Source organism: Equus asinus, chromosome 1 (assembly GCF_041296235.1).
Source record: "Equus asinus isolate D_3611 breed Donkey chromosome 1, EquAss-T2T_v2, whole genome shotgun sequence".
NCBI classification, from domain to species: domain Eukaryota; kingdom Metazoa; phylum Chordata; class Mammalia; order Perissodactyla; family Equidae; genus Equus; species Equus asinus.
In genome coordinates this window covers 26,862,034-27,006,212 of record NC_091790.1, presented here as the reverse complement: position 1 = coordinate 27,006,212, position 144,179 = coordinate 26,862,034, and the positions used below count along the sequence as shown (strand labels likewise).

Sequence of the window (144,179 nt, the reverse complement as noted above, 5' to 3'; positions counted from 1 at the left end):
GTCTAGGCACAGAAAGTACAAAGGTAAAAGAATAACACTGAGTCTCTGATCTCCTAAAGCATCACAATTATTATCCCCATTTTATGGATGAGAAAACTGAGATGTAATAAGGTTAAATAACTTGCTGGAGATCATTAAACCAATAAGTGACAAAGATGGGACCAAACTCAGTTCTGCCTTACTTTAAAGTCCATACTTGTGGCCACTAGGCCATGAATGCATGTGTCATATCACAAAGCAGGAAGAGAAAGATCCAGAAGCCCCCAAATACAGCATCTAATTGCTAAGCAGCCTGCCATGGTGGCCTACTGGTTAAGATTTGGCGCTCTCATGTCAGCGAACCACACCACCCATCTGTCAGTTGTCATACTGTGGCAGCTATGTGTCGCTGTGATGCTGAAAGCTATGCCACCAGTATTGCAAATGCCAACAGCGTCACCCATGGTGGACAGGTTTCAGCAGAGCTTCCAGACCAAGGCAGACTAGGAAGAAGGACCTGGGCATCCACTTCCAAAAAGTTGGCCATGAAAATCATGTGAATTGCAGTGAACCATTATCTGATACAACACCAGAAAGTGCGAGGATAGTGCAGAAAGACTGGGGAAGGATCCACTCTGCTGTACACAGGGTCACTAGGAGCTAGGACTGACTCCACAACACTAACAAAAAATTGCTGAGTGAGAACTTTCAGCACCTGGCTTCCTTATTCAACAGAGGAATTGCCAAAATGTTTGCTTCCAGATTGCAGATGTTATTGGCTAATATTAATGATCAATATTCACAGGCGACTTTCCATTACAGGAAGCATAGCTATTACTATTTAGATTTAGGGGAGGGAGAATTTGAGGCTACAATAGAATGTGAAGCTAAAAATTCACACTCTCCCTCCCCTTGTGTCAAACTTTGTATTTTCCCCCATCTTCACTCATTGTAAGCTATTGCTTGATGAACATGGCCTGAAGTGATTCGGGCAACATACTGTAGTTTTGGGTGGTGCACTCTGCAGATTATTCCCTGGCCACTCAGGTGGGACAGCCTGCAGATTCAGATTTAGCACATGCATTTGAATCCACAGTGGAGTCCTGGAGGAAAATAGGAATTGCTTTGTGTGTCAGGGCAGCAATAGCTTAGAAGTGCTGGAAGTAATCCTAATTACACTTGCTTGTTCCCTAGAATCAGACATAGAAAGTGAAGGCAAACTTGGTGAGTAGACATTACTCTTTTCTGTTTTTTATAGCAAAAGATTTACACTGGAAATAATGATAGTCATCATTATTTTTTAGATAACCTTAATTTGTCCTCATTGGAAGCACTACAATTTATGAACAGTGCTAATGGAAAGCTTTTCAGTCGAACTATGTGGTTACTATCTCTTAACCTCTTACCCCCACCTCCATGAGGGAAAAATTCATCTTGCAAAGCTTTTAGAAGAAGCAGCGTATTTCATATGAATATTCTTTTCCCATTTTGTATCTCTTTCCCTCCATATCTTTACATTACTTCTTTGGACCACTGTTCCATGAATAGCATTATGATTTTTTACTTTCCTGATCTAAGGGCAGAAGAATTGGACCCCTTATATCTGGTAATTTATCAGACAGTTTCTCTCTCACAAAGGGACATTTTTTTCCTCTCTCTGGGTTTCTGGCAGCTCATCTCACTCTGCCAGGGGGAGATTGAACACTTTACGCTTTTGAAGAGTTCACATCTGAAGATTTCACCGCATGCCTCTAAGATTTCACCTCATGAGAAATTCCCTTCAAATCTGTGTTTTTGCCTCTTCCCAGGACCTTCTGAATTCCGTAATGGCGTCATGGGTTGGCTGTGGAGTTTACCCCCTTTGAAGCATTTACAGATGCTTTTACTAGTCTCTTTGAAAGAAAAAGGTTGGTGGCGATAGTGGGAGGAGGGGTTGGAAACCCTTCAACAGCCAGAAGATGATCTCTGAATAATTCAGGACTGCACCGTGGGGCATTGCTAATACCGGCCCTCCCGAGGCCAGAGTAAATATTAACACTCTGATTCCTGGTCCCTGGGGAGAGTAAATGTAGTAAACAAGTACAGTCTTCTCCCATCAGCAACACACAGCTTAGAGTGTGTTCAGTGTTCTCTAAACTCTGGCTGCACATTAGCATTACCTGGGGAAATTTAAAGAAATGCCAATGCCCAGGCCCCTCGTCAAATCAATTAAGTTGGAACTTCTGATGGGTGGGGCTAGGAATCACAGGCTTTCAGAGCTTCTTGGGCGATTCTAGTGTGCGTCTCATAGTCATCCTGGGTCATGTTGGGAGAAGAGAGTTCTGGAAGGAAGTGGAAGACTGAATCGGCACGTTCTGTCTACTCGCAACAGCCTCCCTTTTTCTTTTTCTCCTTTTTCATCTGAAATCTTTGGGAGGCAGCTGCCTAGAGAAAGGAAGAAGTGGGCGGCCAAGGGTAGCAACTTTCCCACGTGCAGCAAGAGCCACTCGGATGCCCAGACTCCCACCCAGGGCCAGGCAGGTCTCGAACCTGCATCAAAGCAGCCGGTGAGTGTGTTTTAAATGCATCACCTTTATGAGGAGCATCACGCATAAACGTTCTTGGAATTTTTCCTGCATTTCCAGCAGCAGCAGAAGTTCTGTGGCAGGTCTGCCTTCTCTTAGCATTCTAAAGAACATTCCAACCAGGCTCAGCACTGGGGGGCCCTTCTGTTTCAGCTGGAGCTGGGAGGACCTCTTCATGATGATATCAATCTCCACTGCCACAGGAATCTATTTGGCACTTGCTGTTTACCTTGGGAGAGCCCCAGTGTTCCAAATTTCCTGACAGAGGTGCAAAGAAAGCAGGTTCCAAAAAGAAAGAAAAGGCTTGGAGAAGAAAGGGAGAAAGGCCAGACTTTCAACTTTGCTGCTCTGGTGCTCATAAATGAAATAAAGACAATTCTCCTTTTTCTAATTCCATTGAGGTCACATTGGTTTATAACATTACATACATTTCAGGTGTATATCATTATATTTGACTTCTGTATAGATTGCATTGTGTTCACCAGCAAAAGTCCAGTTTAATAATTGAAAACTCAAGAAATTCGGTTACTTTGATTAGACTATTTATCTCATGTTTTGCTGATTGTTCCCTGGCTTTTGTGTAGGTTGTGTTTAGATTAGTGTAAAAGTTCAAGGGAGAAACTGAGGCAGGAGAAGTCTCCTGTATACTGTCCTTGCACATCTTCTGCTTTATCCTGGGCCTTCCTAACACAGTTGACTCTGTCCCAGCCATTCCTTTAGCAATTCCTCATTACCAAAAAAAAAAAGCATCAAACAACAAAACTATGTAGTTAAGCACAGGCACTGATGGAGAATGTAGATGTGCGTGTCTTTAAAAATTAACCCTTAATGTTTTAATATTACAAAAGAGATGTGGGTTTATTGTAGAAGAGTTAGCAGATATTGATAACCAACAACAACAAAATCCCACTATCCCACCATCCCACCATCCAGATAAAAGTCCCTGATTTTTCTCTCTTCCCCCTCCCCTTGCAACAAAAATGGGATTATGTCATGGCCCACTGCTTTGTAACCTACTTTTATTTTTTGGTAAAAATGTACACATATTTCTACGGTTTTATTTAATATTATTTTGCAGATTGTGTAATATTCCATAATATGAGCATACTGTAATTTACTTACCTGATGCCAAAATATGGGCATTTAGGTTGTGTCTCATTTTTTCTCTTCTTCATCTATAACATTCTGCAATGCATATACTTGAGCTAAACATTTGGGCCACTTAGTGGTGCACTGAAAATCCTTTCTGGAGCTCCAAGTGGGGAAAAGAAGCCCCAATTGCAGTTTTTACTGATTTTCTGAGGTTTATGTGTAATTGCAAGCTACCAGGGTGCTGGTCCTGAACCTGGAGTTGGGAGACATTCATGCAATTGCCTGCATGATCTAGTTCCAGCATACGACTGGAGCCACCCATGCTGATATCTTATGATAAATTCCTAAAAGGGGAATTTCTGGATCAAAGGGTATGAACACTGTAAAAGATTTTTATATGCTTTGTCTACTTGCCTTCCAGAAATATCAAAATTTACACTTCCATCAGGAACAGGTGAGCTGTTCTGAAGTTTCGAATTTCCCACGAGTCTTATGTGTCCTAGGATGGAGTGGACTGACTCTGCAGGCAATGAGATGTCTGTCTCTGGGGGTCTTCTCACATAAGCCAGACAACCAACCTCTTGGCAGCACATTCAAATATGAAAGGAGGAGTTGGGCCGAATCTACCAGGAGTCTCTTTCAACTCTGAGATTTTAGGAAAAGTTAAATAACAAAACAGCAAGAACGAATGAGAGGCTAGAAGACAATATACAGTAAACGCCAAACATCAAGTGATTTAAACATTCAGAGGGAGCAGAGTCCGTGTGTGGGAGCCTGGCTCGGACAGGCTTCACAGAAGAAGTGAAATGTTCCAAAAGAAAAGAGAAGGTATTACTTGGCGTTTGTGTTACTGTGTCTTTATCAATTCCCTTTCCATCACTGAAGCCTGTATTCTTGGCATCAACAACAGACTGGATGGAGGAAAGAGGCTCCGAGGAGGAATGAGAGGTGATGTTTGTCTGGAGGCAACTCATGGAAGGCTGGCTTTGCCCACCATCTGCAGCCATGCTCAGAGGTAATTCACCAGAATGGAATCCTCATCCATGTTTCTAGCCAGCTTTTCTCAGACGACCCGCACCTAATTCCCTTCCCTTCTGTCTCCCCCTTTCATTTTAGGAATACGAAAAAATCCAGATTGTAATTCATCTCTCTACTATTGCAATGAGAGCATGGCTGATGGACAGAAGTGTGTGGTACCAATTAGGTCTGCAGCTCTGATTCCTTGCCTGGGATCGGACTTTCTGCAATTCACTCAAGTTTGTACAACCCAAATATCAGATAACATTAAGGTTTACATTCTCCGTAGAAAGCTCTCCCAGGAATTTATTGATGTTTGCAGCATCCGATTACTCTATAGCCAGAGAAGGCCAAGAGGAGAATATTATATTTTTCCTGTTGACCTTTGAAAAGTAGCATTCTGTGACTTCTTCCAGAAAGCCCGTGACCTTCATGCATCTAAATCTTCAACTTTTCCACAAATTATGCCATTTTTTCCAGTGTTTTCTTTAACAGATATTAGAAGGGCATCAGTATTTGCTTTCGCCATGAGGAAAGGAGCTCTGGGAGGAAGAGCCGCTGTCTGTGCTTGCATGGCCCTCTCTTGACAACACCTTCACCCTGTGCATGCGGTAGCAGCCCACTGGGGATGCTTTCAAATGAGGCAGGAAATAGTTTAGGGTAAGAAATGGCTTTAAAAAACCATTCTCAGGCCAGATGAAATCTCAGGTCTTGCAATTTTGTTTGTTTTCTCCCTTCTCAGCTGTTTCCTTTGAAGGCGATGACTACTATTTCTTTGTGCAAGTGCAGCTGTGACTGGTCGATCATGGTTTATTTTAAGACGAGAAAGGAACCAGAGCAAAGACGTACCTATTGTTTGTCATCCATTAGCAAAATTCAGGCGTACACAGTCTTGTCCAAATACTCAGATGAAGATCCTATACCTGAAGACTCTCCAGCTGGGGGTCCCTGTGCCTCCCTGGATGGGGCGGCTTGGGGGCCTTCTTGTCAGTCCTTACTCAGGCACCCAACAACAATACAGGGTTGGATTCTTGCATTCTCTTTTCTTTCTCATTCCCATAGCCCCTGCCTTATTTCAGAGCTTTATTCTTTTGGGTCTGAAGGATTGCGTTTGCCTCCTAATTCATTTTCTTTAGAATCTGTATCTCTGACCAATCTTTTCTTCATACCATTACCAGAAAAATCCTGAAATGTCAAGTCAACCTTATTCCTTCCCTGCGTAAAATCTTCAGTGGCTCCCTATTTCCCATGGGATAAATTTGAGTTTTGTTGCTTATCATTTGCAGTGTTTCTTGGTTAACCACTATCTACCTTTCCAGCCTTGTCTCCCTGCTCTTTTTCTGGATCACTCACTGCCACCCAAGGTAAAGGACTCACCAGTGAACACCACATTGCCAAGACCTAGAGCAAAGCTTGCGCCTGCCAAGAAGTCTTTGTTGGAACGCCACCCCTGGGAACACTTCCTGCTCAGATTTAGATTTCTTCCCATTTGTTGCATTCATAGATTTTTAGGATCGATTGGGGCTTTAGCTACTTTTGTTCCATCTTTCAGCTTTATAGATGAGAGAACTAATGTTCAGGGATGAAGTGAATTACCCAAAACCACCAGTAATGATGAGAATAGCTGCCATTTATTGACTGCTTTTCTATATGCCAGGCAACGTGTTAAAAATATCTCACTGAATTATCTCAACATACTTACTCAGTTACAGGGAACTTGAGGCACAGAGAGGTTAAAATTAAGTAACTTGTTTAGTAACTAGTTAAGCCAGTTTACGCAAATGGTCCGCACTGGGGCCAATACTCACCTACCTGCCTGGCACCAGAGACCTCACTCACCACACCTTACCCATGACTCGTCTTATACTATTTTGTTATGTTTGTGGATGTATCTTATTTATCGGAGTCTATTGTAAGCTTCTGGGGGTAGGGTCCATAGCTTATGAGTCTTTGGAATCCACAGTATAGATTTCTAATAAATACATTAGTGCTACATCTGTAACTCAGAATCTGGAGATGTTGAGTAGCTTGATAATGCTCTAGAAATTGCCAGACATTCTCTCCTCTGCTTCGTTACGGGTTCCTCATTTCCCTCATAGACATAATTTTAGTCCCATCACCTGCCTCTACCTATATATGAAGATCCTCCCACACGCTATCCTTCTTACACTTAGCAGACATAGTGTTCTGCCGGAATTCTGCTTCCATTTGTACAAATATCAAACCTTATCCCTTAATAAGCACAAAAGTTCAACGACCTAAGTGTGCTGTGCCTTTTCTTCTGTCATCATCCTACCTATACGTCCTAATATTAACATGTCTACTCTTTTCCTGTCTCAGCCCTGGACCCCATCACTAGTCATTCCCAACTCAGTGAATTTTGAATAAATACATGAGTTTGAGCTTCATAATAAGAGATGAGATTGGTAGAACCAAGGAGAAACTACCTTTGCCCTCTAGGATTGTGCAATCTGTACAAGGTGCCGGGGTGAGGGGAAAACTGCCTTTTTTCGGTGCCTGCTATGTGCTAGCATTGTGTGCAGCCATGTGCACATATCGCATCATTTAGTGTTCATCATAACTCTGTGAGATAGGTATTTTTATCTTCGCCTAATTAAGACACTAATGCTTTAAAGATCCATAGCTCATGTTGGGTCATGTTTAGAGGTGGGACCAGGATTTTGAAACACTGCTGGCTCTAAAATCTGTGTTTCCCCCAACAAGTCTTTGCTGATACAAGTACCGTAAAGAGGGCAACATCATAAATCTCCCGAAGGTGTTGAATTATGTACTATTATCCTCCTGTGCTAATGGGTTTAGTGAACTGTGGCTGGGCATTTTGGGCAGCCTACTGATACTTACTGTGGAATGATCCCCAAGATTCCAGTTGACCAGAAAAGAAAGCAGAGTTCACCAGGATCCAGGATTGGGTCAATGAGAACAAGTCATGTCAAATTTGCCCCATTCATCTTGTGATAGGTGGTAGTGTTACTAGAAGCATAGGCTAGTCTGAGAAATGACAGAAACACCATGTGACTAGAACTTTTCAGGGAATTTAGCAAATTCCTGTGATCATCTTGTAGACATATAACAAAGTGGAGATTGGTGATGACTTCTAGAAGTTTCCATAATTGTACCCTAAATGATATTAACAGATTGAAAGAATGTTGATGAGAAGATTAAAAGATTTGGAGTAGGGTTTATTCTTAGCCTTTTGTTGTTCAACATTTTAATCAATATCTTGGAGGAAATATTGAAGGAATGCATGACTCACTGGATGTGTGTGTAGGGATTGGCACTTTTGATCCTCCCGCCTTGAAAATCTCTCATTTTGGGGGGCCCTTGACAAATTTCCTTATTTTTTTGATTACTAGCCTTTTGTCAGTGTCTTTTTTGGATTCTTTATCCTTTGACTACGCCTTAGATATAACCCAGTTCCTCAAGGTCTCTTCTGGGGCCATCCTCATCTCTCACTCCATGGTTGATGCCATCTGCTTTCATGGCTTCAGTTTGCATCTTTCAAAATGGCATGTTCTGACTTTCAGATCAGACTGATATTGGATGTCTCTGCTTTATTGTCCCACATATACTTCCTATTCAAGCAAACCCAAACTCAACTCTCTCTTCCCCCACAAACCTGGTTCTCCTCCCATAGTCAGTGAATGGGCCTCTTTTTTACCATTTGTCCTTACCAAAAATCCTGGCCATGATCTCTGATTTGACTCTTCTCCCACTCTCACTTACCAAGTCTGTCTTCTCTGACTTATAATACTTCCCAAATATGCCCCTCTTTCTTCATCTCCATTGCTATTCCTCTAATTCTTGCTAGCATCATGCTTCAGTAAGCTATGGAAAGTTTCCCAGTTTATTACCCTGCAACTGCTGTTCTGTATCTGTATTGCCCACTTCATAACACACTCATTGTTGAAGCCAGAGTTGTCTTTTAAAAATACAAAGCTGGTCAGGGCGCTGGCCTGATTAAGGTAATTCAGTTGTTTCTGTACCTCTTGCCGGCAAAGTCTGTGACAGAATTTACTCTGCTGTATGTTCTACATCTGTTTATTCTGAGGTCTCATGCCTCAGGACTCCAGTATTCCTGGACACAACACTCCAGGCACAATGAAATTTTTTTCCTACATCTCAAATAGGGCATGCTTTCTCTCATTTTCAGGATATTGTGCGCACAGTTCTCTTTGCCTGAAATATTCTTTCCTCCGCTGGCATGGGTAATTCCTGCTCTTTTTTTCCATCTCATCTTAGATTTCCTTTCCTTCAAAACCCTTCTCTGATGCCCCAAGCGTGAATTAGCTGTTCTTTTTATGTGCTCTCCCAGCTATCACTTATTTAGAGGTATAATGGCCAAAAAATGGGGTATCTCGAGACCAATGAAAAAATTACCCTTTGGACTCAAATGTTCAAGGTTTGCACTGAGTTTTGGCAATGTTTGATGTATCTTGTTAACAAACAAGATGAAGGACATTCATCTGGATGGGAAAGCCACCTGATGGAATCTGTCATGGGTGAATGTTATGGACTCCCAAGAGACCCTCATCACGTTCCTAGGCAACCTTCACATGGCCTTTTTGGCAGACTGTACATCTCCCACATTCTCCAGAGTTTTCCTTGCTTGATTGAACAGATTTCCACTAGAGCAAGTAGTACTCAACCCTAGCATTTAACTGCTCTGCTGTAGGTACTAATTTATTCTTTTGTGACATGCCTAGAACTTTGATTCCTTACTTTTTTCTAAGATATTTTATTGTTGTTGTTTAATTACATGAATCACAATGGATATGACCCTGAAATTTGGGAAGAAAATTAAAAATTAAAAGACAAATGATGGCGAATAGAGCTGACAGCTCATTTATCATGCCAATTCTATTGCCTACTATTGGCTGGTCGGTGAAAAGCTCCATGAATCAAATTCGTGACTATGGCCAGTGTTTGAAACAATGAGGTTTCATGTCTTTAATTTATGAAAATATTACTAGGCTATTGCCTATTTTATTCTTGGGATATTCTTTTGAATCTTGCCAGTGTTTTCATTAGTCTGCTGGGATAACATTTAAAAAGACATGTATATAAAACCACACTGTATTGAAATGGATATTGTTTGTAAAACATCTTAATTTAACTAAAATAACATAACACTGACATGTTGTAGGCTCTCAATACATGTTTCTTGAAGTGACTTGAATAATGTTAATATTTTTATTTCAGAGCACTCATTTTTCTTGGTTTTTTTTAACAGATATTTCTAATTGGCTTATTGTAGTTTAGACAATTTCATTTCAATGTATATTAACTGTTTTCTTTTATATTATGACAATATACATGATAGACATTGCCCTTAAAAATATAAAATCATATATTAGGAAAGAATGGTGCATAAAATTTAGAGAACAGTCATTTTAACTAATTCAGCTGGACAAATCTTGAGAGCAGAATCTTTAATTCTTTATTTTATTGTTCTTGTGCCTCACTGAGTCATAAATAATCATGGAGAAAACACACTATACAATTTTATTAAGAAATAAATAGCTATTTTCTAGGCAGGAGAAAACATCGTAAAATGTAATATTCCATTGTTCAGATAAAGAAGTTTATAGTACCACATAATGAAGCATGGAAATGCTACTTCTTATAGAATAGTACTCAAGTATAGCAGACCTTGGAAAGTCTGGAAGAGCTGGACCAGAAAAACACATGTCTGAATAGAGATACCCATATGTGGCAAAGTAGTTTGTGTGTATTGCATACTTTTTGCTCACTTATTTGAATAGATCCATTTTTTGATCAGAGGTGAAATGAGTAATTTAAAAAATTAAAAAGTAATTCTGACTTCAAATTAATAAAAAGAGATCAACTTCGAATTTAGGGCAAAACTAGTTATTTTGCCTCTAGAGTCCAAATGTCTCAAATATTTTGGGGCTTATGACAAGTACTAAAATCTTGATATTTGCCTTACTACAAGTACTTTATTAAATAGGCATGGGCCCTTTTGTTAAATTTTTTTAACAAATTTGGCAAGTTTTCAGTCATTATTTTTTCCATTATTTTCTTCTGCCCCATTTTCTCTTCTCTACTTCTAGGACTCCAATTGTCTGTGTTATGTGTATAAATGTTATTGTCCAATAGATCACTGAGATTCTGTCCATGTTTCTTCACTCATTTTTTCTTGCATTTCTTCAGAGTGAATAATTTCTATTTATCTATCTTCAAGTTCACTGAACGTTCTGCCATTTCTAGTCTGTTAAGTCAAACCCATAAAAATTTCCATTTAGTTGTATTTTTCAGCTCTAGAACTTGCATTTTTGTAGGACTTTGTTTTTTTTAGCAGTTTTAGGTTCAAAGAAAAATTGAGGGAAAGATAGAAAGATTTTTCATATACCCCTTTCTACTACACATGCATAGCCTCCCCCATGATCAACATCCCCCACCAGAGTGTTACATTTATTTATTGCCCAAAGTGTATAGGTTACATTAGGATTCACTCTTGGTGTTGTATATTCTGTGGGTTTGGACAAATGTATAATGACGTGAATCCATCACTCTGGTATCACACAGAGTATTGTCACTGCCCTGAAACTCCTCTGTGCTCCAGCAATTCATCCCTCCCCATCACCCCTCACCCCTGTTTTTGGTCATTCTTAGTGCATTAGTCTTTACAAACAATATTTTGTCTATATTTTCTCATTGTTTTCTGCAAGAGGGTAGTCTGACCATTCAACTCCACCATTACTCCCCTTTTACAAAGTTTTGATGACTCTCAATGCTTCCATAATTTGGATAGGATGTGTTGGGAAGTGGTCAATTTTAAAGATTTGTGTTATTTTATACACAGAACTAACAAAAGTCAAGAGCATTATAGTGGAGAGGAGCTGGGGTGCAAAATGACCTATCTAGTATTTTTTTAAATAGGTTTTCAAAATGGCAAATTCCAAGACATTTAAAGTCTTTATTCATTCAATGAGTTTTTAAAATTTATTAAGCAGATATTTATAGAAAACTTATGTACAATTTGCTTGGATGAATATTTAAGATGAGTCAGACATGGAAGACTATTCTCAAGTAACTCAAAACTCAGAAAAAAACAGGAAGATATGACCAGTTGTAAAGGTGAACAAAGCTGGAGAAAAGAAAGGGTGGGGTCCTAATTCTTTGCTTAAGAACATCCTTTACAACAGGAATAGCATGTGCCCTGTGGTCTGGTCTAATGGTCTAAATGAAAGTTGCCAACAGTTAAAGAGCAAAATCCCAAGTAGCCAAACTCTGGGGAATAATAGAAAGAGAGGTAGATAATTGTTTGAAACAAGAAATATTATAGGAATTATGAATTTTGCACAATATGGAACTCTTTATAAGGAGTACTCAATTAAGAAGACCTGTTCCACTTTATAAAGCACCAGAAGTTTGAGTACTGGTGGGTGAGGTGGGATAAATGTTTGGGATTGAAGAGAGGGCATTGTGGTCTCCAGAAAGCAAATATTCCAGGGAAGTGAGTCTCCTGAAATGTACAGATAAGGTGTGATCTTCAAGCAGTTATGGCCAGGAAGGCTGATAATTCGAAGAAGAAACCATGCATGATGATGAAGGTGATGTGGGCCCCGGCAGTGTCAGGCAGAGATAGTCAGAGAAGAAATGGAAAATTCAGACCTGCCTGGGTCAGAAACTTCCCTAGGACTCTATGGTACGGAGTTCAAGTCTCTGGTGAATGAGGATTTGACATGGCTACAAGAACTATGATAGATGTAAGATAGATAGATAGATAGATAGATAGATAGATAGATAGATGATAGATATGGATAGATGGTAGGTATTAGATAGATAGGGATAGATATAGATAATAAAGACCTAGATGAATGATAGATGGATAGATATAGTTACATATGCATATATATATCTAAAAGCAAACACACGTACTTACATATGAAATGAGGCTTCAGTTCACTGTCAGAATAACACATATAGTTCTCAATTCATCTGTCAGTTTAATTTTTCTCAGTTCTCTTGCTGTTTTTTTTACAAAGAAGCCTCTCTAAATTTTGTTACTGAATTAGACTGAACTCAAAGGAAAATTATTTCAAGATCTTGGCCCTATAATGAACAAGCCAGTTTGGCAGCATCCTGTACAGACTGCTGGCTAAATAAAATGTATTACACTAGTGTGCAAGAAGTCGTAATTGAGAGGAATGAACATAAAATGGAGAATGGAGAAATCGTTTTTAAAGAAATTCTATCAATTCAGTTGAAATCACAAAACAATATATTGAGTTTTGATAAGAGCTTTGTGTTTATTTGTGCTCCAGTGTACTAAGCACAGAAGGTGATGGATCTGTAATGAATTTAAAATGGCAATAAACCTTGATATCTTTGTGCAAGAGAGAACCTCAAGAAGTAAGATATCCTACATGGTTATGTAATGCAAATGCGTAACCTGAAGCTAAGTTGTGTACCCTCGTGCATTTAGCATGTACATGTACATTGGTGAGTTGAGTGTATGGGTGGAAATAATTTTGCCTGAAATTAACGACTTCTTGGAAGTCATACTAACAAATTTCCTCCCATCCAGTTACGAGTCAAGCATTAATGTCCTCTGGATCAGGGTTCCATGTTACCTTCATGGCTTCTATTGGAAGCCCACTCCAGTCCTAATGTCAGGCTTCCCTGGTTCTGGGATGCACCGGTTTCTTCCATACCATGACTTAATTTCCTCTCCTTTCCTAGAATTTACATGCAGTCAGTCTGAATTTTAGAATTATTTAGTATTGAATAAAGTAAAAATAATGTGAAGAAGTTAAGGGTTATAAGAATTTTTCAATCTAATAATCTATTTGAACAAACATGTATGGATGGACGACATGCAGAAAAGTGCATAAATCATAACTGCAAAGCTCAATGAGTTTTCATAGAGGGACTACATCTGTGTAACCACAGCCCAGGTCGAGAAATAAAATACTACCAGCACCACTGAAGCTTCCCTGTGCATCTCCCAATCGTTTTTGCCACTCCAAAGGTAAGTGCTCTCCTGAATTCTAAAATTGTAGATTAATTTTTCCTGTTATTGAGCTTTATATAAATGGAATCATACAGGATATACTATTTTTTTTTTAGGAAGATTAGCCCTGAGCTAACATCTGCCGCCAATCATCCTCTTTTTGCTGAGGAAGTTGGCCCTGAGCTAATATCTGTGCCCATTTTCCTCTATTTTATATGTGAGACATCTGACACAGAATGGCTTGATGAGCAATGTGTATGTCTGCACCCAGGATCTGAACCAGTGCACCCCAGGCCACCAAAGCAGAGTGCCTGAACTTAATTGCTACACCTCTGGGTAGGCTCCCAGAATACACCATATTTTGTTCATGTTTTTTTATTTAATATTAGGAGACTCAACCTCTTATTGCATGAAGTTGTAGTTCATCTTCCTTGCTGCATAGTACTTTATTGTATGGGCATACCAACTTCTTTATTCATTCTCTTTTGATGGGTATTTGGGCTGGATTCTCATTTTTGGCCATTGTAAATAGTACTGCTATGAACATTCTTGCAAGGTTTTTGGGGACACAAAAGTACACTTCTATACGTACCTAGGAGTATAATTTCTGGGTCACAGGGTATGCACGTGTTCAGTCTTAGTAGACACTGCTAGACAGTTTCCCAAAGCGATTGTACGCGTATGCGCTCACACCAACAATATATGAGAGTCCCATTTATTCCACATCCTTGCCAACTCTTTCTATTGGCAGTCTTTTTAATCTTAGGTTTTCTGGTGACTATACAGTGACAACTTGTTGTACTTTTAATCTGTATTTCTTTGATGACCAAGTAGTTAAGGACATTCTGTATATTTATGGACCAATTAGACATCCTCCTTTGAGAAGTCTTTTTGCCTAGTTTCCATTTGGTTGTCCATCTTTTTCTTATTGGTTTGTAAGAGTTCTTTATATGATGTTTAAATGGAGGTAAACAATGATAAGAGATTCAATGTAGTTCCAAATTAGAGCTTGCCCGAACCCTCAGGTGTTCCTGAGACTTCACTGTGTGTTCTAAAGGATGGCGGCGTAAGCATATTTCCACTACTTTTGGTGCGTTCCCCTGGCAGGCCCAGGCTTAGAATGAGGGAAGAAGGATAGTCTCCATGGGATGCTCACATCTTGCCTTCTCTACTTGACTTGAACAATGGGAAGAAGCTAGTGTTCACCTGGGTGCTTAGATAAGAATCTTTGTTCCAATGATTACACTGGGACAAATAACCCTCTGAGACTAGCCACTGGTTGGTAACAGTCACTAAATGTCCTGCAATAGGGCTGAAATAGTGGGAAAATGAAAAGCTCCCATGTTCCACACAGAGTTGGGAAGTCCCAGAAGTTAAAGGACACCGGATGCCAACTTGTCTCAATGAAAATTTCCCCTGACAGATGGTGTCCCAGCTCTGCCCATACACTTCTAGTAACAGAAAGCTCCAACACGCATATTTCAAGGCAAACTGACCCATTATTGGTCAGCTCTAATTATGAGAAACTTCTGATCCACATTCTTCTGGAATGTGGCTCCCTGTGGCTTCCACCCATTGATCTTCACTCTGCCCCCTGGAGTTACAGGGGTAAGAGCATGTACTCCCCTTTCTCATGAGCGTTTTCAAATGTTTCAAGACAGCCATCATGTCACTATGTCTTCTCAATTTTTCCTTTAGACTAAAAATAAAAACTAACCTCCTTGGAGTCAACATCTTCAGTAAGACGGAAGATGAGTAATTTATTGAGGACATTTTCTTGTTCTATAGCATCCATCATTTCTCTCTTTGTTTATTTTTCCTCTTATTAAACAGTGATTACCAAGTGGCTCCGGGCAGGCTCATTAAAATCCTTAACTTCCTTTATTACAGGTGATGCCCCTCGTTCTGTAGACCAGTTTTCTTCCTGCCTGCCTACACCTGCTGTTGCCCTTTTTGGATTATTATTAACAGAATGATTGTCAGTGAGGATCTTTTAAGTGTGTGACCCTAGTAGACAGCAAAGCCCAGCTCGAATTTTGCTTCTCCGCACATTGTTCATATTTCAAAGTAATTTGCAAAACCATTGTAATTTGGTTTCAGTGTTCATTTACATGAGGAAGTGTCATTCATAATTCTGTTTCCTGGAATTCAAGAATTTTCACAGGGCTCTTCTGAACATATACTGCACTGTATGTTTCTATCTTTAAGAGAAGAGAGGGGAAAAAGTAGAAAGATTAGTTGATTCATGGTCATAAAGGAACGCTCTGGCACTTTGGAGCAGTTCTTTTTTAGTCTTGAAATCGACCACTTGTAAGCACTTATTTATCCTATGGCCAATAAATATGTATGAAGTGCCTACTTTATGCCAGGCACCACACTAAAGTATCGAGGATACAGTGGTGCAATTTGCCCTCACTGAGCCTACCTGCTGGTTGGGGAGACTGGTAAATAATACAGTCTCTGATCTCTTATAATATGCCTAGTAGAAGATGCTCAAAAAATGGTACCCATTACCACTGCTGTGATTACTACTGCTACTTCTACTGCTATTACTACTACTACCACTATTACTGCCTTACTATTGCAATTACTACTGCTATTACTAATACTACTATTACTACTACCACCACTGCCATCAATATTACTACTGCTATTACTATTACCACTATTACTACTACCGCTTCTACTACTACCACTATTACTACTACCACCAATATTACTACTACCACCACCACCACTATTACTACTACTGCTGCAATTACTCTACTATTACTAAAACCACTGTTACTACTACCACCACCACAATTACAGCTACTACTATCAGTGTTACTACTACTATTACTGCCACCACTATTACTAGTGTATACTATTGCTACTGCTATTGATGTTAGTACTTCTATTGCTATTACTACTGTTGCTACTGCTCCTACTATTAGTACTCCACCACTATTTCAGTCTTGCCACACTATATGAGCTTTGACACATTGCTTAGTCTGCTAGGGATTTTTCCTCTCCTGTAAAATTAGAAGTAGATACTTGTTTCCATCTGTAAGGCGGCAATAAGCATGTTGCAAAAAAAAAGGAGATCAGTATAAACATATTTGAGGGAATGCTATTTTAAATAAAGTTTGCTTATGGAATAACTTCCCTTTAATGTGTCAATATGCCCTATGAGTCTCTAAGAGTATGCACCGAATTTATTTGGCTCCAAAATAGTTTTTTTTTTTAATGTTTCTCAGTATTAACAAAACTAATTTCTCAGAGTAACACCTCTTGGCCCAGGGAATGGAATTTTTTCCCTTGGTACCGAACTATATGATTTCCTAAGAACTTTCCAGCTTTAAGCTTCCATGACTCTATTGTGTCTTAAAATCTCCTAGGACTGGAGTGACTGTCAATCCCAGTGTGTGTGAGATAAGTTAATTATTAATAGTGCTCCTTTTTCTTTAAAATATTTCTCACTTTGAACAGTGAACGACATGGTCACCTCGCCTAATATGGCGCTCCTAACTCATTCTCATGGAGACGGCTTAGCACATAGCTTCAGCTGCCCGTGGAGTTTGTTGATGCAAAATACGCATTGGATATTGAATAATAGAGCATTTTCCTTCCCCTAACACCATCTCCTCTCAACTGATTACCTCACTCTCCTTTGTGCGATTCTCGGTGTAGATCGGGAGCACTGAGCTGGGTTCTGTTTCATTAGCTATGGGTGGAGCAGTAGGTATTTGCTGAACATCTTCTGGGCACTGAGGCCTGTGACAGTCATTATGACATATAACAAAATCTGAGACATGATCTTTGCCTTCGAGGAGCTCAAAATCTAGCATTGTTGAGGGTGTCATGTGTTTGGCAAAACATTTCATAATGTAATAAATTTATAAATTAACAAACAACTAATAAGACAAGCCAATTATATTTATCCTCTTTACTTTCAGGGTATATTGTTTTCAACACATGCAGCAATAATCTGACTAAGGGCAGATGAATTGAATCATAGCTACTTGGCTCCTAAGCTTCCATATTTAATTTGTCACATTGATTTGCTATTATTGGTTTTTCCATTCTTTTCACCTCCCATCTTTCCCCTTATTTCATGTGGCAAGGATATGCACCGATCTCAGAGGGTGACTAGAACAAAAAGGGACATTCAATATCTGGATGGATTTCTTCGAGACATAACAGAAACAATAGCCAGAAAGCCAAACTGACTTTGATTTATAAGAATCAGGCTTTACTAAGAAAATATTAAAAGATTTTTTTGTGTACTAAAGAGGTTGGGATTTGATGATCAAAAACTAAGCTTAGAACAGTATGCATAGAACATATGCTAAACCCTTCAAAGGAAAAAGGAAAATTAGATGATATCATAGTCATTTTTCCTCCCCCAGAGGAAATGTGAATTCAAAAGTAGACTGCAGTGGGCATCGTGGAGGGATGAACACCGAGACAGCAAACTAGCAATTCCCGAGGGAGCTTTCCAGCTGGGCGCGCTGGTAGCCTGGTGAAGTTCTGCCCTCCTGGCATGGTGCAAGGATTGCATCTGGAGGTTCTGAACATCCTTTTCCACAAAAGAGGAAGAAAACGATGCTGAGAAGCCCAGTGGATGGGAGTAACTTGGCCTCAGGACAACGACGGAGGGGTTGGAGAAACGCAGGGCCCTGGAAAGTCAAACTGAACCTCAGCAGGGGCCATAGGTCAGCATCAGCAGTGCCAGTGGCAACTATGGGAAGGGAGAGGGAAGCTGTGTGGAGAAGGGAGGCACAGGGACCAGGACGCCATGCCCTGATGCAGGAACCACATTTAAGCCTCTGGGAGACAAGATGACGGATTGCAAGGAATGACGGAGAGAAGCGGGGCAGAATTTCGAGTTGATTATTTATGCAAAAGAGATGTTGCATGGACAATTTTAAATAAAATTTTCCACTATCCCCCTGAAATAAGAGCTTGCAAAATAAACCACATCTGAGTTGTGACTGTAGATACAGGACCTGCTCATGGGTGTTAACTGAGGAGTTTGGGAAGGTTCCACACATGCCAGCAGTTTTCAAGGAGGAAATGAATTCTAAGTCCGAAGAAGAGGAAATTTGCCCTCTGTTAATTAGAATAAATGCTTTACTTGTCCTGAAGCAGCCCTTCGTTATGTACTGTCAATAATGGTTTGACCTGTCCTAGTCTATTGCTAAGGAAGGGGTTTTTTAAGGGCACATTTCTCTAGCATTTCTAGCCTAATAGGGTCTGTCCTTCTAAGCTGACAACATGTGACTTATTTCGAACCCTGTGGGTAAAATGAAATCCTCCCATATTTCCTATACTTTCCATTTCTGCTTTTCTACCTGTCAGTTTCAGTGCATACCTTTCCTGTTACCTGTTGCTGTGCTCATTCCCAGCTCGGGTCTACCTTTCTGCATCCTCATCCACCACCTGGACTTTGGAACTGGTCAAAATCATCATCTTTGGGCTGGCCCCGTGGCTGAGTGATAAGTTCGCGCGCTCTGCTTCGGCAGCCCAGGGTTTCGCCAGTTCGGATCCTGGGCGTGGACATGGCACCGCTCGTCAAGTCACGCTGAGGAAGCATCCCACATGCCACAACTAGAAGGACCCACAACTGAAAAAAATATACAACTATGTACCGGGGGGCTTTGAGGAGAAAAGGAAAAATGAAATCTTTAAAAAAAAAATCATCATCCTTCAGTTTATCATCCTGGTGTTGAGGGGTAATTAAGGCCCTGAGTTAGATGAATTTAAATGAACAGATAAACTTGAAATCATACCTAGTTTTAAGAACTAGGTCTTACCTTAAAAAGTAAGTGTACATTGGATTTTTTATAAATTAAAGCACTTAAATTATACTAACGTAGCCTGATGAAGAAATCTAATTGTGAGTTATTTTGAAAAAGTGACAAATTACTTTATGGATTGGTTAATTTCCATTTATTCCTTCAAGCACTTTTTTTTGAGCGTGCTGCCCCCTTTTCTAGGTGCTTAATTTTTCTTGGTTGTAAATCCATTTCATCAAATATGGAGTTTGCTTGCTTTTGTTGCTGTCCTCTATATGGTGACAGTGGGGTCCCTTCTAAAGGTTGAAAAAAGTACAAACACACATTTTAAAGATGATAGTTTTTCCTTTGAGTACTTTAAAATCCCCACTTCTTTATTTTTATATTTCACCTTTATTCCAAAGAGCCTTGACTTTCTGGAAGTAGTAAAAACTTAGTCAAGTTACTTCCATAACCAGGCAGCAAGCGTGCATTTAAGTGTCGGGTTCCACAGCCCAGTCTGCGTTCCCGGGTGGAGCACTTCTGCCTAGCATTCTTTCTTTAGCAAGAATTTCAAAGCTGAAAAGGAACGGTGACATTTTGGCCTCTCATAAATTTCAGCACAGCAAATTATTACTTATGAAGCCATTAGAATTTTGCTTTTTTAATTCAGTAACCATTTAAGGCACACCTACTCTGTGCCAAATGCTCTCAGATGCTGTAGATTTATAGACTTACTTGAGAATAAGACTGTTCTCAAAAAGTCCAAGGGCTGATGGTAGGAGACAAACACATGATTAGTTTAAATCCACCACTTAGTCATTCATTCAACAGCTCTTTATTAAAGCTTCGTACGGGTTTGAAAACATACACTTTAATAGAGGTTCCTTGCAAAATGCTTGGTGAGTAGCAACGAGAGACCCGTTCGCTGGGCCATGGGAGGTGGGCGGTGCTGCACTGTGCTATTAGCAAGAGCTTTTCTAGAAGAAAATATTTGAATTGAGCCTTGAAATCAGAGGGAAGAGGTATGATGAGCCTCAGAATTGAGGCTCGGAGGATAAATATTGATGACGATGGAAAATAATGTGCACCAAAGCTTAGGATAAAACTGAGTTTCTGTCCAGAAATTTTAAGCATAAGCAAACAAATAGGGGAGGTTTTTTTTTTTTCCCTGTACGGGCTGCCTTGAAAGAACTATTGAATACTACCTGCAGCAAAGTAAGCTTTATCAGTCATTCATTACTTGGTGTATGCCTCTTCTACTCACTTGAGAGAGGTATCCATCTGTTTGGAGTGTCATTTTGCACAGATTCTGTTAGTTGCCTGCTTAACACTGGGCACCGGGTACTTAGAATGAAGACTACATTTCCCAGACTCCTTTGCCACTATGGGTGGTTATGTGACTAAGCTCTAGCCAATCATCTTCCAGGAAGGTGCATAATGAGAACTCAGCAGGGAGGTCCTTTCCTGCCCTCTTTCTTGTCTGGAACACAGCTGTGATTGCTGGAGCCAGGATTGACATCCATTAGGCACAGTACCTGCAGTGCCTAGTGTCCACAATGTTTTAGGGGTCCATGAAAAAGTTTTAAGTCCTTTTAAAAAGAGAAGGAAAAAACCCAAACTTTTAAGTTGAAGAAAACATTTTCATATAATTTTTATATATCTGTCTTTACAGCAATGTAGTCATAAAATATAATTTTTTATGGTTTTTGGAAGGCCCCATGAAGGCAAAAGTGCCCAGGGACAGCAGAAGTCATAATGCACTTTTGGTTGGAGCCACACCTTGGGAAGGACAGAGAGCAAGAAAGAGAGAGAGAGAGAGGTCCCAGAGAGTTGGTGAGGCTGCCACACAGCACGAGCTACCCACTCGTGGGCGTCTAGTGTGTGAAGAGTGAACCCCCACTGTATTTGGGTTTCTGTTATATGCAGCCATTCCTCCCCATCATCTCCTGCCTGGCTTCTAAGTAACTAATTGGAAACAAGAGAAGTGGTAGCTGCCAAGCTTTCAACTGGCCGTGCGTACATGCCAACACCCCTCATATGATCTGGTAACGAGCTTTGTTCTAGAAAATTGGGTTAACGGGATATTGAAGAACTTAAGAAACAAATACTCCCATACAGCTCCCAGTATCAAAAAAAAAAAAAAAAGTTGTTTCACTACATCTCTCTACCTCTCAAAAGTGAGTTCCGTGGCATTGTATCTGTGTAAACCAATTCCAACCAGCATTTTGGAGGTTTTAGACTGTTTTCTCACTTCAAAATCACCCAGTACAGGAAACTGCCTGTGTGTTTATTGACAAGTTTCTTATGGAACAGGAAGTGTCTTTCTCCTGAACGTGCCCTACTGCCTTCTCATTATCTTCCCCTTCATTCCAAAGCCAACGCTGGGTTCCCATTCTGCCCGATGCCTTCACATCCCCCTGCTTCTGGCTCCAGTGGAAAAAGTCCCTGGTGTGACTGGTAACAAATAACAAAACTCATTCAAACCAGCTTCTTCGGAAACCGATGACTTCCAGCTCATTTTAAGCTCATTCAAACGCACTGCGTGGTTTGTGTTAATAAATACGCTGACTCCCTCATTTCAGGATCTCTTCAGTTCCTTGGTTTGGATCTGAATGAGGTGACAAGTCAAAGACCTGGTGGTTCATAAGAGAGACCATTGAGATTTCAGACCCGCTGAAACATTTACATGTTTTAGTTGAAGTAAAACACGACGTTCTTTCCGACAAGAGTATTGTGTTCCTGGGCATCTTGTAATTTATCTAAATAATCCTAAAAAGGGTTGAGCAAAGGCTCAGTAGATAATAACAAATCAGTTGGAACATTAGGAATAACAGAACACTGCTCTCTCTGTGTCTCTCCCTCTCTCTCTCTCCACTTTCTTCTATGTGTAGCTTACATGCAAGGAGGCCAGTTTGAGCCTGTCTTGCATTCATTTACAAGAGTGATTTTTGTGCTGCATTGATTTTCAGCATCTCAGTAAAAGCTGGCTAAAATATTATCTTGTACATTAGATGCAACATTTTGGCTTCCAGCCTTGATCACAACAAGTCTGGGAGAAAAGAAATTCGGGTTGCTTAGATAAAAGAGGTGTGCTTGAGCGAGGGGAGTCTGATTGCTGTCAGGAAAGTGAGAGGAAAAAGGAATAAAGTAGGTTGTAAATGGAACTGGAGCGAAGCAGAAATGATCCTTCATTTGGGAAGGAAAATGAAGAAACAGAATTAGAGTTATCTAAAGGTGTAAACTGTGAGACCAAATGGCAGAAGCACAGAAATATTCAAATGGATGTGCAGAGAGGGGAGGGTGGCCTGTGGGACAGTGTGGAGGGAGCAGAATGTGGGGATGGCGCCCCACAAGCTCGCATTATGCCTGCAGTATAGCAAATAGGGTTTCTTTCTTTTTCTCTTCCTCCTTCTCCTCTTCTCCCTCCTTCTCCTCCAATCTCCTCCTCGTCCTTACTTTCTTTTCCATGCTTATCAGTGGCATTACGCTGAAAAAGACCTTGAAACTTACCTGTTCTGGTGCCGCTCTATCAGCTTTATTGATATATATTTAAGTCTCGCTTTTATTATATCCTAGGGTGGGAGAAGATACTAAATTATATATGTTATGTCTATGCAGCTGTTACATAATTGTCACATGCTCCATCACGCTTTATTGCCAGGCAATTGACTTCTTTGAGAGTTGTACCTGTAAGGTATTAAGAACAAAAGAAATAATATTATTAATAGTTGGATGGGAAGAGGCTCAACATTGTTGCAAAACAAACTTTGTAACACTGTTTTATTTTTTTCAACAGAGCTTAAGCATCTCTGAGACTTGAACAGCTGGATAATTTTATGCATTTATAGTGAAGGTTCTTTGAATGCTTCATTATGGCACTTCTTTCCCACTGGTGAATTATGTACATTTATGTGACAGTTAAAGCTCTCAGCGGCCCTGTGGAGGGTGGATAAAAGGGAGTTAGGCTGCCTGCAAGTGCCTTTCAGGTGGCCTCAGCCAACCCATTGGGTGAGCTGTGTTTCTTTCCCTTTCCAAAACACAAAGCAAAGTAAAACCAAAATGCCAATAACAACAACAAAAACACAACAGCCTTCCCAGGGATGTGCTGATGTGTTTCTGACAGCAACAGCCAGATTACTTTTAAGATATATATTAATTCACGCCTCCTTTGTGCTTTCACAGTGCTTTCTGTGGAGTTCTATCATTAACCTTATAATAATCACTTTATTTACTGAAAAATATCTTTCTGTTCCCATTTCTCTATGCTCTTTGTGAGTTTTGGGGGTGGAGAGTGAGGTTTGAAAGCCATCGTGTTTAAGAGCAGGAACAGCCCAGGCTCTGAAAGACCAGGAAGCAAACCCCAGCTGGTTCACACAGGGCTGTGTGACTTTGGGCAACTTATTAGCCTCTCTGAGCCTCTGTCCTTTTATGTGCAATATCAGGCCGGTGCCCATCACCTTTGTCTACGGAAGATTAGATAACAGATGTAAACTGCCTATTCAGTAACCTGAGATAAAGTAAGTGCCCAACGATTGTTTGCTGAGTTGAATTGAATTAAATGCTTAACTGACTCTTTTTGAACACAGGCCATTGCGAATTAAATGATTCTAACAGTAGCAAAATGAAATGTGGAAAACTAAAAGTCTTTTCCCTAGAAATAAGGCTTCCTAGTGCATTTTAGAAATCTCTCTTATTTTATTCCTATAGGAAATTCTTTTGGAAACCTCATTGATCTGCAAGGTCAAGTACCTAGCTTAATTTCTGGAAGCGTAGTTTCATTTTGCCATAATTATAAGCCTTTACGAAACCTTTTATGAATTGCCCTTCTAGCCCAAATATCAGTTTTTGTTAGCTCTGGAAATTGCAAATAGGGGTTACTTTACTTTCTGAAATGGGATTTGATACTGTGAGCCATGAAGATTCGACATGCTGGGTTGTCTTTCAAGAGAAAATTGACTCTCTACTGTGCTTCCAGGCCAAGAACGAAACCACAGGGCACAGCCTCTTAGCTTCAGCCAGATTGTGGAGGGGGTGGGTGTAGGGGTTATGGAAGGTCCGCCATACTGCAGGAGTGTTCTCTTGAGAATGGGGCTGGAATATCTTTAGAAATAAGGAGGAAACTTTGGGCCTGTTGAGTCTTTGTCCAGGCTCAGTAGGTCACTGTGGGCTGGAAGGACACACGGCTTTAGAGCCTGTCTACTTGGCGGTTCTCACCACTGTGCGTCACCTGGCACCGAGGACAGCTGCCTTTGCTTAGCAAGGAAGAGTTTTTCCCACCACACATTAAACGCAGCCCAGGAGGACAGGGGCCGGATCTGGCTCTGTGGGGTCACAGAATGATTCTGCCTAGGCTCCATTTTTCAAAAAGAACCCTTGGTAAGTTCTAGAAGGTGACCCTTACTTTGTTTATCCTCAGTTTGGAAGAATTTTAAAACTATTCCCTGGCTTATATACCAAAACAGTACAGAATCTTCTATAGTGGGACTTGAGTGGCAAGGAGGTAGGGATTTTCTTCTGTGATCCTTTTCTCTCCGTTATGGTTTATTTAGCAGTGAGTGGCTTCTTGGTCTGCTTTTGGAATTAGGTATACATCAGGATCAATTATATACATTAGGATCAGCTGTATACATTAGGATCAACTATATATATTAGGATCAATTGTATACATTAAGATCAGCCATATACATTAAGATCAGTTGTATACACTAGGATCAGCTAGATACACCAGCATCATTAAATACATTAGGGCCAGTGATCTACATTGCTCCCGTCTTCCCTCTGGCACCCTTTCCTCAACCAATGCTCTCCTATCAACTACAAGAAAAGGGATGTTCCTGAATGGTGGAATTTAAGTTCCTGCCAGCTTTCTCTCCAGTGTTCAAAATAGAAGCACACGTGAGACTCATTTGCAAGAAATAGGTAACGTATATGGCCCAACTTTGGGAATCCTTCCCCTCTTAAAAAGTCCTAAATTCACATCTATCATGCACTCACTTGCTATGAGTATATAATTAAATACCAAATTCTATGTGATGTTCAAGTTTATTCTTTCAGAAGTCCCAGAAATGCTTTAAAACCAGACACTAACAAAGCCAATGAAGAGAAAAGAAAATTTTATAATAAACCAGGGACAAAACATAAAAGAGAAAATGTAAAAGAAAAAAGAAAATAGGTAAACAGCCTGTTGAAAAGACAGGAAGGCTTTCCAGAAAAGACAGTTAATGAATAAAAAGAATTCATTCAGGAAAGTTTGACTAAAGAGAAACAGCAGCTAAAGAATTAAATTGACGAAAAGTTAATTAAAAAAGAAAACTTGCAACAGTCAATGTACAAAGTTGTTTTATACCATACATAATGCAGCACTGAAACTTTTCCGTTGATAAGCAGGCCTCCTTTGAACCAAAGATCAACCCAATACCAAGGCCAGGACTTCCTCCACTCCCAGCTTGTCAAGTGCTCCCTGGAAATGTGGTCATGAAAAGTGGGTTCTAAAAGTGAAGAGCCTTAGGGCTTATCTGATCTACTCAAAATGTAGAAATATAGCTAAGTAAATGAGAGAAAAGAAAAAGAGCCTTTTTTTTTTTTTGCTGAGGAAAATTAGCCCTGAGCTAACATCTGTGTCCATCTTCCTATATTTTATTTGTGGGGTGCCTGCCACAGCATGACTTGATAAACAGTGCTAGGTCCGCCCCTGGGATTCCGAGTGGTGAACCCCTGGCTGCTGAAGTAGTGCGTGTGAACTTAATCAGTACGCCACCGGGCCGGCCCTTAAGGAGGTTGCTTTTTGAAGGCAATTCCCGTTCTTTCATCCTCAGCTCCCTAGACAGAGCCCAGGTTGGATCTCAAGGGCCCCCTGTCTGGAGTTAAGAACTCCATGGAGAGTCTAGTCTCCCAGTTTTTCACAGAGCCTTGTGGAGCTGCTGTTTCCAAGAGCTTCAGCTCTCTCCAAGCAAACTACTATAGTCCCATCAGCTCCCATTCTTCTGAACCGCGGTTTCCTGAGCCAGGCTACCAGAAGCTTACAGCCAGGTCTCCACAGGCAATGGAGGCAGGATAAGGATCCTACAGCAATCTATTCTCATCCTTCCTTCCTTCCTGGTCGCTGTCAATATGGCAGTGGGCACTGTTAAGTCATCTTTGGACCTTTTGACATTGCTGTAGTTTATAAAAAGGTGATGATAGCGGGAGAAGAAAAATGTTACAGGGAAGCTGAAAAGGAAAGAAGAAAATTAGGGAAACTTTGTCCTTTCACTTCTTTTTAATGTTTTTACCCTTTCCTGCACTCTGTGCTTACTGATGTTGGCAGAGGGGATTGGCTGAGTTGTGGAAAATGGCCTGCATTTCTCTTCTTACTTCTGGAAAGATTCCCTAGGTTCTGAATTTGTAATATGAGTTTTTGATTTATCATCAGTATTTGAGGGATGAATCTAAGAACTGAATATGTGAACTTATTAGGGTTGAATAATATTTGATTTTCAAAGTTGTTCATTTAGTCAGCAAATGCTCGTTAAGTACCTACTCTACTCCTGCCTCAGGTAGTGGGGCTAGAGCAGAGAATAAGACAGACAAGGGCCCAGTGGGGAAAGATCAACAATAAAGAAATAAGCCAATGTCATATAAGAGTTAGGTCATCAGAAGAGCTGTAGGTGAGGGCAAGGTGCTGTGATGCAGTAGTCCATGCCTGGTGGCCACATCAGTCCTCAGGGAAATGGGAAACCTCACAGAGAGGATGCATGAATTTCAAGACCTAAAGAACAAGAAGGAGGCAGCAATGGGAAGAGGGCAGAGCTGTAGCTAAGACCTCTGGTGGGAATGGGTTTGTTGTGCTTGTGTTGGAGCTAAGGCCGGCCAGATTGCCTGGAGTGTTTGGGGCAAGGCTGAGGGAGGAATCGAATGCACTCAAGAGCTGGGCAGAAGCTGTTCCTGTAGGGCTTGCTCGTAAAAATAGATCTGAACTATGATAAGAGCTTTACGTAGCGCTATCAATATTGAGCAATGACTGCCATGCACAATGCTGGGTCCTTTATGTTCCTCATTTCTAATCTCTAAGACAGACTGGTAGACCTTATAATCCTTGTACAGGTGAAAATGCTGATACTGAGACATTTAGTACCATGTGGTAGACCACACAGCTATTAGGTGGCAGAGCTGGGATTCAAATACAGACCTGCCTGACCTCCACAGAGGGGGCTCTCCAGTCACCTGTGGAGCTGGTTTAATGCTGATGCCAGTTTCCTCCCCTGGGGATGCTGGTTCAGCAGGTATGGGGTGGGGGTCAGAGACATGCACTTTTTGGAATCTCCCCAGGGCATCCCAAAGCCAGCTGAGATTTATGGCAGAACTATAGTTCACTCTGCTGATTTCCAGAAAATTTTAATCAATCAATTAAGCAAGCAGACAGACAGCAATGAACACACCTCCTCAGGTCTGAGAGGAGCTGGGGTGCACTGCTTGAATGCAGAGTCAGCTGCAACAGGCAGGTACCCCCTCTCCACTGAACTCTCACAGTCATAAGATGCTCAATCCAGGAACACTTGTCTCTTGCACATTCAAAACTCTTTTTTTCTTTCCTGAGAGTATCAGGCACTAGAAAGACTCAAAGGAGTTTAGAAAGGGAAGGCCAGGTTTTTCACTAATGAAATGCTTTTCTGCAGAAACATGGACATGGCACATTTCTAGCAAGATGTTGGACTGAAGGTTTTCTGCATGGGGTGCCCAGTTTTTCCCTGGACCCATCACATAGTTATATGTTGTCGGAATGGCCAAGCTCATATCTCTGCAGTAATTTTTTTTCCCCAATTCACTCTCTTATCTTTAATTGTTTGGTAAACATGTTATCTCCATTATATGAAGGAAGGGCAGCCATAGGTTCCTATTAATCGGTACTTAGCACTAAGTTTGGAAACGGATTGCTTCCTTATAGCCGTCTAGAATCACAGAATCTTATATGAGATAATGGAAAATGCTAAGCACGTTTAGAAGAGCTCTCTTTAGAAGGAAGTTTTAAGAGTCTGACTGACAAGAGGCTCTGTCTGTTGCTGGGATGACAGAAGTCGGAAAGGGTGACTTTTCTCACTGGTTTGAAGAGCTTTGTTGATATTCACAATATAAAATAAAATGAACAGTTCCATATACATTTTCATTCTCATTCAGAAAACGTTTTGAGCTTCTACCGTGTGTGGCATAGTCTCTTACATGTTGGGGCACAGACAGAGGTGATTCAGACAGGAGCCCTCTTATTAGCAAGGTTGATGTGTAGGAGGAGAAAAGAGACAGACGCTCTGCTGCAAGGTAGAGAGCAGCGTCCAGAGGAAAGCAGAGGTGGGCACCACTGTAAAGGTGGAATTTGTGACAGCTACCCAAAGGAGATCATATCTGAGCTGTGTCTTGAAGAACGTGTATCAACAGACATCCCGAGGTCACATGTCCAAAAGGGACTCAATCTTGCTTCCTCCTCCTCCCCCGCAATCCTCCTCTTGTCGCTCAGTGGTGACCTCGCTCTCCCTGTGGCTCAGGCTATACACTTTGGCATTATTTTTGACTCGTCTTTTTCTCTTACACCCCATTTTCAATCCTCCAGCAAACTGTACCCGCTGTGTCTTCAAAATATGTCTGATGAGGCTGAGATAGAAAAATTACTTCGTCCAAATTGTGTGTCATGGTGATGCCAGAATGTGAATCCAAACTCGTACTCCAGAGTCCATCCTCTGTTCTCCTCCCCAAGGGTAGGATGGATGTTGAAAATTTATTGTGCTTGTAGAGTCTGATACCACGAGAAGGGAAGGATTAGGAAGTTAGACTCAGAAGTAGGTTGGGATCAGATCATGGAGGCCTTTAAGTTCTAGGTTAAAGAGTTTGGATTTTGTTCCACAGATGTTTAATATTTTTAGGCTAGGAGAAGGGCAGAATCTAAACTTCACTTCAGGACGATTCATCTGGCCATGGAGTGTGAGATGGCTTGAAGAACAGGGCCGTCGTGAAGTGGAGCCCATTTCAATGGTCTGGACAGAAACACTGAGAGATTCAGTGAGGGTCATGGCCTTGGAGCTGGAAAGGAAGCAACAGAATTGGGCATTTCAGGAGTTGACTAAACATAAATTGGAAATTTATTGGCTTTGGAGGCAAGGAAAGAAGACATAAAGATAATGATTGTATTTCCACTTCCTTGAAGTATAATTTACATACAAGAAATGCACTGAGATTGATATTTTCAATCTATGTGTATGAGAAAAACAGTGACATCATTAACAGAGCTTTATTTTGGAAGGAAAATGAAAAGTTCTATTGATTTTGAGCTGCTCATGGGTCATCGTGCTAAAGTTAGATGATATGACAATATCCTACCAAAGTTATAGATGTGAGAATAAAGAGGTTGTGGTTCAAGTTACAGATTTAGTAGCAAGTCACTTAACTTTCATATCGGCATTATTTTGGCTAAATAATCTGAAATTCCTCCGCCAGTAAACACCCAGACAATCATATGTAAAATTTCATATATGAACTCTAGATTTTCTGGGTGTTTACCGAGACTAGGTATGTATATATATGCATATATATATATATATATATACACACACTTTTGTATCTATGTATATGTGTGTATATATATGTATACACTAGGTGTTTATATACATATACATATGTATATATGTACATATATATGCATATATATACACATGGTATACATATGTATATAAGTGTATAGATGCATATATATATTAAAAACTATTTTAATTGCAAAGTTAGACTCCCAAATTAATAGGATCCAGAAACTATGAAGTAGAACCATGCGCATAAAACTGAGATCCTCAAATGGCTATGCCAAACCTGGTAGTTTCAATTCGAAAATTGTGCCCATAAGAGATGGAAACTACTAGGGAGCTTATGTTTCTTGTTGTTATTTCTGCATAGAAAAAAGTCTCCTCAAAGGTTTTATAACCACAGTAGTGGCCTCATACTACTTTGGGGTTGAAATGTATACCACCTATATGGTCCAGGATCCACAAGCCAAAAATTACTTAAAAAGTGAACCTAGGTTGGTTATACTTCTGGGACATCTAGTAGAATTAAACACATGAGAACCATAGTTATACACCCTCACCCAAGGTTACACCAGACTCCCTCAGATAAAGTCCTGCTGAAGATGTGCTCGTACAAGGAAAGACTCCAATATGAGCAATAGTCACTGAGAGAGTGCGTTGTTGATAGAAGGGGGGAGCAACAGCAGAATGGAGTAGAGTGAAGAGCATGGAATTGGACATGCACACAGGCAAAACCTCAGAAACAACATTGTCAATCAGTGCATAAATGGATGCAATTCACTAATCATGAACAACTGATTGTTATTACTACATTCAAAAATCTAGATTATGTTTGTACCTCCCACTGTACACTAAAATCAATTAAAGGTGGTGAATTAAAGACCTATAACTGAGCAGCAAAACTTTTAGAAGATACTACGAGAATGTATTGCTGATCTTATCGTAGAAAGCAATTTCCTAAATATGATATCCAAAGCACAAACCTAAAGGAAAAGATTGATAAAGTTGACAAGATTCAAATGAAGATTTCTCTATAATGAGAGATGGCTTTAAAAATTGAAAAGACTGAAAGAATATATTTGCAAACCCGCAGATCCTACAGAGGATTATTATCCAGAATATATGATGAAGTTCAACAACTCAACAGAAAAGACAAACAAACTAATTAGAAATTAAGCAAACTATATAAACAGAAAATTTAAGAAGAGAAAACCTAAATGGTCAGTAAAATATGGAAGGATGTTCGCCCATTTGATTTAATGCAGATTAAAATGGCAGTGAGATGTAGTTTGACACCTCCCACCCTGACCGCGGTTAGTGTGGAGTACAAATGGAGAGGTGAGGTGCCCTTGTACACTGCTGATGAGAATGTTAATTGTTGCATCACTTTGGAGGGCAATTCAGCTGATGTAGTGATACTGAATGCATTCATACCCTATGATCCCAATGCCCCTCCTGGGCACATACCCAAGACACTAGAACCTAGAGAGACTTTTGCACAGGTACTCGACAAGTCATAGAAGTGAAAGGGTGCAGAGAGATTCAAGAAAAGCATCAAAGATGGGTCATTGCAGAAACTCTACATGAAGAAGAGAGGAAGGAGTGGGAGAAGAGCATCTGCAAAGATTGGAGGAGAGCTCAGAGAATATAGGTCAGTGCCGTCAAAGAGAATTTCAATGAAGAGCGTTGGTCACTTGTATCCAATACTACTAAATTGAAGGAGAATGATATCTTCAAAAGGGCTGTGGAATTTGTTCATTGGGAAATCATCAAGGAAAATTTTGAAATAGCTTTAAATGAAGTGATGAGGGCAGTACCACAAGGGAATAACCCAAGTGTATTGAGATAGGATAGGAGTCTAACTAGGATGGTAGTTTCAATGAGGTGACAGGCTTAAGAAAGCTAGATAGATTATTCAATAAGTTTGGTTGTAAGAGAAAGAAGGAAAATAAGTTATTCTCCTGTGGATAGGGCAGGATCAAGGGAAAGATTGTTTTTTTCTGGAGATGTGAGACTTGAGCTGTTTGTAAAGAAGCGGAGAGAATAAAGATGCAGTAGGGACAGAAGAATGTGATGGAGTGGGGTCCATATCTGTAAGATTTCATTTCTACTGCAGAAAAGATAAAAAGGGTGTCCTTGTGTACTTTCAATGGGATTTTTTTCGTGTACATTCCAAAGTAAGAAGGCTTTGAGGAAAAGAAACACTAAAGGGTATACAAATGCTTAACAATTATGATTTGAGGACCAGATTACACTTAAAAATATTAGAATATATATTATATATATATATATATATGATATATATATTGCTTTTAATTTCACTCATTTCAAGACTGTTTCTTTTGTTTCCTTTTGGTTTTCTGTTTGTTTGTTTTTAGTCAGGCAAGGAAATGGTTTCACTATAAGAACTTGGAAACTGATGGGTGGAACGTTTTCTGACTTTTCTTCATAAAAGTTTGGCAACAGTTCAGATTTACCTTGTGGAATGTATTCTATGAAACCATGATGTACTTTTATTCAGAACAAGGGTTTTGTTTGTTTTAAAAATCTCTTTTCTCTTCCACTGTTGGGAGAAAGTCTGGGAAAAAATTCTATTTGTATTTTCTTCCCATGACATTTAAAAATTATAAATACACTCCAGTGGTCTTTCTTTTGACACAGACAGAGCTGGTTTACTCAGCCTCAACTTGGCTTCCTGCATCTCAGCTACTTCCTTCCCACAGCCCAACTTGTGCCCCCCAGACATCATTGTGGGGTCACCTAGCTCAGCCTTGGCTGGCCACACATCATATCTACTGACTCTCAACTCAGCACTCAAAACATAAAGGAGCTAAGAGTAACCCCAGAGAGCTTAACTTCAAGGCTTCCCTCTGAAATCATATTGTAGCAACAACTTCAGACTGATATGCAGAAGTCTGGAAAAAATCCTCTTTCTAGAATCCCAAGGGGGATGTTAGGACCTGGAAGTGGCAGTATGAGCATCCTCCTGCTCTCTGTGTTACCCACAGATTTCTGAAGCTCCTCCTTCTTTCAGCCTGAAAATTTATGCCTTTGACTCTTTACTCTCCTCCTTCCCTCTCTATGTCCTTCTCACCATATCCTAGTAGAAGTATCAGTCTTTTCCTTTTCTTGTCGTATATCATTTTCTACTAGTCATAGAAGAACAACTTCCATCCTCTTAACTGAAAGGAAGCCCCTCTATTCTAGGAGAGAAGAGTTTGATGTGAGTCCTCCAGGATTATTTCTGGATATGCTAATGGGGGAGGTAAAGTATTATATCCTTTCTCTCTCAACAATATGTAATTGTCAAGCTCATTGTCTCACTGCAAAATCTTATTTTGCTGCCAGAAGTGAAAAAGCTAAAAAGGAAAAAAAAATCATACAGATTGCTAGTTCTACTCCCTAAATTCAATCTCCCTATCTTGCATTAGCAATAGAATTTTTAGCCAGGCACATTGCTGCTTAGCTAGACCACATTTCCAAGATTCCTTTGCGGCTAATTTTGGCCACAAGGTTAAGTCCTGGCCAAAGGAGCGTGCAGAGTGATGTGTAAAACTTCCAGATGGTGACCTTAAAGGAATGGATGAAATTCGCCTCTCTTTGGCCCTTCTTCCATTCTGCTTCCCCAAAGATGGATGCAACGTAAGCCACCTTTGAATGTGGCTAAGCATAACACCTTCATAAGGACCAAGAAACAAGATAAAAGGAGAAGGCTGCCCTTCTGGCCTTGTTCTCTTCATCCCACAGTTATATGAGAGAGAAATAAATTTCCATCTTACTTAAGATACTGTCATTTTTGGTTTGATTATAGGTTCTGCTATAGTAGCTAAACCTATATCCTAAAAAATATGTACATTGATAACTTTCAAAACATTCACCTCAATTAAATTAAGATGGAGTAATAATATTTGAAATCTACAAGGGTTCTCAAAATATAAGTCATGCAGCCCAGCTGAATAAATGAGTTGTGAATCAAATGAAGTAACTGGATATAAATAGAAATATTCTTGAAACTTTAAATTACTTAAAAATTAAAGTAACTGTACAAGCTCATTTAACTTGATAACCTGGAAGCCAGACTCATCAAAAATCCTTTTTTGTTACATTATTTTTAGTAAGCATGAATTTGAATGCCTATTCTTACATTGCTAATTCGGGTTGATTCAATGATGAAGAACCTATCTGGGGACAATCAAACAAAAAAAGTGATAATAGAAATAGAAGAAGCTTTTGCTGGTATGACTAATGGGTGAGATTGCCTTTGATTATTAAGAGCCGAGTATTAGAATAGCAGTTTCTGTGCTTTAGATGTTTATAAAAACAAATTAACCTCAAATTACTTCAGTGAAAAGTTCGAAATAAAATCTCGCCCTCTTGTATTTATTACTTTATAGATGGTGGTGCAGAAGTTAGGCATACAGGAGAGCTATTGTTTCGTTTGTAAAATTATATCCATTTTTGAGATCATGGTCACAAATAAATGGAAGAAAAATGGTGTCTGCGTTCCAAAGCGTTCTCAGGCTCATCCCCGGAGAGTTAACTGGATGCAATGTATTGTCAGAAAGCTCTGGGGGCTACTTGTTCAAGTTGTGCTGCCGTACTGATTAGAAGATGTTTACAGAGTTTTAAGAAGCTCTCCCTTGAAAGGACCATTTCCCCAGATCCTACAGGAAAAGATTCTTTCAAGGCTGAGGTCATCCTGTCCCACTACATGCCTGAAGCTTTAGAGCTGAACGTTTCCAAAGACAGATGACCTTGTCATCTTTGGCTATTTATGTCTGGTCATGTGGTGGTGTGTGGAATACTCGCCCTCTCCGCCTTCTCTCTCGGCACTGCATGATCCTTGAGGATGGTGATTCTAACTTGTCCTGTCAACAGTATGCCTCTCCATCTACGAGAAGGTAAAATGTTTTCTTATTCCAACCACTTCCATTCCAAACTTCTATCCTTAATATTACCTAGACTTATTCTAGAGATTTTAAACTTGTGGTAACAAGTATAGAGATGTTTTGTGACTTGCCCAAAAGCTAGGGAAAGAAGATGTAAAAGCACCATATGTACTTTCCATCTAATGGCTTCCCTTTATTCTGGATAAAGCCCAACATGCTCACTGTGTATGACATGGCCCTGAATGACCTACGTCCTTTCCGGTCTTGCATCACCGCTTCACTTTCTCATTACACTTCTGCCTTACCAACCATCTTTCAATTCCCTGCTTCCCATCCTTACATGTGCTGCTCCAATGCTCCTGTCCACCCCATCTTCCCTTACGTCCATTCAGGACCCATCTCAGGTCCCATCTTAAGGGCAGTTTTTTGTGCTCCCCCATCCCAGGTGGGCACTACTGTTATTCATTTTCACAGCATTCTGTGCTTTTCCCTTGTATTTTAATTATAATTAATTATTTTAATGATTATTGGCTCAACTTCTTTGCCTCCACTAGACTGGAAGTTCCGGAAATGCAGAGACCCCCATGTGTGTATTTTGCTACTGTATCTCTGCTGTATAGTAGTGATGTGGTGGATGTTTTGAATGAATGAATGAATGAATGTCTTCTAGGGTTCACTAAACCTAGGATTTCTATAGATTTCTTATGGATCTATGATGTGCTGGAAATTCAGAGTTGAGAAGGATAGTCCAATGCCCAAGGACCATATATTTTTTTCAGTTTTTAACTCAATATCTTACTTTGAACCCAACTGAAGTTTTGGATTTAGAATTCACCTGTTGGGAGGTCATTTTAGTAATCCATGTATGGGGGGGGGGGGACACGTGCCTGATATACAGAAGCAGCCATTGGCATGTAATGGAAGGCAAGTTGTTGATGTTTAAGAAAAGACAAGATTTGTTAACTGATTTGCAATGGGAGTTGAAATTACATGAGGGGAGATAAGGGTGGAGGCAAGATCAGGAATAAGAAGGAAGAGGATCTGGATTTAGAAAAGGAAAGGAGAAGCAACAGAAAACTTAGCCGCATGGAAAACAGAGATCAATCGATGAATATGCTAAAGCAACTCCGTCTGCCTGTGGAGAACTTCAGGAAAGTGGATTTGGTACATTAGTGGGCATGGGAGCGAGACCACAGAGACTGAAGACAGAAAAGAAGGAATAGTCAGAGAAACTGCAGGCCACCCATTGGAGATTTCACCGTGAACGGAAGGGGAGAGAAACGACTAGGTGCCTTCCACATAGAGACCCCATGACTCTGTGAAATTATGTGGTGACTATGACCTTTCGTTGGGATCATTTTTATGGTGTGTGACTAGCGAAAGGAAATAATAAACCCTGGTGAAAGTCTTTTCAGGATTTTTCAGAGACCTACCCATGTTTCAAGGCAGAGGGAACGGAGCCAGTGCAAAGAAAAAGAGAAGGGAGCTAGGGAACCGGCCTTGAAGAAGAGAGGGATGGTACTTGAGAGGTAAGAAGGAGAGGCGACCCAGAGCACTAGGGTCATCTAATCTGGAGAGGCTTTCTCCTTGAGTGGGGAGGGAAGAGGGGGCCGTCTTCCCCAGGCCACTGTGTAAAAACACTGACTTACCACACCTGTGCTTTAACAAATATTCACATAATTCTGTGCTAATTTGCCTTCCCCTATTAGAATGGAGTCCCCATTCAGGTCCCCAGGCCATGCCTACCTCACTCACCAGTCAGAGTCTCTAGGAACAAAGTGGAGGGGAGCATGATGTAGGAGAAACAGGTGAGTGACGTCCCACCTTCATGACAGGGGACATGAAAAATACTTGAGCTTAGAGAGCAATGGAAATGATCGTTAATTTCCCATGGGTGTGGGAGAAGAGCAGAAGGTTTTGCTAATTATTGACGAAGCACTCTCTGGTCTTCAGGGCACCCTGACTCTGAATGCTTCATTCTGGGAAGGTTCTTAGAGAGAAGAGAAGAGATGAACAGAGCAGAGCAGAGAAGAGAAAGGAGGAGAAGAGCTGAACAGAGCAGAGCAGAGCAGAGCAGAGAAGAGCAGAGCATACTACTTAACTGTGACCCTGAAAGTAAATCAGCATGCTGAGGATGTTCAGTCTGCTTGACATTTTGAGAAATAATGTTTTAAGAGAATCCTTCGCAATTTTGTGAAAGAGGACAGAAGAGGCAAGTTGTGAGAATGTAAAAATCTGTACAGATTGCAAATGTCCTAACATCTTTGTGATAAAGAGACATTATATTCATGAGGAAGGTGAGTGAGGGAAAAGATGGATTTAAAGATGATTTCTGGCTTTTGTGAACAAATCATATTTCTTATTCACTAAGGCTTGAAATGGCTCTCAATCGTTAATAACTCCTTTCATGCCATATAGCCCAAGATACTTTTCAAAACTGTAAGATTGCCACTCGGTTATACACAAATAGGTTAAACTTTTTTTTTTACAAGTTTGAATCTAAATGATGAAAATTGACGTTTCATCTTGCAAAGGAAAATGAATTACAGATCTCCTAAATAAAAACTTACAAACAAAATGCAAACGTCTTTGAATCTGAAAGTCTACCAGTGAATAACATTGGGGCTTTGCCAGGGGTAGACTTTGAAGTATTCTGTAAAGCTTTAATAGAAAAGAGTGTCTTTGAAAGCTAAGGAAGTTGTAGCACTAAATATTTTAGTGGTGATTTATGGACAATGTTAAGAAATATGCCTTTCCTTTAATAAAAAAAAAGTCCTGACACTTAGTAAAATGATGAGGATTTATGTGCTAAAAGGTTTTGCATGGCAGCTTCTGGGTAATAGATTCATAAATATTTCCCTTTTTTAATTTAAAAGTCAAAATGAATTAGAAAAAAGAGCCAAATTAAAGGTACCCAGTCAAATAGAGAAGATGAACTTTGGGTTTTTCCTGACCTCACAGTCTTGGAGCCCTGTACCTAGTTGCCTCATCAAAGGTAGCCAGAGATGACCTTGTAGAAGTTTCTCTCTCGCTCACACACATGCATGTATGCACCCGTGAGCTTGCACACAAACAGAATACACCAACATTAAAAACGTTTACTGTGTGAAGTTTACTTTAAACCCTGCTTCTCTGACCACTTTCCATTTAGGTTATCACTATTATTAGTCTTGTACAATATGATGTGCCCACAGTAAGAACTTAATTTAAAACTGATACATAAAGTGTGGATTATGCATGAAAAAAGTTAAGAAATAGTAGCCGTGACCTGCTTGAAGAAATGACAAAAAACAACAGGATGGCCATGGTCCTTTGGTCAGAATGCTGGCTCCCAGTCGCTTGGACACTTTTGTGTTTCCTGATTCAATTCAGCCCAGATGCTCTAAGTTCTTCTTTCCTTTTTACTTCTGTGGCGGTGGGTGTTGCTGGGGACCGACGAGGGCAAGGAGAGTGAATGAAACAGAAGAAGAGTTGGCCACACAAATACAATACCAGGGACAGGGCACTAGCACATTGGGCAGAGGGAATGAGAAGTTGCTCAAGCCACACAAAGCAATTCTTGTTCCCATAGAAACCAGTGTTTAGTTGAATGAGTAGCTTGACTCTGCTAGCCCCTTCCTCTTTCTTTTTAAATCTCTGTTGGAGATGCATTGTCTTCCGGTTACTTTTGTTTTAATAAACACAGAGACTCTGAAAAGAAAATGCTCCCCACCACAAAGCAGCTTGCTTTACAAGCTAATGACATATATTCCGGGTGGGTTTGAAATCTGGCTGGATCTTCCCGGATCTGAGATCTGGTACCTTTTCTTCAAGCAGTGTACTGACGGGCCACCAAGAACTGTGCCAGGCTGCGATTGGCAGACTAATTTGAATACCAATGCTACTCTGGGCTGGCTTCCAGTTCCAGGGCGGGAGGCAGGCAGGGCTGTGATGGCGCTCAAGATGCAATAGTGGTTTCTGAGGAGAGGGAGGGAGTTCTCCTACAGTGAGGAGCTTCCTTCCTTCTCTTACTCCCAGGCCCCTTCTTTGCTGGGTTATTGGCAAGTCTACTTTCTATTCTTCAAGGATTAATGCCTCAGTGCAAGGGGAAAATTGGCAATTAAAAAACCCCCACAACTCAAAGCCTGGGATTTCTGTAGCTTTATCATTTTCCAGTTAGATTTCATTAAGATGCTGCTGAAGAGAGAGGTTTGGGGCTTCCGTTGTGTTGTTAGAGTTTAAAACGAGTAACAGGATGTTTTTACCTTTACTAGAAAAAAAGACAGGCAACCTTTTGTGCTAATGGAGCTTAGCAACCATCTATAAACAGGGGAACTTTCTAATGGGAAAGTAAATTACTGTAATAGCCTCTAACAAAATAATCTGCCCGTAAAAAATAAGATTTTAGGTTCCTGTGAGAACTGCTGAATTTAAGCTATTTTCTCATATTTGAAATATTTAAAAATCAGAGATTATATGCACTCAGAAAGTTTCTTTGATACCCTCTCCCCTTAAAAAATGTTTTAAACATAAGATGCTAAAGATTTGCATCTTTGCATTGTGAAATATCTTGTTTGAGTAATTTCCTTGCCTCTGAGATTCTCATTAATAGATTGAAGTGTGGATTTATCTGGTACAAAAGTGACTGGGAAGTATTCTGTCTCTTCATCACTAGCAAGCAAAGGCAGTTTTGGGAAGAGCCAGCCCCAGGCATGATTTCCCTCCAGTGGCCTCACACATACTCATTTTGTTGCTCCCCAAACCCACCTGCTGCTTGCATTTGTGATTTGGGTGGCACGATGCCAGTGATACCAGACAGGCAAGGATATTGTCACAGTCTCCAGGGTAGATATAAATTGTCATCATCAGTGAATATTTATTAGGTGTTCGTGGGTATAGGGTATCCTGATGGGAGCAATTGGGGTGAGACGAGGAAACAGAGATAAAGCAAATTCATTCTTGAGGGACAAGATGTCGCCTGCTAGTGATCACCAGCATGTCAGTTTTCTTTCTTGGTAAGTGTAAAAACTGTGGCCCCAAGTTTTCTTTCCAATATTCTGACACATTGACAAAAGGCCTGCGTTTTTGTTACAGAGCAAGAGTTCTTTTCTTTATAGAATATTTTTGATGTTTATATATGGAAAGAGTATTTTGGTCATTATACTTTAAACCCAGTGCATTATAAACTCAAAATCTCAGGGAAGATTTCTCGTTCAGAACTAACCACAAAAAAAGTATTGTCAGAACGAATCAAATTGCACAGCTGAGTTTTTTATTTCTATAATAGTCATAAAAAGTGACCTTAGCAAGTTTTGAAAACATTTCTGGAAAGAAGAAAGCTAAAAGGAAACGCTAGGTATCTGATGACACCGTTTGAATGTGGCCATCTGAGGAACTATTTATGTTCGTTTCTTTCAGGCGTGCCTGTAGATTTTCTCTTTATCCAGCCTGTAAAATTAATGGCTTATTAGAGAGGGAAAAGTTCACGCTCAGAATTTAAATCTTTAGCCCAATTAATAGACACACTGGGGGCACCAGATCAACTTGCATTTACATTTAAGCAGTAGGTCCTTACACATCCTCATCTCAGCACAGACGAGGCTCCTCAGGGCTGGAAGAGGCATGTGAGTTATTGGATGAACTGAAATTAGCAAGACAAGTCAAACTAGTCTTTTCCAACCCCAATTATCCAGTGGCCCAGAGTACTAAGTAAATACAGAGGAAGGAGCTAAGGGAGGCAGGGACTTGCTGAAGAGGGTTCAGAAAGAGGAAAGGGCTCGTGGAGGTACAATTCTGGTTGCCATCTGGGCTGTGGATGGGAATGCTATCACTAACTGATCGTCTGTATATCACAAGTTCACCTTCCACACATCTCCACTAACATGCCTTTACCATGCAAGCCTTCTACAGATGGAGCCAAAACTTGCTGTTTTGCATACGTTTATTTTCTTCGTCCAATGATTGCAGTGCCTGAGGTGCAGGGTTCGATAACGTTTGCTAAGTAAAACAAAGATTCCCACTTTCAGTTTTTTGGTAGAATACTAAGATTAGGCTCTCCATTTAGTTTCACTTTTTCTGATTTGACTTTTAATAAAGCCTTGTCCGGGTAGAGTCATACTCTCTGTGTGTTTTGAGGCTGGGTCTTGGGGTTTGAGCGAACCGAGAATAAATAAGAAGTGAGTCCTGTAGAGCCTGTAAGCACAGGCAGTGGAACTGGAGTTTCACTCCAAGGTGCGTGGCCAGGCTGGAGTTGTTGCTTAATCTCTCAGCTTCCTGAGGCCTTGGGATTGTGCAAACCTTTGGATCCAACTTGCTCTCATTCGGCAGCTTTATTTCCAGCTGCCGCTCAGCGAAGGCAGCCTTCCCGGGGGCTTTGTTCACGAACATAGTTTTACAGCCACAAAAGATGCTATGAGAACCAAAAGTTCTAGAGGGGAAACGGCACTTTCTTTTCTTCCCAGTCGAGTTCTTAAAGTCGCAACTGTTTTCTCCAGCAGACACATAATTCACAGGGGTCCTGCTTCAGAGAGTGCCTCCTTCTTTCAGTGGGAGGTTTTGAATTTCCCACCTATCGAGACATTTGCTGAAGTTTAAGAGCTCAAAATCCTCATTTAGGATTCTTTCCAGCAGCAATATCACACACCCTTCCTTTGTGCGTTATCCAATTCAGAAGTACACATGGTGCTTTTAAATTGTGTCACGATATCATGGTGTGAAACCAAGAAATATTACTCTGGCCTTGAAAGATAGGCTTACTTAAATTATGAAGTGTTGGAAATATGAGCCTGTTGTCCCAGGTCTGTTTTCTCTTTAACTTTTGCTCCTGTTTCCTCCTTTCAGTTTTAAACATCCCTTCATATGACGCAAAGGCTGCCTTTCTATGAACACGAAGATCACGTAATTGTAGTACAATTCCAGCGCCTTTTTTCCTCTGGGAATTCTGCTCCCTCAATTAACCGGACTTCAGTGAGTATGGATAATGGGTTGGTTTGTTACGTGGGTAAATAGATATTCATTTGGACGCAGTTAGCTGCTCAGAATCTGTCAGTGGAAGTTTCCATTGGCAAACAGGATATGTAAGATGAGAAGATGTAACACACCAAAAATCTTCATAATTCCAGTTGCCACATCCACAAGAGGGAGCAGATCCTCCTAATTCTACCTTTCCTCCACCAGCGCGTGGCATTGTTGACCATTTCACCACCTACCCCTAAATTTCTAACATGGCTCTGACACACCTCCTCCTTTGAGGACTTCCCTGCTCATGACCGGGTTTGGTTGGTGGATGACGTATGTACATTTCAGTGAATGAGAGGCACCAGTGGACTCAGTCTAAGTCACTGATTATATACTGATTCATTTGCTGATCAGTTTCAGCATATGAAACATTCATTTATCCTCTGAAAAGGGAAATAAGATAGGTTCGGGCTTGCAAATTGCTTATAGTCCACCAAGGCTCATAAAAGGGTAATTGATGTTAATATCATAATTGCAGTAATGGATATATATGTTCAAAGTGCTACGGAAACACAGAAATGTTAGCTATGGATGTGGCTGTTGAGAAAACCTGGAAAAAGGAGGAAGGAGCTTTCACTATCAAAATAAAAGGAAAGTATTGGTAAGTTTCAGTGGAGGGAGAAGATAGGGTTGCATGATGACTTTTGTGGGTCCTTTATTCCATAAAAAGAAGATACATATTGGGGCTGTCCCAGCAGCTGAGTGGTTAAGTTCACATGCTTCACTTTGGCGGCTCGAGGTTCTCAGGTTTAGATCCCAGGCGCGGACCTACACACCACTCACCAACCCATGATGTGGCAGCATCCCACACACAGAATAGAGGAAGATTGGCACAGATGTTAGCTCAGGGACAATCTTCCTCACCAAAATATATATATATATATATATATAAACAATTATATCTTATGAGCCTGTTGGTATAAAGATGAATATGTTAATATTGTTTATTAACACATTTTATTTGACCTAAAAATTCAATTTTTCTTCTGATTTTAAAAGAACTTAAAACCTTTCACAAGGCCCTAAAAGTATTAAGTCCTTGGCACAATGTTCACATTGTCCTGGGAGAAGAAAAAGGGAGGGGGAAAAAGAGAAAGAGAAGAACCAAGCTGTAGGGCAAGGACAAGGAAAAATATTCTAGATGCAGGAAAGTAGCTGTGAGAGAAGTGGAGGTCAGAAAGGAAATGATAAAATAAGTTCAACAAAAAAATAGAATAGAGGCTGGCCCGGTTGCATAGTGGTTAAGTTCATGCACTCTGCTTTGGCAGCCCGGGGTTTGTGGGTTTAGATCCTGGGCACGGACCTAAGCACACAACTCATTGGGCCATACTGTGGCGGTGTCCCTCATACAAAATAGAGGAAGGTTGGCATGGATGTTAGCTCAGGGCCAATCTTCCTCACACACACACAAAAAAAAACAAGAATAAAACTAAGAAAGTGAGATTAGACAGAGAATGGTCCTGGAGAAAAACAAAATGGAAAAGTCTTCCAGAAGCTCTTTCCTTGAGTGCTACAGTTTGTCTTTCCCCGTATGGGTAGCTAATGGCTCCAGTTGTGACAGGCACTGGTAGGGGTGAGGCCTTGCAGGACAGGTAGGTATGGGTTGGTTGGAGACCCAAGGGGAGTTCACCAGATGAGACAGATATCAAGAAACCAGGCCTGCCGGAAGAGGCTTTTTCTGTGTATAAATAAAAATAATCTAGTTTTTCTTCTACAAATGGAGTCCTGATACAAGAAAGAAAATGATAGAACCGTGTTAGAAAAGCATTACACTTAAGATGGGTCATTTACGCCTTTATATTTATCTACATCTCATTAGATTTTCACATTGGACTTCATTACTTGTATTTTGATGCTACTTCTATTGCTTATCTAAAAAAGCCTTTCATAGTTATAACAGATTTCATGTACTTATTTATTTTAAATTCACAATAATCCCATGAGGAAGACATCACCATTCTCATTTTGTACATTAGGAGCCAGGCTCAGAGTTTGTGACTTTCCCAAGGTCACATAGTTACATCATTTCAGAGGGGTTACATCACTAGAGGTGTGTGTGTGTGTGTGTGTGTGTGTGTTTACTTGGCACTGTCGTTTTATGGAACATTAAACATAAAGGAGAACTGATGTCACACTGATTCAGATATCCTTTTACACTTTTTCCCATTTTTTCTCCTGTAGTTATTTACACATTCCCAAATCTGCCTACCATTTTCATCCTTCTCTTTAATGAAAACATCGTACCCATCACTGATTTGACCTTGTTGACATCATAAGTACAGAACCATGAGTATGCTGTTATTCCTTGAGTACCTAGGCATAAAATTTGGCATAGCAAATGTTTGTGTTTATAAAGTTTTTCTAACACAGCTTGGGATTTTCATGTTTCTGTTGATGACATGCAAATTGTTTCCCTTAGCATGCAGAAAATCCAAATGTAATTTAGGAAGCATTTCTTAGAAACATCCAAATGTACTGAAGGTTGTCACATTCAATGCATAACTTGGCAAGTTTTATTTTTTTCTCCTGTAAAATATAATCTTCAAGGCATTGAGTGCTCAGGAAAGATTCTTATGCCTTGGAGCTGAGGAGTTTTGCAAAGAGATTAGACCTCAACGGGTGGAAAGCTATTGCCCTTGGCTTCTCTCTGCTTCATGCCCAAGGAGAGTCCCATGAGTAGTTGTCATGCACTTGCTTCGAATCAGTGAGAGATCAGAGGGAGACGTGAAATGGTTATTGTTGACTCATTACCCTACAGGAAAGCAGTAGATTCCAACCACACCCAACTGTCAGCGGCTAGTAACAGAAACAGGGCTATGTCAACCCTGACCCTCTTCCTTAGGTCTAGCTTGACGGAGCCCCAGAAAGGTTCAACGGACTAAGATTAACTTGGAATTTCAGTAAATCTTAGCTTCTGTGTGCTAATGTTTTCTTATGTAAAAAAATGAGCCCGACAACAACGTCTATGCTATGAATTTTGCAAATAAACATTTCTGTAATGCAAGTCTTGTTGATATATCCTCCTGCTTACGGAAAGGAAGTTGAGAGTTCAGGGCCCTTTGAAAAAATATACAACATCTCTGGGTCTGTCATTTAATAGAATGGCTGCTAACTCACTGGGTGATTCTAAACTTGCATCTGTATTTTCAAGTCTGCAAAATGGAAAGTCACTAAATTTAAATAACCCAATTTGCAAAGCTCCATTTATTCAACTAACAATTACTGACTGGATCCTCACTGTCAGTGTGATGCTGGATACAGAAAGCAATAAGAACTTGCCCCACCCTCAAAAGCCCTCAGTCTAACTGGAGACAAATAAATGATAGCAATAATAAAAATATAATATATTCTAAACTTTAATACAATATGATACCTTATAAACTCTGTGTACCCTTTCCATATAAGTAAAATGCTCTTGAAGCAAGGAAGAAAGAGAATTAATCCTACCCAAAGCACCAAATTGAGGAGGTGACATTTGGAAGTAATCAATAGACAGGTGATTTGTACAGAAGGTGGAAGAGAGCTTTCCAAGGAAATGGAATGGGCAGGGACAAGGGTAGGGGCATGGCATCTTTGGGGGACTTCTAGGACTCTAGTGAGCGTGGAGCAAAACACGGAGTGTAGTTCGTGAGAGTGGAATGGTAGATTGGGGCCAGCTGGTAAAATACTTTCACCGTTGTATTTCCATCTGTGGACTGGATGCTGGAGCCATCTGAGGTGTTTAAGTAAGAAAGTAGAATGATCAGAGTGGCCATTTCGGAAATATATCCATGGCAGCACAATGGAACAGGGTTGGAAAGGAATAATGTTGAGTCTGGGAGGCTGGTTTGGAGGCTATTGTATTCGTGACACATTTTCACCGTGACAACCAGAAAACTTTTTATATAGTACCAAATCGACTCCATGAGATCAGATCCTCGTAGTCTAGCCACATACTCTGCCAAACCGGCCACCCCCTCCAGTCCACTGTACGTTCCCTCCCACTAGCACATAAAACAAAGTCCATGGTCCTTTGCCATTTCTGTAATTCCCCAAGGAGCTGGGTTGGAAGAATCATATCTAGACCTTATTCTGAGGTCATATGTGTTCACGTTAATGCTAGAAATCATGCAGACCCTTCTGGTTTTGCTGACTTCCTTGCTGTGGTCTGGGACACACATTCACTCTTATGAAAGTTTTAGCCTACATCAAGTGAACCTATGCTAAATTTTACAGCGGTCACTGATTTCTCAACCTGTCCGTCAACTCCCAACGCACATTCTCCACACACACCAAAAAGAGGTTATTACCAGTGATCTTTTAATTCTGTTTTTGGTTTATTTGAATATTCAGGATTTTGTGGTTGGTTTGTAGTGTTAAACAGCAACAAAGCATCATCAGCCATGAGTTGACAGTTTGGGTATTTTTTCCCCTTTCGAATTGTGTTCAACAAATTACATTTACATAAAATTGTCAGGCATTCAGAAATGTTTAACCAAAAAGAAAGCTACTACGGCAGCATCCAGCTTCTTGTCAACACATATGGTCAGTGATATTCCATTTGTTGAGATGTTTTCATCTCCTAATGAGTCTTTAAGGATGTGCAATTTGCTTTATTTGCTTAAGAAAGAGGGAGAGAAAAGGCCCACATGGGCAAAGCTCCTTGTGTTGGATTTATTTTTTACCAGGTAAATACCGAGGGGAACAATGTCCTTACAGCTGATTCCAGCACGAATTATCTCTAGCACTTGCTGCCCCTTTCCATTGGTGATTGCTTAGACGTGAAGCAACTCAATAGTTGCTTGTCTCTTGATATTTCTTTTTCATTTGTTCTTTCTTTAATATTTTTGCAGGCTATTGGAAAATTCTTTAGCTAAGTTGGTATGACTGGACTCCTTGGATCTCCTTCCCTTCGTATTTTTACTGTTGTTTCAAATTTTAGATAAATTCACAGTGAACAGAACAATGATGTTTCTCAAAAACCCCTCACCCAATTATCTAATCGTAATGTTCGTCTTTAAATGTGTGTCTAGTTTTTTCAGTCCCTGATTTCTTTTGTTTCCGTTGAAAATGTTCTTCATATTTAATTACCTTCACTAATTCCTCAGTGCTTAGGTTGTTACATGCTTTATTTTGGATTTTTATAGAGTTCAACTTGCCCTTTTTTATGACTGATTTTCCATTTTCTGGGAGTTATCGAGTACTGCACGTCGATTATGCAAAATCTTTTGAGTGCTATCACATTTATATTTTATTCTAAATGACATTGTTAAAATTAGCAAAATTGGTCTATATCTGTAACTTACAGTCAAATTGAAAAAAGAGCATAGCACTTTGGCATGTTCAGAATATTTACAGCCCTAGAGATTTCTTCCAAGCACAAAATGTGTTCGAGAGCACAGGACAGCCTCAGAGGCACAAAGATAAAAATAACTGAATTATTTCCATTCACTCTTCTGTTTGAAGTATAATGAAATAAACCCAGAAATAAAATGAATAGTAAAATGATGAATCGGGAATTGAAATTTTTTCAGTTTTCCTCCTTAAGATGCTCATCATTTGGAGGCGGTTTATTGTTAAATTTCCATGTCAGCAATAACTCTTGATTAAAACTAAAAAAGAAAATATAATGTACAGATTTTACCAGCCAAACGAATTGTTTGATATTGTACTTTAGAACCACTATGAATATCTTTCTTAGTAGTGCATCTTTTTTTACCCTCATCTTTGATTTTCAGCAGGCTACACATAAAATCACACAAAATCCATAAGAAACATAAATGCTTTGAAGTTCATTGGGCCAAACATCAAAATGCCGTTTAGATATCTGTTTTAAACAAATTTTAACTTATAATAAAGAGAAGCAATTCCAGCATGGGGCCACAGATTCCTAAACCAAATAATTTTTGTGTTTTAACTAAATTCCCTGGACTTGGAGCCTGGAGCCTTCTTGGAAACCTCCATCTGCCTTAACCTACCTGCTCTGGACCACTCTGAGCCCGTGGTTCAGGTCCAGGGCTGTGCGAGAGCTGCTCCTAGGAGCCAATTGTACATATTTCTTCCCAACTCTGCATCCAATGGTCTCATATTGATGGCTTGAAATTGGCCATGGTATTTATACCACAGATACAGGTAAATTCTACATATCAGAGTTTTATTCCCTGAAAGAGATGGTTTGTTAAGTATTTGTCAGCATACCTCTGTTTCTAGCTGGTATTTAGGGCACTATGTGTTTGAAAACCCTGTGATGGTCTGATTCTATGGAATGATTTGTTCTCAGCTCTTCCTTGCCGCTAACTCTGTGGCAAACTCTGGAGAATCACGTTTGGTCTCTGAGTCCTCCAAGACGATTGGCTATGGGACTGGGGAGTGGCAGGCATGTGCCTTGAGGAGCTCTGTGGCTCTGTGTCCTCTCTTTCATTGGGGCTATCATTCCACCCAGATCCTCACTACCAGCTGCTACAAATAGCCCATGTGACCTGCAGAGGCTTGCTTGGGCTAGAAATGCCCAGAGACATGGAACTCTCTCCCCTCTAGTCACATTTCCCAATGAAAAAGACAGGACTGAGAATCAGTCGAAGTGAATGCTCCCCGTGTAGGAAAATACTTGGTATTATTGACTTACATTGCATTGTATTTTCCTCAAATCTGCCCCCGCACCTGTATACCTTGAACGCATTTCAGCAGTCACTTTTCCAGGGCAAAACAAAAGGTAAATGAAAGCACAAAGTATGCGGGAATAGCATCTTTGTGTAACACGGATTTTTAACGAGATCAAAATGTAGGATAAAAGTAATCATATTCCCAGAATCATCTACACGTGATTATGGGAAAACTAGAGTGTAGTCCACTTGCTTTACTTGTAGAGATAGTTTTGGCATTTCACTGAAAGAGTGGCAAGGGTTCGACTGACTGGGGAGATGTTTCATGTGTATGTGTGTGCACATGTGTTACACACAAACTCTCCTAACGCTTGGGAGGGAATGGTTGCACTTTCTTGTAAATGCCGTCATTTATTAGCCACTTGCACCTGTCACGCTGCACATTTCTTTCCCAGTGGGAATACGTGCCCCTCCAAACAGTCACCACCTCCTGCCACTGAAGCAAGAGAACACTGTTGCATGCGTCCATTAAATCTATTTTGCATCTTTGATCTTCCCGTCTGGTGCCTTTATTTGTCATCTTTCCAACTCTTCTGGCTAAAGTGGTGCTGTTTTCACTTTGAACCAAATATTTTTCTCTCTTTACAACCCAATTTTTAAATATTTTAAAACATTTTCTTTTGTTTTGCCTTGATTCCTTTTGGGGGAGGTATCTATGAAGGGGTTCCGGGAGACGGGGTTTAATAAAAAATAACCCAGATCACGGATGTGAACTTCACTAACACACAACTGTGCCAAAACAATGCGCTTCTTTTATTTGGGGATATTATTTTTGAAGAGTTGTATTTGTCTTTCATCTCAATGGAAGTAATTTCTTCCCATTTATTTTCAACTTCATTTTCACATTTTTGTTTTTCTGCCCTGTTTTTGATAGAAAATTGGCATACTTGAGTTGGCAACCACGTAGGGAAAATTTTAAATCCTTTTAATTTTTTCAATGTGTTATAATTTGATAATTATTTTATAAAAATACTTAGTTTCTAAATGTTTTTTTCCTTTGGGTTCTCTTAGCTATATTTGAAAATGTACCCATGATAAAACCTAATAAAATTCTGAGCACAGATTTCTCTCATAGCAATATTCTTGAACCATGATTATACTTTTTTAATGCTGTGTCCTAATGGGCCAGATGATATTTCTGGCTTGTTATTTGTTGAGCCATCTTAACCTTGAACGGGCTTCAAGTCCTTCACAGTCAGACTAGGGAACAGCGCCCCCTGCTGGAGGTTCTGGGGAGCAGGTTTCCAATGGAAAAGGGAAGGTCCCTCCCAAGAGCTGGGAGGCTGGGAGGCTGGAATATAACCACTGACGTGAAAAAAATGGATGGCATGCTTTTGACTGACAGTATGAGCCAAAATAATCTCAAAGTATTTTTTTAATAACATTTCTTTTCCTTTTGAAAATTTGAGTAATAATGGCAGAGACCTTGATCTATTTACATCATCTACTGTTTCTCATATTAATATTTCCTGAGAGATTATTCTTTAGGTTGTTGATCGGTGTGCAGGAAGAAAAGGACTCGTATCCTTAAGTGAGTTTTGAAAACGGTGGATTAAATCCAATTAAATATGATCCTCTTTTGCAGAACTCAGAGCCTTTAGTGCAAAAAGAGCATTTCAAACAACACAGAGTTTTCCCTAAACTTGGTTGACTTTTATTTTGTGATACATTTTTAAGTGTTTTTGGAAGTGTGTCATAGAACATGAGTGTAGGTAGTCCATTGATCTTCATCTCTCATTTTTTTGCTAAGAGCTCTGTTTTGAAGAATATTTCACTTCAATTTTATTCTAATATTATGATAGTATGTAAAATGGAGGGCTATTTCTCATCAACATTTTTTATTGCTGTTTTTAATGCTGAGGGACACAGTATTTTGCACTTAGTCAGCAGTTTTGTTTTTTTTTAAAATTTGTCTTGAGCCTCTGACTTTCTTCAATGTTTGTGCTGGTCTTATCAATATCTTTGTTTAGATCTAAGTTCATCCATATTTCATGAAGATTATTTTTCCTTAGTTTTGATGGACTGCTTTGTTTTAATAATTTGCAGTTTTTGAAAACAAGACAAGAATTGTTTGCATCTCAGATTTGTAGACAAATGAAATACTCTATATAGAAAAAAATACACTGGTCTCATAGAGGTACTGTGCGACCAAAACCTTCTTATAAAATCAAAGAGTGTTTGAAAAGGAAAGTATCTTATTTGTATAACTACTACAATGCTTTTCTCTTAAAACATCCCATTTTAAAAAGATTCTCCTGGGACCATAGATAGATGCATATCGTTTTGTGAGTGTCACTGAGCAAGGGGGATATTTCCTAGAAAACAGATAAACTATCTCATGAGAGAATTTTACTCTTGCAGGATTTCCAGTTTGAAATATTTACAAGGCTCTAACTGTTTCAATTTCGTTTTAATAAACAAGCGTTCTTGTCGATCTTCTGATGGCTCTGTAGCCGGTTACTAGTTATAGTATCACCTAAAACACTTTAACCCAAAAAACAGTTTTGAGTTCAGAATCCAAGTTTTCCCCCAGGGAATAGGTTCTGTTGGCAAAGCTTCAGCTTTGTTCTCATGAGCACCGGGTCACGTGGATCCTCTTCTGTTTAATTTAGGCCACTGCAAAATGTGGCGCAAATGGTCAGAATTATTAGGGTCATGCAGTGCTTACTGGATTGTTTCCCTTTGGTACATTCATTCAGGAAAGATTCTCAGCTTTAGGAAAAGAGCTGCTTTATGCAGGAGGAAGAGAAAATTAATTCTCCAGTCTTAAATCTCCCCTCTCAGTGATGCGTCCTGAAGTTGTAAATTCTACTCCAACCCTGCTGATTCCAGGTCAGGAGACGCCGGATTCAGCTTCCTCCTCAGAATATTCAGGTGGGAGAGAAACCTGCCGTCTGTCCTTCTGAGCCCAAGAGGATTCCACCCAAAGCTTCCAGACGGGCCTTCAGGACTTCCCAATCTCCTCGTGTAATCTCTTTCAGGGCTTCGCAGCTTACTCTTCAAAAAGCTTTTCTTTGGTGTGTTTCTCCTTTAAGAAAATGCAAGATACAAATATTTGATTTAAATCAGATCCACAAATGTTAGATAATTGTTTCTCCTCTTCACTCTGAAAATGTATTGGATTCCTTCAAACAGAATGCTTCTGGATGCTCTCAATACGATGGATATTAAATAGAACGGAAAATTCTTGTTAAGCCCACACTGTTCAGGCCGCCGAGGCACCGTATGCCTTTCTATGCTCTGCTGTCTTGTTAATGAAAGGCTGCTAATCCCACCAGAGCTAGAAGGACGCCTGAATTTCCCCTCCTGCTTCCAAGGAGGGCTCCCAGACCAAACCAGAAAGTCCTGGCAATACCTGGGACACACTTCTACTGACAAAATTATTCACTTTCTATCTGAATTTGAAATTAACTGGGCATCCCCTCTTTTTATTTGCTAACTCTAGCCACCGTAATTCCAAATGACTTGGGCTCTGACAACACAGTGCTCTGGACTTTTGAAAAATGACTTTTATTCCGAGGCCAGGAAAAGGAATGCAAAGGCTGTTCTTTTTGTAATCAGCCAACTTCATTCATTTTATTTTAACGCCACAGATGCTTCTCACACCCGGCAGACACCTGGGACTCTGTCTGGAGAATTGTATTGAAGCCGTCACGGGTGGCTCTCCAGGACTTTTCCCTAAAGGGTAACAGTTAAGCTGTCACGTGAGGGTCTAAGTACTGGGCCACACCCAACCCAGGAACAGGACATCTTGTTCTGGAAGACCAGGCGTCCTCACCCCGGGGGCTCCCTCCTCTTTCCCAGCCCAGCTCCTGCTGGAAACCCCTCAAACCTGGCGCTCACAGGCACCTCCCTCTCTTGCCTTCTCAGAATCCAGAGCTCAGCTTACGTTTGTATTCAGTGGCACCTACTCTGTGCTGAGACTCACTCCTTCTCTGCCTCTTCCCTTTCCAACACTGCAAAACCCTCGCAGGCTGGGTTCTGAGTTTTTCTGGCCTTCCCCCCCGAGTTCTTAGCAAGTGTTTAATAAATGCATTCTGAATGAATAAAAATGTCATTCCGACAGAAGTTCTAGTCACACACTCAAGAGATTTAGCCCTACAATCTGACTAACATGTTCAAAAACCTGTTTTTCTGTAAAATAACAGATCTTACCAGTGGCTCTTGTAATAATCCTTATGGAGGGGTAGGTGTGGGGGGGATTTATCAGCTTCTTTTAATACCCAAAAGATAATCCCCACGGCCTAAGCTTCATCGTGGCAATTATGTCAGTTTTTTGTTGTTCTGATTCAGATTTCTATTTCCTAAATTCTCCGTGAATGCCGGGAACTGAACTGCGTCTTCTATATTTTTTGGATCTAAATTCCCACACCCCCCCATCCCCCCTCAATATTGAAGACTTTGCCTCAGGATGGCCCTGGGTTTCTACTGTTTCTCTTAGTACTTAATCATAATGATTTATAGTTCCTCTCTCTGACTAGTGTGGAAGAGCAGAAAGAATTCTGACTCTGGAGTCAGAAAGGCTGAGTTCAAACCCTGACTCATCGTCATTCCTCAGCTGAAATCAAATCCCAGTGTCTCTCTCAGGGCCACCTGTGATGTGCTGGGGCACATAGTAGGCCCTTAAACAGACTCCAGGCTTTCTCTCCCCTTTCCTTCTTTCTGGGGTCCCCATGGCTCTTTGGAATACAGAGTAGAGGGCCTGTGGGGGTGAGTAATGGGGCAGAGCATGCCCCCATCATACCCTCCAGAGCTCGGTGCATCTATAAACGAGTCAGCCATTAAACCGAGTGTTTCTCTTCCTGGATTTTCTATCGACCTAAACAGGGCCCACTTCCTGTGCCCCTTCAGCGTTGTTCATTCATTAGTTCGCAGGGGTTTTCTGCTGGTTACCCTTCCAGCACCTCCTTTCCCACTACCTCCCTGCAAGCTTTATCTGAAGACCATCACCTCAGAATACGCATTTGGTTCCCCAACTCCCTCAGGGCTGGGAAGTGGGTACCAAAAGTGAGCTGCTGGTGGTAGTCTCCTCTTCTGTGTGTTTGAGGAGAGTTTGCATGTTAGGGCAAGCAGATCCACCAACAAATGACATCAGGCTTTCTTACAGTGGATTTCAGTTCGGGGGCTGCACACAACTTGCCCAAAGGGCCCCCCTTGGATGCCCTTAAGTCATTTTGTTGTCACCAGAGATGAGAGGATAGAAGAAATGATGCTGAAACTTCTCCCCGCCATTTCTTTCGTTGCTCTGACAAGTTTTTTAAATGTTATAGTTTGCATTCCTTAAGAGCCAAACACTTGTTTGTAGAAATTTAGGAAAAGGGTCAGTTACACTTGGCTTTTGAAACTGGAATGGGTACAAGGCACGTTATCAGGATGAGCAGGCACCTCAGCGTGCCTGGCATCAGCATGTTGCACGGTACCTCCCTTGACCCACACAACCGCCTGCTGGGGCAAGGACTTTCCCGGTCCCCATTTTAGGGATGAAGACAGTGAGGCTTAGGAAATGTGTCTGTTGTCAGCTGCTGTATAGCAAACCTCCCCAGAATGTAGTGGCTTCGAACAGTGACCCTTGATTCAGCCCACGATTCTGTGGTCCAGTTGGGCAGCTCTGGGTGAGGTTGAGCTGAGCTGCACTCTGCAATCTGGCCAAGATGGCCTCCTGCACTTGTCCAGAGTGTGGATGGGGGACAAGGGCAACAGCGCCTCATCCCACATCTTCCAGAAGGGCGGCAGGAGGATTACCAGGGCAGCAATAGAGGACACAGCCCAATGAGCAAGTGCTTTTCAAGTCTCAGCTGTGTCACACTTGCTATTGTCCCCTGGGCCAAAACCATCCCATGTCCAAATGCAAAGTGGGGGGGAGAGGGCATTATCCAGTGAGGTGGAAAAAGGAAGACATGGACTGACTTGGGGGTGGGGGGCAGGACTACAATCACCTGCCACAGAGAGGTTAAGTAACTTGACCAAAGTAGCACAGCTCATGTGAGGAGGACCTGGGATTTGAACTCAGACACCTCCCGTAATGACTGAGGCCTGTGGACCCAAGTCAAAAGGTGGCAGAGCTCAGACTGAGCGTTTGACTTGGGCAGCTCAAGTCAGACTTCCTGTTAACTTTACTCAATTCCTCTTCTCCTTGCTCTTAGAAAAGGAGGTTAAAAGCTAGCCTCTTGGAAAGTCAAATCCTTGGGTGGAACATGCTGAAACAGTTCTAGAGCCTTGCTCGATCGTAGTTCATCTTGGCCAAATCTCCTTCCAGAAACCCTGTGTCGTCCATTGGTTTGATTATTTAATCAAAAACCCCCAGCCCAAGTTTTAAAGCGAATTTTTCTTTCCATATAAATTCCCTGTAGCCCTCCATCCTGAAGACAGGATTTTCAAATGCAGGGTTCAAATTGCTAAGTGCCCTGCCTTTCTCCATCCTGGAGTTGCCAGCACATCCTCTCCAGATGCGCACTCTCAGCTAACAACCTCGCCGGATTGATTGTGGTGTGAAAAACAAGCTCCCTTAAAGAAGGATGCTGTGGGAGCAGCTTTGGAGTTCTTGCAATTACTGTGCCTGACACCGCTGTCCTTGAAGATCAGAGTGCGGAACCTGGGGGTGCCCATTCAGGCTCCTTCCTAAAGGATGAGGATGAGGTTGGGTATCTGATAGGTTACCTTCATGACACCATTTCCTTCTCCCTGTACGCATTTCCAAAGTCTAATTACAGCGCATGTGACACCCTGTGACCAGCCAGAAGCCAGAGATTAATATAAAGTCACAGCAGGACAGTTAGCTCCTTGGAGCAGTTTACATGACACTGCAAATATAGTCCTCGAGGATTTGATGCTAATATTTTGATACACTCATCATTGCTGTAGCATGTGGCCCAGGCCGCCTCTCTGCCATCTGATTTAGCTCCCACGGGAGGAACAGCTCCAGTCTATTCCCATTGGCCCCGTGCAGTTCTCCTTCTGCAATTTGACATTTGCGGCTTTGGGGTTCAACCTCTCTTTGGAGGGTTCCCCCCCTTTAGTAATGCCCCACTTAATTCTGTAGCCCCCTCCTCTGGAAGGATGTGCCGGGGAGCCTGCTATGCATCGTTGGTCCATGAGGGTGTGCTTGGCCGCTCTCCTGGCTGTATTATCTCTGCCCAGATAAGAGATATTGTGTGTGGGCATCTGGGCATGTGAAGAGCACTTGCTTTTCTCTCCTGCGGCAGCTTTTCTTCAGCTGGAACTCCACACCAGGCCCTCATGTGAGGGCAGCCCCACGGCAGGCACCTGGAGCGTGCATCTGAGGGAAGAGGCAAGTGGGGTGGGGAGTGGCCAGTGGCAACAGAGCAGTTTTCCTGCTCAAGTTTGGAGGGAGGTCTTGTTATAGATCCAAAGAGCTTTGAAGACCAGCCTCTAGACTATAAAATTTCTTCAGTGACTAGAATCTCAGCATGTAAACCATCCTCTCCGCCCCCCCCCCCCCCAGCTGGGTCTTCACTTCCTCACTCAGGAATGGCTTTGGTTTATAGGGAAAAATGTGAGAGAGAAAATTCAGGAGGCAGGGCAATTTCAGTTAAAAAACAAACCTCAAGTCACAATTGTGTAAAAGTTTACGGTAGGTGACATCCAACAGAACAAGGAGTGGGCACGTGTCACGAAGCCTCTTGTTGGCGAGGGGAATGAACTTGGATTATAAATGCAAGGATTTGGCTTTGAAGAGCAGAACAGCCTATACCAAGTTTTAACAAACTACAGGAGACCTCTATAAGCCAAGCTGTTTAGTGTAAGCCGGTCTCGTTGGGTCTTTCTTCCCATGAGATGATTCTCGGGTGCTTAAAGCTGCGGGGTGGTGTTCCACATGGCCTCGAAGGTCTCTTGGGTGGAGCCTGACGTGTGAGCTGAGCAGGGAAGCTAAGTTCGGAGCTGATGGAAACTTGCTCAAGGTTTTGCGGAGCCGTCAGTGCATCAGGTGGAGTACGGACAGTAACTGACTAAGTGGGCGGGAACAGTAACTGAGCACACAGCACCTTGGGGCCGGGAGTCACGCCGCTGCCAGAAGCTCCACTCATGCCCTGGGAAGGTGCTGCTCTGGGGTCGGCTGCAGGAGCCCCGTGTCTCCCCATCTGCAAGTCTCTCTTCACATAGGGCAGAGGGTCAGGGTTGCTCCCACAGAAAGGATCGCAGCCTCCTGAGACCCCATAATGAATTGCAGCCCCTGAAAAACAGATGTGCTGTTTCTCACCGATGCTCTAACTTGGGGACCTGGAGAGGGGGCCATGCAGGCAAAGGAGAGCTCACGTCCAAAGAGCACATCACTAGGACTGTCGTTTCCCCATAGGGCACCCAGGGACATGCTGGCCTTGTCCTTCCCTAGCCCGAGCTTTCTGTGGAGACCAGCAGACGATGGGGCAGAGGGAGGATCAGCTCTCTCCTTAGTTTGTTCTCTCAAGTTTAGAGGCAACATTATAGTTTCCTACGTGGAAAGTGACTATTCTCAAGGCTCAATCCATGAGAAGGCTATATGGTTACAGTAGACCATGTAAATTAATGCTAATGTAACAGGAAAGGGCATAATCAAGGCGACTTCTTGCCTGGGTCTGAGATGTGGGATGGCAGCAATGTCATGATGGTAGGATACTTATTCTGGGTGACAGTGTCAGAACCAGAAAGAAAACAGCTTGATTTCCAGGTTCCAGGTTGAGCCCGCCAGGCTGGCAGGGAACTTTGTCAACGAAGCACATTTGATTCCAATGTTGCCGAGAGAGAAAAAATCCAGGTCTTTTTGTGTCACTTTTCATATAACGATACTTTAGTAACTCTGACGTCTCTTTATATCATCCCAGTATTCTAAGACTTCACGTCAATCTGGGGTCACTGGACCACATTTGGATCTTCCGGGAAAAAAAGTCTCTTTAAAATTAACATTTAGAGTTTGTGTGTACGTGTGTGTGTTTGTATGTGTGTGTATACGTGTGTGTTCATATGCACATGAATACACGTGTGTGTGTGCATGTGTGTGTGTGTTCACTACTTAGTATTGTACGACTTTCAAATTGGCTGTTTGTGTTTTATAAACACTGCGGCAGCCACGAGTGGTTAATGTTTTTTATACCCAAATTACGACTTCCCTTCAGAAATCTTAGTATGAACTCAGATCATTTTTCAGAACTGACTTAAAGACAACCGAATTGTTTTCAATGGAAAAGGCATCCAAGATTTTAAAATAACCCTTAACCCCCGAAGGACCCAGTGCGCGAATTGGAAGGATGGGGTCACTGAGCGGGGCTGGAAGTTCTCCAAAGGGATGGATGAAGTAAACATCTTTTGAATCGCTGGATGCCGGAGGGGGCCTTGGTGACATCTCTGGATGGCTTCAGTGAGGCACACGACTGATTAGATATTAAGGTCAGGTGCTAAGAAATCAAGGTCATGCCATACTGCATTTTTCTCAAACAGCTGGGCCCAGATAAGTGAAGCAGCGAATGATAGCACCAAACAGATAAGGTGGCAATTTTTAACCATCTTAAAATATTGTTACAGCAAGGAAGGGCCAGATAAGATCAAAGCCTTTGGAATTATTTAACTGGTGCTGAGATTTCTTTTGTGTTCCCCTGGCCCATGTGTTCCCCTTCCTTTCACCTCTGCTCACCACACACACACACACACACACACACACACACACACACACAGGCACCCACAGGTCCTCGACGTTTTCCGGAATATGCCATTACACAGATAAGCTTTTGAATATGAATGCAGGAAGCACGCATGATTTTTTTTTCCATCCTCAGAGCGGGTTGATTTATGGCCTGGATTACTGGAAACAGTAATTCTTTGCTCTTTATGATGTTTTGGTGGAAGGTGCAATAGCCTGCAGTCAGAACAGCGTGATTTCAACCAGGTTTTTACAGAAAGGTCTCTGCAGTGAGGGTGGCTATGAATTGGACAGCTTCTGTAACAGAGCAGTTAATAAGACACCAGCACATTAATCATGTGACAGCTATTGGGTTTAGCAGGAAAAGGCGCTGGCTTTTGGAAACAGCAATTTAGGTTACCACTGTGTCGAAAGAGGTTGGCTGAACACACTGTTTTTAACCCATAGTTAACAATTAAATTGTGTTGGTCATTTCTGCAGACATCTTTTTGTGTATCGTGAATGCTCAATAAACCTAATGAAATCATTGATCTCTTCTGTTATCTCCCACCCTAATGTCACTTTCCAGGGCCAGAAACAAGTTGAGGATTTAAGCAAGTTATCTAGTTATTCTGGAAAAACTGCCAAGAAGTTATTCTGAAATGATTTGGACAATGCATAAGCTCGTCCACTGTAGGATATAGACCTGGCAACTCCGTAACTAGCTTCTCGGTAGGGGAAGAAGCAAACCAAAGGCATCGTTTGCTGGTGAAATTGGTAACTCTTCTTAACCGAGTTGAAGAAATTGGTCCTACATAGAAGTTGACATCTAGAAATGTATCAGAATTTCTGTTCTTTGGACCCATAAAGATTCACCGTGTAAAGCTTAAAAGAGAAAATGAAAGTGATCTCATGGATGTGGTTATACATAACAACAGTTATCACTGTGAATATTGTAAGAAACAAAACACTACATTTTGAAATCAAGCAGCAATTAACTTGTGTTTTCACTCGTTTGTATTGCATTTCATTAGTGATTAGAAATACAATATAAATGAAGTTGCATTTATTGGGCAATTACAATCTATGAGAGGCTACAAAAGTACAGTGGGAATAAACCACGCCTTTGGTTGTGAAGGAGAATAAAGTTGTATAATTAATTACTTTAAAAAGTCAGTATTTTGGAAGTATTAAAATCATGGATGCCAGAATAAAAAACTGCCTAAGTTCAAATTTTGGCTCCAAACCTTACTAGCTGATTAGTCTTAGGCAAATTGTTACACAATCTCCCTGTGTCCTGGTTTCCTTGTTGTTAAAATGTGCATAATAACCGACTCCAATTTATAGGATTGCAGTGAAGATTAAGGAACATTATGACATAATGAATTGGTTAAAAAAAATCAAAACAATGCCTTTGACATAGTTAACTCTCAAGAAGTAAATTTTGGCACTTCCATATATAGATTATAATGCATTAATTAAAGATGATGGCATAATTATGGATTCAGGGACACAGGAAAATATTTGTGATATTTTGTTAAGGGAAAAATGCTATGGAACAGTTTTTAAAAAACAATTGTGCATTTGTGCAAATTTTTAACAAAGTATAATTTTAAAAGGAGTTATAAGACAATGTGTTAGCTGTCCATCAGGGTGTCAAAGATTAAAAAATAAAGTCAATAATTAACGTTGGCCATGGGATGAGAACTAGACAATGAACAAATTGTAGTTACATACAATAACACAGATGAATCTCAAAATCATAAAATTTGGTGAGAGAAGGCTGCAAAAGAATCCACAATCTATATAATTAAAATGTACTATAATTAAATATGATCCTATGAAAATAATTAACATAATTAAAGTATATTAATTATTATGTTTTATATAATATTACTATAATAATTTAAAAATCACTGCATGATTTCATAAAGTTCAAAGCAGTCAAAATTAATTCAAATTCTTAAAAGTCAGGATAGTAGTTATTTTTGGAGATGAGGTACGTGATAATAACAGAGAAAGGATAGGAGGAGGATCTGGAATCTGGAAATATTCTCTTTCTTGATGGAAGTAATGGTTATGAAGGCAACATTGTTTATACAAAAAAGGAAACATTGTAAGTGTTCATTAATTGTGGTCTAACTAAATTTTTGTTTTTTGGAGAGGAAGATTAGCCCTGAGCTAGCATCCATACTAATCTTCCTCTATTTTGTATGTGGAATACCGCCACAGTGTGGTTTGATGAGCAGTGTGTAGGTCCGTGCCTGGGATCCGAACCTGTGAACCCTGGGCCACCAAAGTGGAGAATACGAAGTTAACCACTACACCACTAGGCAGGCCCCTGATTAAGTAAATTTTTATATCCATATTTTTTGTTACTATATATTAATAAATTAATAAACTTAGCAACATGGAAAATTCTAGATTCATTAATTCTATATTTATCAATATGGAAAAATATTAGTGATATAGTGAGGAGAAAACAGTATATATTATGATCTCATTTATTATAAAAACAATAAGCAATTTATACTTATGTGTAAACATAGGCATAACAAACTCTAGAAAGCTGTGCAAAGATATCTTAACGTGCATTTTCTTCAGGCAGTGGAAGCATAGGTGATTTCTGAGTTTCTTTTTATTTTCAGTATTTTCTGATGTTTTGCAAAGATCACATAATATGCACACAAAACATGTTCGTTCCTCTTGTCCCACTCTAGTCCAAGCCATCTCCACCTCTCACACAGGTCACTGCCACCACTTCTTAACTGCTCTGTTGTGTCACTCTTGTCCCTGCCCCACATGGATGCCAAAGTGATGTTTCCAGCCCTGACTCATACTGTCACCCTCTTAGGTAAACTCTTCTGGGCTCCCCCACTGCACCCACAGGAATCTCGCAGCTCCCCTGAAGGGATGGGCTGGGCTCCCTTCTTCCGTGCACTTGTCCTTCAGGCATCAGGTCTTCTGTTCCACACTTACACAAAGCTCCTTCTCTTCCTTTTTTTTTTTTTTTTTGAGGAAGATTAGACCTGAGTTAACATCTGCTGCCAATCCTCCTCTTTTTTGCTGAGGAAGACTGGCCCTGAGCTAACATCTATGCCCATCTTCCTCTATTTCATATGTGGGACACCTGCCATAGCATGGCTTGATGAGCAGTGTGTAGGTCTGTGCCCTGGATCCAGACTGGCGAAACCTGGGCCGCCAAAGCAGAATGCGTGAACTTAACTGCTGCGCCACCAGGCGGGCCCAAGCTCCTTCTCATCTTAAGAGTCTTCAAATACGCTATCTCCTGCATGCCTGGCCCCTCCTCATTGGTGCTGTCGCTTCCTTGAGGCCTCCAGTCAAATACCATTATTCTCACTCATTGCCTGCTCTTCTTTCTCTCCAAGACACTTACTAGCATTTATCATTTGCTCTTTAGTTTGGAGTAAATTTTGTAAACGCGTCCTTCAGACTCTATGCTTCATTAGAGTGGGCTGTGCCTGCTCTGTTCACCAAGTATCTCTAGAGCCAGACTCATACCAGTTACCTAGTAAATACACTGAATGAACAAAATCAAAAAAGGTATTTGAGGGGCCGTCCAAGTGGCTGAGTGGTGAAGTTCCCACCCTCCACTTCGGTGGCCCAGGCTTCATTGGTTGGGATCCTGGGCACGGACCTACACACTGTTCATCAAGCCATGCTGAGGCAGCATCCCACACAGGAGAACCAGAATGACGTACAACTAGGATGTACAACTGTGTACTGGTGCTTTGGGGAGGAAAAAAACCCAAAATATCTATTTGAGAGAGTAACCAGCAGTTTATTGAACTTAAAAACTAAACTTGACCTTGTAAAAGAAGAAGAAGGAAATAAAACAACACTATCATGAAATAATAGCAAAACAATGTATTGTTGAAATGATATTTCATGAGAATATTTAATGGATGGAAATGGGTTTATGACATATTTTTTAGTGCAGAGAGAGTTAAAAAGAAATGTGACCAGATGAGTCTATTTTTGTGAAAAATAGATGAATATATCTAGGCAGAAGGCAGTTTGGAAATAAATGCATGCAATGGATTCACAGTAGCTATGTGTGCACGATGAGATAATGGATGCTTTTTAATTTTTTAAAGAAATTTTGCTTATCTTTATTTTGTCAAGCACGCATTGCTATAGTAATGAAAGAACAATGAATGTTAATTTTAATTAAAAATACTAAAGCAAACTACTTTGAATGCATTTAAACGGCATGAAGCTATAATCCACTCAGAGGGGTGTTTCTTTCACAGCTCCTGTTGGGGCTGAGGTATGTCAGGTAACGGGGAACTCACTCCCAGTGGGTCCTGTCAAAGTTGCATTCCTAGACTCTCACTTAGCTCCTGAGAACCTTCCAGCCACCCTTCCTCTGCCTTTGATGAGCCTGACTTGAGACATCCTCCTGGCTCCTTGGGGTGGGACTACTAGCCCAGTTTCTGAGGAGATGCTCCATGGAATTCCATTACTGGAATGTTCTGGTGATGTTCGCATCGCTGGATGTCGCTGAGATTTAAAAAACTGTGAGCATTTATCAAACCCCGCTAGTTACAAAGCTGGAATACACACAGAGATAGGAGCAAAAGGACACGCTAACACATATTCACCTCCTGACGCCCAGATGTGCCTGGCAGGTCCCCTTGGGCATAAGGCACCAAGGGCAATGATGTCCAACAGTCTGAGTCTCGTGCCAACTTCCAAAAGGAGCACACGCCAGAGACTGGACTGCCTGATGTGCATTGCACATTTAGTTCATTTTTATTCATTAAGAAAGAGAAAGTTAAGAGGCAGAACAGAGATGCCACAGAGCACAGTGGGCCGCATGAGGGATGTGTTTTCATTGCTGGAGGGTGCTGTAACTGTACAAATTTGGGGTCCCCACAGCAATTTATTTCTTCACATAGTGTCAATCTTCACCTTCAAAGGAATTTTACGACGTTGGAACAACCTGCCTGACAAATTGACATTGTGAAATATGGAGCACTTGTGTCACTTTTAACCAATTATAATTTTATGTAGCTAAATCTTCATAAGTAATTTTCTTAGAGTTTGAAAAAAAAAGTCACATCCGTTTAATGGGCCTTCCTATATGCCGTTTTTCTCTTGCTGTCTTTGAAATCACTGTCATAATTCTGTCTTCTAATGATCTTAGAATTCATTTAATTGTGGGGGCCTTGGCGGCAAGTTGCCATAGTTCGCACATTCCAGGAATCCTCATTAGCTGGGAAAGACGGGACGATGTTTGTCTTCCACATTCCAGGCTCCGAGAGAACGGTCTTTTTCAGAGAGAGAGAGGCTGGCATGTTTGCACTGCTGTAGCATCACCCCAGGCCATTCAATAAAACAAACAAGCAGCCGCAGTCCACAAGGGTCAAGGCTGATCAGAAGTGGCCTCAGCAGGCCTGTAAGGGAGAAACAGGCCTGTCTCCCAATGCTTTGGTGTGGTCAACGTGTTCCAGCCTCCTGAGTACAAAAGGTATTTAGGAATTTTGTTGATTGCTGACCTGCTTCTTACCAACTGGGCAATGGATTTGTGGATATACCGAGGAATGCCGATGAAGAGATAAACCCATAACTTGTCTCTGCTGGGTTCCCACAAATGCCTGCTCTTAGAGACAATGCAACTTAGGGAGTTACGAGAACCTTAAAACAAGTCTTTTTTCTTTTTCGTTTCATTTATGAAATAGGAAAATTTATTGCACAGATCCAATATACTAATTTATAGTACTCCCTGGAGTTTCTTTAGAAAACCGTTTGATGTTGACACATTCGCTGATCAGTATTAGTACTTTTCTTCTGGGTCAGTTTCCATTCTGCTGTTGTTGGAGTATATTTCAACGACGTGGTTTTGAAGCCACTTCCTGACGCATTCATGATCATGATGTCATCTGGCACAAAAAGGCCTTGTCTGTGTGTATCAATGCAGGGACTGTGGGTGTCTGCAGAGATTAGGGGTAGGTGGGAGCATTGGCACGAGAGAGCAACACAGAAAGGGCAGCTTCTCCTTAGTCAGCAACCGCACAGGGCTGTCAGAGGAAAAGCAGGACCTGGCATAGACCTATGGCCAAACCAAGCATCTCACAGTCTCTTTATGCATGACTTCAACACTGCAAGTTGATAAACTGATCATCAAGAGCAAATCCATTAACAACTCCCCCTGTTAAAACTCCAGATGCAGAGATTCTAAACCAAAAATTGGCAACCAAATTCCAACAATGTGTCCCCCAGATTATATGTATTTAAATGGACGTTATTTTAGAAATGTGGGAATGGTTCACCATCACGACATCTCTTTAGACAATTCACTGCACCAGCCTGTCGGAGGAGAAAAAAAACCACATCAACTCATTCTAAAAAGATATTTTATAAACTTTGGCAGGTATTCTTAATAAAATATGTAAGCAAATCTGAATTAGGAGGAAATAATTTAAATTTGAAAGAAACAATTTGTGAAAAGGCAACAGCGGGTATTATTCTAAATGGTGAAATGCTAAACTGATTTCCACTAAAACTGGGAACAAGACAGCAATATTTACTATCATTATTATTATTGATATTTTTGAGTTTCTAGGAAATCTAATAGGATAAGAAAAGGAAATAGTCTTTAGAATACTTGCAGAGAAAATATAAAGTTATTCTTCTTGCTCATCTGAGTGCATATCCACAAACTCCAAGATTCTCACATTTTAACAAGTGGAACAATATTGAAATCCCAGAAATAGACCCCAGTATATTACGGAAACCTGACAAAGAGGTAAATTCAGTGAGAAAGGGAGAGACTGTTACTACAGGGGCTGGTGGAACTGGCTTTCTGTCTAAAATAAATTTAGCCTGGATTCTCTCTCATGATATACAAAACATGAGATGCATTGACTACTTGAAGGCAGAAATTTAAAGGTAAAAATTGTAAAACAAAATTAGACAGGTGATATGTTAAACTCGAAGATGACAGAATCTTTATAAGCAAGATAGTAAATCCAGAAGCCATAAAACAATAAATAAGTAAAAATGTTCACCTACTTAAAAATAAAACAATTTTTGTAAGGCAAAGATACCACACACATAGTCAACTGATGAATGAAAGATGGAGGAAAAACATTACAATCCAGGGGAGTTAAAAGAGAGATAAAAGGTTAAAATTTACAAATATGTAAAGAATGTTTACAAACTGATAACATTAATGCAAATAATCCAGGAGAAAATATGCAAAGGTTACCCATAAACAATAGATCAGTAAATCCATACATCCTATAAACACACAATAGGGTGCTCAACCTCTCTCATAGTCAAAGAAATTCAATCCAAAGTCATAGTTCTCACATTATACACACCAGATTGGAAAATTTTAAAAAAGGTGGCAGGATGTGGGAAAACTGTACTCTCACAAATTTTTGGTGGAAATGTGAATTATTTCATCTTTCTTGAAAAGCAATCTGGAAACTTCTATTAACATTAAAATGAGTCATATAGATTCTTAACATAGTAATCCCATGTGTAGGACTTATTCCATAGAAATACAATATCGGACTATAAGACTATATTTACAAGACTGTTCAGTGTAGTGCTGTTCATACTTAAAATCAAACCCAAAATAAGTGCCAATTAATGAAAATCATTAAATAAAATATGGTACACTTGTACAATGAAATATTATGGAGTTACCTAAAATAAAGAGATTGATCTTTATCCAGCAACTTGGAAGAAATCTCACTATGTACCATTAAGTGAGAAAATCAAGACTCGGAGAAGTTTAATAACACACAATACAATATTTTTGAAGGAAACTATAGTGGGTGGAGTTATGTATGGCCCCCAAAAGAGATGCCCAATTCTTAACCCTTGTACCTGTGAATGTGACCTTATTTGGAAATAGGGTCTTTGCAGATGTAATTATGTTCAGGATCCAAAGATGTGATTATCCTGGATTTAGATGGGCCCCAAATCCAATTACTAGTGTCCTATTGTCCCAAGATTTGGGACACAGATATACAGAGAGAGAAAGGCATGTAAAAAAAAGATGGAGGCAGAGATTGGAGTGATGCATCTACAAGCAGCAATGGCCTGGAACCACCAGAATCTAGGAGAGAAGTGTAGAGTAGATTCTCCCTCAGAGCCGCCAGGAGGAACCAACCCCACCAACATCCTGATTTCAGACTCCTGGCCTTCTGAACTGTGAGAGAGCAAACTTCTGTCTTAAGCTACCTAGTTTTGGGTGATCTGTTACAACAACCCTAGGACACTAAAACAGAAACCAAGACTAATATCCTACTTATATATACTATTATCTATGCATATATACATAGGCTATAAAGACGGAAAGACACCTACCAGGTTGTTAACATTGGTGTCTATGGGAGTGTGGGACAAAGGATGCTCAAGGAGAGGAGGCCTTGGCCAAGGGAAGAGCAAAGCTGGACAAGGGTGCACATTAATACACAAACCAGGAGCTGAGTGTAAGGACCCTGAGGCCCAAGGTGTGGGATGTAGACAAGATCTAGAACTGTACCAGGAGTGTGTCCTTGAACCCAGTGGCTAAGAGGGACATGGCCAGCTCTTTGGAGTGAAGGAGATGGAGGTTGGCACAACAACCTCTGTATATTCTTTCTTTTGGTAGTATATTGATATGTAGACTAAAATGTATAATATTCTCATTTTTAAAATGCAAATTAGAGGGGCCAAGTCAATGGTGAAGTGATTAAGTTCACATGCCCTGTTTTGGTGACCTGGCTTCGAGGGTTTGGATCCTGGGCACAGACTTACATAATGCTCATCAAGTGTCAAGTCATGCTGTGGCTGTGACCCACACACAAAATGGAGGAGGATTGGCAAGAGATGTTAGCTCAGGGTCAATCTTCCTCACCAAAAAAAAAAAAGAAGAAGCAAATTAGAGATAAAAATAAACATAGTAAAGTATTATATAATGGTGAGTCTAATAGACCTTTGTATTCATTAAGATATATACTTATATCTATAGGTTTCCAAAAATAAAGATATATATATAGATATATATGTGTATGTATGTCTGAATGTGTATATATATTTACGTGTGTATGTGTATATATCTGTGTGAGAATGTGTGCATATATATTTATGTATGGGGTGTGTGTGAGTGTGTTATATGTTTGTGTGCGTGCATATGTGTGTGTTTATATACATTTATGTGTAGCAGTGTGTATATACGTGTACACATGCACATATATATGCCTCCCTAATTTCCAGGAAACACCTGAGATTAAAATGTCTTTGACCATTTTCCCATTTGCAGAGACATGTCTGTTGATCTGGCCTCAATTCTCTCAATTCTTAAAAAAGGAGGATGGAGAGTGGAGGGTACATGAAGAGTCATCTACAAACAAATCACAAACCAAGAAGAAACCTTATACCGTTTTTTTGCCCTGCTTCTCGAGATAACCTTGCCTCCAAAATATTAGGCTGAGTTCTATTAACAATGTCCAGCTTTCAAGGGCAGTCCAGGCCAGGTGACAGGTGAGCACCACTTGGCCATTTCTTTGCCTTTCTCCTTCCTCTCAGTCCCTTACTCCCATCATACCCAGCGCTCTTTGCTTTCCCTCTGTACATCCTCCAGACTCTCAGCCAGGGCTTTCCAAAGGGGCTGAGCAGAGTGGAAAGGAGAGGAGCTGGAGAGTTTAAGCAGCACGTTGTTGCACACGTGAAAATGAATGTCGATCTCACTTGGTCTCCGGGAGAAAACAGGAAGCTGGGACGGGATGGCCACTTCTTGCTCAATTGTTGCCGTTAGGGAACAGGGCACCATGTTGCCAGAGTTTTCAAAAAAAAGCCAGGAATTAGCTTTTTCTGTGAAGTCTCTCAATTCATAATGACTGACAATGATTTCAAAATTTGAAATGCCCTGTGTGGGTTCCAGCCAAAAGATGTCTGAGGACAGAGTTTGCTCTAAGGTCATCAATTTGTCATCTCTGAATTCTGAAAGTATTTTCTTCTAGTTTTGCCAAATGACGAACTTTTAAAAATCTCTTGGAAGCTAATTCACACCATGGTATCAATTGTTTAAAGGATGACCACTCGCAGTTTCCTTGCATCTTGGCTAATCCCCTTAGTTCTGAGATGTCTCAACTTTTTCACAGCGAGGATAATTCCTCTTAGAAGTAACGTTTATTGTTTAGTTTTTGTCTTACAAAAGTGAAAACCATTTGTCAACTTCAGAAAAAATTTCAGATTCCGAAATGTTGATAGTTATTCTCCAAGTATCATTTGAGTGAAAAAATGCATCCTACCAAAAGTCTGCTAAAAATTCAACTTAAAATACTTTGAAACAAATTTGTATTTTGGTAACCTCAATCTTATACTTGTTTTAGCATACATAAAACTTTAGTTTCCATGTAATAAAGAATGGATTTACCCTGTCATCAGAAACAACCAATAAAACCAGAAAAAATATATGTAACGATAGTTTTCAAAACCCTGGATACCAGGCAACAAGGGACAGGAATCCCTGAGAGATGCAAACAAATGAAGTGAGCCCCATGACTGATCTTCAAAAGACTCTGTAGATAGACAAGCCACAGACTGGGGGAAATTATTTGCAAGGCTTATACCTGGTGAAAGGTTTATATCTAGAATATATTAACAACACTCAAAACTCAAAAATAAGAAAACAAACAGCCCAATTTTAAAAATGGGCAAAAGATTTGAATAGATACTTCATCAAAGAAAATGTAGAGATGGCAAATAAGCACATGAAAGGATGCTTAACATCATTAGTAGTTAGAGAAGAACAAATTAAAACCACAGTGAGGTACCACTATCCATCTACTGAAGTTGGCTAAAATTAAAAAAACAGACATTATCAAGTTTTGTCAAGAATGTGGAGGAGTTGGACCTCTCCAGTCAATTGGTAGGAATGCAAAATGCTACAACTACTTTGGACACAATTTGGTAGTTTCTTAAAAAGTTAAACATACATTTACCATATGATCCATCCATTTTACTCCTAGGTATTTATCCAAGGAAGTAAAAACTTATACGCGTACAAAGACCTGTATACAAATGTTCGCAACAGTTTTATTTGTAACAGTATAAAACAGAAACCAAACTGTGGTACATCCATTCAATGGAATACTACTCAGCAATAAGAAGGAATGAACTATTGATGCACAAGGTAATATGGATGAATCTCAAAATAATTTTGAGCAAAATAAGTCAACAAAAAAAACCGTGGTTCTATTTACGTATAAAATTCTAGAAAATACAAACTAATCTATAGGGACAGAAAGCAGATCAGTCATCTGGAGATAGCATGAAGAGAAAGGAGGGGCATGAGGAAGAGATTACAAAAGGGCACAAGACATCCACTGATGAATGGAGAAGTTAAACGTGGTGTAGCCATACAATGGAGGGTCGTGCAGTCTTAGAAAGGAAGGAAATTCTGACACACGCTACACCATGGATAAAGCTTGAGGACATTATCCTAAGTGCAATGGACCAGTCGCAAAAGGACAAATACTATGATTCTATTTACAGGAGGAACTAGAGTAGTCAAACTCATAGAGACAGAAAGGAGAAGGGTGGTCGCCAGAAGCTAGAGGGGAAATGAGGAGTTGTTTAATGGGGGCTGCGTTTCTGTTTGGGAAGATGAGAAAGATCTTTGGACGGATGGTGGTGATGGTTGCCTAACAATGTGGATGTATTTAATGCACACTGAACTGTACACTTAAAAATGATTAAAACTATATATTTTATGTTACGTGAATTTTACCACAATAAAAATAAAGGGGCTTGAGGCAGCATTCGTGGGTGATGGTAGGACTGACTACATAATTTATGGGGCAAAATGAGAATGTGGAAACTCTTGTTCAAAAATTAAGAATTTCAAGATGCTGGCAGCAGAGCACTAAAGCAAGTGTAGTGCCCTTGTAAGTGTGGGGCCCTGTGCAAGTGCGCAGTTACACGTCCAGTCACACACCTGGGTACGGATAAGTTCACCACCTTGACTGCAGGACGGTTTCATGAGTATACACATAAATCAAAACTTGAAATATGCACAGTTTATTGTTTATCAATTATACCTCAACTTAAACCCCAAACTGTTTAAAAAGGAGTAACAAGAAGTAGGTCTTCGAAAAAGAGCCGTACCAATAGGAGTAAGAAAGCATTTTTTCAGACTAGAGAGTGCTTTTCCAAGACATGAATAGATCCATCCAACTTTTGCTAATTGGTCTCTCATCCATGAGTTGGGACTCTTCACTTTAATCCAAAAGAAAATAATTTGGGAAGGAATTCTGATTAGAAACATGGGCTTGGAGTCAGGGGACTTGGGTGTGAATTCTTCCCCATCAATGTCTAAGTCTGTGACCTTGAACAGAGCCAGGATCCTCTTCTCCTTGACTGGCTTCACTGGGCTGTTGGGAAGATTAAATGAGATAGTGATAGATAAGGTGCTTAGCATAGTGGCTGGCCGTTTGTGTTTAGTGAGCAATTTGCATGAACGCATGTGTGCATCTTTCTCTCCCATGTCCCATGACAACCTTTGAGATACACCCTGTAAATCTCAACTGTAGGAGTTGCTCTTCAGCATGGCACAGTGCTCGCATCAGATTCTGGTTGCACCACTTAAGTTAATCCTATTAACTCCCGGAGCTTCAGTTTCTCCATCTGTATGACAACCGTAATCATAGTGCTGACTTGATATGATTGTGAGAATTAAATGAAATAGTAGATGCGAACACCTAGAACAGAGATGACACATAACAAGTGCTAAGTGCTAGTGATTATCCTGTTGTCTGTGAGTAAAATAAACCTTGTCCTGCACAGCATATACTTGGATATTTAGCATAATTTACCAAACACACTACTAGTGATTCAGAGTGGATCTCCATTTTCTTGACTTCTTTCACTTTTTTAAAATTAAGTTTATAAAAGAGATCAGACCAAGATAGTTAAATAATACGATGTTCTATTTATTTGAATTTCAACAGAAACAATGGCGGGCTTCAAAAAAAATGGGTGAATGTTGGACGTTTGGTGTTTAATCAATAGCAAAGTGTTTATAGAGAGAGCACTGATCCTAACATCGCTTGAAAATCCCAACTAATTATTCTAAAGGATTTGCAGAAGTAGAGACAGCCAGATATTTTACGCTTTTTTATTTTTTTGGTGTCATTCCTGTAATTCTGACAAAAGTTCTTTTAAAAACTTATTTGAATGTCTCTGTAACGGAGCGGGAGTTGCAGACACTCTGATAATTTTTTACCACTTTCATATTCAAAAATAATATGCCCTCTAAACATTTACATTCAAGATTTGTTTTTCCTCAGATGTGTAAATAACACATAGTAATTTGCATCTCATGCATAAATCTCACTCTGCTGAATCAAATATTAGAGAAATTTCCTTGTTTCTCTTCTCTGTTTTCCCTGCTCACGGTAGTTTAGTTGACTAATATTGCCAGAAGGATGGGGAGGGGGCATTAGTGGTCAGAAAACTACTCTCTTATTACTGCTTTCTTACAATCAAGGGGTAGGGACTTCGGAACTGAATAAGTAGCCCAATCTTTTACAATACCAATAAAAATACTTCAAACTTCGTATTTTCCCAGATGAATGCAGTAAATGTGTCTTTTGTTGGTGACATGTGTAGATGTTGCCTGTGTGGGGATTTATCCAGAATGTATTTGCCCCTTACGCTCCTTGCAGAACAATATTGGCATGACTTACATCAATTCTGGTTCCCTGGTGCCCTGGAGGAAGGCATTCATCCACGGAGCAGCCTGGTAGACTGAGGCTGCTTCCTGGAATGGCCTGTTATCATCCCTTCGAGTGGCTGGGACACTGAGTTACAAGAAGCTTGCCTCAGCTCTGCATCGATCCTGTTGTCTGGTTAAACGCTAAGGCTGGTTTTAGCCTCCGAATTTCCCGCACCGCTGATTTCTTGCCTACTGATCATTTGCTGGGTCTCAGCCTGGCAAAAAGACATCTCGGGAGGGCCTCGCCCCCATTACACAATGTGACTAAAATATTTCATTGAGTAGTCTGTCCTTGGTGCAACTAACTCTTTCCAGCAAATGTCTCCTAATGCTTTGAATAAAAGATGCGACATGAAAATAAATTGCAATGTTCTCTGCTTCTGCTGCTGTTTATGTGCACCCTCCTTCTACCATTCGGAATTCATCTTTTTGCCATTTAGTGGGGTTTTTTTTTCATATGACATGTGCAAAGTCTGGTTTTCTAAAATTATTTACTTATTCACTGCTTTTTCTCACTCATTGTCTAAACAATTTAATAGGTATCTATTGAGCGCCTGCTCTAACCAGCACTTCATTAGGAGGTGAGAAGCACGATGCAGGGTCCTGGGGTCGTGCTCTTCAGGAGAACACAGGCTTGGGAAGACACAGCTTACAGGTGTGACACTGCTGGATAACAATGCCAGGCAGCGCACAATGGAATCAAAGTAGGGAAGAGCTCTAAGGCTCTGGGAACGGAGAAGTGCGCGGAAAAGGCAATAGCGAGAGAATAATATTGGACACTATTATGAGATAATATTGCTAATAGAGAGAGAATAATATCAATACCAGTTATCACTGAGCAGTTCTAGAGCGCCAGACACGCTGCTTGCTGTATATTACCTTGGTGCCTGCCCACAGCAATTTTATGAAAAAGGCGTTGTTACTACTCTACACTTGAGAAGTGTCTTCACGGAGGAGATGAAATTGGGCAGAATATTGAAGAAGCAGAATGGGGAGAAGCGGTGAGGAGGAAGAAGGCAATTCCTGGGCAAAGAGTGAAGACTTGGTGCTGAGATTCAGGGAGATGTGACTGAGGAAACTGAGTCCAGCTTGGCCAAACAGAAAAGCATAATTTTGGGGGAGAGATGGGAGATGAGGTTAGTTAGGCGGGAGTGGAGTCAGATCAAGGAAGGCCTCACACAGCAGGCTTAGGAATTTGGACTTTGTCTTGTAAGCATGGAGCTCCTTGGGAGGTATTTGGGTGGTAATGACAGGATATAAGGTTACATGCAGCCATCAAATGGTTCAACAGTGTAGTAAGTGAACTGAAACTTCATCCTTATCATTGAATTAATTTTTATTAGGTTCCCGTCAGGGTCTGAGTGTTTTGTAGAAATAATACGCACACTAAAATTTACCCCAGTTTGGTGTCCCAATCCACGATCGTTTTTCTTAGAGTTCTGATGCTAGTGGCCCCGTCTACCCCCTGCACTCATACACACACACATATATGTGCACACAAAGTACAAGTAAACACACATATGCACACACAACACATATGCACATGTGCTCGCGCGCACACACACACACACACACTCCTTACTCAAAAAAGTAACCTGTCAGTAGCCTCTAATCCCAGCCTCTAACTATTGGATGAAAGTTGTGCCAATAAGATCCTCTCTCCCAGGTATTTGGAATTCGGGAATTTGGATGAGATGATTCAACACTGTTGAAAGTTTTCTCTTAAACTGAGATAGACGATCTTCAAGAGAGGCAAGGAGTGGGGAGAGGGAGAGAAGAAAAATTATGTATAATGCACCTTATAAAACTACCATTTTTAAAGGTGAAAAATGACTGAATATTGGCAATCATTCATCACAGCATCATATGTGCATATGCATGAGTGTTTATGTGATATGTATACATCTGTGTTTGTGTGTGTGTGTGTGTGTGTCTATGTGTATGTGTGTAGATAGAAAGAGAGAGAGAGAGAGAGAGAAGCAGTCTTCTTTTAGGTCCTGAGGAATATTACGGATCACTTCTAATAAATTCCTCTTATATCTTAAACCAATCTGAAGTGAATTTCTGTTCGCTTGCAACCAGAAGCTGCGTTATGTCACTAGATCCCCTCTCAAGGCAGGTTAGACAGATGTGAGCAGCCCCCACTGGCCCCATGAAGAACCCAGGGTGACCTCCTATTTGGGAAATGCTTGGATAGCTTGCTGGACATAGTCACTATCTTTCTCTGCTCTTCCTTTTCCTGGGGGGTCAAGGGGACTTGAAGTTCCTTCTTTAATTCAAGAGCCCTTCCAGTGCAGCTCATCCACTCAGTGTGGCCCCCAGGGGTCCCCGCAGTTACCCCGCTCATCTCCACCTGTTGTGGAGTCTCTGAGATTTGGCCTCTCTCCCAGAGCCACCTGCTCCAAGTACAGTTGGTCTTTCTTCTTTTCATTGTGACATGTCTAGTCTTTCTCTCTACTACCTCTTAGAATCATGCTCTGTGCTTATCTTAATAAACCACAACCAGATCTTAAGCAACCAGAAGATTGCTATCTTCTTAGATTTTTGTATTTTCACATTAAGAAATGTTTTTAAGTGACTAATGATGAGGAAGTCAAGTCAGCCACAGCCTTAGTCCCAGGTTCCCAGAGGAAATATTTTGGTGGTGCAATGTCCTTAACATTCTACCTCAAAGGTGAGTGTCTACCTTTGGCGACCTCAAAAATCTGGATATTTAATTAACAATGGTATGAATTTGTGTATGACAATTTCAAGCTGATGTTACCTATGCCATTCCTTCCCTCCACCCAACCATCGTCCCTCTATCTTAGTAGTGTGACAACCCTACTAAAAGTCTCCCATACCATGACAGGAGTAATAAAGAGCATGGATGTTTCTTCATATAAAACATTGTGGCAACTGGTGTTTTTCTTGCTGGGGTGAGGATACAGGTTCCTATCAAGTTGAAGAAGCATTGAAAGGTTGTTTGATTAAAGCAAGAATAATGCAGAGAAATGATAGAAGTCATTTTGACTGGAGAGTTGTAACAGCCATGCTCTCATGTAGGAAGAACAAAAAAAGATTTTGCCATCAATAAGACAAGTGAGAACGATAATCTTAGGAGGAAGTAAAAGATTGAGGAAGATGGAGCGAAATGAAGAGAAGTTTGTACCACTTTGGCTGTGGTATGACCAAATTTGGGTTTGCAGTTGCCTAAATTCAAGGGTTTATGGATATTCCGGAAAGACCTATTAAGGCCTATGATGCTTTCCTCTGGAAAATAGCTAAAAGGGGTGGAATCGGAGCAGTGACAGAGGGGACTAACCTTCACCTGGAAAGTTGTCTTCATTTTGAAGGACAGGCCATGTGAACCTATTACTATTTTTTTTTATTATTTTTTTTATTATTATTTTTTTTTTGAGGAAGATTATCCCTGAGCTAACATCTGCTGCCAATCCTCCTCTTTTTGCTGAGGAAGACTGGCCCTGAATTAACATCTGTGCTCATCCTCCTCCACTTCACATATGGGACACCTACCACAGCGTGGCTTGCCAAACAGTGCCATGTCCTCACCCGAGATTCGAACCGGCAAACCCCGGGCCACTGACGGGGAACATGCGAACTTAACCACTGTGCCACAGGGCTGGCCCCTAATTTATTTTTTAAAGCACACCTATAGGAGAAAAGGTCTAAAAGTTAATAAAGCAATGTAATATTTATTAATTAAATTGGTGGGAACTTGGGTGACTGTTACTATGTTTGTAATTTCTCAAAAAATTATTATTATTAAAGGGATTTGGTGCCATTAAGGAAGCACTTGCATTTGTTTAATCCAGGCCTCCACTCAAACTTAGAGCTAGCAATGTTCTTGGTGGAAGGAGAGAGGCTGGGAGTGAATCTGATTAAGTTTTTGTGTATTTGGAAGAAGACTGTCTCAGAGTGCATTCAATCAGAGGTCACTGTAAATATTTACTCTAGTATTTTAAAAAGGAGTTATGTGTTTGTAGGAGAGAAAATGGTTGGCTGGTTGAGATAAGTACACATTCTGTTTCTCTTGGGGCATCACACTCTGGGGGCACATCGCTCTGAGACAGTATGCCAATTAATAGGAACCACTGTTCGTTGATTGACACCAGACTGCTTCCAGGCAAATGGCCAAGGCTTAATTAACTGGCCTGTGTAGTTTTGTCAGACAAACCCACACGGATCAGCTCGTGCGCCTGCTTGGCTCCATTCGCGGTGCAGGCATAAACAAGCTGCTGATGCGGGTTTCGATGCTACTTTGCCCCAGCTAATTAGGGGAGAGCAGGCCAGCAGCACTCCCGGCCTCTCTGCTTCCCAGTAGGTTTTACGGTGAGTGGACTTGGCCTTAAGCTTGCCTGTGGATGCTTTAGAGACTTGAGACACCCCTCTAGTCTTTTCTACATCCGTGGTGGCCAAATGCTGGCCACACCTTTCCGCCTGAATCCTATGACTGCCCAGGGTTTCTCTACCCCCATTCAGGGCCCTGACCCCATGGCACAGACCTGACTGTTACCCCACTGGAATGGGATTCTACTTCTTGCCGTATTTCTGCCTGTCCATCCCTGGGTAACTGGGAAACTTCTGCTCTTCCGTCTGTGGCTCAAATGGACTTTTGGGCATGACTCAGCTTAGGTTGGGGAATCCCATTCTGTCCACTTTGCACTATCAGAACTGGGCTCCATCCCGTGCATTGCTCTCCCTGGACTCCTGAGGTTTGGCTTAGACATGGATGACTCTGCTGTGTCCCTGTTGGGACTTTTGATCCCTCTGTTCATTTTCTTTTGTGGTGCTCACCGTCCTCCTCATGCTCCTGCCCAGCAGGTAACACAACCGGATCCCATTCTCTCCCTCCCTAAGAGGTAGTCGTGACAAAACCTGGCCACCGACTACAGTCATCACAGGCTTTATCACTTAACTCTGCAGATAATACAGGGAGCAGAAGGAGTTAGAAGTTACTTCTCCACCAGGAGAACCTGGAAACTGGTTCTCCTATTGCCGAGGGCTGATGACCTCCACGGGGGTTTAGGGCCATGACACAATAATAAATCATTTACTTTTCTTGCTAAAATTAAAAATAATGCCTACAAAGAGGGAAGACAAATGTGTATTTATTTTTGATTTCTAGATGATCTTAAAACTGGTTTTCTGGGCGCTTTGTATTGTGAGTGCTATATCTTGCACAATGTATAAGTATGTAGGTAAATATATGTAGTTATGTATTACTTAATATATGTGTTATATTTTACAGGGAATATTCATTTTTTCGGGGAAGTTTTGGTGCATGATAATTTTTGGTTTGGAGGTAACTTGTTGGGGTTTCTAACTTAGAGTGTGTCATCATAATAAACGTTCCATTTTTTCCAAGGTTTTCCAGGGTTTTATTCTTAGGACTCTTGTGACCTTCTGTGGTAAGAGACTAGGTTTTCCAGTTCTGAAGAAGATTCGATTTATAGTTATTTATTAAGCATTTGGCAAATTAAAATATTCCTAACTTCAGGAGACTATCCCTCTTGAGAACATCACAAACAGTTCCCTCATCACTCCAGACAGGCATGGTCTGTGGTCTATATCTTCCGTTCCTAAGGACGAATTCTCAGTCTTCTTTCCACTCATGTTTGATTGATGTGGCAAATCCCCACTGTGGATTTATAGAGGGTCCCTGTGAAAGACATTTATTTAAATTATGTTTGGTTTAGTTTTTTAAAATATGCTATTTTTAAATTGCAGTACTTCACGTGAATTATGTACAAGTGATTTCTTTGCAAAAACACAATGGTTACAACACGTTACATATTATCGTTGAGATGCTGCAAGACATGGTTTTGTTAATACAACTTAAAGTTAAGGATCCACGTTTGATCTGTGTGTTTTTAGAGTAACAACAGCAGGACCTGAGCTTCCAAGCAGTGATGGAAATTTTGATGTTTTGTTAAGCAAACTCCATCAAACATTAGCTCTCTATTTTCTAGAAAAGCACCTTTCTAGGGAATGGATACAACGTCCCTTTTCTCCATCTACCATTGCCACTTATTCTGCGGACAACACTATCACAACGTGTATTCAACAGGTAGAGCTGCCATTTTTATATTATTTAATTGCAACTCATGCTTATGAATTTTTGCTTGCTTTTCCAGAATTATAGCCCCAAGTTATAAGCAGATTTGGTTGAGGTTCTAAATCTTCTGCAGATAACGTTTCTTTGAGAGAATTTGGCTCTAAGAGAGAGGCTCAAAGGCCCTATTTGCTAATGGTTTCAGTGCTTGCTGCTCCCTTAGCCTCACAGTAAATGTTTTCTCTGTTCTAAATATTATTAATCAATGGGAAGTACCATAGAACTAAGTTCAATGCTGTACAAATTCTCAGCCGTGTTAATTCAGCAAAGTTAGACTTTTTTACCCTAGAGGAACCTGGATCCCATCATTGCTATGTCTCTCTCTTATTGGGGAAGGTGGTAGACATCTGCAAACTCCATAATTAATCTCTCTCTGTGCTCAGTGATGGGTAGGAATTGCGTTTTTGTGGAATGGTGAGAGATAACCTGTGAGAACACAGGTTAATTATTTCTTTTCTGCTGTCTTCTAGAATCACACTAGTGTTTTAATAACTACAACTTTTTTCTGTGAGAGGTCCTTTGGGACTTGATATTGACAATAAAATAACCTAGCTTCTTTTCAACAATAATTGTGGAGATAATTGTACAGCAAAGAGGTGCCATAAAAAGGTTGCCTGGTCATCACCATAATCCCACCCATTGCTGTCTTGTTCCCAGAGTCTCCAGTTTGGCATTAATAACATTGATAACATGACTTCACTCTGTTCCCTTTCCTTATGATAATCTGGAAGTCTTGATCCTAAAACCAAGCCTAATGGATTGTCAAGAAGCCAGAATAATGACATTTTATTCCCTTATTATAATTTGTTTTCAGGAATCATATTTTTAATTATTTGCACGAATAATGCCATTATGTATTCATGCCAATACAATTCTGATAATTAATTTACATGATGGAAATTTCTTAATGATTTTGATGTCAATGTTAATAGCAACATCTGAGAGTTGATCTGGGGATGTTGACATAAATTTAACTTTTAATACATTATTGCCAACACCACCAGCAGTATAAAATTACTTTGCAAGAAAAGAAAAAAATCCACTGGGGAAGAATTTCAAGGAAAAAGAAAGTGAACCTTCCTCAGTGTCCAGAACAAAATACATGCACTCAGATGTGAAAACTGACTTACTTGGACACAGGCTGGGGAAAATGAGGCTGTTGAAAGCTTGTAGTTTCCTTCAGAAGAGCTTGCTGTGAAAATAACGTACGTGCTGGAAGAAATGGCTCATCAAGCCAATTTTTGTGTTTTGTTTTCATAATATTTTTTCCTTAAAAATCTTTCAAAAAATTTTGGAAGCCCTTGTTGGCTACTTCTGTGTTTTTTTTTTTTTTTTGTGGATTGCTAATTTGAATATTACTTGAAAATTTTAACGGGTTAAATGATAGGCCATTGTTATTTTAACGCAAAGAACAAAAAAACATTGTGTTTGTGGATGACAAGGTCTATTTTCGTCCATTTCAGCCAGTTAAATGGCTGAGGGGCTAAAATCCATACTAAGAGAGTGGACCCTGTTGGTTATGCTATCTTCTCCTCAGGTAACGCAGAAGAATCCACAGAAAAGACACTCTTCAGTTTACAGAGTGGGAGGGAATTATACAGCCTCAGAGAGTTCATCTTAGAGTTGAGAGTTGTAAATGGCAAATAGGACCCCTCCCACTCAGATTCATATGAATATTCACACACACACGTAGTATGTATATGCAGCTGTTCCTCCAGGCTCACACTTCATCTACAAAACAAGCCACCATCTTGCCTAATGTGGCGCTGACACTGTACAAAATGCTCAGGGCTACATAATATATGATGTCCAGCTCTTTTCTGTTCGTCTCATATCACTACCATGGCTCTTAAGTTCTTTAGAGAAATTAGTTTTCAAATATTCAGACCCTTGAATAAGGTAAGCCTTGGGAACTAATGAAAAATTTCAAGGCCACTGGTAATTTTAATTTGCTTTTGGCTTTTGAAATGTATTACGGTTGCCTATGCAGATGGAAAAAACCATCACGCCACGTTCTGTTCAGGAGTTTGGTTATTTCAGGTCATCTGGAATGAGGAAAGGGAGGAAGGGAAGTAGCTGACCAGCAAATAACAGATATTTTTGTCTGCTCAAACAGTTTCCACATCCCCGACATCGACAACAGCGATAGTGTCCCCCATTAGCCTTGAGCTAACTGATCTTAGCTGTTTGTGTGTGAAAAGTGGTTTTCCTAGGGCAGTAATTAGTATGGAGCAGATATGAAATACAGTTTATTTCACGTCTCTCCTGGCTGGATACAGTCTGACTGCTTATCAAAAGCAGAAAGCATTCACTGTCACTATCTTCACCTCTTTATCCTTCTCCACTTTCACTTCTAGAAAAAAACTAGAAAAAAGAAAGAGTGGAAAGAGATTGGAATATGTAGAAGAAGGACAAGCTAATCCATATAAGCTGCACAACCGAGCTGGCTCTGCAAACTTGACCTTAACAGATAGTTTGAGAGTGCATATTTTGATTGGTTGGTTAAAAAACTTCACAGCTACTGAGAACTGAAACAAGATTTTGGATGTTTCTGAACAAAAACTATGCATTATGTGATTTGTCAGAATTTACTAAAAAAGTGTGAAATCACTTCCTATGGGCTTTCTTGCAATAGAAATGATCCTAATGATTTAAAAATATATTCCTCTGGGCGTTATGCACTACGTAATTAAAGGAAAAGAACTTATAATTGACGCTTGGTCAAACTGATAACTTTTCAACATTGTCATGCTACATTTTAACTCCTTCATGTTATTGATTTCTAATTGCTTTGAAAATCTATTATGCTTATGAATATGGTATATAGTTCTTTATTGCATAAAAACTTAGAAATATGCTTTGGCTAAATTATGAATCACATATTACAAGTAACAGTGGACATTTTTACTTTGGATTTTCACACATACGCTATTTGCAGTTGTTTACATATGTTAGAATCCCTTGCATTTAAATAGCTCATTATGTAAATATTTAGGAAATACTTGGATATTTATTTTCATGGAAATTTCCACTCAATCACTGAACTAAGACGATACCTTAGTGTTGGCTGCTATATTGCATGTTCAGGAAACACATAATACAAAAAACTAAACCAAATTGCTCTTAACTTTTGAAACTAAAGAAATAATGTTCATCTTTCAAATACATAGAATTAGCAGGTCCTATGGACTCAAAGAATTATGGTGATGGGTCCCTAGGTAACCAGCCTCTGCTTTGCTTATCTTCTGGCTAGGAAAGCTCCCATTTTCCATGGGGCAGTGGAATCTTGGCAGCAGAGGAGTTAATTTTTGTGAGTTTATGGGCTGTGCAATGTGTTCGTGTCTCAGGTGGTCTTAGTACTGAATCTACTCTTGGATTTCCTTACCTGAGCTCCCCAAAGCCAGTAATAGCCCTGATAAACTGGGGCCAATGACTTGGTTTGCAGATCGTTACTAATCCCATACCTAGGCAAGTGAAGTTGATCTCACTCACTCTTTGAGAATTGCCTACTGGCCTTTTGAATTTATTCATGTACTCAGGCCAGCTGCAGAGTGACATCAGCTTTGGGAAATCCAGCCACTGACTCAGAAAGGGGCCCGGGGAAGCGGCAGATCAAGTGGATTTAGAACCGCTCTGGAGAATTGAACAGTTCATGAGTCAAGGGCTAGGACTTGGATCCAGGAAACTGGAGTTCTTGTCCAGGAATTAGCCCGTAAGCTTCACAATTCACTCAGCCTCTATGAGCCTTGATTCTCTTATCAACAGAACCAGGGGAGCAATAAAGGCCTCCTGAGTTCTTTTGCATTCTAATGTTCTCTGATTTTGTCTTTTAGCTAAACTGTGATTATACCAAAAAATTAAAAATGAAAACCACTGGGAGTGGTGAAAATCAAAACACCCCATTCTAAGTCAATTCTAGAAAAGATATTTTGAAAAGAAAGGCAAGATGGGACAAAGAGGGACAGTATAAATGTGCCAGTGTCCAAAAGAGAGCAGCATTTTGCTCTGAGGACTCAAAAATATTAATAGTTTATCTGAAAGGTAAACTATTGAGCGAGGTGATCTATGGAAAGTGCCCACAGAGCAAATGCTCCCAAATGGTAGTTCTGGTTATCATCTTCATCATGGAGAAGACGAGGCAAGAGTTTCACTTTAAAAATGATTAAGTTCCCTCTCTAAACACACACACACACACACACTCTTTTTTCCCCCAGTCTGGCTGCTCAGGTTGACTTCCCTGTTAATAATTGAAACCTTCTGCAGGAAACTGTCATGCCTTGTTAAACTGGCGCATTTGGTATTATATTTAGTAAAAAATATTTAACTTTGTTTTAAGTCTCCTGTGCTTTTGATTAGCGTATTCCAGTTGCCCCAAAACTCAGACATAGTGGAAAGCAACAACCTTGAGTCACCCTAATGACCCTTGACACCTCCTTTGTGTACCCACATCGTGTAAGGGTCAGGAGAAAGACCACTCTGAGATCCAGCCAGGAAATAGGTGGGAGCCGGTAGCTGAAAGAATATGAACAACGTACTACAGTGGCCCAGGATAATAGAATCAGGAGAATTTTCAGCCCCAAGAAAATAGAAAATGACAGTTAATTTTTGATTGGAGTTTTGATTACTTTGAAAAGCCAGCCAAATCTTCAGCCCTTGTTAGTTAGAAGTAAATTGGTGAAAGGATGGGATTGCATGTGGGGAGAGGGCAAGGAGACACAAGAAAAGTACTAAAATGCTTCTGCCCAATCGCCACACTTCAACAGTTTACTAAAGAATCTTCTTCAAATGCAAAGATTCCATCGGAGAATAATGGAATTATTTTAATTGTGCAAACATTTGAAAGCTTCCTCTGATTACTGCTTTCTGCCTTTCTTTTTCTCCAGGTCCCTCACCGGCTGTCTTCTTGCCTTATTATCAAGTTTCTTGGGAGCATGGTCTGAATTTTCCCTCTGTTCCTACTTAACCCTTGTTATCTGGCTTTCTCCTTCATTTGAGTACAAAGTCTCTCTAAAACACTCATGACTTCCTACTTTTCATATCTTGTCTTTTCTCTAGATCTCGCCTTCTTCCTATTACTCGATCACATTTGACACATGGAACCACTCCATTTCTAGATTTCTCTTGACCCTTAGGGTCTTGACATCCTACAGTCCTGCCTCTCCATCTTCTCTGAATGAATCCCATACTTTACTGGCTCTTCCTCCAGGCAGCTCCAAAATGTAGGGATGCTCTCCCTTGAGTTTCTGATTTTCTTATTCCATTACTTACTTATCCCCTTGGCGATCTCAACTAGTTCCTATAACTTCAATTCTCCCAAATCTATATAGACCACTCTATTATCTGTCTCTCTAGCTTTTGTAGCTCTCAAAGCTACGACACTCCAAATCTATATTTTAAGCCTCCCATGAGGCATGAGATGTGCTACTATCATATCAAACTCTAATGTGGCAGTGGAGATGAAAATTAGAGAAAACATTTGATGGACAGTCAGAGTGTTTAGAACTTTGAAAGTGATTGGATGTGAAAGATGAAGGAGAAGGAACGGTAGGAGACAACCTGCTGTGTGGAATCTAAGTGAGTGGTGGGCCTTGACTTTGGGCCTCTCCTCTCTTTTTTTTTTTAAGACTGATATCTTTCTTGAAGATCTCGTTCACTCCTTCAGTGCAACCCCTATGCAGATGATTAATAGACTTCTCTCTCAATATGACTCTTATCTGAGTTCCAGCTCTATGGCAGCAGCTGCCGGCTTGACATTGATGCTATGTTCTCTTGACAGTTTAAATGCAATACATCCACAATGTAATTCATTATGTTCCTTCTCAAATTTTATTTCTTTTTAACACTTATGACAGTGGCCTCATAATCATCGTAACTGCCCAGGTTTGAAACGTGAAATTCTTATCTGTTTACTTGGTCATTTAATCCTATACTTTATGTGAAATGATGGTTGACTTTTCAGGTTTTGCCTCTATAAGATTCCTCACATCTGTTTCTTCTTCACGATTTCCAGTGTCACTGCCTTGGCTTGACCCCTTTATAGCAGGTTGGATTATTGATTGGACTGTTCACTCTTTCCTGCTTGTTTTCATGGGAGAGGTAGACATCCCTACTCTGTTAACCCTGGGCTTGAACGAGTGACCTGTTTAACCAATGGGATGTTAGAAGATTGGACTCCATAGAGCTTGAAATGTGCTTACACAATTGTGCTTGTGCTCTTGTGCACCTGTCCTTGTGCTTCTGGTCTTAAGTGTCTGCCCTCGCCAGGAAAAGACTGGCGTGAGTTAGCCCACTGGTCCTGGGAGAGGGGTGTTGGCCCCACAGAAGCCCTGATCAGCTGACCCCAGGCAACCTGCAGGTTTGTGACCTAAATAAAGGTTTATTGTTATTCACTGCTGTTAATTTTGCTGTTGTTTGTTACACAGCATTATTGTGGCCATAGTTAACTGGCATACCTCTGTTTCTATTCTAATATTCCCTGCTTCTAATTCTGTCTTCTCTCTGTCTCAACTCCAACCTCTATTTCATACTTGGTAGACTGCTATTCTGAAGCATATTCGTAGTCATAGTCTTCAGAAGAAGCTCAACAACTTTCAGGGGCTCCCTATTTCTTATTGTGTGATCCACCTTCCACAGCTTGGCAGTGAGGGCCCTGCACAGTACGGCTTATCCTCCATTTCAGGGTTCAATTCACTCTCTTTATCTGTACGTAGTCTATAGTCAAACCGAAGTGCTTACACACTCAAAATACACCCAAGGTTTTTGCTTGATGTGTCTCTCCTCTATTTGTTTCATTAGCTCAGATTGTCTGTCTCATTTTTTGTCAAACTTGGGAATCCTAAACATCTTTCAAGATAAATCCTTGGCACCATCTCTCCACAAATTCTTTGCCATTCTTTCAACTCCGTGCGTGTTGTAATCTTTTCCTCTTTTCAATACTATTCTAATTTTCTCTTTTATTTATGACACTCACTTTTTTTGCATGCTTGCCTTCTTCCTGTTTCTCCATCACTCCCACTTTACCCCACCCAAACCCTCTTCTAAGCTTGAGTGTAAGCCCCCTCCTTTTTTGTCTTTTCTGTGGTTTGAAAGTCAGTGCTTTACAAAGTAGGGTCTCAACTTTTATTTGAATTGAGTTGAAAAAAAATAGTTTGTATTTTCCCCAGTCCCTAAAAAAAATCACCTGCAGTAATAGAATGACATTTTAAATTGGTTTGTGGTTGTGGGGAAGATACCATATGCTGTGAGTAAGTAATTCCATGTCTGGGATGATTCACTTTAGGAGGGAGCTTAGCATAGTCATGGGTCTGTATCAAGTGTTGGGGAACCTCAGAGTTGGGCAGAGAGAATGCCAGGACTTGGTGTGGTATAGAAAGACAAGCCTCTGTCTATCTGCCATGTCCTTCTGGATCAATGTTTACCCCAGGAATGGAAGCAGCAGTTTCTATAAAACTGGAAACTATCTCCAGATCAAATTCGATTCTTTAGAAAACTGCGTCCATTCATTTGATTAATCATTTTTTGCTTATTGTTACTTTGCCACATTCAGTCTAAAAGTAGAGATGCGTTGTAATTTTAATCTAAATATTCTGAGATACCAGGAATCTTATGAAAACTTTAAGCATGGCAATATGTACTGCCTTGCTACATTCCTTGGGACATCTAAAGGAGAAAGTTTTACCCAGAACTAGGGATCAAGGGTATATAAATAGAGGTCCCAGTAAAGGTAATGGTCAGAGCAGCTAAGATTCAACCACTTGTCTCTAGAAAATCCAAACCACTCTTTTTGTCTTCCACAAAGTGGGAAATGGCTGTTGTATGATTTGGTGAAATCATTTGGGCTCTTAGTAATGCCTGGAACACTTTTTCTGGATTAGTTATGTCAGTCCGTCATTACCTTTGTTCCTTACCAATGATTAACCAAACATTTCATCAGGCATTATTTTGCTACATGAGGACTTAAAACTTTCACCATGCTTTAGGAGACTGCTTGAGTCTTAGAAAATTGGAGCAAATGATTCACTCTCTATGAGAGGAGATTGAGATCAGGTTGGCATCGAAAGCAGCTGAAATCCTTGACCGGAAGCCATCCACAGCCCCATCCCCTCACCTTACTCACCGCAGCCGACAAACTGTCATCCCGATCTCGAGTCCAGGTTCCTTCCTCACTGGAGGTTAATTTCATGCAACGCTTAAAGCAGATGCAGACATTTTGAAATCCAAAGCGGGCTAACCCAATCACTGTGGCTGATTCTTATACTCTTTGGAAAGGCACAGGTTTATAAATGAACAGTTTTATAACTGCTCACTTATTATTCTGGCCACCATGTCAATTTTGATTATTGTGCAAAAAATAAAAATGCCTGCTTCTGTTTTGTAGATTTACCAGCCATGCTCAATAGCAGAAAATTGTCAAGTGGTTGGATAGGTGTGTTTCTATATAGAAGTGGTTGGCTTATTAAATTATGTATTTCTGTAATATATTGTGACTTTAAGTGACTCTCCTTAAAAATATATATATATACACATATATGTAAATATATACACACACACACACATATATATATTTATATATATATTTTTATATATATATATTTTTTGCTTATTGTTACATGCACACATCACACGCTCAGGAATGCATAAATACTTAACTTTATATTTTTATCACTATTATTTGTAAATAGGAAATGAAGTTACAATCCTTGAAATTATAATGGCAAGCACACAAAGACACAGTTGCTGGCACAGAATTCAATTAACAGATAGCAATCACCCTTGGGTGACTGTGTGAGGTAGAAATATACAGGCATGCTAATAAGTAATATCTTAAAGCCACAACGTTTATCAGCCAGCAGCCAGACATGGGCACAAGTGTGGGCAGACAGCGTTGCTCTAGGATATTTAATAAAAATCAGCTCTCTCCATTTAAGGATTTGTGTTTAATCATTCAGCAACATTTTAAAACATCCCGGTTGGCAAGCTTTTCAAATGGAACTGCTTCGGTCAGAAAATGCAAGGAGTTATTTTGCTTTTGATTGAGAGACGATTGAGAGGGATGGGAGGGTCGGGAATAAGGAGTTTAGGAATAATCAATCTGTGTTTGTATTTTAAAATGTTTTTCCTTGTCATTTTCTGACCTTTGAGCTACGTTAGTGAGCATCTGCTCCGTGAATCATAGCTTTATCTAAGGAAACATACAGAAGGCATTCATTAATGCAGAATAGCCAGATGACTGACTCTCTGCAAAATAACATTTTCCCTAGGCAGCTTAGGATGGCTTATAGCTACTATATTGTTCTTGAATTTTAGTTAAAGATGAACACAGGGAGTGCTCAGAAACTGGAAGCTGTTTTATTTTATTTTATATGTATGTGGAGATATTTCTATACTAGGTCAAGGAAATTCTTTAAGTGCCTTTCAAGATATTTTGTAATGCACACAAGCAAAGAGCAAGAAAAGGTTGTGATAAGATGGGGAATAGTGTAGCTTTCTAGAAGGAGAGTGTGCCTTTATCAAAAGAATGTGACCCCTAGTATCGGACAAAAAGGAAAATTGTCTTATATTGGAATAAATCAGAAGCCATGTTTATGATTGCCAAGATTGAAATCTTCACCACACAGAAACGATTCAAGAACAGCAAATCTATTGGCATCTGGGTCATGCAATTTGCCTGGAGGTGTTATGTCGTATTTGCTACAAGCAGATGCCTGGGGGAATCTGACTGCTTAGCAGATGGCTCTGCTGGGACAGCATCTCCCACATTTGGTTCCTTGAATCAATCAAATTTTCTGTAAAGCTCTTAGTTCTTCAAAGCAGAGGTAAGGAAGGAGAGGAAAGATGAGAATAAAGAATAACATCCCTACAGGTACAGCTAAGGAAAGTACGAATAGATTCTGCCTAAATCGTACTTCTCAAGGACTGAGATCTTTTTGACTATTTCTCCTTTTAGATTCAAGCTTTTATTTTTTCAAAGTGAAAAAATAAAAACAAAAAAACGAGCAGAAGTGGTTGTGAAGTCCAGACACTTAATACTTTCTGAGCGAGTGGAATTTTAAGCATGCAGATTTGGTAGCAATATGAAAATGGCACTATTCATTTAAGACTGAACAATTCTTTGTGATTTCCGCCCTTAGCTGACCAAGAACCAACTTCTGAGAGCCGAGACTCTGCTATTAGCCCTGTGGTGCTCAGTGGCTGCTTCCTCACTGTAAGGACTAAGTTTTTGTCCCGAGAGATTCCCCTGTCTACAAATAACCTCAAAATTATGCCTGAAAAAGAGAATCTATCTCTGAAGGAAGTGGGTCAGCACTGGAGAGAAACCATCAATGCAGGGCCAACATCTTATTCCAACTTCAGTGGTTTTCTCTTCTGTCATGTAAATATGGTTGCATGAACTCAGAATTTACTCCCCTGATGTCTAGAAAGACACATTCTCACCAAATTTGATGACAGTGGATTGTGCTTAATCCCAAATTTTAACAGAATCTCTTAAACTTGCCATTTACAATTCAACAAAAAATAATGCTGTTGGTAGATTGAAAGTACTATAAAGGCTCAAGTATTTATGTGTAAGAGAAGTATTTCTGTGTAAGAGAAGTGTTTATAAATTTTATAGAAAATGGACTAGAGTCCCTGCAGATTCTTTTCCATTTCCTCAACATGCCTAAGTTTTAATTACATCAAGAAATACTCATTTCCTACAAGTCTTCCTACATGAACGTTGCAATGGAGTATTTATAAATATTATATAATCCTTGAAAAAATAACAACTGATGTGGGCCTCTAAGTACTTACAAATTATGGGTTAGGTTATAAAAAATGCATACTATAGAAAAAATAAGTGAATACTTATTAAAGAATTAGGATCTGTTTTAGAGGAAATAATATTTTCATATTTAATGTTGCACATCATAGTGTAAGCTTAATATTAAAAATAATTACCAAAGACTTGTCTTGGTTGTGTTAGGAAATTTTAAGCATAATTTTTATCTGTCTCTATATGTCCTTGGCTTGAACTGTTAATATATAGCTCTAAAATGATCAATTCTGGGAGAAAGAATTATAGTTTACCCCCACACACATACAAGAAATACTGTAATTGGTCAGATCAACAATCCATGTGCTGCCTTGCTCTGCCTAGGAAGTGGTACCAACATTCTTTTGCTTTTTTTAATTGTGGTGATAGCAGTGGAGACTGTGAGAAGTGTATTTTTTTAACCAATATTTTTTTTGCTAGGAAAGAGTGGCCTTGAGCTAACATCTGTTGCCAGTCTTCCCCTCTCTTCTTTTTTCCTCCCTAAAGGCCCGAGTACATAGTTGTGTATTCTAGTGGTAGGTCCTTCTAGTTCTTCTATGTAAGCTGTCACCACAGCATGGCTACTGACAGATGAATGGTGTGGTTCTTTACCTGGGAACCGAACCTGGGCTGCTGAAGCGGAGCACACTGAATTTAACCACTAGGCCATCAGAGCTGACTCCCAGCATTCTGTTAAATGTAAAAAATGTGATTGACTAAGATGACAAAAATCTCAAATTTTTGAAGATTAATTGCAATTATTTATTAAAAAATGTTTGCATGGTTATTAAAATAGAATTTGTGGGGATGTATAAAAAAAGCATATGTGGCTCTGAACTCTAGGAGTTTATAATCTAGCTGAAGTCATAGAATGAACATCCATGATACATCAAAAATTTTGAGACAGTGTATAATTAAGTGGTAACTTGTCTGCACTGAACTCTTAGTGCTGTGGGAACTCAGAACAAGGAGCTTGAAGAAGAGTGGGCCATGGCTAGGCCATGTGGGAAACATAGAGTTTAGATGTTCATCACACCCACTACTCCATCAGAAATTTAGGTTATGCATTTATGCAAATTTTTCTTGACCCTTTTAAAAACATCTCAAAATTTCTCATTCATAGGCTATCAAGTTTGCAAAAGCAACGTTTAATTGACCTCATTTGCCCTTTTAAGTTTCAAAGAGTGTCCTATAATTCTGTTATGTTGGGACAGATTGCTAGATGCATGAATGACTCGCCCCATCCATATATTTTAAGATTTTCTAGACTTCAAACATATCCTCATGTTCTTAATGAGTCTGGGAGGAGTAAACAGCACTGCACAACCACCCAACTAATGGGCCACTTCAATGGGATCTTGTGCAACAAGACTTCCAACTGGGCTTTGCCTGTGGTGCTCCCTTACTTGAACTCTGGGGTCAGGATAGAGAGGAAGAAAGGATGCTCTAAATTGAAGTTTAGTGCTGGGAGCTCTTTGAAGATGGGATAATTAGGCATCAAGAAGGAAAAGAGGGATTAAGAAGGCATGAGCAGAAAAATAGCACCATCTCTGCTGGGATTTATAGAGGAAATGGATGTAACTGCAAAGACAAGTGAAAAATTGTTTTTATAATCCTGGTGAAAAATAATAAGAACCTACAACAATGACAGTGTGACGTGGGAAGGAAATACAGAGTTAAATGCAAGAAAAATTATGAAAGTAAACTTTAAAGAACGTTATAACTGATACGGGGGGTGAGGGAACAGAGGAGTTCAGAGTGAATGTGCTTAGAGAAGTAGAAGAGAATGAACCAAAAAAACAAATTGAGGATTTGCAGTGATTTCTGAGAGTCATTTCAGCAATGTGTTGAGGAGGAAGCAAGCAGGTGGTAAGAAAGTGGGGGCGGGAGTTTTCTCTCACTTTTCAAAGAAGTTTGACCTTGAAAGAAAAAAGAAAAGAGGAGAAGCAGGATCCAAGGAAGTTTTGTTTTTGTTTTTTTTCCAGTAGAATTAAGCCTATTTGTGGGTGGAGGGAAAAGTGGCATAGGTAGTGAAGAGACTGAAGATGAAAGAGCATATATAATTAATGAAGCAAGGTCCCGGAGATAACAGCTGGACTGGGAGTTGAGCCCTTCTTCCTCAGAATCAACACTTGCTCTATTGATAACTAGACAGGCTGGTAATGTAGCCAGCCTGAGCCCCCGCTTCCTGCTATGTACAAATGCCTACTCAGCAAAATCATAAATAAAGTTAAATACAAAAGTCTACGCAATGTGCTTAACAAGAGTCTGAATAACAGACTCATGGTAAGTGATGAAAATGAGGACAATGACAATAATGATGAAGATCTTTATGCAAAAGGGTGTAAGAGAATGCCTAAAACACAGCGTGCACTCAAGGTCATACATTGATTCCCACGAAATTAGAGACAGAAAAGAAATTATGAGACACAGGAAAGAGCTCAGTTAAGATATTATCTGGTATCACTTTTATCTTCCTGTTCTACTTATAGTTATCACAGTGTATTAACATTCTTGATTCTGGACCACCTTCTAAGAAGTTTGTGGAGTCAGGACCTGGACCTTGAGTGGCAAATGTGGCCCAGGTTGAGGGCAGGAGTCATGGTGCACCCTACTGTGTAGGATCCACAAATGGAAGAAGAGGTGGGAACCAAAAGTGGGCTCTGAGCAAAATTTCCAATCCAAATGGACCAGCCTGAGAGAAGAGGGAGACCAAGGGACTGCATTAGAGATCACTCTAGGGAAATGAGGATGGGTAGAGTCACCCTTTCATAGGGCATCTGTGGATGGACCCTCAGGTAAGGGGGGAGCTGTTCCAGGTGCTGAACTAGTCTGAACAGATGTCCTAGGGTGAGCACAAGGAATCCTGGACCCATTGTCACCAGCAGCTGCTTGGCTTTTACTCATCCGTGTTTTGCATCAGCATTCGAAAATGCTGAAATAAACATTCGAGATAAAAGGTCCTTGCAAAAGAATTGATGCAGAAAGACACACTTACCACAAGACCAATAAGATATAAATTTAAAAAGAAAAGAAAAATCCAATTATTAGAGAAAAATTTCACAGGCTCTTGGGTCACATGTGATCACTCATGCTGTCTTACTGTCATTGAGAACGTGAGCTTTCTTCACAAGTGTGTGTGAGGAAAGCAAGGTGTGGTGTGGATGCCAATCAGTGGGAACTTGCTCGAAATATGGAATCTTTGTTCTCTGAGTTGGTCACTTCTGGAGGTCATGTGCACGTGGCCTTGTAATTAAACTGGACTCTCAAAAGAAATGGCCTCATAAATTTCTTTATTTTTATGAAGACCTGAAACTTTTCCTAGGAGAAAATTTCCATTTCTTCAATGTGTCCCCTAGGTCAGATGCTCATCAAGGAGAGTTAATCTATTTAAATAAAAAGAAGCATTTGCTCCACTTAAACCATAGATTCTATCAATTTTGCTCCCTTTCCTTTGAACACACATATTATGCTCGGGAAAATTTCCTCTCAATATTTCTGCTTAGACTCCTTTGTTGCACAGTGGAGAAAAGGTTTCTCAACTGAAACACACACTCTTATTTCCTAGCCATTGCTAGACGTAAAAGTCAGATTTAATTTACATCTCCTCTCCCAGATTAATATTTACCTAGTTACATTTTGGTGGGGGTGGGGGGCGAAGCAAATGTCAGTCTCGTTCTGACTGTAGCACAGTTTCTAGTCAATCATGGCAAAAAGACTATTGCAAGGATCCAAGTCCAAAACTAAACTAAAGGATTGGAAGATAGCAACTGGAAAATCTATCCCTTATCGTCCTAACCTTAGACACATCAGGTGACTTCCTTCACTGAGCAAACTCCTAGCCATCCTTTCCTACCCAGCTCAGGTGCTGGTTCTTGGGTCAGACTTACCTGCTTTCCCCAGAAGTCTAGTTCTCCCTCTCTTATGCCCTCACAGCTCTCTGCTCAGATCTCTGAAAGCGTTTCTCAGATGAAATTAGCTGTTAGCCTCTCTGTCTCCATCACTGGACTATCCCTATGAAGATAAGCATTGTCACTAATCAATATATTCACAGGTCCTACTATATACAGTCAATCTGGAACAGTACTATATTAGTATAAGAAATATGTTTAAGTGTTCACTTTATTGCCAGATTATGTATTGAATTCTAGAAAGTTTAAAACTCTTGTCTACAGCTAATAACTGGTGATGTCAGATGTGTACTTACAAGGGTCATGTATTTCTCTTAAAACCAGATATTTTTCACTTTCATACAGAAGTTCTTTAATTGTACCATTAGAAATTCTTAACTAAATTATCCCTTAATATTACCTCCCAAATCTTGGTTAAACATTGGCTTAGCAGAGAAATAATGAATAGACATATTTACTGCCATCAAGCCAAGGTCCAGTCTTGCTGTTATGGCTTCACCATTTCTGGTGGGCACCTGCCTCCCTATCGTTGTCTCTGGAAGAGGGTTGAGGTCCTGAAAAGTGTCCCTGGCTTAAGATGGCCAAAGGCTGTACCTGGCTCACTGAGTCCTGGAAAGAGAGAGAACACCCTGCTGCTGTCTAAAGAGTAGAAACTCCTAGAAGCCACCATGGCCTCTCCAGTTTTCCTTCCTGTCTGGACCAAGAGGATAAACCCCAGGGTGAGGACCAGCTCCTGGGCAGTTTGGGCAAATATCAGTGGAGTCTCCTGCCTAGCAAAGCTGCTGGGGATGCAGAGATACCCCAGAACATCTACGGCACCTGCAGAGAGCGTTCAGAACTTCTTGCACATATTGACCCTCAAAGACGACCCCAAAATAGCTCACTATTGGGCATGATTCCAAAATCAGAGTGTTTTAATGGAAAGTTTAGGTATAAGAGTGATGGCTTGATCAATTGTGCTGTAAGTCCCATGGCCAGTTTTTATTTCCTGATCAGTTTCTTCTCTATGGAGTTCCTTAAATGGGTCCAGTTTGCCCCAGTGAAATTTCTACCACACCTGGGCTCAAGCCCAGTGGACAGGGCAGGGTTGCTGAACACCAATGCAGCCATCACACGTCAATCTTGCTCTTGGTCCCTTTGGCAGCAGGGCCCTTGCAGTTCCTCAGAAGTGAAGGAGATTGTTTGTGGCACGTGAAGTTCTATCCTGACCACATTTTATCCTTTCCGTGACACTCTCAGTGTTGAGAAGCATACTTGCAGGGTCCTCCTGGGCTCATCAGAAAATGCCAGCATCTCTTCTTTCTCCAGCTTTTACCAAGTCTGGATATCCAACCCTTTGGCTAGGCATTCAGTTATAAACTCATCCTTACCTCAATGACATTGACATTGAATCTTGCCATCACACACATTCCTTGTCAGCCTCATGCTGGCTCAGAGCTGTATGTCTTCCACTGGCCATCTGTCTCTGCCACTGTTGCCCTCCTTGAACTGTAAGCATTTACAGGGCAGGGGCTGGGGCCCTGCAGTGCTCTGGTCAATCACCTTGAGCTGGGGCTGTCTGTTTTTTGTCACAATTATGAAAATGCAAGCAAAGCATAACTAGTAGGGAGCACAGACCTACAAGTGGCTCTTCTTCCCAGATTGTAGACATGCATTCTCAACATCCAGCATTTCAGTGTTTATTTGCACTCCACGTTGTTCCAACTGGATTGAAGGCACCATCTTGGTACACGGATTGCAACAATAATGAGGGCGAGTAACCCTTCTACATAGCTTTTTACAAAGCAGAACGACTAGTCGGTGAAAAACCCTTTGGTAATTGAGCATTTTCATTTATTTCCATGCTTTAGCTCATTCATCACTTTTCCTCTTCTTGTTGACTTTCCCAGGCTTTTTATTCTTGTCTCATGAGTCTCCAAATAATAGCTATTCTAACATTTTTTTCTGTGCAAGTTTCTCTGGTAAATTCTTGACAAACATGATCTTTTTTAAGCCTCAAAATGACCCTGTGATATGAGTTGTGAGTTCTGTTGTATCCATTTTCAAGATGAGAAACTGAAAATCAGAGAGATGAATGCTCTTTCCTGAGGTCACATAGACAGTAAGAGGAGGAGAAGGAACTGTTCTTGACGATCTTTTGTCATATTGCATACCATACTGTCCAGAGTTCGTATCCTACAGGTGAGGGACATTTGAATGGAGGTTTCACGAATAGTTTATAGGGACCAAAATAACTGAAGACCATTTCAGTCGGGAGCTTCAGGACTTGCTCAGTGAGCTGGACAAAACAAATGCTTCAGCATCTCTACTAGGGACAACAGTGAATCATGATTCCAATTGAGTCCCATAGATGGTCTTCAGGGGAAGCTGCAGACATCTCTGTAGGGGACTTCCCACCTTGAAGTAGCCCCAAGAGGAGACTTTATAAAAGTTGCAACTTAAGGGCATGCTTAGAAAAGCATGTGGGCTATGCTAGTTGAGCGAGGAGAAAACCGACCAACTTGTTTATCAAGAACTTTGTTTCAAACGAGCAAAGGGAAATTTGGGGATTCTACTGTCCGTTTTTTAGACTTTGTTAATATTGTTCATAAGTCAAATACTCTGCCACGGTTATTGGATTTAAGTGAAATTCCAAAACGCCCACTGCTTTTCAAAGACCATAATTAAATTGGACTTTCAAAAGAAATGGCCTTTTGTTGAGTATTGCTGTCAGAGAGAAAAAGCGTTTCTATAATTTGCTTTCATCCTGTGGGAAAGATGCATGCAATTCTTCATTATTGAACAATCATAATTGAATAGCCCAAGTTTTAGTTACTGCAATATTGTTATATAACAGTTCCATTACCTGGTAACAACATGTAATGTACAGTAACAATAATGTAAGACTGAAGAGCATTAAGTCTCCAAAGATCTTTGTTTTAGATATTAGGGAGGCAGATTTTGTTATATTCTCTTGGTTTAATGATTTAAATAATATAATGGTTTATTGATCATTGAGGACTTCTTGGTCCATTTACCAATAATGTGGATGAAGTAAATTGTTTTTTAAAAGTTTCTTGATTTTTTGATCACGGGGTTCATTCACCCTTCCTAAACAGTTTTTGTTTTGGGAGGAAAGCATGTGGTAAGTCTATAAAACACTATTGTAACAACATTACTGTCATTGAAAAATACAATGTTTTGTGTCTCAAGGATATGTCACCCAGAGAGTAAACTCAGTTTTTCATTAGATAAAATGCATATTTGCCTCCTAGTTTACTTTGCCCATAAAAGCAGCAAATATGGTGGGTGACCCACCAAATTAAGCTTTATATTCCTTGATAAAATCCCATTTCTGTGTTTTACAGAATTTCTACAACGTATAATGGTGTGGCTTATTCGATAATGCTGACAGGAAGGTTAGAGAAGAGAAGAATGAAAGAGAACAGAGCTAAGTAGTTTCGCTGATTATAGTTTTTTCAGTGGAAAATGGGTCCGGCCTCGCTTGGCCCTTTGTTTCAAATATATTCATGCCATCTTCTCTTCTTGAAGCAGTGACTGCCCTCTGCCAACTCTCTGGGGCTGTGGGTCTTTCCTGGGGAACGTACTGTAGCTTCCCAGTTCCTGTGTTTGCAATATCTCAGAGCTTTGCTTCGGCAAAGCCCTGAATGGTGTCTTTGTAACAGCCTGTGAGATATTTAAGATGCTAAGAGGACCACATTACTAAAGAATGTCTTTAAAGAGAGGAAAATTAAATGACCAATAAAAAAAGAATCTTCACAAGTTCCTATTGTATCTTTTAAAAAGAAGTGCTGATGTATTTAGGTCTAACTCCTCAAGGCCTGAGGGAAGTTGCCAAGCTTCCACCCCTGACCCCTCCCCTTGCATGGGAGCCAAGGCTGGAATCTAAGTCTAAATTAATGAATCTGCTTCTAAGTTGAGGACGGAGCAAGTAAACCACAGCTGTGAGTCTCAAGTCACTGGGGATTTCTGTTTCAAATTCAGCCAGTACAGAGTCTCCGAAATTATTTGATTTGGGAACGGAATAAAAAATTGATAATATCTGATTTGTAGATTAGCCCTGGAGGGGAAAATACTAATTTCAAATGTCATTCATCTTCCTTTTTATCTAGTCTCTTCAAGCTGTAATGAAATTAACTGAGGACTGAGTCCAGCTTGAGGAAACCTCAAAGGAATTTGCACATTGAACTGGCAAAGTAATCTGTGAGCAGCCCACAGTTCAGCATTTATTTAGTCAATATTCAGTGAATAATAAAGGTTGAAAGCACGTTTTTTAAACTTGTCCATTTATTCACTGAGATATTTTCAATCAAGGCTAACACCTTGAGATTTATTTCTCGTTTCCAAAATCATGAATTTTCAACCTAATTGCAATTTTTTTTTTCCCTGACTAAAACCTGAACTATTCAAGTAAGTGTATTTACAAGTTAAACTTAGCAGATTGATGTGGAAGGAGAATTAGAAGAGGGCTCAGGAGATGAGAAATATGTTCAGTTCAGTGGAGGAGTTTACCATGGAATGCTCCCAAAGAGTTATGTAATTAATATAATATGAGATATTACACAGTAAATAGAGATATAAGCTATTAAAATTATGCATAAAAATAGGATTTCCGAATCTGATGATCATTACAAAATTCCTGCTCTTTGGGTATACTACATATTGGATTTAATTGCTGCATTTTATGTCATCCCAGCATTCTCGTGAGGCCAAGGGGTATTATTACTTCTTCAATTTGTTCAATGAATGATGAAGCCACATAGTGGAAGATTTATTGCCTGAAACTAGGAATCAGTCTACTGGCTTGAATCCCAGCTCTATCGCTTATCTTCTGTGGGAACTTGGGCAAATTTCTTGAACTCTTTGAGCCTCAGTTTTTAATCTGAATAGTGGGGATGATAACAATAAATAAATGGTAGGGTAACTCCCAGGTTTACATGACTTAGTATGTGTGAATTGGCTACAACAGTGTGTGTAAGTTAGAAAGCACTCTATAAGGAACTGCTCTTGCTGTTGTAATGGACACTCGCTGTGCACCGTGCTCTGTTCTCGGCATTCGAAGTGGGTAAGACCCAGATTCCCACTCTCAAGGAGCTCACATGATAGTCAGGGAGGGAGGTGTGTAAACAATGAAAAATAACACAGCATTACAAATCTCACAACGCAAGTCCAAATGAAACACAAAGTTGGGAAATCTTTGCGAGGGAAGGTAAATGAAGACTTTACAGAGGGGAAGAGAAAGGCTTGTGTGCGCAGAAAACAGCAATTGCTTTTCCATTCTCCCCTGTGGGCAAAAACAGGTGATAATTATTCAATATTTGATAAATGAGAAATGATTGACTGGGTGAATAAACAAATGAATGAAAAAATAGGTAAGTGAAATCACAACCAGACACACACTAGTATAAGCAAAGAGGAGTGGAGGAGATCATTGGCTACATTCTGGGAGAATTCCTGTGACTACAGTTAAAGAAAATATATTTACGTCTGATCCATCCTAGATCATATGTTTAGAGCCGGAAGAGATACTAGAGAGAATTTCAGCAGAAATTGATGCCTCCAAAAAGTCTAAGATAAAAGAATTCATTGTTAGGACCGGATCAATATCTCTTTACCACATCATGTGGTCTCTCTGTAAGTTTCTCTACCATAAATGCTTCCAATTGGAGAAATAAGGTGCCATGAGTCAGGAAGGTTAAAAAAGAAAAGAAAAGGGAAAGAAGGAGCTGGAGTGGCTGAAGGGAAAGATGTTCTAAAAGATTGCAGAGAAAGTATGCTTGAAAAGAGATTTCCAGAGAGAGCAACTCTTTAGGAGACCATTTTCTGAAATGACACTAATCATGAGTCACACATAATGCCCTGCTTTTAGGAGTAACGAGCAGAATGTATCTTCTGTGTTCTGTTCTTAGAACTGTATCTTGGGATGACTTACAGTCTGGGAAGGATGAAGGGGAGAAACTTGACCCTGACCTTTAGGTTTTCATTCTAATTAGGGATGCTGGAGCTCTCCACTGATGGCAGAGCTTGTGGGATATCCTGTGGTACGTTTTGAGAAGTCCTTTGAATTCTGCTGATTTATAAAACGCCTTCAGGATGGGAGGTTCAAGAGAGGGTCCAGGACACATGCTCACTTTCACAGCAGAGCAAGTTGCGCAACAGAACTTCCTTCCAGTCTCCTGGGTTTTGTCTGGATGCCGCAATAATTTCTGCTGAAAGTTTTAAATGCAAGAGTCAAGACTGCTCTCTGGAGCAGCTTCTTTTCTGCTCCTCTGGGAGAGTGGTCTCCAGCTGAGAAGAAAACCTCCAAAGAAAGTAGACGTCTGGCAGTGTTGCCTACCCCATATTGTGCTAACGAGGACATTGTAAGTCATGCCAAATGGGTACAATTTTTACCTCATATATATCACCGTAATCACAGAGGAAAAAAGACATTTTAACACCAAAAAAAGGGGAGAGGTTAATTTTAAACAATAAGACAAGATCTTACGATTATATTTAATTTTACAGAAAACTTGCCACGTTGCCCCTATTTTTCTCATTTCACCAGAAACCAATAAAAATTTTGGCAAGGATCAATAGTGGTTTCCAAAACAGTTTTTGTGTCTGATCTTAGGACCCAAAATTTAGATGCTAGAAGGATCTTATGTTTCCTCAGCCTGACTGTCAATAGTAACTATTTGTAGCCAACAGCAACTATTCGTAGCCAATGGCAACTATTCAGGACCGAAGGACATCATTCCCGGGGACAAATGAATCTCTTTTTCTTCTCCTCCCTCTTCCCTCAAAACACTTCTGTGTGTTCACATTATTGTCAAATCTTGGATGTAGAGAGTCCTGCTCTCCCACTGGCGTGTTCTGTTGGCCTTGGGTCCCCAGCTGAGGCAGGATAAGTCATGGAGGTAATCCATGGAAGACCCCCTATCTGGGAATGCTAAGCCAGTGCTGAACCTGAGCTATTCTACACACTCTTCCCACATTAGCTGCCAAATGTACGGTTGGCACAAGAATCTCACCAGCCAGTGCGACTGACTTTCATCAGTGGGTTCGTGGCTGTGGGGTTTTTGCTGCCATCTGCACGAGGTTTGGGAGAGTGACATGAGGCGACACACACATACAGTCAGGCTCTCTGTTGTCTCCTTATGATGGCAATGAGAGTATGAAACGAAACTTCCTCTTTTGGCTTGGTCACATGCAACTATTTTTTTCTTAACCTTTTGTGATTTACTTAAATTGAATCCTCAGCTTCTTACTTAATTCCTGATTTGAGGGATAGTTGTGAGGACAGAAGTGCCTTTTGACAATCAAGTTATTACCTATGGAGACCAGGTAATGTGTCCCCTCCGAGGACTACTTGGTTCCATGCATATGGCCTTTGTACACCTTCAGCGCACAGAATGCTCTTGTTTGCATAGGTTCAGTATAAGGTGACAGTGATTAGAGAGAAATGCATCTGTGAGGGGCAATTGTGGTATGAACAGGGCTTTGATCAGTGGTACTATTTCGGTACTCTAGCTTCATTGATACGATTAGGTGCTCTTTTGTTTGGTTTCTGAAGAAACTATTCAAGAACATACTTGAAATGTGTGAGTAAGTGAATTCATTGAAACATACTTATTTTTCAGCCTTTGATTCTTTGAGGTAGACATAGTGTGGAGGCCACAAACTACTTAATGAATGAACAAATGTCTGTTAATTGTATGCGTTATGTCAGGGCCTAGTCATGAAATGGATGGAAACTCCCAGGATCCCCCCGACTTGGAAAAGGACAGCCCAGTATTGACGATCCTGTCACAACCATGAACCCCGCTGCAACCATTTCCACAACCTCCACCAGTTAGCTTGGCTTACGGGGTGAATAAGAAGGCAAAGGTGGTTGGCCCCACTTAGAATGAGGGCAAACTCTACACTTGTCGCGTATGTCTGGAGTCATGAAAACAAAATGATGTCTCCTACTACCTGATGTGTCTCAGGGCATTCTTTTATTTATTCTTTTATATCCAATAAGCATTTCTCAAGCACCTACCACTTACTGAGTTATGGGGACACAAAGATAAAAAGACAGCTCCTATCTTCAAATCTGGTAAGAAGAACAGAGAAAAATTACACAATCCTGTACGTGCTTAATAGGAATGGGCATGGAGCCTTCCAAGAGGGCATAAGAGTGGGGATTCAATGAGGTTTGAATGATAAACATCAATGAGGCAGGAGGAGAATGTGTGTGCATGTGTGTGCATGTGTGCTCACAGTCCAGGAAGGGCTAGTATCAACATTTTTGGGTCTTAGAATTTCTCTTTCTAAAAATTCATTTTTCTGTTTTATACTCCAAGAATAGTTTGATGTTATGGATTCTTAGATTTGGAAAGAATATCCGAGTGCACCTAGCCCCAAGCTTTAGGAATTAAAGCTAAAAGGGCACACCCCTCTGGGACTTTGGACATTTCCTAAGAGAGCATACTGCAATATCTCTATGTGACGACCCTCTGACCTTTGATTCCAATACAGGGAAGCTTCAGGGTAGGGCTGGTTAAACAGAGACAGCCTGCCGAGTTAGTCCAGTTTCAACCTTCACATATATCCCCTGAGAGGAAATGGGGACCAAATGATCCTCAGGACCTTGACAATCAGCTGTACCTACTCATGAGGCTGTGATAGGAAGAGCCGACCGCTTCCCACAGGCCTCTGTCCCACCCTCCAAACCAAAGATGCTTTCCATATGTTCAAGTCTGAAGAGTGTTCCAGCTGTTGGCCTCCAGCTGTGTTCACAGTTTGCCTTTCTTTCTCTTTTTACTACATTTCTGCCAAACTTTGTTTTCTTCATGAGGAGTCTTATTGTTACTGATGTTCTGTTACTGATACCTTCCTGCTCTGCCACAGACCTAACTCCCTTCTGAAGCCACAATTTCACCTGCGAGCCACTCAGATGATGGCTACCTCTCACGTGACACACTCCACAGGGCCCGGAGGTGGGGTGGTGTCCTTCTTGCTCTTTCTGGACCACTATCTGTCTCTCTTCTATAAAATAAATAAGCTAAACCAAGCAGATGCTTCCACCAGCATCCTTGAAGCCCATGCCATCGGATTATTCCAAACTCTGCCTCTCCTAGTTGGAAGCATCTACCATTCTCCTGGGCAGTGCCAGAGTTGAGCATCCACATCTCTCTCTCCATCAACACACTGACCATTGCTCCTGGAGACTTTCATATCCAAGAAAAGGATCGTCAAACACCTTGCCCCACTCTTCCTTAATTCTCTCACCTCCAATGTAAATTTTCCGCCTCCCACATATGCCATCCACTTCCATGACTATTTCCTTGTATTTATTACTACCAAAAACATACTCCCTACAAAACCTTTAATTAAAGCATCCTCTGACCCAATCTCTGATCTTTCCAGCTCACTTCCTCTGGTACATCTACACCAATATGACTTCATCTGAACTGAGACCTCTCATTCACATATCTACCCCTTCTTCAATGTCTATCATACTTTATCTCATGCTCCCCTGGTCGCCTGCTCAGATTTCATGGTCCATTGCTATGGTGGCTCCCTTGATACATCCACTAACCCTCTATTTGTACTCTCTAAGTAAAAGGACTATTTTGGTTAAATCCAGCTCTATTAGCTATGTGTTCGTACCTGACTAGTTGAATGTAGCTCGGGAAAAATTATCTAACGGTTCTGCTGGTGGTGGAGAGATTCATCTTACTTTAAATTTCTTATCGCAAATGTTAAGTGAAATTTCAGGGCTGGCTGGCAATGTAAGTACATCTCAAAGCTCAATTTACTCACCTCCTCTTCCAAATATCCATTCTACACATTTTCTTCTCCCCTTAAGTGTTCAACGGCCCCTCTATCATTCTCATTCTCAGCTGAGAAACTTACTTCTTTTCACTGAAGAAATAGAAATAGAAGTAATTTATAGGGAAGTTTCTTATGTTTTCATCACAAATCTGCCCCCTTGTAATCATACACTAAGAGCTGGTTTTACATTCCATGCTTACAATCCAACCAGTAACTCAGGCCAAAATCCTGGGAGCCATCCTTGGTTCCTCTCTTTCTTTCATCATCCACATTCATCCAGAAGATTCAGATCAGTAAACACTCACAATTCTACCTTCAAAATATATTTTTATATCATCTATTCCCACCTTTCTATACTATACCCAATCCAAGCATTTGTGTGTCTTATTGAGCCATTGTTGTATAGCAAATTAGTCAGAATTAGATTTGCCTAACATAAATCCCAGAATACCAGTGGCTTAAACAAAATAGAATTTATTCTTTCACACAGAAGCATTCCAGAGTCAGGGAATTCTTCTACCTTCCCACTCTGCCATCCTAGAGTCACCCCATGGTCCAAGCTGCGTGCATCAGTGGCAGGTCATCATGTTCACATCGCTGACCACAGCCAGGGGGAAGGGCAAACAAGACACATGCCACACAACTGTCTCCCTCTCCAGAAAATCCACAACTTCTGATTACACCCCCCTGGCAACTCCCAACCTGAATGAGGGCAAGTGAATATAGCTGTCTAGGTAGTCATAAGACTGTCCAGAAAAGATGCTGAATTGTTTTACTAAGTAAGAAAGGAGAAGAGCCATGGGTGGATATTAGCAATGCTTCACACATCTTTGTATTTACCTCACTGCTTATTTTCATGCCCTCATGGATCCATTCTACATACAGTAGCCAGTGTGATATCTTATATGATAAATCAGAACATGGTACTCCCCTATTTAAACTATTAAATAGCTTCCCACTGCACTTAAAACAAAAGGTCTTTACTATGTCCTTTATGGTTCTTTTTGATCTGGTCCCCAAATAAATCTCTATTTCATCTTCCCTCCTATTCTTTTCTTTACTCTTTCCTCTCTAGCCATATTGTTTCTAAGGCATAACAAACTCATCCTACATTTGGTCTTCACCCTTGTTGATTTTTCTACCTAGAACACTCTTCCTGCACATTTTCACACTTTCCTCTCCTCTTTGGTCATATTGCTAATAATCTCTTACCTCTTCTAAGAGAACCACCATAACCTCCTACCATCTGGTAATCCCTAACCTCTCCTCCATCTTTCTATAACCCCACCATGCATTATTTTCTCCATCTCATCTGAATTCATGTGTATCTATTTGTCAGCTCATATTGTCTGTCATCTTCACTAGCTCATTGGCTCCATAAAGGCGCAGATCCCATCAGAATGTTTATCATCATATCTCCAGTTCCTAGAACAGTGCCAGGCTATAGTATGAACTAAAAAGACTTTACTGAATGAAAAAAATTAATAAATTCTAATGTTGAGGTGTTGGTTTTCCTTTACACGTAAAATCTAAAAGTATGTTAAAAGAACATCTGTATAATGTAGAGAGAAAACTTCAAAGATGTCCTTGTTAATATCCTCCTAATATAGGATAGAGTTTACAATGTCATACATGCGGCAATTGAAAATTTTCCAAACGTCAGCTCTATTAATGTTTTCCCTTGCAGAAGTGAGGTTTACAATACTAACAGGTAGGAGGTTGCCCATGACTTTGCTTGTGTATATTGATTTTCTGGAAGTCAACAGAAACAATACAACTAGTAATTTGAATATACTGCTGAATGCATATTCCACATTTTAATTATCAACCATGCGTTCCATTTTATTTAGAGATGTGGATAGTTTTCTTCTGTGATGATATTTAATGATGTATTTTACATTTGTACCAAAGATTTCTGAAAACTTAAAAACAACTGAAATAAATGCTGTTATTTAAGTGGGTTGTTTTTTAAAGACCTCAGTTGACCATGTAGTCAGGGAGATTAAGGAAAATACAACACAAGGAAAATAAAACTTTACCAACAAAAGGCCAGCTCTTACATTCCTTAGATTATTGAAATCTAACAAATTGAATAGCCTACAAGAATTCAAACACTAATACTCAGTCTGAGTCCCTAGTAAGTTTATGTAAAATCATTGACCCTGATCCAAGGATAAACCTCTTTAACAGAATCAATACAGGTGCAATCAGACAAGAGCATTCTACTGTTTTACTAAAGTGCGTCTAATTCAAAATTCAATAACCCTCACACATCCTTAATCAGGGAAGACATCCTGGGAGGTATGTACGTGAGTGATCTTACAACTCTGCCTTTTGGCTTATTAGCAAGACTTTCTACATAGAGATATTTCAGGATCCTGTTCATTCTCCTCTTAACAGAATTCTTTTCAGCCTCTTCCCTAATTTTGACTACTGTAAAGATGCTAAAGTTGTCCTCCCTCCCTTCCTAAAATGGAAAATAATTCTCCAGGGTTTTCATGCTGGAGAATTCCCCAGGGGTGGACGTTGACAAGCTGATCTATATTCCCCAGGAGTTGGGGAGACCCAGGGGAGGTTGTGAAGGGTCGGTACAATCTAGAGCTGCTAATGGCATTCCCGCTGCCTCCAGCTCTCCCAGCAGCAGCGCCCTGGGAGAATTCCGGGGAATTATGTAGCCAGGAGACAATTATCTTGTTTCCAGAAATAATGTGAATTAAAACAGTACGTACCAAACAAGGCAGAATGACCCCAAAGCGCAGGCTTGGGCGGGCTCTATTTATTCTGCGGGGGCACAATCTTTGGATTCCACTGCAATGAGCAAGGAATTGTAATTAAGACCAGGTGAATGGAGCCTTGACTTATCTTCATTTCGCTAACCTGAAGTTTAATGAAAACAAGCTAATAATATTTAAGGGTGATATTTTTTTACTAAACACTTCTTTCAGAGGTGCCTGTCATTTGCTAATTCCTAACAGCGACCACCAGCGCTGGTGAAGAGGGCCAGTCAGAGGTTCAAGTCGCAGACCCCTCGGGAGGTGTTGCAGTCAGAGGTTTTCTCTCTGCAAGTCAAGGACAGAGCCTTCCTAAGAGAAGGCCTCAGAGAGACTCATTCGACCTTTTCCAGGGTAAAGAGCAGTAATGCCGACATTTCCCCCCAAAGCACAGGAGATGTCCTTTTTGGCTGTTTATCTCCCTGCTTGCTTTGCTTTACCCACACTCTATCCACGCAGCTGGGTAGACCCCCTAACACTTGATCTGAATCACATATGGTGGTTAGGACACTTTCTTTAGGGTTTACTCAGTTTTATTACACGTATTATTTTCCTGCGTTTTTATTTGAACATTCTCTCTCTCTCCCCCCTTCTCTCTCTCTCTCTCTGTGTCCCTCTCTCTCTTTGACTAATGTATGTAGAGCAATTGGTCAAAAATCTTCATGAAGTTAGCAGTGTGTTTGAGGAGAACGTGACGAGTTTACAAGCCATTTGGAATCAACCAATCAATTAGCTCACACTTATTTACAGAGAGCCACTTGTGCCTGGAACTAGGCTAGATGTTGGACAGACTCAAAGACAACATGTTCCTTGCTCCTCAGAGGCACAGAGTTCAGTAGGGGAAAGGCAAGCAGGAAGAAAAAAATTACACAAAAATAGGAAAGTGCTTTGTTGAGGAAGAACAAAAGAAGGAGTATTAGGTCATACAGGTTACACCCTGCAGTATTCATATAGATTCCAATGTGAATGGCTATGAGGATGGCGCCCACTGGAGCTGTGCAGTGAACGACCCGGGCAACTGTATGTTGTGATCCAGAGAGGAGTAAAGATTTCCCTAGAGGAGCTCTGGAGAGGGGCTCACATTGAATGGAAGGAAGATGGCAGAATGAATAGGAATTAACTATGTGATAAAGAGGGAGAGAGAGTTTCCAGACAGAACCAATAACATGTGGGAATGCTCAGAGCCTGGGAATATCTCAGTATCAGTGGGGAAACATTGTGGGGTAGGGACCACTGGAGAAGAAGTCACTTCCCCCAGTCGTGTGACAGCATACCCCACAATATTGCAACATAATGCTGATATCCCAAGAGGGGAAAGTTGTAAGTATCTCAAAATTGTTAGAGAGAGAAAAGCTATTCTAAGATGAAGAACATGATGTTCACCAGGATTCCTGTCAGGAGATGATGGTATTAGAAAGACTAATCGTGATAAGGTAGAACGTGAGACTCACAGAGCATGGTAAAGTACCAAGAACCAGATGATAGGAAAGCTTGCCTACAGGCGAGGTGGGGAAGAGAAAGGAGGAGATCACACGCGCGTGTGCACACACACGCAAACGTACAGGGAGGGGAGCAGACACCAGCCTGGGAGCTTCCCCGGAAGAAGTTCAGCTGAGGAGCGGTTTGGGGAACAGAGAGGTCAGAGATTTTAAAGCTGACTTCTGTGGGGGCGCGGTTTCTGCCTCTGCTGTGCCATGCTCCCTAAAGACCGCATTGCTCACTCTTGTTCGTGTGTGTGTAGGAATGGAACTAGTTGCTCATTTCTGTGTAACATAAAGAGCTGCTGATTTCTGCAGCACGTTGGTGTGTGAAAGGAACAAGGGAACAGGTGACATTGTCACCGACTAGATACGCCAAGGAACTCAATGGTGGTTTTGGATATTTTAACTTTTTCAAATTGTTCTTTTTTCTTTTGTTATGTTAAGGAGATGCCATCACCAACCACCCTGAACCAGACCAAACCTCACCACGAGAGCTACGTCTATGACCTGTGCCTTATTTTTAGTGCTAAGGTCTCTCCAGGAGGGGCATAGGCCTTATTACTGTAACCTGCAGTGTGTGTGGATGCATGTTTCCAACTGAACCTGTGCAAAGGAATACCCACCTCACCCTTTTGAATATTCATTCCCCATCTGAAATAAAAGTCCCCGCTTCCCTTTGTTTGGGGACGCCATGACTCTGGAAATGATTCTGCATGGTCTCCTCTTTGCAGCAAACATACTTTACTTGTGGGACAAATGTTTCTGGTAGAGTCTGATTGAATTTGCCGGGAGGGAACCCACCTGGGTTTCAGTAAGGACATCAGAGCTCCTCCTCTGGACTGGGGCAGGAAAGCTCCACGGATCACACAGATTGTGCTGTCGTGCCTCTCTCCCTTCCTGCCCTCACACCCTCTTCATTACACAAATACACAAAAATCCCTTTGCCTTGTATTAGGAGAAAGCATAAGGTGTGTTAACTCTACCTGTATGATGAGGACCGAGAATTAGGGACTGGGGAGTTACTTGAGTCACGTTGTGGAAAGACTTATGAATCAGGTTTTGGCCCTTTCTGCAGGCATTGCCCTCAGTTAGAGTTTTTTGTAGACTTTTGCTCATTTTTAAATTAAATAAATCTTACATACAGAAGAGTTTATATAATGTGTATCCATATGATTTAAGCAAGACTAATCAGCAAACACTTGCGTGCCTTCCACTCAGCTTAAGAAACATCAAGAACTTTGATCTCTCCATTTGCATCCCCTCTCATCTGCCCTCCCAGAGACACAAGCACTGTCCTAAACGGTGTGCTAACACTTTCCAAAGAACAGGATCGGTCAGTGATTCTCAGGTCAGATCTGCTTTTTGAGGCAGTGAAGAGTGGAGGAAGTGGAGACCTGTGGAAGTGAGACCCACTGTGGTGGTGGTCACTCCAGCAAGGGGACCTGGGGGCAGAGCTCAAGGAAAATTAGTAGTTATCCTTGATCCTGAACAGAGGTGAAGCAGAGTGCGAGGAAAGCACACTCTTTGGGTCTCTAGATTGGGTAAATGGGTGAATGAGGGCGTCATAGTTGAGTTGGGGAAAATTTATAGGAGAGCAGGTTTGAGATATGCCAATATAATGAGTGCAGATTCAGACATCTGGACTGTGAGATGAATGTCAGAGTTTTTAGATAGATAAGGATTTGAGAGTCATCGGCATTCAGAAGGAACAAGAGCAATGCTTTAAAAAACACTTAAAAAGGCGTTTTTCTTAGGATTGTGCAGAGATCAACTCATTTAACTCTCACAATGATGCCATTTAAAGAGGTACTATTATTATTCCTATTTTAAAGATTAGGAAATGGAGGCAGAGATTTTAAACAACTTGCATATGGTTCGACACCTAAAAAGTGCGAGAGCAGCCTGGCATCAGAACTGGTGTTCTTAATCATGACGTTACAAAGACAGTTGAATCTGTGGGAGTAGAAGGGATTTCTGAGAGAGAGGAAGAGGAAAAGGAAGAGGAGGAGGATGGAATTTTAGAGAATACCCATATTCATGGTTCCTTATGAGGCTGTGAAGGAAGCTGACTCACGTCCAGGGGTGTGAGGAAGAAGGGGGGGGGTCTCAGGGGGAAAGGGGGAGGGGTTGGGGAATGGGGAGGGGCCTGGTTGGAAAAGGGGCGGGGTTTGGGGAAAATAGGGAAGGGCTTGTGGAAGAAGGAAGTCCGGGCAGAAGAAGGGAAGAGTGTGAGTGTATCTTTCTCTGCCTAAAGGTCCAGCTTTCTTCTTTCTCCGTTCCCAGATACATCTGATTAAGGATTACCGATGACCCCACGCTAGTGCCCTATCTTGCTTCCGCACTAATTCCCAAGTCTCCAGTTCAGAGCGCCTGCAGACAGCTGTTCAGAATGTGTTTGGGAATCAACGTAAGGTTCTCTCTGACCCTGGAGAGCGGTGAGAACGATAGGGCAACATGGCCGAGGCCGCAGGTTTCTACCGCAGGAACACCAATTTGCTGTGCATTCTTCTGTTCATTCATTCGTTATTGTATATTCGCAGGAGACGGGCACGTTTCTGTGGGGTAAAAAGTTGAACAAGACTTGATTCCTTTTCAGGGCACTTGGAATCTAGTTGGACAGTTTGGAATATTTGGCTCCTAGTGAACCATAGAAATATCGTTGAAATATTTCCCCACATCGCTAATCATTAGACTGGGGTTGACAAAACTATTACACGTTAAGATTTTTAAATTGTCTCTGTAAATTAAGATAAACACACCCAGTATTCAAGGGAAAGAGATATAGCGCAGGCATTAAATGCCAGAAATGCAGAGGACATTCTAATTTTAGAATAAAGAACCCAGTGTCCAAGCGTGAGGCGGGGCTGGAATGTCCTCTGTCCCAGCCAATGTGTCCCAGCTTCCCCCACCTCCCTCCCCCCTCCCCCAAAGGGTTTATATTGGGCAAAACTTTGATAGGAGACAATCTCTCTTATAATTCTTTGGAGGCTTTTTAAAATTTTTCAATTGATTGGCTAGAACTAAGAAAATAAGTTTACGACAATTGTGGCAAAAGTGACTTCATAATTCTTGTCTAATGAGCAAGATTCCCTTCTCCAGGGGGAGTGATTCCTGAATTCCTTTGATCCTGCAGACATGGGTAAGCCTACAACTTGTTTGCAGAGCATCCTGTCAGGGAGCTGACAGGGTTTACCTAGTGGAATGAGCAAGCACAGGTGCACAGATTTAGCGTTGTCCTGTGGGGAATGAAAATCTATTTTTAATCAGTGTTATAGAGTAGAAGAAGTACGGCGTGTATGCTTGCTATGAGCGATGGCAGCTGGCTGGAGGCTGGCGTTTTGTCATCCCGGTCCTGGGTCTAAAAAAAAATCAAATCTTCAGCTGAAAAAAAGTCTAGACAACATAATAGTTTCTCCTCATGCCAACCCTATGAAGGTTCTGTAATTATCCGTGAGGCAAATAAGCATCAGAAGGCAGAATAACTTCCCTAAGGTCCCAAGACCACGGTGGAACTCCTATCTGAACATGTACTATGGCTTCTTAGTGTGTATGCTTTACCATTCCGTCTCCCTGTCAGGCTGCCAGAGTTGTGTAGCATCCCAGGAAATCTCCGCAGTCATAAAATGGAACCACAACTGTCAACTCCATGAGTCAGACCCTGTCTCGATTGATCCCCTGTGGCCCCAGCTTCTAGCTAAGAGCCTCCCCTATCATCAGTAATCAATATTGGTTGAATGAATGAATGGGTAACGAGGGAATGGAAGGAGTGAAACTTACTAAATCTTCTACTCAGTCAACGTGTGAGAAAAATAGGCTGGCAAAAGTGTCCAGGAGTTTTGGGAAACAGAACTTTTGGAGAAAGACTTCTATTTACAAAAGATATTACGTTTTAGCAAAGTGTGTGGTTGGCTGTATAATTGAGGATGCACATATCTGTGAAGTAGTTACCTCATATAAGAAAGAAATTTCTTCTCCAGGTTCAAATTCATTGTGGGGAAACACTAAATAGATAGCAACATTTTAATTACAAGTGGGAAAGGAGGACACATCAAGCAGAGTTTAGTAGTGTGAATGCTTAAAAGGCAAAAAGAAGGATTAAATCAGGGTATATATTAGTAATGAACAAACTGAAGAGAAAATCATATAGTAGACGCTCAGTCATATTTTGTTTAATAAATCTTTGTTGAATTGAATTGAATATGCCTTAATGAAATAGGCTTGTATTTTAGTTTTAGCTCCGTGATTTGAGATTTTCTTATTGCCTGAGAAACACTACATACAATATTTATGACTGCTGGTAAAACCAAAGCAGATCTGAATTATTTCATTATCTTCTACTTCCTGCTCATAAATTATCCTCTCCTATTTTGAAGACCCTGCTTGTGAGATTCCAGTTTCTCTCTCGTTACGTTGGTGGTAATGTGTTGTTAACTGAGGCTAGCAGCTTTCTTTCCTCATGGCAGGACACTCCCACTTTTGGAGAGGTTCAACACCTGAGCATGAATTTTGACAGCCAGTGTCTCATTAAAATCCTGCACTTCTGCAGAGGAAGCACTGTGCTCCTTTCTGGGGAGGAGGTGAGGGCAGAACCACATTGTGCATCTTTAGACTTTTCCCGCGTGTGCTCAGTGGAACCCAGCCTTCTCCAGAGGGTGACCTTGGCTTACAAACGTCACTCCCCTACCTCTTGTGCCTCCCGGGATCCAGGAGAGGCAAACGTGGAGCTTTCAAGGGAAACTCAGCTACTGGCTGCTGCAGAAAGGAGGGGCTTTGCCTGGCTCCAAGGAGGGAGTGAGAAACCATATGGGTCTCACTTTGAGATTAGACTGGCCAGTGCGTGTCAGAAGATAATCACAGGGGCACATAGAAAGCTCCCTTCCCCTTATGCTTAATTGAGGAAATATTCCTTATAACTCTTCATCAAGTAGCTTATTATTGCAATACATCAGGCAAGACCGTCAGGGGCAGTAGGAGAGAGGGGTGGGCACAGTACACAAAAGAAACAGAATTCTTACAAATGTGGATGAGGACCTTAGTTTACTACCTGAAACACACGTTATAGCAACAGTGTGTGGATCCATCCGATTGTGATTAAATCATGTAAGATTTGCTTCTTTAAACTTCTATAGGGTCTATTGCAAAGCAGATTTATAAAATCCTAACTCAGAGAATTTTCTTTTATTAGAGTAGCGTGAATCTTAAACATAAAAATCATGTCTTCAAATATCATTCTGTTCCAGTGCTTTATGATGTGTTGGTAAAATCCAACTGTAAGAATTTCCTGTACCAATGTGTTTAGGGAACTAAGATTAAGGGGAGTAAATGAACTAACATTTATTTCATGTACTGTAGGTGTCAAGCAGTGTGCTAGGCCCTTTCCATATTTTATCTCACTTAATTCTCAAACCTATCTCTTAAATTAGAGTTCCTGGTCTAATTTTCAGATCAGAGTTACTCCTTCAAGGTCATATTTACTAAATAAACTCTAAAACTTATACTCTTCTTCCATAGCTTACCATAAAATATATCAATATTATTCTGGAACTAAGGACAGAGATTTGAGATTCATTAAGCAAGAGGTCCCTTTTATTTTGAAGAAGATTAGCCCTGAACTAACATTCACCACCAATGACCTCGGGTCCCATCTTTCTCTATTTTATACGTGGGACGCCTGCCACAGCATGGCTTGATAAGCAGTGTGTAGGTCCACGCCTGGGGCCTTTTATGAACTTAGTTTTTATTCCTTTTACCATCTCCACTTAAAACTTTTCATGTGTATTCAATTCAAGAAGTAATTTTTAAGTATTTACCTTTTGCACACAATTCAAATTCTCTTGCTTCCCTAATATCTCAAAGTATAGAATTTCTTTATTTTCCTACTCCAATTTGGCCTAACACATCTTGTCCTTTTCTTTTCTTCGACATTGGATTTAAAATATGTTGCCTTCATGAAGCTTTCCCAGATTAATTCTACTGTTGAATTTACATATATAACATATAATGAATATCTGACCTATAGAATAGTTATGATTGTTGGCTAAAGTTTACATCAGGATTATTCTTTGTGTTGTGTTTAGCAGTTTAATTTATTTATGTGTCCACGAGATTATGCGCTCTGTGAGAGCAGGAATATTCACATTTATTTCTCTACCCTTAATGTTTAGTTGAGGGCCTGTCAAACGGAAAACACACTATCTTTATACATATAAATATTTGTATTTAAATTAAATGAATCAGTATAGACATCAGGTTTGTAAGTTTTGCTAGCATCTTCTGTATGGAGTTCAAATGTCTTTGCTTCATATTGTACTCTTTCCTAAGTTTTTAGTTTTATTAATTTTGAGATTAATTATCCAGCTGCCATAATAGTTCTTTGCTAAATATTTTACTATCCACACCATCAGGCTTCATACCTCTAGGACTATAACTATTGCATGGCTAAGAAAAGCAGTAGTTAGTGAGGTTTAGAACATTTTTGAAAGGAAACATGAATACTTATTAGGGATAGGAATGTCTTCCTAAGTAACCTAGAGTTTAACCAGAAGGAAAAAGGTCTTCTTAGATTTCTAGTTTCAAAGTTAGATAACTCTGTGTGGTGAGTGTCTCTGCATGTGCATGCATGTGTGGGCACACGTGTATGTATGTGAGCACACATGCATGTGAGTGTTAACCTGTGTTGAATTCCTTCCGGTGTCTTCTGAAATTTCCACCTGTAGATTAAAAGTCTCCCTCTGTTTTTCTTTCAATACTTCAAGTACTCACAGCATAAAACAAGATGGAAAATTATTTTAACAGCCTTACAGACGTTATTATTTAATATAGTGAATGGATGAATGAGAAGAAATGCTTATATTCATGAAATATATGAGACTATATTGGAATGAATGCTTATATGGCACCACAGTGAAAGCGTTCCAAATCTTTCCCGTGTTTCACATGATAATTACTGGTTTCTTTTAATAAACTAGTGAACATATCATATTCTACAGCCAAATAGGGACTTCTAAAAGATTTTCACACTCATTGGTTATTAAGGTTTGCAAAGATCTAAATACTTGTAACATCCTGAGCCTGTGATTTTCAACAACAAGGCTTTAAATTCTTCTGACATTGAATGGAATTTTCTGTGGTGTTAGAACAGCGTTCTACACAAAATGCATTACAGAACATTTTATTTTTCTCTGGGAAAAAAAAAAAGGTAGCAAGAATGAACACTTGAGAAAGGAAACCCAGTTCAATGGAATTTTAAATATGCCTGTTAAAAATAGATTGTGTATACATGAGATGTTGGGTGATACTTAATCAACAGTAATTGTATTTTAAGCAAAGCGTGCCCTTTCCATATTGTGTGTTAGCCAGGATGTGTCATGCATAGGGCTTGTGGCAGCCTCTGAATTGCTATACTTGAACCTCTTTTAACCCATTTGGAGTTAAAGGTCATGCCAAGTGTCACTGGAAAGATAATGTCCTACAGGTTGTCAATAAAATCTGTGATATGATTTATTACTTGGAGTCAAGTGTTAATTGGATGGCAGCTGCCTTTGAATGGATAATCTTTCTCTTTTCTTAATGCTGACAGATAAAAATAGAGGTATGAGTTGAAATGAGGGAAGCCTCTTAGCCCTAAATAGAAGTCTGAGATTCACTCGTGGTTCCACCTTCATTTATTTATTTATTATTTTATTTATTAAGAGCTAGGTTGTCTAGCTATCAAAAATGGGGAAAAAAAAGAGTCCATACGGAATGGAAACCAGTCTGCTTTTCTGTCAACCAGGCTCATTTCAGAAGCCTGTGCTAGCCTGATGCTTGTTCGAAGGTAAAGTTGGTGGTTGTTACTGTCTAATATTTCAGTTCTGCAATCCTTTCCTACTCATTGTCTCTCAGAGCCCATCCATGCCTACCCACTCTTCCAGATCTTTCTTTTGTCCCTTTTTCAAAACCTGTTCTTAATTGATGGTCTAAAATGCACTATGTTATGCTGTGTATGTATTACGAGTTTTCATTTGTCAGATTGTCCGAGAATATCCAAGCATACACCCCAGGTGAGTTTGATCCAGGCTCTTCCATTTGTGGAACTGATCTTTGGAGAATAAGCCTTAGCTTATTCATCTATATGATGGAATAAAAATATATTCTCACTGGCTATTTTGGCAGATTAAGTGAAGATATACATAATTTGAAAGTTTCTAAATCACCAAGTCCTAAATTAAGTAGGAATAATGATTACAAATGCAATATAGACCTAATACTGTAAGTTCAGGGAGCAGTAATCAGCCAGAGGGTGGGTCTAGTACTGCATTTAGCAGTGAGAAATTCTTGATGAGTCCAAAATGATACCTTGGAATAGTTCATCACCAAAATTGTTGGCTTTGTGTGAAGAACAATTTGATTATCTTTACTACAGGCTTTTAAATACTTAATTTCAGAGAATTCACACCTCATTTTGGGTTTTTATGGATATATTCAGCTTCATCTAATATTTATTAATATTAACAACCTAATTAATTAATATCAACAAATTAAATGATTGCTGGAGTCCATCTTACCTCCTGTAAGGTAAGCTTTCTTCCCTTTGGTGTCCTTCTTCTCCTCTCCCTCCCTCCTTCCTTCTGTCTTCCCCTCTCCAAGGAACATGGTTATCCCAATATCAGAACTGGGTGCTTAATGCCCAGAGCAGAGAAAGCCATAAGCTTGCTCCAGCCACCATGGAGAAGTTCAACTTTTTTCATTTGTAATTTCTGCCACTGTTGAAATAGAAACGACCTGGCCTATCTGGCTACTGCACTGTCCACCGTGGGGAGACCTGTGCTGACCGAGCACACTGTGCGTCTAGGTCATGTGGTAGCTTAGGTGTGCATAGGTTTGACAAGGAGGAAGTGGAGTGGGCTGGTTATGTCCAGTAGGTCCATTCTGCACCTCCATTGGCCCAGACTCTCAATATTGTAGATCTTTATTGCATTTACAACCATCTCGCCAAGGCATGCCCAGGACTTCTGGGTGTCCACATCTGGGAGGGGTCTTGGCCTCAGTCACACAAACAGCCCTCCTCTAGGGTAAGCCTTGTCTCTGGTCTCATGGCCCAGACCTTATCAAGAGTCCAAAGTTCCCCAACTCTACCTCCTTGACTACTTTTTCCTTGGGGAATCTCTGGTATTACCTCAACAGAGTTATTCTGACAAGATCCAACCTCAAAAGAGGGGTCATGGTCTCCCAGTAAGTTCATTGGGCCTCTATGTAAATAGACCTACTTCTTTCCAACAATCAGGGAAATGATGGGTGCGGGTGTATTAGTTAGGATTCTCCAGAGAAATGGAATCAATAGAATATCTTTCTCTCTCTCTGTCTTTATCTATCTATCTATCTATCTATCTATCTATCTATCAAAAGAGATTTATTACCAGGTACTGGCTCACATGATTATGGAGGCAGAGAAATTCCATGATCTGCCATCTTAAAGATGGAGACTCAGGAAGGCTGATGCTGTAGTTCCAAGGCCTGTGAGCCAGAGAGCCAATGGTGTAGATTCCAGGTCAAGTCTGAAGACCTGAGAACCAGGAGCACCAAGAGCAGAAGACTGATGTATCAACTCAGAGGTCAGGCAGAGAGTGAATTCAACCTTCCTTCCTCTTTTTGTCCTCTTCAGGCCCTTCAACAGATTGGCTGAAGCCTCCCCACATTGGCGAGGGCCATCTGCTTTACTCAGTCCACCAAATCAAATGCTAATTTCTTCCAGAAACAGTGTTACAAACACACCCAGAGATAATGTTTAACTAGATATCTGGGCATCCCTTGGCTTAGTCAAGATAACACATAAAATTAACTGTTATACTGGTGTAGGAAGACCTTTTTCCAAACCTTCAAAAGTCTTCTTACACCCGTTTCCCAGAAAAAAGGTTTCTTGACCAAAAAGGCCTAGTTATCTATGTGTGTGTGCATGTGTGTGTATTTTAAAATAAAGAATGTATTTCCATTTCTTGCCAGAAGAACTAGAAGAAACCAGCAGATTTTCTTGCAAAATAATTTTGAAAGTCTACTTTTCTGGGCCCATAGATGTGTAGATGTTTACTAAAAATAAGTGTATTTTTAACAGTGTTTTCTAATGCCTGAACACTTTATGTAAAGCCTTTGGCCAATGTGTGAGAATCTGAATGAATGTGCCACATTGGGTTTTCAGTAGTTGTTAACAGCAAAATCACAAAAATGAAATGAAATTTTAGAAATCTTAGATGCAAGAAAATAAAGTCTTACATAGAATATAATTAACAAAGTGTTAACTAAAACACCAGGAAAAATGAGGAAGTTAGATGATTAAGTATGAGTTTGTCAGCATATTTTTCATTTGTACTAATAATATTTTTAATAAAGGATGATTGGCTTTAGACTCTAGTCAAGAATGCGTTACTAATGAGGATGGACATTATTACAGTTTTGCAAAGGAAATCTTCACCATGACTTATGGCCTCATGCTTATCATCTTATTATTTGGTCTTTAGTCTTATTTGGGAAGAACAATAGGATATGTGGTCCAGTACAATGAGTGATTTTAAAGATACATCTTCCCTTATCAGGATGATGGGGAAATTTCTAGGCAAAATAAAATGCACCAAGAGGCTAGATCTAAATTTTCCTTAGTCCTTGTACAGATGAAATGGTGACTAAAGGTTAGGAATGTGAAAATCTTTATATTTTATATTTATGTTAATATAATTATGACTTTGTTACTTATTACATGAAATAGAAATATACTCAGATTGTTTACTCTTTAAACCAAGTGGCTACTCATATATTTTTAAAAAATGTGTTATGTATCTGTAAGGTGCTTAATAGTATGAGTGGTAAAGATGATTGTGGCACAATATACACCTTCAAGGAACTTACAGGGGACCATGAGATATGTAAAATAAGGGGAACATGAGATGCGTAAAAGTAAGTATAATACAAAGATACATGCGTTGGGAAGAAGGGAAGCTGGATACTGTTTGGAGGGAAGTTGAGGTAGGAGGATTGCTGGAAGGAGATGATGTTTGATCTGGGCTTTGAAGGATGGATAGAACGGAGGCAGGCAGAAGGGGAATGAGGACATGGTGGGTCTATAGGACAATTAGAACTAAGCCTACAGGTGAGAAGGTCATGTGGAGAAAGTGAAAAAAGAAGGCTGGAAAGTAAGTGCAGTCAGAGACAGTTAACGATCTGACTATTACACAAGAAAGGTTGGACTGTATCTTGATATCAATGTGGAACACTCCAAGATTTCTACAGTGAAATACGAACCAAACTGGAAAATGTGCTTGGATTATGTAAGAGACGGCATAGAAGAGGAGAGAGATGGTTTAGAGGGTATATTTTAGCCCAAGAGTAGGCAAACTTTTGTTGTAAAGGATCAGTTATTAAACATTTTAGGCTTTGCAGGTCTGTGACTATTGCAACTATTCAATTCTGGTGCTGTGGTCCAAAAGCTGCCATAGATAATGTGGAACAAGCAGGTGTGGCTGTGTTCCAAAAAAATTTTATCTACAGAAACAGGATTTGGCCTGTGTATTGTAGTTTTCTGATCCCTGTTCTAGATTATTACCATCTGCCACAGGTTTTAATCCAGTAAATGGCCTTCAGTTAGAGAGGCAGCATTCAATCTTAGAAAGAAATTGGGTCTGAGATCATGCACGCTTGGATTTTCATTCTAGCTTCATTCTCTACCATCTCATAAGAAAATAAATATGATAATATTCACCAAAGCACCAATCACTTAGCGGGAATTCAGCTAAGGTAATATTCTTTTCCTTTGTTCAGTGCCATAAAGTTCACTTCTTTTTTTAAAAAAAATAAGGTGAAAACAGTATTTATTTCTTTTTCAGGGATATATAAAGTCCTTGCTTACAGGATCAATTTTCTGCATTCACAATTACATTCAGATACCTTCACAGTCATGTTACTTCACTGGTTTTATTTTCCTCTGTGGTCCATTTGAAACGTTTCATCCATCAGGCTGGTTGTGTTCATTGTCTTAATAATACTATCTCAGTAAAAACAATAGCAGTGATAACAATAATGGTTACTATTTGTTATTATTATCAGACACTGTTAAATTTTACATAAATTATCTTAATAACTGCTCACAACGTAAGCACTGTTGTTATTTAAGAGATGAGAAAAACGAGGTCACAAGATCTTGTTTCCCAAGTTAGAGACCTAGTAAGTTACAGAATTAGTTTTCAAACTATTTTTTGCTTCTCTGTAGTTCTTGAATTTTTCTTCCCTTGAATTCTTGTCTCCTCTGCACTCTCCACTTGCTCATAATATGATCGAATTCTGCTTAAATTTATTCCTTTTTATAAAACCTTTCCAGAATTCTTCGGCTCCCTTTGAATCTTTCTCTTCTCCGACATCTTGTATCACTTAAAATCACCATTGTATTAGTCTTTGTTTGTGTCTTGCACAAAATGAGAATTTTACTTTCTTCAAGGTATGTGACTGACCCAATCTTTTGTTCATGCCTGCTATTTAATGGCCCTTATGGGTCCTTGCTCATTCAACACATATTTATTGAGCATCTGCTAAATGCCACATGATATGAGATTTCTAAAATGATATGAACAAAGAGGAACCAAAAAAGAAGGATTAGTTTAAAATGAGAATGAGAATAGATTTCTTGGGCATCTGAAGGAGTGCAAATTCAAACCAGGAATTCTTCTGGGGGAGCCAGATAAAAACGATTCCCGGCTAAGAAAAATAAACTCGTTCCTTCAGAGATCCACTCCAAAGGCATGAAGGAACCAATAAGATGTGACCTTAATGGCTAGACTTTCCAAACTTTATGTATGTCTAGTTTTTGAAATTATAGTGTGCTTACTCCCTGCTGTCTACAGCAAAATAGTGTCAACAACAGGTAAGAGTACTCACTGTGGTGTGAAGGTGTGCTGTGATGACCTACTACAAGTCATGACAATTGTCAGAAGAGATTAAGTACAAGGCCAGGAAGGCAGAGCTGCATTTCCAAAGCCACAGTGGCCCGGGGGAAGGAATCTTCGGTTCCCGCCTGTCCATGATGAGCACTTTGCAATTACTGAGACTGTTTTATGGGTAACACATAAGATGCAGGTTCTTTTTACATGACCAAAGGTGCCACCATTTTAGAGGTTACCAGACATCCAAAATATAGGATGCATTTAATGCATCTTCCTGTGTAATGTAACCAGGGAGTCTGAGGAGTGTCTTGCACTATTAGACAACAATCAAGGCTGGTTAAAGACAGTCAAGTTGTTTTACTGCATCTAACTGCTCAGACTTGGGAAAGCTTTGGGAAACTCTGTCTGGATTTAATGAGTCATGGTGTTTATTACCTGTCCAACAGGTTTTTTTCGATAGCACTTGCTTTTCTTTTCATGTCAAATGTGAAATGAAACAAGTGGCTTTGAAAATCGTTATTTGGAGAGACAAAGGGAAGAGTCATAATGTCAGCCTTCAAATTGGTCCAAGGAGGTGCTGAAGGAAAACACAGCCCCTTCTTGAAGTTGCAAGGGAGCAATAAGATGAGGCTGCAGGAAAAATGCTGTTCTGTGTAGGAAGGAATTCAGATTACAGGGCAAGCACTAGACGGGCTGGGAAGTAACTGCCATTTGTTATCAGGTAGCTAGCTGAGCTCTGGACTTGAACACTTTGGGTTTTTAATAGGTTCCCAGGAGGACATCTTTGGTTGACCAAAAGCTAGAGGTAACACGAATTCTCTGGAGACCTTATTTAATCTCCTTGTGTGATCGCCAGGGAAACTAAGATATTCACAAGTTTCTATCAGACAGCTGGATTTCAGAGAAAACTAATTGGCATTTCTGAATAACGTTGGGGAAGGAAACAGTCACTGGGAATGTGGTGAATTTGTCAAAGACTCCTGAAATATCAAGGACCGCAGAAAGCTGAGATTTTACTTGTGGTATTGATTAAAAACACTACCCAAGGCTTTATAAAAAGGAAAGGAAGTTCTGGGGAAAAGTTGAGTTTCCAATGAAAAGTTTTTTAGGATACATGATTAACATGGAATGGATGATGATGATGATGATTACAGCAGTAAGATTAACAGCTAGTGAATTTGTGTATATTTTTACTTTTCTCAAAATTTGATTGAAACCACAAGACAGGAAACTGAATTCCTCTTCGGTAGAAATATAGCAAATAGATATGTCAAATAGAATTGATACAAATTATAAGAAAACGGAAGGGTAATACATATATCTAAACACTTACTGTGTGCTAGGCTGCAGACAAGGCTTTACCTGTGTTGCTGTGCATGATCTATTTGTTGATTTTAGTAAAGGCATGGTCAGAGAGCCGGTGACTAGTTAAGATGGACTTTCAACATTGAAATGTGCTTTTACCTACATGGCTATGAATGAGACAGTTGAACACAACACTCGTGTTCTTAGGAGAATGAGGCCAAATTTGGCTGTGGTTCCTCATGTGTCTTGCAAGATACTTCATAGCCCCTGGTCTACCTCCTCTGAGGCCACTGTATGTGGGATGAGATTCCAGGCTCATTTTCAGGAAGAAAACCACTGGCATTATGGTTCAGAAATGATCACACCTTGAAAATGAATTGGCTTTTGATGAATGTTGGTAGCTTTTGCTCAGAAAGAAAAGCTGAGGGGTTTTCGTAAGCCATGAACAGATAGAAAGATGTCCACATTTGACAAATTATTTATAGAATTTCACTTTTGGCAAATTATCTCCTTGATCAGCAAGTGATCTGGATGCCTTTTGTGTCATTTTTATACACTCTCTCTGCACAGATAAAGCTGTTTGAGGAATTTAAGATGAAAATCAGGTGAAATCCTGAGCTGAATTTAGTAATGACAATCCAAAGACTCCCAAATCCCTAGATAAAGAGAAAATAATAGGAAAATGGAGGCTGTAAAGGACTCCAAGGAGTTTATCTCTTGTGTCCCGGGAAAGCCTGTGAGCCTTTTAAAGATGTAAGAATTAGATCTGGTGAGGGGGCTGAGGAGATGGCACAGGAGCTGCACATGAGCCCCTCAGCGGTGAGGGAGTCACCCTCCCTCTACCTATGAACACAGAGGAAGGCTTACTTCACCCTGAGGAGGAAAACCTATTTTTTAAATGAAACAAATGAGCCTGTTTTCCCAGAGGAACCAGCTCCTAAGCTAGGGTCATGTTACGCCATTCTGGGTAGAGCCAAAAGGGTAACAAGGGTCCCCAACTCTTTCTGTCTCCATGTGCCCAGTCTGGCTTTGGTGATGCTGGCTGCTCAGAAGCCCTTGGTGGCCCTGACGAGGTGAAGGACGTTCTATTGGTGGGTCGCAGGCCTGAGGGGGCTGGAGGGGATGGACCTAAACGCCTGAGGCAAGTTCTCCCTATTTCACATTGAGGATGGTGTAGAGAAAATACTGGAGGGGTATGCTGGTGCCCAAGTGTGGGCAGAAATTACTGAGGCAGTGGGAGACTCTACACAAACACTGTTCAGGGCCTGCTCTCCCCACAAAATGGATGTTTGAGATGCCAGGACATGGCTCTGGATGGTCCTGGCAGCTGGTACATTTTCTAGCTGATCAGAACAGGTCCTACCTGGAGATGCTGATGTGTTGCCTGGGCACAGGCTCACAATGTTTCTTATGGTTTACTGTAAAGTTTACTCCTTTCTTGAGGAAAATATTCTGTCAGGGCCCGTCGCGTCTCACCTTTCTCTGAGTACTGGCCTGCCAGAGCCAGATACGCTCACGTTCTCTCACTTCTGGCTGGCCCCGTGACTGCAAGATGTTACTTGTATTTGAGTATTTCCAGAGTTAGTTGGTAGACACTAGGTCCAGTGGTGGTTAGAGTGTGTGTGGGGGGGTGCACAATGCAGCTAATACTCTTTTCTGTTTATTAGGAAGGAGCGAGGCCACTCATCAAGGTGGAGCTATCTCAGGGGACATGATTTTCCCTCCTCTTACTTCTTGGGGAAGATCTGAGGCCACTTGCTTCATGCCAAACAGGGAATCAGAGCTTGAGATTGGCAATGGCACAAGCTGACCCAAGTCCAGAGTAGAAGAGGAGTCATGGCTGAGACTCTTGAAGGTCTCTGGACAACTTTTTGGCTACAGACTGGAGATCAACCTCAGATCCACACCACCAGATCCAACTTATTAGCTCCTATCCAGCTGTGTGTAGCCACAGGCGTCTTTCCTGCCTGCTCAGCTCCGCCTATTAGATGCCACCAAGGATGTGACTTCTCCAACTGTGTCCCCGAAACCACATACTTCAGACTCATCCTGGGCACCTGTAAAGCTGGAGAGTCCTTCTCTTATCCCATAGTCAGGAAATCAGGATTTCTAAGGTGGAACTCCAGAGTCTGAGCTTATAAGAAGGACCAACGATGACTAATTTTGGAATTCCTTAGAAAGCTGGTGCCTTACAAATCTTTCTCCCTCAGCGGGTGAGGGCAGAAGCTAGCTGAATTTCCAGAGCCCCTTTGTCTGCCTTTATGCATGTACATGTTCATCAGATGCAAACTTCCCCTTATTCCTGCCTCACGGCCCGTTGTGCACCCTTGTTCCCTTTCATGTCAGCCCCCTTGACCAAGGCTTTGGCATTCTGCCTTGCTCTTAACTTTGCTCCTCTTGGCAGCCTGGGCCTTACTCCCCAGATCTCTTTGTTGATTTGGGTCCAGTTTCAAGTAAACTGATCTCCCAGAATCTCAATGCTAACAGCTTCTTTACTATGAGGACCACCTGCTATCCAGAACCTCTGGCCTCTCTTTCTCATCAATGACTTTTGGTAGGAATAACTGCTCAAAGCAAGGTTGAATTCCCTACTTTCCTTTAGAGAAATGGTTCTCAAACTTGACTGTGAATTTGAAACATCTGGGAAACTTTTAAATATTCTCAAAATTGGAATACTGCCTTAACGGAGCTTACATTCTAATTGGGGAGACAGGTAATAAATTATCAAAAACAGTACAATACGACTTAAGGCAATGGTAAGTTGTAGGAAGGAAAAAAAGACAGTGTGGGAAATACGAAGTTACTAGGAGATGCTCAGAAAGTGCCTCTCTGAGGAAGTGATATTGAGCAGGGACCCAAATGACGTGAAGGAACAAGTCATGCAAGTGTGTGAGGAAGAAATCTTCCAAAGAGGGAACAGCAGGTGTACATGTCCTGGAAAGGAAGATGCTTGGCATGTTCCATCAACAGGTGGGATGGAACCCTGTGGATCAGGAGGAAGGAGTAGGAAATTATGTCAAAGTGATCGCCAGGGGTCAGTTCACGGTGGGTCTTGCAGGTCATGGGAAAGATTTAGATTTGGAGTTGTTCTGACGGTGATAGAAAGCCATTAAAAGATTTGCAGCAAGGAAGTAATGTGATTTGATTTATTTTCAAGGGTTCTTCTGGCCACCCTGTGAAGAAAAGTCTACATGAAGCAGGAGTAGAAGTGACGCATTGGGACGATGAGTCGTACAACTGTGGGGAAATTGAACAAACTTGATGCTGGAAAGTAGACAGGGCTGAAAGTGGCTAAAATTACACAATATGAGATTCTGGAGCAAGCCAAGACATTCCTCCCCGAACTAAATTCCTGTTTCCGTGACACTCGGGGTGCCTTGTGTCTGGTGCTCTGAATTAGAATGTAGAGAGAGAGCCTGGGGAACATCTGATGAGGCAATGGGAATATGCCTCTTTTGGGGTGTCAGAGTTATCTCTGTGTGGTATCAAGAGGGAGGCACCCAGTAACCTGGGACAAAGTGATGGGAAAAAATGGTTGGGATCCCTTTTTGGGTTGTATAGTTAAAAGCATTGATCAACATAGTATCCATTAATCTTGATTGCAATGTTGGCTGATTTATTTAACCCCTCTCTACCTCAGTTCCTTAATTTACAAATTGAGAATGCTAATAACCACAAACTTAATGGGTGATTGAGAAGATTAAATTAGAGAATGTACTTCAAATGCTCAGACTAGAGCCCACCACCAAATAACGTTCAATAAATGATACTGTGCTAGTTGGTAAAAACCAAATGACAGACATACCTGGGATTGCTTTCTCCTGTCTTAGAGTAAGAAAGAGGTTTTTGTTTTTAAAGATTGGCCCTGAGCTAACATCTATTGCCAATCTTTTCTTCTTCTTCTTCTTCTCCCCAAAGCCCCACAGTACATAGTTGTATATTTCAGTTGCAGGTCCTTCTAGTTCTGCCACGTGGGACACCACCTCAGCATGGCCTGATGAGCAGTGCTAGGTCCCCGCTTAAGATCCAAACTGGTGATACCCTGGGCCTCTGAAGCAGAGCGCTGGAACTTGACCACTCAGTCACGGGGCTGGCCCCAAGAAAGAGTTTTAATAGGGAGAAATTCATCAAGGTAAATAATCTGACATTCATAGTACTAGTTATGTGAGGATTATCTCATTCCAGTTATGAACGGGAATTCAAAACCTTAAAATAGGCGTATTTACTATTCATAGCTTATTTGTTATTCAAAGGAAGGTTGCAATAATGCAATTTTTATTACTTGTGGCTCACAATGGGGATTTAAGACTAGGTTTCTATTTGGGTGTCTGAAAATTGAGAGCTCCTTTGTTGCCATATTTTCACCATTATTTCTGTTCTATTCCACTTCCTTAATTAAATTTCTAGGTTGGTGTTTCTCCAAGTGTGTTCCATGGACCACCTCCACTACGATCATCTTCCAGGGATTTTTCAAAATGCAGACTTACTGCAGGAGTGGGAATAAGAAATGTGAATTATTGAAAAGCTCTGTAGGTAGTTTTAAAGTTTGAGAAACACCAGAAGTTTCAACGAGCCAGTGTTTCCCTCAAGTCTTGTATGTGCTTCTCAAGTCATCTTATGTTCTTGTGTCAAATATTTCACTTTCTTTTAAGTATGGAAAATAGTGTATAGGATATAAAATCCCCAAAGTAGGGCTTAGAACATGTAACCCCACTCCTACTTGTTACTTACCCCTTTTTTATAATATGTATGGAAAGAGCTTCTATTGATATTAATATATTATTACAGTTTTCCATATGAAGATTAGTCATCTCTGTTAATTATTTTATTTTATTATATAATGTGCTTATTATTATCCAGGAAGACGGTAGAGATGCAGCAATGGAAGGCACAAATTCATTTCAAATTCTGACTCTTCCACTTCGTGGTTTGAAATAAATTATACAAGTTCTTCTTGCCATAATTTGCTCTTCTTTATATGGGGATATTATTACGAAATTGACTTATTATATGATAATAAATATTAGATTTCTTTCCTTTCCAGTAAAAGCCTGTAACCAGTTCTAGAGAAGAATTCTTTTGCTTGTAACATTCATAAAAATGTGCCCTGGCAGGGCTGAGGAGGGAGAGTAAAATGTTGCCCAAGGACTAAGATACTGGGCTTTGTTTCTAAAAACTCTTTAAGACATAAACTCACAAAGGACAGTAACTCAGATAATGGACTTTTTGTGCTAAAAGATTGCTTTAATTTTAAAGTCTCAGAGAACAGGATTCTCTTTTCAATACCCAGACCATGGTACATTTTAAATAATAAGCTCTAAAACAACAATATTTAATAACAAAAGATAGTTAAAATAGAAAATTTGGAAGCGGCTTTGCATGTGACGGAGTGAAAGTTTCTACAGCAGAGCTGGTGAGAATGTACATTCGCCAAATATGTGAAATTAATGGGTTTGTCTGATTCCTGTTGCACTTAAGTCTCAGAAATGAGTTTGTAGGTCAAAACCTCTCCATAGATTTTTGTAGAAGTTTTACTTCCTTAGGAGCAAAAACTCAGATCAGGAATGAACTTGACCTGCTAAAGGAAAAGCAATTAAGTCTTACAAGTAAACCAGGGTTTTTTTTGTTTTGTTTTGTTTTTTAAGCAACTGTTGTCTCCTGTAATGACCTTGCCAAGAGGGAAAGATCTGGAACTTTATACTTTCATATGATAATGTTGAAGAATGAAAATATTTTGACCAACGAACACGAACGGATCAGAGCAGCATCTGACTACCCTTTACACGGGAAGGGCCTGCTGACGTGCCACAACTCCTGAGACAGCTCCATCACTGGAAATGCAGGAAGAAGGCAGAGCCTGTCCTGAACTCGGCAACCGGGAGGGCTGAGGCAGCCCAGAGAGACACTAATACCAGCTCAAGACAAGGTTGACATAAGGGAAGCCATATTGTAGAAAAGAAACCATATTGTAACTTTAAACGACCTATGATGAACTGTCCCAGACACGCTCTGTAGATTTTGTGGCCCCTCCCTGCTGCTTTAAGATCATAACTTTGTTCTTTTGCATTCCTTAGGAATGTGATCACCCCTGGGAGAGAGTCTACCCTGATAGCCATCACCCAGGACAACTGAAAGGTCAGGGTATAGGGCATTTTCTGGTCTCTGATGCAAACACAGTAAAACAAAAAGACTATCGGGAACTAAGACCAGATGTCTGCCCCCACCCAGAGACCAGCTGCCTCCCGCACCCAGAAACCAGCCCCTAATATAACTGGCCTGTAGTCTTTGTTCTGTAAGATGGTTCTTTTGGACATTAGTGGGCCATCATCCCTCTTGCCAGCAAGCTGTAATAAAGAAACCCTTTCTCTCCCATTACCTTGCCTCCTGACTGTTGGTATGTCTAGCGGCGAGCAGATGACCCACCTCGGGCAGTAACAACACTGCTGCTTCTTGCTGCCTGTGGCCTGAGAGCCTAAGTAAGCAGTGTGCTGACTTTGTATTTCAAAATTTTTCCGTATGAAGTTAGTTGTTTGCCCTGTCAATCATTTTTTCAGAGGCCCTGGGGAAGCTGCCAGGGTTTAGTATTTTTAGCTCCTTTATCGGATTAACACTTTTCTCTTTGGCTCTAACAAAGCAGGCCTTCTTACAAGTTAAGGTGCAGACAAAAGGCTCACTACTTGGGAAAATTCTTGTGGATTCAATAAAGCACTTTGACTAATTTTCTTTTCTCCCATAGGAACCTGAAGAATTCCGTCAGGATACCAGATTTTTAAAAGGCTTTCTTCCCAAGGGTCTTTACTTCAGCAATACATAACTACTTTCCTCACTCCTGCCAATAGACAGTTTTCATGAAGTTATTGTCAATGATGGTTGAAGACGGAAAATCTCCAAAGAAACGTCCATGGCTTTTAAGATAGGAGGAATTTTAGGGGCTGGCCCTCTGGCTGAGTAATTAAGTTCCTGCGCTCCACTTTAGCGGCCCAGGGTTTCACCTGTTTGGATCCTGGGTGCAGACATGGCACCGCTCATCAAGTCAGACTGAGGTAGCATCCCATGTAGCACGACTAGAAGGATCTATAACTAGAATATACAACTATGTACTGGGGGGCTTTGGGGAGAAGAAGAAGAAGAAGAAACCAAGACTGGCATAAGACGTTAGCTCAGGTGCCAATATTTTTTTTAAAAAAGGAGAAATTTTGATGAGTCCATTGTTTAAAAAAAATCCCTCCATTTCTTAAGAGAGATACTTAAAGCATCAAGATTTCTTTCTAATAAACCTGGTAAAACATTACTAAAGGCTACCTTTTTCTTTTTGAGATAAATTGTGGTCAAAAGATCTCAACTAATATTATGAAATTCAAAAAGCAAACTTCTATGGTAAGACTAGTGTCATAAATTATGAGGCCCAATATGAAATGAAAATGCTGGACCTCTTATTCAAAAACCAGGGGGAAAGTGCCACTAAATACTGAAATATAAATTTTGCTGTTTAAAATATTTTATTACTTATAATACATGTAACAGTGATACATGAGTAACAGTATAGGCTTACAAATGTAAAAAGACTTTTATTGTTGTAATAGTAAATATTGTAACATAGTAAATAATTCTATAATAATGTGATATCTTGATTGATCACGTGATTTTTCTAACTCACTTTTCTGGAAATTAATTTATTAGATCATTGTAACTTTGTTTTCAAAAAGTTGAAAGTGGCATCAGTTGTTCCTGGCAAATGCAAGGTTGCAAATAATTTTTTATCCTTTTTAAATTTGAAAGGGATCTTTCTGCTGATGCAAATATTACTATAGCTGTTAAGAGTATTTTGTAAGCTGTGACAACATTGGGATCTCTTTTTGATTAATCATTTCACATATAAATTTTAGTATATTTAGAGTTGATAATGCTCATCGAATAATTTTTCTAAAAAGATTTAACTCTGTGAAAATCAGTTTTGTGCAAATCTGAATTTGCTTTTAAGTATAAATTGTTTCCTCTGACATTTTTTGAAATTTGTGTGGGTTGTATGAAAAACTGAAAAAGGCTTCATGCTTTGTATATAATTCAAAATGCCTGTTTATGCATTTTACTCTATAGCTTCAAATATAAGGAAGACAAATTTGTCTTCCTTATTAATAACTGGTTTATCTGAAGCTTCAGATGAAAATAGTGTTCTTTTCCATTGAATGCTATGCTCTTTAAGTTTAATTTCTATTTCTAAGCTTGCAGATGCTTGCTTTGCTGTGTTGCACTAGTTTTCAAAACCAGAAATTCTAAACTGTTTAAAAAGATTCTGGTAACTTCCTGATATGCTTTATGGGGATGTTGAAGCTAACATCTGCTGCCAATCCTCCTCTTTTTGCTGAGGAAGACTGGCCCTGAGCTAACATCCGTGCCCATCTCCCTCTACTTTTGTATGTGGGACGCCTGCTACAGCATCGCGTGCCAAGTGGTGCCATGTCTGCACCCGGGATCCGAACCTGCGAACCCCGGCCGCCAAAGCGGAACGTGCAAACTTAACCACTGTGCCACTGGGCTGGCCCCGAGGCATACACTTTTATTTTGTAATAATTTACTGACAAATTTTGCAGCCTGAGTGCTGGTAGTTCCCGATCAGGTGCTCAGGCTGGAAAGACGGTGGTTGTGCAGCTGTTGCCGCAACAGAGTGCAGAGAGAGATGGGCACCCGGCACCACCGTGTGTCCTGGGGCCCCATGCACTGCTCCCACAGCAGGGGCTAATGCTGCCAATTCTGCCACCAGTCTGGCCCCAGGTCCTGACGTGGGCTGGGCAACCTCCTTGAGGCCCCACAGCATCCCAGAGGGCTCCAAGACCCACACCTCTGTGCCAGATCAACTGTCTGCGCAGGCGCAGCAGGCTGTGCCCATGGGCTTGATCCTGCGCATGTGCAGTCTGCTCCTGGACCAAAGCCGCCTGTGTGAGCTTCCAGCCGGCGTATCTCCTCACCTCCGCCGAGTTCCATTGTACCATTTGACTTCACTGCAAAATTCAAGTTCAAAGATAAGGTTATTTTCAGACAAGGTAGCAGAGCCTCAAACCCAGCATATGGCCCTTCCCAGCACGTGGTCCTGTGCGACTCGGAGAAACCTGTCCTGTCTGGGAGCAAAGTTACCCGGGGGTATGTAGTAATCTCAGCTTTTGGAGAAGTGTGTTCTTTAAAACGCAGATAGGAAGAGTAGAACTGTGAGGCATCTGTGGAGGGACAACAAGTGGGAAATTAAAAAAAGAACGTTCAGATACATGGCCTAGGAGCCATTGATTGGAGTGACACTTTTTTTTTTAACGTAAACTACGTAGAGCATTATTAAGAATTTCCCCTTCTAGTTTCTTAAAAAGGAGTTGGGAATTCAAGGAGTTTGTGATCTAATCTGAGTGCAGAGGCCTTCAAGATTTTAGCTTTTCTCCTCCTGGTATTTCATAGTTGCCTTTCCCGTGCTTCACTGGAGAATAATTATTATTTTAAAAATTTTTTTTTTTAAGAAGGAGAAGGTCTTAAAGATGACCCACTCTTTTTTTTTTTTTTTTTTAAAGATTGGCACCTAGGCTAATAACTGTTGCCAATCTTCCTTTTTTTTTTTTTTTTAAGGATTGGCACGTGGGCTAACAACTGTTGCCAATATTTTTTTTTCTGCTTTATTTCCCAACCTTCCCCCCCCCGCCCCCCATAATTGTATATCTTAGTTGCAGGTCATTCTAGTTGTGGGATATGGGACGCTGCCTCAACGTGGCCTGATGAGCGGTGCCATGTCCGCGCCCAGGATCCGAACCCTGGGCTGCCGCAGCGGAGGATGCGAACTTAACCACTCGGCCAGGGAGCCGACCCCTGGAGAATAATTATTTTTAGCAACTCAGCTTTGTAGTACTTTCTAGAGCATTCGATTTGGTTTTCATAGAAATGTCTTTCTTTTTGTATTCATAGGTTATTGATTTTTGTAATATTTAGTCAATTGATTGCAATTACAAGTTCAACTGTTGTAATCAGGTTTGGGAGCAACGCTTTAGAGTAAGCAACTCAACGGGAGAGAAGATAATATAGCCATGAGCATTCAAATATACCAGAGACATCAATCAGAATGTTTTTACAGTAGTAATTGAGAGCATTGGTTTCTGGTGAGTCACTTAAGTGGAGGTTGGTTAAGAGCAGTTCTGGTGTAGCATGTCAAATCTACTGTATATTATGGGGAACACAAATATTTATCCCCTAATGTGTTTTCATAAGGGTCTGCGCCCAATAACATTCACAGTTAATTATTTTTATTTTACTTAAAAGATGAAACTATTGAGTTAAAATGGTTCTGTAGTCCTCTGTTTGATAATTCATGCGCCTTTCCTTTTCCATTCTTTTTCATTCTGCTTTAACTTTTTCAATCCTTAGAAGTTAACCTATGAGACAGTCAACAGCATGTAAAACTGCCTTTTTGTCTGAAGAATGCTCTCCTAAGCCAGTAGCATCATCCTATGTGTGTGCGCATTTGTTTGTCTGTCTGCTTTGAGGTCTTTATTATTAAAGGCGTTAATTAGGTGATAGTATTTCCTGGTCCTTCTTTGAGCTGAGTGGCTCTTTATTTTTCTAGTTTAAATTTTATTCTTGGATCAAACAACCGTATCAGTATCTAGACTGCCTTGTGTAAGCTCATAGTTGACTTGTTCTTATCAAATGATGCTTTGGTTTCGTGCCATTGGCATAAATTGATGTTTTAAAAAAAATATTGGCAAATTACTTTTGCATTTGTTTTAGCAATATTTTTGAGGATATGGTTCAATAAATTCCAAAAGTCTTCTTTATGAGGGTCTAAAATTTAAATTAATTTAAATTAAATGATACTGTCCAGTATCAGAAAAAAAGTTGTGCTTATTTCAAGCGTCTGTTTCTTTGTTCTTCGTATGCTAGGGCACTTCGAGTCAAATCTACCTTTTTTCTAATTACTGCAGAGGAAATTAAGTCGTGCATTCATTGGCTTCACTTTTTCCCTTAGCCCAATCTATATTTATTTTTTAAAAACGTGCTATAATATATGTAATAATGTAAATCACTTCAAACCATTTTTGTAATAGACTAGAATTAAAATAATCATGTACCCTATTAAGAACTCATAAATCCACTTATCTTCTCATTTACACCTTCATGTGCTAAGTTATTATCAGGCACTCCTAAGGAGATGGACCTGTCTCCCTGATGTTGGCAACTACAGTTTTTTACATCCAGATGGTGCACATCTAAAAATGTGGCCTTTCAATCGCGCTTCTCATATAGCTGAGAGGGAGGAAAGGAAAATTTATTGAGAGAGCCATAGTTTCAATTCACGGAGCCTGAAGTATTGGTGTCATCAGATGCTGCACAGCCTACAACTCTCTGAGGGCTCCAGGAGTCTGGCCCGGTGCCACTAGAAGCCATCCGTTATCCTAGGGGAAATTAAGTGTGTCTGACAAAATTTCCCATTCTAGTTCATTTGCTCATGGTGTTACTGTGATGGGGATCCAGGCCTCCAGCCAAGATTAGGTCCCCCACGTTCTGGCTCTATCTCTTGATAAAGTTCAAAGATTCTGTCAAGGTTCATGGTTTCAATCTCTGACATCCTCGTTGTATTACATGTGGTCATGCAAAGTGTCATGAGCATATTATGGTTAATATTTTGTAAGGAAAACTTTCTTGCATCATCAGCTATTACAGTCCCAGCTGAGGCACAGGCCCCAGGGCTTTCCATTTCAACCTAGCCTGCCTGGCTTTTATGCTCTATTTCTCAGCAATTTCGAAATTGTAAAGGTGGCCAACAGTGGCAGATGGTACCTGACACTTGAAATAGGGGAACTCTCCTCCAGAAGAGGGAGGAATCGATGTACAATACCAGGCACGTTCCCAAGAGAACAAGAGTTTCAGCCAGTGGAAATGAGAGTGGGGTGGACATACGTTAAAATTGTTGATACTCTAAACTCCCTGATGAGGTATTTCTGCCAGATGCTGCTGTAACAATACTCTTAAATAAAAAGCTGGAGGGAGTGGAGAAGTGGGTCCTGTTTAACAAAGCATTTGCTGGAGGCCACTTGCTGATGGTTACCTCAATAGCTGTATTGCGGCAGCAGTGAAGCTGTTGTCATTAAAGTTGGAAATGAAAAATGAGAAAGACGTGAGTTCAGAAGAGCATACAGCCGCACGATCAGAGTTGTGGTTGTTGCCTTCTTTGGTGAGAAGGCACCTAACTGTTTTTTAAGGCTGTGTCTGAAATTATCACTGAAGCGGGAAGAACGTGGTGTGACCTTGTTTATTCAAAACTGTGGTCATGCATCGATGTGTATGGAACCTGGGACTATGAGAATTGGAAAAATTGAGCCTGGGAGAGTCGTGCTGTGGTTATTGGACTGGCTTCTGGGACACATGGAGGTGTTAGGTCAATTAGGGACTATAGGCTTCTCATTTTCGGGTTAGAGCTTGCAAGGTGGGCGTTGAGGGGAAGGTTGGTGAACTTGGACTCAACCCTCCAATGAGGCCAAATGGCTTCAAGAGACATGTGATGGGCAGAGCCTGAGAACATAGAGTGAAATAACTCTGGAGCCCCAAGGAAGTGGGAAAGCGAGGAGTGTTCATATCTCAGAAAGTCAGACTTAAGGAGCCTTTAGCGGGTCCACGGTCTCAAGTCTAGAGACTCAGAGCAGGAAGTAGAATCTTACACAGCTAGAACACTTTGAAGGAGTAGAGGAGAGATGAATGTGTCACAAAGATGTCAAAGGACAAAGAGCAGATGCATTAGGTCGCCAACACAAGGGATCACTTCATCTTTTTTTTTTTTTTCCTGCTTTATCTGCCCAAATCCCCTGTGGTACATAGTTGTATATCTTAGTTGCAAGTCCTTCTAGTTGTGGCATGTGGGACGCTGCCTCAACGTGGCCTGACGAGCGGTTCCATGTCCGCGCCCAGGATCCGAACCAGTGAAACCCTGGGCCGCCAAAGCGGAGCTCATGAACTTAACCACTTGGCCACGGGTCTGGCCCCGCTTCATCATTTTCTGTTGAAAAAGTTCGATTTCCTCATGTTGAAGTGATTCTTAAAAAAATAAGTTCGAATAATTCAGTTTCTATCATTTTGCAATTTTAAATGCAAATGATTTCCAAACTGCATGCAGTATATGAGATTTTTTTATAGGAAATGAAAATGGTTTATAATGCTATTCAGTTTATTCCTGAATGGAATTTTACAAATCACCCCTCGACTCTGCTTTTTTTTTTAGCTTTCTCAGAGACTTAACATACCTATTTTTTATCTTTTCATTTAAAATCATGCCTAAAGAAAAAAGACTAGAAGGATATATAATATACTGATATGCTAACATGGTTATCTCTGGAGGATAGCATGAAAGTTGGCTCTTCACTCCTCCCTATTTTTCAAATTGTCTTCATTGAACATGCATTACTTTTATAATCAGAAATAATCAATGGATACTATTTTAAAATTTTGTCTAAAAATGATATTGCCCCAATATCCTTTTCAAATCCATAAAGATATCTGTTTCCTTTAACACAAATACACACCCTCATTGAAAACAAAGGTATAAAAAATTAAAAGTCTTCAGAGTTTTATAGTTTCTGTATATGTATGTATGGGTATTAGCTTCCACATGTTACTGGAGATCATATTGTATCGGAATCCTAGTTTGTTGCCCGTGTTCAAATGCCAAGGAGCGAAGTTAAGTACATTTCTGTTTTCCATCCCTTTTATATCTCTGTTTTTTATATGTAGTTTATGGAGATACTAGCAGCTGGAAACATATGTGTAGCATGCAAATATATATATAATTTTGGATTGCTTTTTGTATAATCACCTCAGTGAAGTCTTCCAGTTATTCTGAATCAATTTCTTATGAGGAAAAAAGAAAGCAACAATTTAGGTAAAGTGCTTTAACTCTTCGAATGATGATAGTTATAGACCCATAGTATCCTATAATTAGGCTTTGTACTAAATGTATCTTAGGACTATTTTGTTTCGTTGTTGGGAGACACTTGGCAATTTCAGTAGCTGCACTAATGTCTTGATATTGGGAACATCTCACCTGGAGCAGGAATATGCAACAGAGATGTCCTTTGCCTGTGACTAGGAAGTTTGCTGGCACTTGACAAGTATGGCTGTTATTCACAGGGGCTCTCAGTCGTTCAAAAGCACGCAGGATTTTACAACTGAAACTGTTATTTAAATATCACTTTGTAATCTTGTATTTAAAAATTAAATACCTTGGGAAAAATAATCTTCTTCAATATATTGGGATAATAGTGTACTAGAGGTAAAAAGAGATATTAAGTAGTATTTAGTCAAACCTTTTCATTTTACAGTTTTAAGTAAAAGGTTGAGTTCTAAACAAATGGAAAAAGAATTGCCAAAAATGAGTTCATGATATACAATATTCAGAGAGTAAAGGGAAAGTGTTTCTTGAGATAAATTTTTCAGAAAAGGAACTGAAAAAAATGTATTAATTTCATGGTTAGTGCTTTTGCAGTGCTGTTTTGGAAAAATTTTTCTTTCCCAAAATCATGATGCTATTCTGTTTTCCTTTAGAAACATTATTATCTTTTCTATTTAGATCTCTGATTTTTCTCAAATTAATTTTATGTATCATGTAAGGTGGAGAGATTAAGATTCTTTTCCTATCTAATTAATGGATTACTATTTATTGAAAAGATCATTCTTTCCCTAATTAATTACAGTGGAGCCTTTGTCATAAATCTGGTGAGTGTGCACGTTTGGAACTCTTTTAGACTCTATTACATTAGTCTATGTATCTACCCTTGCCCATCATTACACTGTATTGATATCAGGGTTCCATATTCTCCAGCTTTATTGTTTATTAGCATTGGCTTGGCTATTCTAGTTCTTTCTCATTCACATATAAAGTTTAAAATCAGCCTGCCAATTTTTACAAAACAGTTCTTCTGGGATTTTGATTAGGATTGCATTGAATCTTTGCGTCAATATTGAGAAAACTGACTTTTTAACAATATTGATTTTTTCAACCCATGAACGTGGTGTGTATCTCCACTTATTTAGATAATCTTTCTTTCGAAGTTGTGTTTTTAAGGGTTCACTGTTGATGTCATGAACATTTTTTACTTTACTTTTGATTCTCTTGTAAACGGTGTTTAAAATTTTATTTTCCAGATGTTTGTTATTACCATATAAAGTTGATTTTTATATATTGACTTTCTAATCAGCAATATTGTTGTATACACATTATTTTTATTAAATTGTTTGTGGATCCTTTTAGCTTTTCTACATGCATAAACATGTCATCTGTGAGTAATGGCACGTTAATTTCTTCTTTTCCAACTGTGATATATTTTCTTTCTTTTTCTCCTGGGCAGGATGCAGTACAATGTTAAATGTAAGTGGTGATAATGGACCTTCTTTTCTTGTTTCTAACTTTGGCAGGTTTTAATATTTGACCATTAAGTATGAAAGTTGTTGGGGTCTTTTGTAGATATCCTTTTGTAGATTACAGAAGTTTCCTCCTATAGCTAGTTTCCTAGATTAAAAATAATCTTAAATAGGTGTATAAATTGGGATTAATTAAAATTAAGAACTTTTCTTAATTAAATACATCTTTAAGAGTGTAAAAAGACAAGCCATAGACAAGGAGCATGATATTGACAATGCCTGTGTCTGACAAAAGGCTTAAAATAAAAGACAGATAATCCCATCCAAGTGGACAAAAACAGCTTGAAAGACCTTCCAATCACCAAAGCTGGTATAATTTGAGCAACGAAAGTTTTAAAAAGTCTTGGATTATACTCAAAGAATAAAATAAATATTCATGAATCCATACTGATGTAAAGAAATGATTAAACAAAAATAAATGAGAAGGGACAAATACTCCTTACAGAAGAATTACAAACAGTATGTGTCAATCCACCCCCTTCAGGAGATTAAACTTAATTCCTCTTCCCTTATGTGTGGGTTGCCCTTAGTGGCTTGCCTCCGAAGAACAGAGACGCAAAGGGAATACAGTAATTGCTTAGTGGAGAAACCTGTCAGATACCACCTCATCCAAGTGGTGAAGCTTTGCTCACCACTGCTAAGTCATGTTGATATCGTTCACTTTCTGAATTGTTGCAATGAGAGAAACATTTCACATGTATGGTGCTCTACTGAGAGAGTTACCTTAGAGGTAAAGATGGAGTTAGGTCATGCAGAATCTTTGAGACCACTGTAATGATTCTGTGTTTTGTTTGAAAATCAATGGAAAGGCATTCATGATAAACTGGGTTGAGATTTTTGCAGGAGCACAAGAAGCAGACAGGGAAGTCAGAGAGCTAGGTGTTCTCGGGCACAGGGATCATGAGCAGAATAGTACTGAGGAGGTGCGGGAAAAGGATGCTGGAGGAAGCCCCGCATGCAGGAAAGACCTCCCACAGCCAGAGACTCCAAGCATGAGGTCGCCTTTCAGCTTTACGGTCACAGAGGCTAGAAAAAATGCTTTTATCAGCATCCAGAATGAAGTAAAAAAGATCCAAGTATATTATTGAAAATTATTATTTTTTAAATGCCAATTACACATCATGGAGGCGATATTTAAGGTCACATTTTTCCTATCATTATAATATCCATTACCTCCCAAGTAAGCAATGCTAATATCAAAAGTCATTTTCTCAGTGCACACTCAGTAATGAAGTGACTTCTAGGTGGGATTGCCTAGTTGATTTATTACCGCAGCTGGGTGATGGGAGGGCTTCCCTGGAAGGCTTTTACAATTTATCAAGTTTTCTTGGCCTAAGGAAGGGTAATTACTTTTCTGGGATTGATGTGATGTGTGAACCAATACAAACGCTGGGGATGTAAACAATGACCAATCTTTTACTCAAACAAAATTAAACTGTAACACACTTACTATATGTAGAATAGGCATTTAACGGTTTCAAGGGATAGTTCCAGAAATATCCTCCTCTTCAAATTTCCAAATGCAATATGACATACACATTTGTCCTTCTATGCATGTAACAGCCGGGAGTGAGGTGCACTCAATGGTAAAGGATATGCTTTTGCAACTCAAATAAAAGCAGACTCTAAAAAGTATAAATCAGCACATGGCATAACTTTCAAAATGACTCCTGAATGACAAAAATCACAAAGGCTAACTTTAAAGATACCAATGTATTTTTAAAATTTGTGTTGTGGTGTGAAGACTATAAAGCTGCTTTTCTAATCAGAAGCTTTTTTTTTTTATCATTCCATACTAATAAGACATGGAGACATTTAATCTAAAACAGAGAAGATGAGGAAGGAACAACGTATCTGTCTTCAAGCAGTTAAAATGTCATCACGTAAAAGATGAAACAGATTTGTTATACAACACTCCAGAAAATAAAATAAGGAACAATAGTGATAATGCAAGAGAGGATTTAGATTTATCATAAGAAGAATATCCCTAATAATTGTAGTTGTCTAAGAGTGGAATTGTTTTGTTTTCTGTTTGTTTGCAAAGCAATGAATTTCTCGTCACTGAAAGTATTCCAATAAAAATTCGGATCAATGTCAGAAAAGCTAGAAATGATTCCTACATGAGGTGCAGTTTTGATGGGATTACTTAGGAAATGACTTAAGACTCAAAGTGTTTGTGTTGGCTGATGTACAATACCCATAAGTCAAAGTTCTAGGTAAGATTTCTGTTTCTGGCATACAAAAAAATTTATTAAATGAATGAAAGCAATTATCCATCTTTGTGGTACATTTTTTTTGTAAATTTTGTATCAGAGTACATTTCTTAGAAAAAATGAAATATGTTTCTAAACCTCCAGAGCCCCATAAACACAAAGGAAGTTGTTTCAAATGTCCTTTCTTATCCCATCAATGCAAAAGTCATAAATTGTTAGAAATTGAGGTGAGGTGTAAGAAGGTGAAGCCAATTGTAATAAAGAGCTACTAGTTGGTCCCTCTGGGATTCCTCTGACTTCTTTGACCTCTCAACTGACATGAGTCCTTCCTCTTCCTTTGTGGGAACTGTCCCATCCATGTGCTTCTATTCTGATCCTAATCCCCCCTCCGCCCCATCTTTTATCACAGTAATTAGTTCAGGAATTTTTATGTGACCCAAGCTGACCCTAATCAGAAGCTTCCCTGAGATTTTCCTAATGGAGATGGAACTTGAATTTCCTCTTTCCTTATGGTTTCCTAAACTGTGTCATGTCGGCTCAGAGTTACTGGAGGCCATGTTCCCTTTTCTAAGGAGACAGCCCATTTGGAATAAAGAGAACTTTCTAATCCATTCTCCATACTACCAAAGAGAAACGTTTCTAAAACCCAACTAGAACTAGTTGGAGGAAAAAACCGAGGGGCGTTATCTATTTAAAGGACAACGATGTGTCCCTAAGGAAGAGTTATATGAGCCAGAACCATTCTAGGTCTAGTGCCTTGAATCTGAGAGTAAGGATTCAGTGGTTATTAATCTTGGTTTATCTCATCCCTACTTCTAATATGGATGGGCTCATTTCTCTTTGAATTCATATATTTTATTGAGACCCTCATATGTGCGAGGAAGTATGAGTGATCAGAAATAACAACTCACAAGTGAATCACATGAATCCTTGGTAGTAATGAACTTATGGTTAGAGACAAAGAATGTTGGGTAATGTGGCAATCAAGAGCATTAAAATGCACATCTGGGGTAGGTAGTAGGTACTAAGAACACACGAGGAGGAGCCAAACCCTGCCTTGGAGATCAGAAATTTATGCAGTTTTGTGGTACATTTCACAAAGCCTTGTATTCATGTGTGTTTCTTGAAGAAGTGATTCAAATTAGTCCTGACTGGTCAGGAAGAGCTAGCCAGATAAAGAGGAAGGTAGAGTGCTCCATTAGCTTAGAGGTAGCATTGCTAAAGCTATGAGAGTATTCGAGAGGTTTCCAATTCCTCTAGTGTCCTTGTTTTTGCCTCCCCAGTCGTCTTTGGGTTTCCCTAAGAATTCTTCCTTAAGTAGAGTTGTGTAGCTCTCTCAGCTGTAATCCACTGTTATTATACTGGAGCCCTGTTGGTGTGGCAGTAAGGTGAGTAGTGGAAGTCTTCTATAATCTTATGATTAAATCTAAGTCTTTTAGTGGAGTTCTGAAACTAGGTTGTGACCTTCAAAAGTTCTTAGCTTTAATTTTCCCCTTTAGATCATACAGGGAGACTTGAAGGGGCTCTAGTTGGGAAATACCTTTCCTCAAGGTTGGATGAGGCACTAAGAAAGACTTTTACCCCAGAGAACAGGTCTTTTTGTGTAGAATGCTCTGGGCGTATTTCACTATGGTTCCTCTTCCCATCTCCCTCCCAGAATCTGGAGGGAACCTTCTTGATTCTTCATCTCAAGAACTTGGTGGGGCTCCTGAAGATAAAAACCCATGACAGTGTGCTCCACCCTCAAGAGTGCATAGTTGAGAGTTTCTCATTCTCACACTTCTCCACACTCAGCCTTTGGGAATTCATCAAAATTGCTGTTTCAGTAGTCCTACCAAGTAATGACTCCAGCAGCTTCTGCTCCATATAAGTAGATCTTGGCTGTAAATCTCTGGATTTGTCTGGCTCTTTAGGTTTTGGAATGGTGGATTGCCTGGTGAACTCAGTTTTTTGATGTGTCCAAGAAAAGTTACTGATATCAGTCATTCAGCTTTTATTTTTGTTGTAAGGATGAGAATGATGAGTTTTAGAGTCTTTACTTGTCAAAACCGAAACTGGAAGTACCACAATGGAATAACTAGAAATCGACAACAGAAGAATAATAGTTAACTCTCCAAATACTTGGAAACTGAATAGCGCATTTCTAAATAATCCATGGGTCAAAGAGGGATTCTCAAGGGAAGTTAAAAAAAAATACATTGAACTGTATTAAATGAAAACACAACATATCAAAATTTGTGAGACACAGCCACAGCTGTGTTGAGAGGAAAATTCATAGTAATAAATGCTTACATTAGGGAACCAGAAGTAGCAATTCAGTAATCCATGATCCTGCCTTAAGAACCTAAAACAAAAATAAAAAAATAAACCCAAATCGATCAGAAGGAAGGAAACAGTAACGACAAGAGTGAAAATCAATGAAACAAAAAGATGTTCTTTGTAAATATCAGTACAAGTGACAAAGCTCTAGCAGGACTTATAAAGGAAAAAATAGAGAAGACACAAATACCTATATCAGAAATAAAACAGTGGATATCACTACCAACTCTGTGGATATCGAAAGGATAATAATGGACTACTATGAATAACTACACATATAAGTTTGACAACTTAGATGAGATGAACTAATTTCTTGAAAAAACACAAACTAGCACAATTTACCCAATAAGAGATAGATAATCTGGATAGCCCTAGAATTATTAAGTAAATTGAATCCGTATTTGAAAAACTCCCATAAAAAGAGATTTGCAAACTCAGTTGGATTCACTAGAGAATTCTGCCAAATGTTTAAGGAAGAATTAAAGAAGATTCTACACAATCACTTTTAGAAAACTTAGGAAGAGAGAACACGTCTCAATTAATTTTATGAACATAGTATTTCCTCAATACCAAAACCAGATAAAGACAGTTAAAAAAATAAAAGCAAGAAACTACACAGCAATAATCCTCAAAAATATTGATGTAATATTTCTTAACAAAATATTAGTGAATATTATTCCACAATACCTAAGAATGCCATGACCAAGTGGGATTTACTCCAGGGATGCAAGGTTGGTTCAATATTTGAAAATCAATGTAACTCATAATATTAACAGGTTAAAGAAGAAAAATTACGTGATTATATCAATTGATATAAAAATAGCATTTGACGAAATTTGACAACCATTCATGACAAAATCTCTCAGCAAACTATAAACAGAGGGAAATTCTCCATCTTGATAAAAGGAGTCTATGCAATACCTACAGCTAACATTATAATTAATGATGAAAGAGTGAAAGCTTTCCCCCTAAGATCATGAAAAAGACAAGTATATCGGCTCTCTTATTTTTTTTATTTTTATTTTTTGAGGAACATTAGCCCTGAGCTAACTGCTGCCAATCCTCCTCTTTTTGCTGAGGAAGACTGGCCCTGAGCTAACATCCGTGCCCATCTTCCTCTACTTTATATATGAGACTCCTACCACAGCATGGCTTTTGCCAAGCGGTGCCATGTCCACACCTGGGATCCAAACCGGAGAACAACGGGCTGCCAAGAAGCAGAACGTGCGAACTTAAATGCTGTGCCACTGGACCGGCCCCTGGGCTCTCTTATTTAACATAATACTGGCCCCCTAAGATCATGAAAAAGGTAAGATATGGGTTCTCTTATTTAACATAGTACTGGAAGGTCTAGCCAGTGTAGTGCCATAAAAAAGGAAATAAAATACATAAAGATCAGGGAGAAAGACATAAAATTGTTCTTGTTTCCAGATGAAATGATTGTTGACATAGAAAATCCCAAAGAAAATCCAAAAACCCCTCCTATAGTCAATTTACCAAGTTCACAGTATCCAAGGTAAACATGCAAGAATCAATTATATTTCTATCTATTAGTAAAGAACATGTGGGTACAAAAATTAAAAATACAATAACACATATTCCCTCTAAATATGAAATACTTTAGTATATATCTAACAAAACATGTCTAGCACTTGCATGCTGAAAACTGCAGAACACTGATGAAAGACTTCAAAGATCTAAACAAATGGAGAGAGAGAGATTCATGGATTAGAAGACTCAACATAGCAAAGATGTCAATTCTCTGCACGTTGATAAACAGGTTTAACATAATTCCTGTCAGTATCTCGATGAGATATTTTGTAGGTATAGACAAAATTATTCTAAGAATTATATGGAAAGCAAAATAGATGTAAGAGCTAAAACAATTTTGGAAAAGAAGAATAAAGTGCTAAGAATCCATCTACCTTATTTCAAGACTTATTATATACCTATATTGATAAGATTGTGTGATACTGGAAGAGGATAGATATATAGAACAATGTAACAGAATAGAGAGCCTAGAAATAGATCCACACAGTATGGCTAATTGATTTTTGGCAAAGGTGTAAAAGTGATTCAATGGAGGAAGGATAGCCTTTTTTTGATAAATGGTGCTGGAACAATTGGATACCATAGGCAAAAATATGAACCTTGACTGAAACCCCATACCTTACACAAAAATTAACTCAAAATAGATCATGGACTTAAATATAAAATGGAAAACTGTAAGCATTTAGAAACAAACGTAGGAGAAAATCTTCAGGCTATCAAGGTAAGTAAAGTGTTCTTAGACTTGGTGTCAAAAGCAAGATCCATAAAAGGAAAAATTGATAAATTGGACTCCATCAAGTAAAGAACTTTTGCTCTTCAAAAGACCCTTTTAAGAGGAGAAAAATTAGGGGCAGGCCCGGTGGCGCAGTGGTTAAGTTCGCAAGTTCCGCTTCTTGGCGGCCCAGGGTTCGGCAGTTCAGATCCCGGGTGCAGACATGGCACTGCTTGGCAAGCTATGCTGCGGTAGGTGTCTCACGTATAAAGTAGAGGAAGATGGGCACAGATGTTAGCTCAGGGCCAGTCTTCCTCAGCAAAAAGAGGAGGATTGGCAGTAGTTAGCTCAGGGCTAATCTCCCTCAAAAAAAAAAAAAAAAGAGGAAAATAAACATTAAAAACTGGGAGAAAATATTTGCAGACCAAGAATCCAACAAAGGAGTAATATCTGGAAAATATAAAGAACTCTTAAAACTCAACAGCAAAACAAAACAAAAAATCCAATTATAACATATACAAAAGATGTGAATAGACATTTCACCAAAGAGAAAATGCAGAGGAAAATAAGCATGTGAAAACATGTCTAGCATCACCAGCCATTAACAAAGTGAAAATTAAAACCAAAATGAGATATTTTGCATGCCTATCAGAATGGCTAAAATAAAAAGCAGACAACACCAAATGGTTGCAAGGATGTGGAAGAATTGGATCACTTGTACATGGCTAGTGGGAATGGATGTAAAATGTTACAGCCACTTTGGAAAAGAGTTTGACAGTTTCTTAAATAATTAAACATGCAAATACCACGTGACCTAGGAATAATCCCTGAGAAATAAAAACCTATGTTCATACAAATATTCATCACAGCTCATTTCATAACAGCCTCAAACTGGAAACAACTGAGATACTTTTCAATGGGTGAATGTTTAAACAAACTTTGCCAAATCCAAAACACAGAATACTACTCAGCAATAAAAAGGAATGAATTATTAATACACGCATATTAATATATTGATACAGGAACAACTTTGATGAC

The 144,179-nt window shown here is 40.1% G+C and overlaps 2 long non-coding RNA genes across 8 annotated transcripts; one reads left to right on the top strand and one right to left on the bottom strand.

The window, feature by feature from the left end:
* The first annotated feature begins 34,718 nt into the window (after positions 1-34,718).
* Positions 34,719-136,135, top strand: LOC106842021 (uncharacterized). 4 transcript variants are annotated; one of them, XR_011506307.1, is made up of 5 exons: positions 34,719-34,854; positions 41,662-41,787; positions 42,317-42,439; positions 126,554-127,043; positions 127,645-136,135. It is a non-coding gene; the product is annotated as an uncharacterized lncRNA (long non-coding RNA). The 4 variants fall into 4 exon arrangements; XR_011506303.1 differs by lacking the exon at positions 127,645-136,135 and adding an exon at positions 124,855-125,040 and having other exon boundaries at positions 126,554-127,278; XR_001400794.3 differs by lacking the exon at positions 127,645-136,135 and having other exon boundaries at positions 126,554-127,278.
* Positions 75,419-127,637, bottom strand: LOC123281863 (uncharacterized). Of its 4 annotated transcripts, XR_011506356.1 has the most exons (7): positions 127,285-127,637; positions 109,126-109,256; positions 105,179-105,257; positions 102,438-102,539; positions 92,628-92,751; positions 89,350-89,427; positions 75,419-77,492 (listed from the first exon to the last, which is right to left on the bottom strand). It is a non-coding gene; the product is annotated as an uncharacterized lncRNA (long non-coding RNA). The 4 variants fall into 4 exon arrangements; XR_011506343.1 differs by lacking the exon at positions 89,350-89,427 and having other exon boundaries at positions 75,420-77,492; XR_006521620.2 differs by lacking the exons at positions 89,350-89,427; positions 92,628-92,751 and having other exon boundaries at positions 76,856-77,492.
* Positions 136,136-144,179: the final 8,044 nt, after the last annotated feature.